Below are 107,701 nucleotides of genomic sequence, written 5' to 3' on the forward strand. Positions count from 1 at the left end.
ATTTCGCTCTCCTTTCCCGCTCGTCCTGGTTACTGGCGTCTTTATTGCAGCATTTCGCACACCTGATGCAGCGGAGGCTGGGAAGTCTGGAAGTGGGAGGGGCAGAGGAGCCCCAGCGCCCAGCCCAGGGTCTGAGACCCACCGGCTCAGGGTGGGCGCGCGGGAGCCGACACCTGCGTGAAGTAGCGGCGCCACCTTCCGCTGGCTTCGCCTGGACTCTCGGCCTCTCTGCGGGCAGGGGGGCCCTTCTTCCCAAACTCCTCACTTTTCCTCCCCGAGGCCGCGGCCACGCGCAGTCGCATTCTCACGGCCGTCCAAGTCACCTGCGCCGCCGCCCCCGGCGGCTCGGGGGGCCTCTTCTCCCCTCCCCGAGCGGCGGCGGAGGGCGCGGGGCGCGCGGGCGGGCAGCGGCCTCTCCCCTTCCTTCTCTCCCCGGCACCCCCTCCTCTCCCTCCTCTCCCCTCCTCTCCCCCGCGCTCCCCCTCAGCCCCTCCTCCCACACCCCGCTGCCTCCTCGCTCCGGAGAGTTGCCCGGTACCTTCGGCGACGAGTTTGGAGCCGCCCCACCGCAGAGCCCACGGCCGGCCCAGCGCGAGCGACGCAGGTGCCGGAGCCCCCGCGCCGCCGCCATCTCTGCCTCCGCCTGGGTTGGACCCCAGCCTCGAGGTGGGACCCAACTCTCTTTCCTTAAACCCGTTCTGCAGTCTCTTCCGGCTCCCGGCCGCTCGAGGAGCCGGGCGCGGGACGCGCGTGGCCCTCCGGAGCCCGCGGGCCACCTGGGGGACCGGGAGGCCGGGGCCGATCCCGCGGTGCCACCCGACGGGCACGCGCCTGGCGGGCGGCGGGGCCCTCGCTCCCCCGGGGCAGGCGCTCGGGAGGCCCTCGGGGCGAGGAGGATCCCGGCGCGCGGCGGAGAGCCGACCGCCCAACCTGGGCGCGCACCTGCGGGCGCCCCCAAAGGTCATGCCACCCCTCCAACTCCTCCAGGTCTCCTTCCTACTTTGAAGACTGAAGGCACTGCGACAGAAACCAGTAAGCCCTGGGGTCCAGAGTAAGGATTTGTTGCTTTGGATGACAAAAGAAAAAAAAATTGTACTGTAGGGGTGGTTTAGCCCTGAGCTGCTTATCCTGCCCTCCCCAACCAAATTAATAAAACAACAAAACCCAATCCCAGTCAAAGCACTTATTGTAAGGGGCTTGTAGAGATGAGAAAAAGTGACCCAACCAGGAATCACTTTGGAAACCCCAGGTAGGATGAGGCCATCTGAGAAAGTGGTAATTTTGGGTGCTATTTCTAGGACTTGGGTTTGCAAGTGGAAGACAAGACTGGCTCTTGTAAGCCTGAGGGAGTTCCATATATTGAGGGGCTGCTTGGACGGTCCTCTGTTAACATTCATTTCCTTAAGTATTAAAGTATATTAAAAACAAATGCTCTTTCAGAGCTCTGGATTTATTCTGGAGTCAGAATATCTGGATTTTGATATGATTTGCGATTTACTGTGGCAGCTGTGGTTAGCTTAACCTCGCTGGGCCTCAGTTTCCTCATCTGTCAAGTTAGAGGGTTGGATTAAAATTCTGAGGGCCTTTTGATAATATCCAAGATGTTTCCCAACTTAAAAATTTATAATTCTTTAACTGTTTAACATGTTGCAAACATTGCTAGGTTCATACTTTCATGAAATTAAAAAAAAAACCTATTTTGAGATCTTGGCATCTGTTTATATGTATTTATGACTTATGCTTTTAGGGTTTTCCAACCAAAAATTAAAGAGAAAAACACTTAAAAGAGCTCAGAAATATATAGCTTGTAGGTAAATATTTAGATCATCTCTCAGTCTAGCTTAAAGAATAGTGTTCAACTTGAAGTTAGTATTTGTACCACTGAAGCAAAAACATGTGGCTTTAGCATAGTACTTATTCTCTTTCTGTATTTTATATTTGGAGGAAACAGAAATTGCACCTTTCCCATCAATTACTGCTCGTGAACAGTGTTTGTTACTTTTTAGCATGAAGTTGTGTGCAGAATATTAAAAAAGTGGTTTCAGACCACTTTAGAACCTCTCTGAAATTAAGCTTAATAGCAGAGATGCCAATTTTAGTATTGCATTTTAGTTATTTTGGAATAAGTCCCAGAAAATAGCAGAGGTTAACTAAACAGATAAATCAGAAATTAGGAATTGACACACACACACAATGTTGTACAAGAAGTGTGTACTATAAAGTGTCAGTGAACCTTTTATTTCCTCTTGATAAAAAACAAACAACAAACAACTGTTGGTTTGTATTTGAGCAGAGAATGTTAGAATAGCTTCTGTTGTTCCTTGTAATCCAGAATTATTTGAGACTTAGTCATCAGTAGTTAGGATAGCTTTTAGAAGTGTCTCTGGCTCTTTTTGGCGGCTTTGATCTAAAATAAAAGAATGTGTCCCCACCCAGCATGTGCTTTGTATTCTGTTTGGGAGAATGGAATAGATCTGAAGTATTCTTTTATGGACACATTTAAATTTATTTTCATTGTTTTTCCACCTTTGTACTGGAAGTGTCATCAGTCATTCAGGCATTTGTCTCCCCTTATAATCTCTGGTGAAGCAGGTGATCATTTCCTTTGAAAGAGATGCTCAAAGAGTTAAGGAAATTGGTTGTTGAATGAACAGAGAGTAGTAGAACTCAGATACCCTGGCTTCTACTCACTTGTTGGAAAACAACTGAAAACAGTGGATGGCTCTGACTACTCCTGGGCCAACTCATTCATGACTTGGGAGAGTCATCATGGTTGGCAGAAGCTCTATTCCTCTTTGGTAATGAATTTACTAAGAAAAAACAATCTTGTCTTCACAGTTAGATCACTATTATGTAACTAAATGGTTTGTGTTTGTGAAGTGCAATATCCCAAGGGGATCTTGGAAATAAAACTTAAAAAATATCCAGAAAAAGAAAAGAATTTCCTTGGCAGATATTGTGCTGCATTTTTCACACTGAGAGCCAAACGCATACTGAAAAAAAATGCCCTGTGGAGTTAAAAATGAAGAAAGGGGCTTACGGTCTGCTCTAATTCTTAAGATTTTATGCGATTTACAAATTCCAGTTTTAATTAAATCAGAGAGGCACAGATGTTCACCTACTGACCAGACCTAGTACACATATAACCTTTTGGAGTTTCAGTTCAAATTAAGTCTACTGATAGTTTGAAATATGCCTTCTCAAATGCTTTTTAAAACTTTTACAATGCCATAGTCCTGTCACCTGTTGTCTTTTCACACACATGATCTTATTAATCGTAAACATTTTTTTAACACTTTAAACTATGACATATATAGGGAGAAGAGGTACATAACACAGATGTACTGGTTGACAAATGATACAGCTAATCATTAGAACAGATAATTTTAAGGCTAATACCCCATTATTCACCATGCAAGAAAGAGAACATGCCAATACCAAGAAACTTCTTGCCTGTTCCTTCCTAATCACATTTCATTTTGCTTTAAAAAAATGTATATGACTATAGGAAGCATTCTTTCATAAATTCTTTTGCTTAACGTTATGTTTGTGAGACTAAGCCATTTCTGCTCCATTTTCAAACATAAATTTTTAAAAAGAGTTGTCTATATCCCTACTATCAATTCATTTCTTCACATTTTCTCTTTTTTACATATATTTTTATTGAAGTATAGTCAGTTTACAATGTTGTGTCAATTTCTGGTGTACAGCACAATGCTTCAGTCATATAGGAACATACATATATTCGTTTTTATATTCCACATATGTTCTCTTAAACCCATTTCTACCACTCATTTGTTTTCAGTACTCTGTCAAAACTATTCCTGTCACAGTCACTGGTGACACCACCTTTCCTAAATCCAGTTGTCAGTTGTCACTCACATTTGATCTGACTTCACCAGTTGGTAGCAGTGTCACAGTTATCACTCTCTGCTCTTTGTAATATTTCTTTGTTGACTTCCCGGACACCATGTACTCTGGACTTTCCTCCTTCTTCACTAGCCGTTGCTTTCTGTTTCCCTTGCTAATCTCTCTTCTCTCAGAATTTTTAACCTAAATGCCTTAAGTGTTAGCCCTTGAGAGCTCTTTTTTCTCTATACTCTTTGGGGAGTTCATGCAATCTCTGAAATTGTACACTGATGACTTGAAAATGATAGCTCAGTGATTGACTTCTCCCTTTGAACTTCGTACCTCTATATCCAGCTGCCTATTCAGCATTTCCATTTGGATGACTGTACATCTCTGCCAAAATTTAGTATTATCAGAACTTTTAATTTTTGTGCAGCTGGTGGATATGTATTATTTCATTGCAGTTTATTTAATTACTGGTGAGATTGAGCTTAGTATCTGTAGAATAGGCTAGGTTATGCTGTGATAACAAATAATCCCCAAGTCTCATTGACTTAAGGCTATAAAGGCTTATTTTTCATTCACACAGTTTCCTATGGATTAAGGCAACTGTTCAGGGCAGCTATTCTCAGAAATTTAAAGGTCTAAATTCAAGGAACCCCCATCATTCTGTTGTACAATCTGGAGCACAGGACTTTCCCAGTTGGTGTAATATGGGAAAAGAAAGTGTGGATAATCATGAAATAGCTTTAAATGCCTCCATCTGGAAGCAACATGAATGATTTACACTTTAGAAGCAAAAGAAGTCATGTGATATACCTAACTTCAAGGAGATGGGGAAGGTTAATCTTTCTCTGTGCTGAAAAAAGAAATGCATCTGGGAATACTGGTGAGCAGCAGTGTATTAGTCATCTATTGCTGTGTAACAAATTACTTCCAAATTTAGTGGCTTAAAACAACAAATACTTACTATTTTCAAGTATCAAGAGTTGATATATGTGTGAGTCTGTTTCTAGGCACTGCATTTGTTCCTTTAGTCTCTGTCTGTAATTACTACAGATTCAAATTAAGTCTTGCTGTCTGGTAAGTAGGGGGAGGAATCCTCCTTTGTGCAGTTTTTTCAGCCATACTATAGCATTCCTTGGGCTTTTGCATTTTTCCATATATATTTTTTGAATCAACTTTTCAAGTTCTAAAAAATCCGTTAGGAATTTAATGGAGATTGTATTGGGATTGTTTTGAGTCTATAAACAATTATAAGGAAATTGATATCTTTTAAATATTCAATCCTAGAATCTATGACTGTCTCTTAATATATTTACATCATCTCTAATATAATAAATGTAAGCATAGTCTAAATTTTCTCTTAGGAGTTCTTGAACATCTTCTTGATAGATTTATTCACAGGAGCTGCATATTTAAAAAAATTATTATAGTCAGTTTACAATGTTATGTCAATTTCTCTTGTACAGCATAATGTTTCAGTTATATGTATGCATACATTATATTCCTTTTCATATTAGTTTTCATTATAGGTTACTGCAGATATTGTATAGTGTTCCCTGCGCTATACAGTTTACACTTACCTATTTTATATATAGTAGTTAGTATCTGCAAATCGTGAACTCCCAATTTATCCTTTCCCATCCCCTTTCCCTCCAGTCAGTATAAGTTTGTTTTCTATGTCTGTGTGTCTGTTTCTGTTTTGTAAATAAGTTCATTTGTGTCTTTTTTTTTAAGATTCCACATGTAAGTGATAGCATACGGTATTTTTCCTTCTCTTTCTGGCTTACTTCACTTAGAATGATGATTTTCAGAGTCCATCCATGTTGATGCCAACAGCATCATTTTATTGTTTTTTAATGGCTGAGTAGTATTCCATTGTGTATATATGTGTGTATATGTGTGTGTATATATATATGTATATTTGCTTTATCCAATCATCTGTTGATGGACATTTAGGTTGTTTCCATGTGTTGGCTGCTGTAAATAGTGCTTCTATGAACATTGGGGTGCATGTATCTTTTCAAATTAGAGTTTTCTCTGGATATATGCTCAGGGGATTGCTGGATCATAGAGTAAGTCTATTTTTAGTTTTTTGAGGAATCTTCATACTGTTTTCCATAATGGCTGCACCAAACTACATTCCCACCAACAGTGTAGGAGAGTTCCCTTTTCTCCATACCCTCTCCAGCATTTATCATTTGTGGTCTTTTTAATGATAGCCATTCTGACTGATGTGAGGTGATACTTCATTGTAGTTTTTTTTTTTAAGAATATAACATTTTTTATTGATTTATAATCATTTTACAATGTGTCAAATTCCAGTGTAGAGAACGATTTTTCAGTTATACATGAACATATATATTCATTGTCACATTTTTTTCTCTGTGTGCTACCATAAGATCTTGTGTATATTTCCCTGTGCTATACAGTATAATCTTGTTTATCTTTAATACAATTTTGAAATCCCGTCTATCCCTTCGCACCTCCCACCCCCTTGGCAACCATAACATTGTATTCTATGTCTATGAGTCTGTTTCTGTTTTGTATTTATGCTTTTTTTTTTTTTACTTCATTGTAGTTTTGGTGCATTTCTCTGATAATTAGCAATATTGAGCATTTTTTCATGTGCATATTGGCCATTTGTATGTCTTCATTGAATTGCTTGTTTAGGTCTTCTGCCCAGTTTTGTATTGGGTTGTTTGTTATTAAATTGTATGAAGTATTTGTATATTCTGGAAATTAAGCCCTTGTCAGTCTCATCATTTGCAAATATTTTCTCCCATTCCATAGATTGTCTGTTTGTTTTGTTTATGGTTTCCTTTGCTGTGCAAAAGCTTATAATTTTAATTAGGTCCTATTTGTTTGTTTTTGCTTTTATTTCTAATGCCTGGGTAGACTGCCCTAGGAGACCATTGCTGAGATGTACGTCAGAGAATGTTTTGCCTATGTTTTCTTCTAGAAGGTTTATAGTGTCTTGTCTTATGTTTCACTCTTTAAGCCATTTTGAGTTTATTTTTGCTTATGGTGTGAGGGAGTGTTCTAACTTCACTGATTTACAAGCAGCTGTCCAGTTTTCCCAGCACCACTTGCTGAGGAGACTGTCTTTTCTCCATTGTATATTCTTGCCTCCTTTGATTAATTGCCTGTAAGTGGGTGGGTTTATTTCTGGGCTCTCTGTTCTTTGCCATTGATCCATATGTATGTTTTTGTGCCAGTATCACAGTGTTTTGATTACTGTAGCTTCGTGGTATTGTTTGAAGTTTGGGAGGGTCATCCGTTTCCCTCAGGATTGCTTTGGCAATTCTGGGTCTTTTAAAGCCAACTTCACTCTTTTGCATGTGATTATCTGCTTGTCCTAGCACCATTTGTTGAAAAGGCCATTCTTTCCTCATGTCTATATGTCTTGTCAAAAATCAATTTGCTAAATATGTAAGGGTTTATTTCTGGAATCTCAATTCTACTCCATTGATCTATAATTCTATCCTTATATAAGGTGCCACACTGTCTTGATTACTGGAGCTTTGAAGCAAGTTTTTTTCCTTTTTTACACTTTTTTATTGAGTAATAGTCATTGTACAATGTTGTGTCAAATTCTAGTGTAGAGCACAATTTTTCAGTCATACATGAACATATACACATTCATTGTCACATTTTTTTTTTCAGTATGAGCTACCAAGATCTTGTATATATTTCCCTGTGCTATAATCTTTTTTATCTATTCTGCATTTTAAAATCCCAGTGTGTCCCTTCCCACCCCCTTCCCCCTTGGCAACCACAAGTTTGTATTCTATGTCTTTGAGTCAGTTTCTATTTTGTGTTTATGTTTTTGTTTTTGTTTTTTTTTTTTTAGATTCCGCATATGAGTGATCTCATATGGTATTTTTCTTTCTCTTACTGGCTTACTTCACTTAGAGTGACATTCTCCAGGAACATCCATGTTGCTGCATATGGCATTATGTTGTCGGTTTTTGTGGCTGAATAGTATTCCATCATATAAATATACCACAGCTTCTTTATCCAGTCATCTGTTGATGGACATTTAGGCTGTTTCCATGTCTTGGCTATTGTAAATAGTGCTGCTATGAACATTGGGGTGCAGGTGTCATTTTGAAGTAGAGTTCCTTCTGGATAGATGCCCAGGAGCAGGATTCCTGGGTCATATGGTAAGTCTATTCCTAGTCTTTTGAGGAATCTCTATACTGTTTTCCACAGTGGCTTTCCTTGCTTCCCTCTCCCACTCTTAATGATTTAGATGTCTTCTCTTACAATTTTGTGTTTATGCTTTTTGTAATTCATGGCAGTTACCTCCTTTCCAGTTATGAGTTTCTCATTTTTGTAGCATCCTGCTTCTTTTCTATTTAGACTAGACCTGTCAATATTTCTTTTAGCATGAGTTTAGTGTTGCTAAACTCTTTTAGTTTTTGCTTGTCTGTGAAGTTCTTTATCTCTCCTTCTATTCTAAAGGATAGCCTTGCTGGATAGAGTATCCTAGGCTGCATCTTTTTTTCATTCAGGACTTTGAATATATCTTGCCACTCCCTTCTGGCCTGTAGTGTTTGTGTACAGAAATCAGCTGAGAGCTTTATGGGGGTTCCCTTGTAACTCACTCTTCGTTTTTCTCTTGCTGCCTTTAGAATCATTTCTTTATCCTTGTCTCTGGCCATCTTGATTATGATATGTCTTGGTGTGGGTCTGTTTGGGTTCTTCCTGTTTGGGACCCTCTAAGCCTCCTGTACTTGGATATATGATTCCTTTAGGTTTGGGAAGTTTTCAGTCATGATTTCTTCAAATACCTTTTCAATTCCCTTTGTTCTTTCTTCCCCTTCTGGAACCCCTATTATGCGTAGATTGGCACACTTTATATTATCCCATAGGTCCCTTATATTGTTTTCATTGTTTTTTATTTGGTTTTCTTTCAGCTGTTCTGATTGGGTGCTTTCTGTGGTCCTGTCTTCTAGGTCACTTATTCGTTCCTCTGCATTATCTGGCTTGCTTTGTACAGCCTTTAGGTCAGCTCTTATCTCCGCAAATGAGTTTACTAATTCTACTTGGTTCTTCTTTATAGCTTCTATTTCATTTTTGACATATTTTGTATCTCTAAACACTATTTCTTTTAGTTCCTTCAGTACTTTGATCAGTCTTTTTTTGAAATCTTGATCTAGTAGGCCATCAATGTCTATTTCCTTGATCATGGTTTCAGGGGATTTCTCTTGATCTTTTAATTTGGAGTGGTTCCTCTGCTTCTTCATATTGCTCATATCGCTCTGGCACTGTGGCTTAAGGAGTATCAGTTATCTAGTTCTCCTGGAGATGCTGTGCTCTTACTGATTTTATTGAGAGGTCTTTGTGTCTTCGCCCTGTTTCGTGAACTCAGCTTGCTGTTTCCAGAGGCCCTTTGTTGGCGCCCTCGTCTGTGCTGCTCCCAGTGGCTGTTGGCTAGCAGATCGTGCCCCCTCCCATCGCTGGGTCAGGTGCTGAGCTCTTACCTGGTGGGCGGGTGGGTCGCTCACCCTCCTGATGCTGCAGTCAGATGCTGCACTCCAGGTGAGGCAGGTGGGTGGATCACATCCCCTCCCAGCACTGTGGTCAGGTGCTGCGTTCCTGCCAGGAAGACGGTTGGCCACCCACCCTCTCCCAGCGCTGGTCACTCTGCTGCTCTGTGTAGCTGCCGGCTCTGCCTCGGTTCGGCGCTCTGAAGGCGGGCTCCGGGAAGACCAAGGAATGGCCCCGCCCCTGCTCCGTGCCAAATCTCAGCTCCTTGTTTGTCTTGGCAGTGCGAGTTCTCTGAGCTGCCAGGGCAGAAAGATTCTATCTGCCTCAGGTTGTAAATAAGTCTCAGTCCTGCCCAGAAGGTTGTGGAGCCCCTGGGTGTGGATTCAGGTCTCCGGCCCACCCGCCATCCGGGCGCTGCGCACAGGAGGAGATGGCAGCTGTGGCTGCGCCCTGCCTCTCTTCTCGAGAGAAGCACCAGTAATGGGCGCAGGTCTGAGGAGACAAAGCCTATGGCGCCCCTCCCCCCAGGGCACACCAGCCATGTTGCTTTGCTTTTATCGCAGTTTGCAGGGGACTGAGGTTGTTCTGCTCCGTATCCCCTCCCAGCCACAGCGCACAGCCCCCTGCAGTCCCCCAGGGCTGCCTCAGTGCAGCCGCCCCAGTCCTCCGCCCGGCTTGGGCGGCCTGTCCTGGCCCTCTGCTGCCGGCTCACGTCTCGGGCTGGGTGTCAGCGGGGACCCTCTGTGCCCATTTAAGTTCTGTCAGTCAAGGGATGCTCAAGGCAGATCTGAGCCTCAGAGGCTCCCCCTCCGTCCTGCTGGCCTCTCTGTTGGAGAGGGGAGACCCAGCAAACGAGCGCTAGTCCTCCTTTGCCCCTCCCTCCCCACGGGATCGGTCCTGCGCTGTTTTGCTTTTTCTTCTTTCTTTTTTCCTTTTCTCCTACCAGATTTTTGGCGTCTGTGTCTTTCGAAGAGGGCGATGTTCTGTCGGAGTTTGGCAGGTGCTCTGGTTGGCTGAGTAGGTCCGTAGATGTGAGTTTTGGTGTATTTGTGGGAGAGGGTGAGCTATGAGCAGCCTTCTACTCCGCCATCTTGCTTCTTCCACTGAAGCAAGTTTTGAAAATCAGAAGTGACTACCCCAACTTAGTTCTTTTTCAGTATTGTTTTATCTATTCCCTTGCATATCCATATAAATTTTAGAATCAGCTTGTCAATTTCTGCACAAAATGTAGCTAGAATTTTGAAGGGTTTGCATTGAATGTGAGATTAATTTAAGAAGTATTATCATCTCAACAAAATTAAGTCTTTCAATTCATTAACATGGGATGTTTTTCCATTTATTTAGGTATTCTTTAATTTCTTTCAGTGATGTTTTATAGTGTTCAGCATACAAATAGTTGTACTTCTTTTGTTGAAAATGTCCCTAAGTGTTTTATTCTTTCTGATGTTATTGAAAATGGAATTATCTTTTAATTTTATTTCAGATTGTTCATTGCTAATGTATAGAAATATAAATGATTTTTACATTATTCTTGTATTTTGCAACCTTGCTGAACTTATTTATTAGGTGTAATGTACTTTTTGTGAATTCCTTAGCATTTTCTATGTACAAGATCATGTCATCTGAGAATAGAGATTGTTTTACTTCTCTCTTTCTAATATGGATGCCTTCTATTTCTTTTTCTTGCCCAGTTGCCCTGGTTAAAACCTCCAGTTGAATAGAAAGTGCAAGCAAGTAACTTTGTCTTATTCTTTAGCAGGGAAGCATCCAGTCTTTGACCATTAAGTATGATGTTAGCTATGGGTTTTCATATGTAGCTGTTATCAAGTTGGAGAAGTTCTCTTCTATTCCTAGTTGAATGTTTTTGTCATGAAATGGCATTGGGGTTTGTCAAATGCTTTTTCTGTTGAGATAATCATGTCTTTTATTCTGTTATTACAATTGATAGATACATTGATTTTCATATTTAAACCAAGCCTGCATTCCTGAGATAAATCTTACTGGTCACAGTGCATACATTGCTGGATTTGGCTTCCTATTGTTTTTGCACCTATATTCATAAGGGATGTTGGCCAGTAGTTTCCTTTTATTGTGATGTCTTTGGTTTTGGTATCAGAGTAATACTGGCCTCATAGACTAGGTTGGGAAGTATTTAAAATACTTGGTTTCATATAGTTAAACTTTTCATCAGCCACCTTGCTGAATTTTGTAATTCAGTTAAATAACCTACATACAGATCCTTTGGGATTTTCCACCTTTCTTGTAATTTATGAAATTCGACAGTTTTTTTCTTCTTTTATAATCCTTAAACTTTTCCCACTTCCCTTCCTACCTTGATTAGGACCTTAAATATGTTGATTTGAAGTGCTGACAGGGGAAATCATTTTATATTAAGAATGATGTTTGCTTTGGGTTTTGGTAGATACCCCTTTTCAGATTTAATACTTTCCTTCCATTTCTAGCTTGCAAACAGGTTTTTGTCATGAATGGTTTTTGACTTATCAAAGGCTTTTTAATATTTGCTTATATAATCAAATGCTTTTTCTCCTTCAATTTATTAGTGAGTGAATTATATTAATTGATTTTTAAAATATTAGATCATAGTAGTCCCCTCCCTCACTACCTTCACTGTGACAGTCCTACTCATGCTATATGAGCTTTTTATCCATTGCAGATTTCCATTCACTAATATTTTGCTAAGGATTTTAAAAAGTCTATATTCATGTATAAGATTGGGTGTAATCCTTTTTCAAATTGTTCACGTTATGTCTTTGTATGTGGTCAGGTTTTTGTAAATGCCCTATTAATGCTCAAAAGGAACATGAAATCTACAGTTTGGGAGAGCTGAGTTCAATGTATGTCAAACTTGTTAATGTTTTTGTTCCAGTGTCATTTGTTAGTGTTGTTTCAACCTCATATATCTTCATGTATTTTGTTTCTGCTGTTCTATTCATTCTTTAGGAGAGTATATTAAAATTTTCTACTGTGTATGTGGATTTCTGCTTTTTTGTTGTATTGCTCTGAACTTTCACCTTATATATTTTGAAGCTACATTATAATAAGCATATGTTATTTTGAGGTTGTACTATAATATATGTACACATTTAAAATTATTATATATTCCTGCTGAATGGTCATCAATTTGGAGTGATTCTCTTGAGTTATATTTCTGTTTCCATAGGGCTTTATTAAGGGGATATTTAAAAATACATATTTATATGTTTAGCAACCTTTTTCAATAGTTCCAACTCATGATTATCCTCATGCTTCCTATTGGCTTCAACATGAAAACCAAAAATATCCACTCTTGTAATCCTTGAATATACATTGCCGACATGCTGAGCTTAAAGATGTGATTAATGCCACTGTAATGTGTTTAAGTGAGTTTTAGTAAATGTTTATAAGAAAAACAGACACAAAAATTCTGGCTATGTAGTAAAAATCACCGTCTAATTCAAGTGCCATCAACTTGGAAGTTTAAAATCCTTTCCAGAATGTGAACACTCAATATGTTTAAGGTAGGCTATGTGAAGTTTTTGTGGATATTGATTCTCGCCGAAGGAAAGTCAGCAAGCCACTTATTCTTCTGTAAAATTGGTAGGCTAGATTCTTCCCACTTACATAATTTTGTGATACCAGTAACATGTCCCCCACAGTGAATGCAGTCCATCTTCAGTTTGTGTGGAAGAGTGTTTGCCTGGCCTGGGCATCTTTGATGATCCAGCTGGCTGAGTTATAGCTGTGGCTCTGCTTAGTGTAACATGGAGACTTGCAGAGGAGAGAATAGAGCTGCGGGATCCGTTGTCTGTGGACTGTGGGTGGTCTTCAAGGAGAGAGTCAGGCATTTGAGAACTGTTTTAACAAAGCTTTGTGGTACCCTTTATTTTTATTTATTTGTTTGTTTATCTATCTATCTATTTATTTAAATTAAAGTACAATCAGTTACAATAGATCAATTTCTCCTGTACAGCACAATGTCCCAGTCATGCATATACATACATATATTCGTTTTCATATTCCTATGGACCTCTTTAAATCAAACTAGAGTACTATGGACTAGCAAATAAAAATGACCCAACTGAAGACACTCTAAAGGGGTATTAATTGTAGCATGAATGTCAAATTTTAAAGTGTTTACCAATTAAAGGGGAAATTCCAGAAACAGTACAGACTTACAGATCTCTGTCTGCCTGCTTGTCTGTCTGTCTGTCTGTCTGTCTATCTATCTGTCTATAATAGTGAATGAGAAAGACAAGGAGAGAAGGAGGAAGGGCGGGAATGGGGGCAAAGAGGGGAGAGAGAGAGAGAGAGAGAGAGAGAAACTACTCTTGGACCAGAAATTTCTATAAAGTTTATGGGAACGTAGAAGTGTTTTATCTGTTCATACTAGATAATAGCTCAAGGTTTGAGCCAAGTAGAGATTCTCAGGAGCTTCTATAATGGTATTATAATAGGCTTTAAAAATGTGAACTCATGTTTAAGAACAGCTGTTACCAAATAGCTGTTTAGTGAAGGCGTGGGACAACTTAGTTTTTCTCAGAATTATATTTTCTCATTTTGCTTTAACTAGCAGCTGTTATCTGGGTGTCTAAACCTATGAGATAATCAAACAATTAGATTTCTGTATGCACCAACAGATTTTCTGAATCAACCTGGTCAGTGTAGGAGATGAAAGAGAAAATAAATCACACACACACACGTGTGCGTGTGTGTGTGTATGCATATATGTGCATATGCATAAACAGGGAGGGAAGACATGCTGGCACATACATAATAAGCATCTAGTAATTGTAGCTGCTGTTATATTATTAAGCTGTTATCTCTTAGAATTATGACATACTTATCATACTGGACCTACCCAGCAGGTACCCTACTATTTCTCTTAGTGATATGGATGTCTTACTATAACACTGCTGGTCACAGGTCTGATTTGGGAAAGGAAAAGGTTTTCGCACAGAACAAACAGGATGTAAAAATATCCTTTCTATAAAAAGCAGTCATCTGGCAAGTGGCTTCCTGGTCTTTTGACTAATACTGTTCTGAACTTGCAAATCAATTCTTACAGAGGAGGTCCTGTTGTCTTTTATTGATACCCCTTGATTGATCTTTGTTTTAACTGATCATAGGTTTTGCAGGAAAATCTTTTTTTATATTTATGAGATGCTTCATATTCCACCCCCTTCTTCAAGGGGCAGTTAAATGCTCACTCCTTTACCGAATCTGTTATGATTTATCCAAATTAGAGGTAACTAATTACTCTTTCCAGTAAGTTGTAGTCCTTTAAATGTAAGACATCGTGGATTTTTCAGATACACCACCATTTTTGTACTGCTAAAAAAGAAAAAAACTGCATATTTAACTATTTTACAGTGCTTTCTCATCATTTAGAATTTTTGTTTTATTTACCTACCTCTTTCAAGTGCTGCTTTAGAATTATTTAGATAAGGATTTTTGTTTAAATCATATCACTCTCATAAGGAAAGTAAAACTCAGAGAAATCTATTAAGGAATTCTTTTCATATCCAGAATCTGGTTTTCCTGAATCACTTTTCAACTTAGCACTGTTGATGGCAGTATTTTCCCAAACCATATCATACTCTGTGCTATCAAGAATATTTGTGATATAGCACTTGATAAAAGAATGGTTCACTGTCATTTCCGAGATTTTCTTTTAAGTTGGTCCATTTTGCAAAATTTATGCTCTATATTGATCTTAGCAAAAGATGTCCACAGAATATTTTTCAGACAACATTCAGGGCTCATATTTCTTCCTTAAATAGTCTTTAAACAGTTTGTTGACCGAAATATTGATGGCTTAAAATTATCCAGTCTGTCATTAGGAAAGCGCCCTTACTTGTACATATGCAGTTAATGACAGCTAAGTCACAGCTGCTACAAGGCCATCAGTAACTGTAAGATGACATCGATTTTAACAAAGATCTTGGTGTCAGAGGTGTTAAAATACTGTGAATCTTAAAATAGAAGACATACATTACTCTCTCCCTTTGTATTTCTTGAAGTTCAACTAAAATTTTACTTCTGTGAACCTTTAATTGGCTCCCACGACTTTGTTAGTATCTAATTTTTTGAAATCCCATAACACTTAATTTAATTAAAAGGATTATATAATACTTTTGCAAGAAAATAATCCACGCACATGGTTACAAAAACCTACTGTAATGAAACAAATAGTCCCTTGCCTCACTCCCTTCTCTTTTATTCTTGATCCTGAGAACAACTCACTTAAGCCATCTCTGGTTTTAGTTCTTCCATCGTCTACTCTGTAGGGCTAAAGAAGCTTATTCTGACTTTTTTCCTCTTTTTCTTTTCATTAACCACTTTGAACAGGTACCATGGTAGGAAATAGTTTAGCTTACTAATTTCACCTTCTTTCTCTCTCCCTCCTCCATGTATAATTGTATCAATTTTCCGACCTCTTTTTTTGGTTGCTTTTGTAATTCCACCACCATTTCTTGTTCCGTTCACTACAGATCGTTTCTCTTGACTCTCTGCTTCATGAGGTTGTGTTATTTCACCCTTTACCTTCCTACCATCTCTCCTTATATAATTACACCACCCAAATTTTGACAACTGTACAGTAAGAAGATTGATAATATTTTATGTTTGGTATTTGTAATCAAATCTTTCATTTTTGTCTATTGGTTAGGCCAAAAATTTGAAGTCGATAAATAGTAGCATTAATGTTATTATGACTTTGTAAATATTACTCACTGCAGAACCAAGAAGGGTTGTAGGATTACTTCATTCAGGATGACTCCTCAGCCACCCAAAGGGGAATGTTCCTAGAAATCAAGGTTAAGGTTAATTATTCCTTTTTTCAAATAGATTCTTTAATTCCAGCATTTGCTCAAGATTATGCCATATGTTATTTCAGCTCATATTTAGATCAGGACTTTCCATAAAGCTTTTTCCAGTTAACTTTATTTTTTCTTATTTGGAGAAGGTATGTGGGCCTTTATTATATCCTTAATTTCAGTTTTTTAATCATTTTATTTATTTATTTATTTAGGAATCCATTTCATTATTCTTTTTGAAGTCCATTGAACTCATATTCTTATTTGGACTACTGGCTTCAATTTTGAACCAAGACTTCTTTTTTCCCTTGTGTTATTCTGTTTTTGGTTTGTTTTGTTTTCAAGTTTTTGCAGCTTCAGAATCTTGTTATGCATGATAAATATGTAGTTGCCTTCCACCCTCACCTTCCTCCTGGCCATTTCCGTTCAGGGGTCATCTGTACTCCATCTGCTCTCTGGACAGATCTTTCTCAAGTCTGTGGAGCCATCAACTGGGTTGCAGTCAAGCTTCCCTGGATCCTGATCCCTGAATACCTCTTCCTTGGCTTACTCCTCATTTTGCTGGAATCTGTTGTAAAGTTAGTTCTGAGAAAGAGATTCAAAGGATATAAATTTTCTAAGTCACTGCATTATTGAAAATGTGTTTGTTTTGCTCTGATACTTGCTTGATTGGCTAATAGAAGTTTAAACTGTAAATGATTTTCCATCTGTCATTACAGGATTGTTTTCTAGAATTCAGTGTTTTAGATGAAACATTTGTTTTAATTCTGTTTTTCATTACCTAAATGATGTTTCTTCTTCTCTGGAAACTTCCTACCTCATTCTCTTCTTCAGTTTTCTGTAATTTCTTAATGATTAGGGATCGATTTTTTTTTCCATTCCTCCTCCTTGGAATTTGGCTTTTTTTCAGTTTAGAGACTTGGGTCTCTTACGAGCTCTGGAAAAATTTTTTGTATTATTTCACTGATCATTTTTCTCTTTATTCTTTTTTTTTTTCTGGAAATGCTATTGGTTGGGTAAGAATTACTTGACCTTGCCCTCCCCCACAAACACACTTTGGGGAGGAATAAATTATGCAAATATGTTTTCTAACCTTTCCATTGAAACTTTTTTTTTTTGTAACTATGTGTTTAAATTTTCCAAAGCTTTTTCTTCCTCTGATATTCCTTTGTTAGAACAGTCTTTGAATTTGTGGTTGCAAAGTCTTCTGACCAGTCTCTGAAAATACTCATTAACATTTGTTAAAGTTATTTTTTTTCCTCTGATTTATCTCTGTGTCCCCTGTGAAAGGCTTTCTTTTTTTTCTTTAAATCTTTCCGTTTACAAAAATTTTCCATTATGCTGAAGGCTTTCTTCATGTCTTAGCTCTTGTCTCCATTCAATGTGGCTATTAAGAGAAAAATAGGGAGAATGCGAATTCTTTGTATGTGGGCATTGTCTGTCACGGGAAGTGCTTCACTGTAGGCATTTGAATAAGGAGCTGCCATTTATGCTGAAGGCCTATGCCCTTAAGTGTCAGGATGTGTAAGGGCTCTACCATGGTGGTGCCAAGCCTATGCTAGAAGCCTGAGTTCTCCTCGAATAACTTCTATTTCCTCTAACCCCTTTATCATACAGGAGTATAAAGGAAAATGTTTAATTCTCTTTGGCCATTTGACACCTTTGAATACTTTGCTTGTGTTTGGGAAATTCCCCACATTATAAATCCATATTTTCCCAAGTTTCCTGGCTTGTCTGCATGTAGACTGTGAACTAGGTTTTACCACTTTGAGGCATTCATGCCAGATTTTAGATCAGAAGTGTGGGACATGAACGAGTAGAAGAGTTTAGAGGAACTCGGAGATGGTAGGCACTGTGGTTTCAGTTATAACAGTACAGTGTCCTGGTGTGCCGTCAGGGCTGTCTTTTTTTTTTTTTTTAATTGAAATATAGTTGGTTTACAATATGGTGTTAGTTTCAAGTATCTAGCAAAGTGATTTGATTATACATGTAAATATGTATATATCTATATTCTTTTAAAAATTCTTTTCCATTATAGTTTGTCACAAGATATTGAATATAGTTCCCTATTCTCTACAGTAAATCTTTGTTGTTTATCTATTTTGTATGTAGTAGTGCTTATCTGTTAATCCCATACTCCTAATTTATCCGTCCACAACTCTTCCCCTTTGGTAATCATAAGTTTGTTTTCTATGTCTGTGGGTCTGTTTTTGTTTTGTAAATAAATTCACTTGTATTATTTTTTTTGATTCCACATATTTGTCTTTCTCTGTCTGACTTACTTCACTTGGTATGGTAATCTCTAGCTTCATGCATGTTCCTGCAAATGGCATTATTTCGTTCTTTTTTAATGTCTGAGTAGTATCCCATTGTATATATCCCACCTCTTCTTTATCCAGTCATCTGTTGATGGACACTTAGTTTGCTTCCAGGTCTTGGCTATTGAAAGCAGTGCTGCTGTGATCATTGGGGTGCATGCATCTTTTTGAATTAGAGCTTTCATCTTTTCCAGATATATGCCCAGGAGTGGGATTGTTGGACTATATGGAAAGTCAGTTTTTAGTTTTTTTAAGGAACCTTCATAGTGTTCTCTATAGTGGCTGCACCAATTTACATTCCCACCAACAGTTAAGAGAGTTCCCTTTTCTCCACACCCTCTCCAGTATTTATTATTTGTAGACTGTTGGATGATGGCCATTCTGACTAGTGTGAGTTGATACTTCATTGTAGTTTTGATTTGCATTTCTGTAATAATTAGCAATGCTGAGCATCTTTTCACATGCCTGTTGGCCATCTGGATGTCTTTTTTGGAGAAATGTCTGTTTAGGCCTTCTGCCCATTTTCTGATTGGGTTGTTTGTTTGTTTGTTTGTTATTGAATTGTATGAGTTGTTTGTATATTCTGGAAATTAAAGCCTTGTTGTTCACATCATTTGTAAATCTTTTCTCTCATTCTGTATGTTGTCTTTTTATTTTGTTTATGGTTTCCTTTGCTGTGCAAAAGCTTATGTTTGATTAAGTCCTATTTGTTCATTTTTGCTTTCTTTCTTTTGCCTTGGGAGACTGACTTAAGAAAACATTGCTACAATTTATGTCAGAGAATGTTTCACCTATGTTCTAGGAGTTTTATGGTGTCATGTCTTTATATTTAAGTCTTTAAGCCATTTTGAGTTTATTTTTGTGTACAGAGTGAGGGAGTGCTCTAACTCCGTTGATTGACATGCGGCTGTCCAGTTTGCCCAGCACCACTTGCTGAAGAGGTGGTCTTTTCTACATTGTATATTATTGCTTCCCTTATCGAAGATTATTTGACTCTAGGCGTGTGGGTTTATTTCTGGACTCTGTTCTGTTCCGTTGATCTGTATGTCTGTCTTTGTGCCAGTATCATGCTGTTTTGATTACTATAGCTCTGTAGTATTGCTTGAAGTCTGGGAGCATTATTCCTCCAGCTTAGTTCTTTTTCCTCAAGATTGCTTTGACAATTCTGGGTCTTCTGTGGTTTCATATACATTTTAGGATTATTTGTTCTGGCACTATGTAGGGCTGTCTTTTCTAGAGCAATTCTACATTGGATTTTGGGTGTGGTTCTTAGCTTTGTGCTGTATTGGCTCGATTCTCTGGTCCTCATGGAGGTTCTGTGAGGTACCCAATCATCTTTAATATATTCTGATTAATTTTTAATAAATTCATTTTCTACTTAAACTAGCCAGAGTTGGTTTTGGTTGTTTGTAAACCACAACCCTGACAGTTACAGGGAGATAGATTTGGCTGCCATGAATTGTTTATGAGGGGATAAAGAAGTCAAATATTACATATACAGACCAACCACCCAACATCCAGGGGTTCCCCAAGTAAGTTTGTTTCCTCATTGATGACTGCATCTTACCCAAATACCCTAGGTAGTTACTTCCTTCATTCTACCTTGTTAGTCTTTGCTTCATCTTCCAGAAATTTGTGCAAATCTCTTTTTTGCTGTGGGTCCCCTCATTCTCTCTGTTCTAACTTGTTTGACTTTACTATAATTCTAAAGGCATATCAGGTGGAAGAGAAGGTCAGTTTGTTCAGTTTGCCATCTTGAATCTGAAGTCCCATGGCACTTTTATTCATTCAGGTATTATAGTACTTTGACATTTTAAAAAAATCATAAAATAATGTTATTTCTTAAAGTAAATGAGGATTTCCTCTTAATTTTTTATATTTATAGCACCCTGTGTAGTAACTTACATTTTACCAAATATTCAATTATTTAAATGAGCTGATTTATGTACAGATTTTAAGTTACTTGGTATGTCAGTAAGATGCCTATTCTGATTCAACTGTGTTGACTTTGGTAACAAGGTCTATAAATCATAGCTTATTACTCTAATTTTAAGGAATTGATTTACAGCAAGAACACACAATTCGAGTCATATCAGGAATTAAAGTACTTGAAATGATCTTTTCAAAGGGACAAATGCTTATACCAGGATGATAGAAGTTTATTTTTTAATTAAAAAATAATTTAAGGCTATAACAGCTATTTGATGGAAATAATATGACCAATTTCCATCCTAAGTGAAGAAGTAAAAGTAAACATACTGAAAATGGTGAGGTTACTAGAAGTAGACCAGGCTATATTTGTTAAATTTTGACACTTTAAGAAATAGTGTTTTTCGTTTATATTTAAATAAAATACTTAAATGTTGTTGTCTAAGTGAAAGATACATGGCTGCTTCTCTAGCAGAAAGTAAAAGCAAAAATTAGTGGCAGATGGAGCTCACTGAGTTTGTTCATCAAAGCAATAGAATTGTCAGAATTGCTTTTCTTACTCGTAAACTTTTCCACAGATCTGGAGACTTTCTGAGATTATTGGAGCAAGTTGTAATTAATTTTTTTTCTGCGCAACCACTGATTCAAACACTAATTGAAACTCTTATGTCTGTATATAAGTAGAATTTGATCCATAAAAATAACTCAGAAAATTCTCTACAATAGATGTTAAACAATCTGATAACATGATAATTCTGTAGAATATGGATTTTGATTTTTCCTTTCATTTAAAGTTTAGTAACAGCTGAAGTATTATTGGCATTTTTAATATACTTACTGTGTTTGGTATATTATGCAAATTGAATTAGTGCCTGTACATCCAGATATCATGGGTGTGTCATTTAGATCCGACTATGAGTGAACCTTTGTATACTTTATTAAAGATTTCTTCAGATATTTCAGATAAGACACATTACTCCTTGTAACTATCAACATGGGATGATTACATTCCAGGAGAAACACTAGGCTATATTATCTCAAGCTCCTCAGAGCTTGTTGTCTGTAAGTGACTCAATTCATGGAGCTACAATTATAGAGGAATGTGCACTCCATTAATCTACACTAGGAATTCTTATTCTGAGTGCCTTGGATAAATTTCAGAGAGTTTAGTAACTCCTTGAAATTATAGCCCTAATTTTAGGTGTGTGTGCCTGTTCCTATCAATTGGGACGTGACTCTCACCAAATTCTCAACAAGGTGTGTGATCCAAAAATAGTTAAGAATCACCATTCTGAAGTTCTCTCTGGCATCAAGACAGATTCTCAAAGAACTGTAACTGAATGATATTAAAATGCCTCTTTTAAAGACTGCTTTTGTTCAATTTTGTCTTGCTGTGATGCCACAAGCCAATTTTGAAGAATATTTCAAGAGTCATATCTTGCCACTTATTTGCTCATTCATTTACCCACTTATTCAGTTAATATATATGGGCACCTTCTGTATGAGAGGCAGGCTTCTGTGTGGGAAGGATATATCATGATGAAAAGGAAACAGTCAAAAAATCCTTTGGTCTAGTGGAGTTTGCATTCTAACAAGAGTTAGAAAATGAACAAGAAAAATAACAAATCATATTCATGTTAGATAGTCGCAAGTAATAAGGAGAAAAAATTAAACAACAGCAGATATGACATGGCGAGGTGGGGAAGGTGTTGGAATTTTAGGTGGGCTGGTCAGGGAAGGCTTTTCTGAAAAGGTGACTTGAGCAATGGGGTGAGCAGCCGTTGATGACGTCAGAGAGGCAATAGAGACCCAGGACCTTGGAATTTTGCACAGGACTTGGACTTTCACTCTGAGTGAAAAGGTGAGCCCTGCAGTGTTTTGGAAAAGAGAGACATGATCTGACTCATACATTACCAAGACTGCTCTGGCTACTGCGTTGAGAACAGACTGAATTGGGGAGCCAGGGCTGCAACAGGAGGACCAGTTAGAAGGTTCTTCTGAAGAGATAATGGTGCTGGCGGTGGAAGGGGTGAGATATTATTGATTGCATTTTGAAATTCCCATGAGACTCTGGTACCGTTAAGATGTTTATGAGGATATTGTTATCCCGTGAAGTCACTCAGGCAAAACTTTCTATTCTTAGTGATAAGATTACTCCTACTTTCCCCCTAAGCTGTTGGTTTCATTTTATTTTAAGGACTCTGAATTTATAATTGAACAGTTTGGCCATAAAAAAGCTTAAAACAAATTAATAGCTCATCTTTAGGAAATGAATTCAAATTAATGACATTTTGTATATTACATTTATTTTGGTCACCTTACCATTAACTTTCCCTTTGCTTGCTTTTTTTTTTTTCTCATGGTTTAAAATTTCTGTCATTTTCTGTATTGCTTGTGTTTTTGTAAACCTCCTTATATTCCTTTCTGGTACAATTTAGGGAGCATATAAATATTTCTTTCTTTGTGTCTCAATAAGGTATCACCTTTCAAAGTCTCTTCAGTGTTATATCTATGCCCTCTTCACACTTGAGATTGTTTCTCTGTTACATAAGAGTGAAACCTGATTGCAAGATTTCATACCATAAGAATAGTTTGTGTTTTTCATAGAACATTAAATAAAAGAATGGTTGTCTTATGTAAGGAAAAACAATATGATTTATTTGGTAACTTAACTCAGAGGATCAGTTGGGTTAAAAGTGAGTCAAATCAATTGTTTGACTGAATTATTAGTCACTAGTCAGTTCAGTCGAAACACTTGGATATGCTGTATCTATGACACATCCTGATTATGAAATTGCCCTTGGGTTTATTTTATGAGAAAATGTTGTATCAGAAGCAGGTAGCATAAAAAGCTACCTAGAATTTGCACACATTTAAGTACCATAAGATAATGAAGATTCCAAACGGAACTGATTTCTAGAAATCCTAAAGAACCATTGTGATGTCAGGTGTGCGAGGAAATAAAATCCTGCTGGAAAAACTCATAGTTTGACAGACAAATTTACCAGACTACAAAATGGTCATACCCATCCATTTTCTTTCTAGGTGTCATGTAAGTTGTGAACTAAACAAACACATATTTTTATTTACTCATCTTGTGCTAAAAATTCTCAGGTATGACTTACGAGACATGTTTATCACTTAATATTTTATAATATTCTTTGTGGTCAAGCTGTGATTTCTGTTTTATACTAAAGTCTCTCAGCATCAAAGGCAGCTCTGAAAGGGATTGTAGAGGTCATCTCGTCCATCAGGGTGATTGGTAGGTGAGGAACCTGAGGCCGAGAGAGCTGACGTCCCAAGTCCTACAGCTGGTTAGTCAAAGTCTCGATGGGCACGCAAGACTCCTGACATCCAGTTCAGGGCTTTTTACCTCAGATTAATTTTCATGCAGAACTGAATCCCTAATATGAGATAATAAAAACGATCAGAATGTCGAAAGCCTTTAGTGTTTCATTACAATTTTAAGACCAATATATTAAAATTATACTACCATTTGATTTTATGACATAGTAGTATAAATAATCTTATTCATGATATATTTCAAATTGAGTAGAATTCATGGGAAAGCTTATCTCTGAAGTCATCCCCATCATTTGCATATATGAAGCCATCAGACTTTCCCTCAATTACTGTTAACTTTTCAATGTGAATATTACCTCATTTGCAAAAGAACAAGGGATTTCCAAAAGTGTACTGGAAAATTTTCTCCTCTTTCTTAAATAGATATGCAGTCATATCCTATGCTATAATCATTTGGCTTTATAGTAAGATAAAAAGATAAAGGCTTTAGGAAATAAGAGAAATTTAAGAACTGAGTACAAAAAAAAAGAAAACTGCAATACAAATAATGTTAAATCAACTGTACATGCTTAATTAACATTCTGAGCACTTTTGTTTAGTTAAAAATTCAATCTTATCCTATCACACCTCTCCTGGGTTTTCATATCTTAAAAGAACGTTGACTTTTTTTGATTAAGCCATATATGAATATATGAACATGTGGCTTATATTTAACTAGGTAAAATAGCATGTGTATAGGAATTAATGTATAACTTACAGTTTTAGGTTCATTTGAGGCACCAATATTGATCCAAAGTATTATAGAGGATTAAAATTTAAAGAATTCTTATTTATGATCCTCTTTCTTTTATATTTTCCACAGGCAGCTTGTATGTATATCCGTTTTTGATGTATGTGTGTATTTGTTTTAGATTTACTGTTTTTCAGGTGTACGTCTCTGAAGTAAGATGATCTGTCAAAAATTCTATGTGGCTTTGTTACATTGGGGTAAGTTATTTGCTTTTTAACTGCCCATATGTAGGGGACATTTTGCTCTAGAGATGCTGTTTCCTTTAATGCCTAACTGACTGTCCCATTTCCAGTTAGGAATTTTTATGCTCATGATTAAAAATGCAAACAGAGCAAACATGTAAGTGTGAAAATGAAAACTCTTTCTAACCCTTTGGAAACAATGTGAGAAAGAAAGCCATTTCCAACCTCCTGGCAACAACCTGATGTGTATCCCTCCCGAACCATAAGACACGCACACATAGACACATACACATTCATATCTCTAGTTGCAAAAATAGAATTGATCTATACCTATTGCTCTGTGCTTTTCTTTTTTCCACTTAACAGCTTTTCAATCTATCATCACAACTTGTCAGTATTTACCAGTGTACTTATTTAATGGTTGCATGGCAATGAACTGTATGAATATATCTTAAATTATTAATTTATTTGGCCAATTCCTCGTTGATAGATACTTCTTTTTTCTGTGACAAATAATGCTGCATTGAAATTCATATACATATTTCTTTGTGTATTTGGGAGAGTATTTCTATAGATTAATTCCAAGAGGAATTTCTATATTGAGTAGTAAGCACATTTTTTAATTTGATAGATACTATGAAATCTTCTCCACAAAGCTCTTTGCAGTTTTCAGTCCCAACATGAGTATATGAGTGGTATTCCATTGCATTCCTGCTAAAGATGTATATTATCATTCTTTTACCTTTTTTGCCATTAGATAAGCAAAATATGGTATCTCATTTCAATTTATTTATTTGATTATTTGTGAGGTTGAGCACTATTTATTGATCATTTCTATTTTTGTGTGATTTTCTGATTCATATACTTTGACCATTTTATTGTTGGACTTTATTGGTCTTAGTTGATATTCAGAAATTTCTAAAATGTAGATATTTAGCTCTGTATTAGTCAGGGTTCTCCAGAGAAACAGAACCAATAGTATTTATATATATCTAGAATGAGTTTTATTATAAGGAATTGGCTCACTTGATTATGGAGGCTGAGAAGTCCCAAGATTTGCAGCTGGTACACCAAAGACCAGGAGAGCTGATGGTGTAAATTCCTATCTCAACACTGGCAGGTTTGAGACCCAAGAAGAGTGAAGTTTCAGTTTGAGTCCAAGGAAGAAAAAGACAGATGCCCCAGTTCGAGCTGATCAAACAGCAAGGGTTCCCTCTTACTCAGCCTTTTTGTTCTATTTAGGGTTTCAATTGATTGTATGGGGTCCCCCCCACCCCTGTCCCTATCGCCACATCATGGAGGGGAATCTGCTTTGCTCAGTCTACTGGTTCCAGTGTTAATCTCATCCAGGGACAGCCTCACAGACACACCTAGAATAATGTTTGACCAAATGTCTGAGCACCCTGTGGTCCCAGTGAGGTTGACACATAACATTAACCATCACAAGCCCTAAAAATTTGCTCTGTTTTGCAAATTTTTTTCTCCTTGCCCATAATTTGCTTTTTAACTTTGTTGTCTTTTATGGTACAGAAAATTTATATATACACATTAATACCCTTATACATAAAAATGAGATATAATGGCATTTAAATATTTTAATTTTATTTAACAATGTAGCATTATTAAATTCCAAATATATATAGCAGATGATATTCAAAACTTTAATTCTCTGTATCAAGGAACAGTTTACTTGGTGACAGTATTTTAAAATAAATGGCTATGGTACAGAATAACAGATTTATTCTCAAATGGAAGGAAAATGTCATTTAAATGATGTTGCCCATTATGACTCTGGTAAACAATGATGAGCATAATGTTATAAGGGGATATCATCAAGGGATGGTGTATATCTTAGAAGGTCCCACCTTGAGTACCATCAGAAGAAGGCTTTTGAAAATTAAGTGTGTACTAGTCTTACTCCTGCCTATCGCAGGAATATCTTCAAGAGAAAACTTACATTCTTTTAAAATCTTGTGCTTTTAATTTCTGTGAAGCATAGCAGGCATCTGTTTGAAAGCAGTCATGCAATGCTGTTGACCTTTAAGTATGTAGTAGACCCTTGAAGAGCTTGGGGTTGCACAGGTTCACCTATACTCAGATTTTTTTCAGTGGTAAATACTATGCACAAGGTTGGTTGAATCTGCAGATGCAGAGGAAGGGATGTAGGGAGGGCCAACTATAAATTATACGCAGATTTTCCACTGCTTAGAGAGTCAGTGCCCTTAACCCCCATATTGTACTATTCTCACTTGTTTCTTACAGTATTCTAGAGATATTCTGATTTAAAAAAAAAAAAAAACTCAAATCACCTAATTTAGGTTGTGTTCCAAGCTTTTGAAACTAAAGTCAAGTTATTTAACAAAGTCTGTTTTCCCTAGCAACCATACCTGTGTGTTCAACTAATTCTGAGCATCTCTTTGGCTACTCTAATCTTTAAAGGTGCTCTTGGGAGCTTTCCTATGACTCTTCCTTGTTGTGCATACTATTCTTTGTCATTGTAGCCATCTTTATATTTACAGAAAATGTTCAGGATAATTCTGCTGTTACAGATTTCAGAAAAACCATGTCACAAGGGACTATCAGAGTACTAACAGTCTCTCTTACATTCTCTAATTTTTATTAGGCTCCATGCTAATGTTTACATTGGCTTTCCAAAAGGTTTGTGATTTGGTCAAATTTTGTGAATCATAAGAGATCTGGGACCTTGATATATGACATATGATAGGATAATAACAGATATCATATGATAACATGATAACATATGTCTTTAGATGAAAATTCTGGACTTCTTGCTGTTTAGAGTTCATTTGGAGGGAAAGGTCAACAAAATACAATTCACTTTTAATTAAACTATTCAATAGTTACTATGTCTATGACACTCATTATTACATTTTAAATTTCAAATACTTCTTTGAGGATTTAGGTTAATTTCAGTTCAGCCAACTGAATCTTCCATATGCAGCTAGAAAATATAATGCTTTTAATTAGTACCAGTTCATATTCATGGTTTTGTAAAATGAAAGAAATACCCTATTCTCTTTTTAGTGAGATGTTCTGATTTCAGAAACACGTTAGAAGGATCGAAGTCCAAAGGAACACAGTTGCAATGAGGATTCACTTTTGGTGATGTTATGATACCTAACTGTTATCAGTGTGGGAAAAATAATATTAGTCATGTTAATCGTTTTTGCCTTAATTTTTACATCTGATACATATCTATATTTATTAATATTTGTAGAAAGTTCTAGAAACCAAGTTAACAGTCATTATATATTTGAATATTTTCACATGTATTACTTTTATAATTTAGAATAATAATTTTATAAATTGATTTTTAAAAATTTGTTTTCCTACATTTTTACATTTATCTTAATTCTTCAAAAGTCTCATTCCATACTAATCCATACAAAATTCTCAGAATTCTCCTCTGCATTACTTTGTATGTAAGGCAATACAGTTGTTGGATTATTAGGATAACTTGTAAAAGAAAGAAATATGGAGAGTTAATTATTATTTTATTTTCAAACAATTACTTATTAAAAAACAAGTATCACTTTTGAGGATTTTGGGAGAGCTACAGGATTATAAAGTTGTTCATAATTTTACTTGTCTAAAAAGTGATAATTATCTTTAATCAGTAGTGAAAGTTTCCAGGAAGAAATTGGTCACTGTACATGAATTCTTGGAGAATGCGTTAAGGACATGTCTTATATGATGTCATATATCTGGAGGATCCTGGGCAGATTCAGGAGTTCATCCAGCTGACCTGATATTGAGGACAAACCCTTTCTAAAACCACTCAGTGAAAGTAGTGTTAACATTTTGGTATTATTCTTATTAAAAAATATTAAAACATCGCTTTAATATTTGTTTATATAATTGCACATCCAGACAGTTATCATTTATGCTGGAAGTTAGGTAGAATAATTTATTTTTTAGAAAAGGAAGTTAAAGTATTTAGCTATAATTTCCTTTCATTAAAATGTGAATATGAGACTGTTAGATTAATGGGGAAAATGGAGTGTGAATTTCCAAAAAAGGAGTGCTAAAGAGTGAAGTTATCTCTACAAATAAATGCACCCTCTTAACTATAACACTGTACAATGGAAGCACAGAGCTATGCATTGGGCACTGATTGAGTGTTTAGAAAGTTAAGCACTACGTGATTTAATCTTAGATACTTCCTACTTCTGTTGTAGTCAAAATGATTAATTGCTTTTCTCTGTGTCCTTTAAATGTCCTAACAGAGTTTATTTATGGGATAACTGCATTTAACTTGGCATATCCAATTAGTCCCTGGAAATTTAAGTTGTCTTGCATGCCACCGAATACAACATATGACTTCCTCTTGCCTGCTGGACTCTCAAAGAACACTTCAAATTTGAATGGACATTATGAGGCAGTTGTTGAAACTAAACTTAATTCAAGTGGTACCTACTTATCTAACTTACCATCCAAAACAACTTTTCACTGTTGCTTTTGGAGCGAGGAAGATAAAAACTGCTCTGTATGTGCAGACGACGTTGAAGGGAAAGCATTTGTTTCAACAGCAAATTCTTTAGTTTTTCAACAAATAGGTAAGTATTTTAATGTTCCAAGCATTAGCTGTTACATAACTGTATTCAAATGTTTTCATTCTCTGAAACCTGTGTGAAATAGGTGTTTTATAGATGTGATTCTGAGCACACATCATCTTTTTATATTAGCAATAAAATTAGGAAACATCATGTGGCCAAACCAAGTCCTAAATTATTTTATATCCCATAAAAATAAAATACTAATGTGATGAGAGAACGTTTTAACTTTATAATACATTTCTTGTAGTCGTCTAAATTTGCTTAAAAATAGAAAATGTAGTACCTTATTTTTGTTAAATAGATAAGATATCAAATGGCAAATAATCCTGTTGAATTAGTTACACTTTAGTGCAAGCAAGGAATCTCTAAGTAACCAATACATATATATTTTAAATCAAGGGTTTTTTTTATTGTTTAAGTATAATACATACTGAATGCAGCTTGTGTAGTTAATTATTCTGCATCTGGAAATCCAAACAACAAAATTATTTCCAAGCCTTCTGGAAAAGCTAAATAGAGTAGAGACAATTGACTTAGCACTATAAAGAGACTTATAGTATAAAATAACAGTGTACATAATATGACTCTCCTGTGGAGGGTTAATTAGAATTTCTCAACCTCAAAACTATTGACATTTTGGGCCAGATAATTCTTGGTTATGGGGACTGTTCTGTGCATTGTAGGATGTTTAGAAGCATCCCTGGCTTCTACCCACTCGATTCCTATAACACTCGCTCCCCATCTGTAACAATCGGAACGTTATCTCCAGACATTGCCAGACTATCCCTTGGAGGGCCAAATCTCCCATGGTTGAGCACCACTGATTAAAAGAAAGAAACACTCAGTTTGTTGAAAAAACAGTTTAGGAGTAAGGATAAAGTATAAATGTGCGATAAAATCAGAGTTTTAAGACAAATTAGCAGTAATGACTCCCACTGTTTCCAACTGAGTCTGTAGGCATTTAATTTAATTTTAAATGAAGCACTTTTTTAGTTTGTAAGGGAACTTAGCTATTCCAGTGATTATTAAGTATTTTAAGAATTAAGTTATTAGGGTCCTTGTGGTGAGCCTTGAAATGAACCAGAATGTTAGCACTTTCTTCAGTTATCAAGTTGAATGATTATGATTATGCTGCAGATTTTAATTTTATACATGAAGACTAATAACTAGTACTTCTAAGTGAGTTTAAATTTTTGTATCTAAAATTACTAGATTAAGCCATGGTCACTGAGGATTTCCATTTAATATTCTGCCATGTGGGCTCTTTACTTCACAGGGCTCAGCTTATGCAAAAGTCCCTACTAGCTGCAAATCCCTCAAATGGAGGGAAGTGTTAGTGTTGCTGAAAGATAGTTTTAGTGTTGTCTTAGGTTAGTCGTGATTTTCAACTGTTGCTTTCCTTGCTTTCTTAATTACAGATTACCAACAGTTTATCATTATCAGATGAGGTTTTCAGGGTGCACGGAAATTTTCTTGCATCAGTTGTATGTGGGACCCATGATATTACAGTAACAAGAATTTAAGACGTGCATCTTTGTTCTACTGTGAATCGCCTGCCTTTATTACTAGAGCAGGCACGTAAATACTGCCCTCAATTTGCTTGTACCTTGATATTTCATGTTCTCTTGTCTCTTGGAAAGTGAGGATGAACTGAGCTGGGTGAGTTTTGGGGTCTTTTGTCCTACTCAAGTGGTTCAGGGTTAAAAAAATTTGAGAAACAATAACTGAATTTAATTCTTTTACTTTATGAAAAAGGAAACTGGAGGCCGAAGGGACTAAATGACTTGGGCAAACACATACTACTGGTTAGAGCCTGTTCTTTTTCTCTCAGAATGGGCAGTGAAAGTTGTATCAGAACACTGGTAAATTTAATTTTGCTCTTCTCTTCCATTGAGTTGTTCAGAATGTTTTTTCAGATTTAATTTAATTTATTTTTAATTCAGGTGCAAACTGGAACATACAGTGCTGGATGAAAGAGGACTTGAAATTATTGATCTGTTATATGGAGCCATTATTTAAGAATCCTTTAAAGAATTATGACCTTAAGGTCCATCTTTTATATGTTCTGTAAGTACCAAATAAATAAATTTAGACATTTCCATGACATGATTCTTTTGAAATGTAAGGGCTTCCATGTACAGAGATGGATTATGAAAGCTCTCCTACCCCATTTCCTCTCATATCTGTGTACTTTTCTAGGGGGGCAGTGTACATACGTTTTGTACAACTTTCTTCTCCATTAGGTTTCCTCTTTTCCTGTCTTGTTGATTCAGGCAGCAAGACACAGTGGACATACATGGGCATATATTCTGAAAGAAGTGTGAACTCAATTCAGGGGTCTTAGATATTTGAGTGGAAGAGGGGAAAAACATATTTTTTTTTCAGGTGGATTTTCCCCTCATATTTGATATTTTTATTATCTTAAAAATATAAGTTCTTAGTATTTATTTGTGTTAGGTAGTGAGCCATAATGGTGGTTTCAAGCAGCCACACGCATAATTCTAACAGCTAATATGTCACTCAAGTATTCTAATAATTCCAGTGAGACTATATACCATTTCTGTGTGAATTTTAACTCTTTAAAATTCTTTCTCTTTTGTTCTTTCATACGATGCTTGAAGAGAATGTGACTCACTTTCTTCAGTGCTGCAGTTGTTCAGGTCATACAGTTAAAGGGTAATGTGCTAGGGACGGTCCATATAAAGAAGACCAGAGACAGAGAGTAGAATGATGGTTACCAAGGACTAGGGGCACGGGTAGTGGGGAGTTCCTGTTTTACATGTGTGCAAAATTTCAGTTTGGAAAGATGAAAAAAGTTCTGAGGTTGGATGGTGGGGACGATTACCCAACAGTGTGGATGTACTTAATGTCACTGAACTGTACATTTGAAATGGTAAATTTTATGTACATTTTACCACAATTAAAAAATTAAAGAAATTTAAAGATGTTAAAAAAAAAGAATAGTTATGATCTCTGCCCTTGAGGCACTCACAAGCTAGTGGTTGGGACAGGTATGTACACATATGTATAAAAGTAGGGTTTCAGTTTTCGTGGTTACTGATGTGTATTTAATAGGCACACAAAGGCGAGGGAGCACAAGATTGGTATAAGAGCCTTAGATGCAACTAAGTTGAGTCTCCAGGGACGTATAAGAGCTGATACCAAAAATATGTGGTCAGGTAGTATTGAAAAGCATATCAGTATCACCTGGAAACTTTTTAGAAATTTAAATTTGATATCTCCGTCCCAGAACTAAAATCAGAAATTCTATGGGTGAGGTTCCTCAGTCTTATGTTTTAGCAAGCCCTTTAGGTGATTCTGATGAAGCTAGAGTTTGAAAATTTCTAATGTAAAGTAAATAAGACAAATTTTAGAGTCAGACCACCTGGCTCTACCTCTTACTAAATGTGTACACATAGTACTTCCTATGCTTAACAGCACTGCTAACTAGAAATTAACTCACTGGAACTACTCACGTAAATGCTTAAAAATTACTTTTTGAATGAATATTGCTAAAATGTTTTCTAAAATATGTTGCCAGTTAACCCTCCAGAAATGTAGTAATGAGGCCAAAAGTTATTGATAAAGAAATGATATTGTCTAAGGTGGGGCTAGTGAGCAGTCAGCTGTGTCAGATATAACAGAAAGGTATGATAAGGTCTGAATGATACCTGTTGATTGGGCAACGTGGAAGCAATGGGAATTTTAGCCAGGATGGTTTTGGGGAGTGGAAAGGGAAGTAGCCCCAACAAAGGGACACTTGGAGGAAGGACTTTGAAGAGCCGACCCCTAGGAGTTGCGACTGGTTCCTCAGGCACTTGACAGAGGGACCCTACAGAGCTGGAATGCATACCTCTGAGGAAGGGATGCCAGAAGGCTGGTGTTGAGGGGTCTCTGAAGAGGCATACTGTGGTAGGTTCTGAGAATGTGGGGAAAAAAAGAAAACCTGGTTACTGGAATCAGCTGCAATAACTCAGATGAAGAGCCTTTGCTGAGGTGATGCTTTCATAAATGGGAAGCAAAACAGGTAGGATCTCTATGACAAAGGAGGCAAGAATATACAGTGGAGAAAAGGCAGTTTCTTCAATAAGGGGTGCTGGGAAAACTGGGCAGCTACATGTAGAAGAATGAGATTAGAACATTTCCTCACACCATATACAAAAATAAACTCAGAGTGGATTAAAGACCTAAATGTAAGAGTGGAAACCGTAAAATGTTTAGAAGAGAACATAGGCAGGACACTTTGACATAAATCATAGCAATATTTCTTTTGATCTGTCTCCTAAGGCAAAAGAAATAAAAATAAAAATAAATGGGACTTAATTAAACTTTGAAGCTTTTGCACAGCAAAAGAAACTATCGACAAAATGAAAAGACAGCCTACTGAATGGGAGAGAATATTTGCAAATGATATGACCAATAAGGGGATAATATCCAAAATTTATAAACAGCTTATACAACAATGTCAAAAAACAAAGAACCCAACTGAAAGTAAGCAGAAGACCCGAACAGATATTTCTCTAAAGAAGACATACAAATGGTCAATGGTCACATGAAAAAATGCTCAGCGTCACTAATCATCAGAGAAATACAAATCAAGACCACAATGATGTAACACCTCATACCTGTCAAAATGGCTGTCATCAGAAAATCTACAAATAACAAATGCTGGCCAGGATATCAAGAAAAGAGAACCCTCGTACACTGTTGGTGGGATTGTAAATTGGTGTAGCCATTGTGGAAAACTAAAAATAGAACTACCATATGATCCAGCAGTTTCAATCCTGCGTATAATCCAAAGAAAATGAAGGCACTAATTCGAAAAGATCCCTGCACCCCAATGTTCATAGCAGCATTATTTATAAAAACCAAGATAAGGAAACAACCAGATGAGTAGATAAAGTATATATATATATATATACACACATACACATACATACAGTGGAGTATTACTCAGCCATAAGAAAGAATGAAATCTTGCCATTTGCAACAACATGGATGGCCCTAGAGAACATTGTGCTTTAGTGAAATAAGTCAGACAGAGAAAGACAAATAATCTATGTTATCACTCATATGTGGAATCTAAAAAATAAAACGAATGTACATAACAAAACAGAAACAGACTCACAGATATAGAAAACAAACTAGTGGTTATGAATGGGGAGAGGGAGGGAGGAAGGAACCAGGTAGAGGTATGGGATTAAGAGACACAAACAACTATGTGTAAAATAAATAAGCAACAAGGATATATGGTGCAGCACAGGGAGATATAGCCATTATTTTGCAATAACTTTAAATTGAGTATAATCTATAAAATATTGAATCACTTTGCTGTACACCTGAAACTAATGTAATATTGTAAATCAACTATACTTCAATTAAAAAAACAAAACAAAACAAACCCAGGATGTTATCAACACCCTTTTTTATTCATCTTCTAATCTTCTAGCACCCCCTATAGGTAGAATTTAACAAGAATCCTGGAGGTTTGCAGAATTCCAGCTCCAGCATGAGAAAACAAGAGTATAGAAGGGTGGGTTTGAAGCTGAGAGACTAGAATTTAATGATCAACATAATTCACCCTATTGGCTACTTAGCGCCCACAAACACTTTCCTACACATACTTGAAGCAAAACTTCCTATAACTTCATACTTTCACTAAATAAGATGCTACTACACTTTGAACAAAAGGAGATACTCTTACCCTCTCCCCCAAAAGGGGAGATGCTGTGTTCTAATTGTCATCGTATCCATTTCTGAGCAACGTTTACAGTACTGATCTCTGGGCAATATTAATTGCTCCTCATGTTCAGTCACAGTCCCACCTGAATGAATATTCTGTAAACTAAATACTAAATTGTAGAGTTAACCACCACCAAGGGTCCTTATGTAAAATAATAAGGGGAAGGGGGAGATTGAAAAGAAATTAGTTGATATATAGAAATATACACACACATACACAGTAACACTAGAAGGAAGAAAATATACAAGCTGCCGCCATCGTTTTTGTACTGTTTATGAGGCTGTAGTTAACATTTATAGCTTACGTTAGATTACTGGACTAATTCTTAAAGTCACCCCATGGAGTAGCAGATCGGGTGCCTCTGCTGTCACACCCGGACACTGAGTGTCTCTGTGGTCGTAATTTCTACCTCTAATACCGGTCACTAGATGCTGCCATTGATGGGTCTAGACGCCCCTGTGAGCCCTGCTTCTTTAATGAGTGCAGTTCTCATTAGGGCCAGTGTCCTGAATGTGAGTATCTGACTGGCAAGAATGTGCCTGAGCTGCCGGTGTTTCAGCCTAACCGAAGAGTAGTTTTGCAAGCAAGTGCTGGGCAGCCAGGGAGGTAAATGTTCACAACAGGAATGACTGGGTGTTAAGTCTCTAGAGGCCCGAGAAGCCTAGCTGTGGAGGTAGAGTGGGGAAGGTAAGGGAATAGCGGGCAATGTACAGCCGAAGGTGTGCATTTAAAGGATGGGAAGGAAGGAGCTTGTTTCTAGCCTATAGAAAATGACCCAGCAGGGAGAGAAGAGTGGAAGCGATGGTAGAAGGGGACCCACTGAAGATATATGACAGGGACTGAGGACTCAACTTCCGAGTACTGAGAGAAGACAGGAAGCACCATGGTGGATGAGGCTCTGTTTGAGGTCTGCACAGAAAATTTCCTGCTTTATTAAGCAAAGTAGATTTAACTCAGAGAAGAGAATTCCTGTGCAATGTAGTGCATTCTTTGGGTGGTGATCAAAATCTCACTGGGTACCTATTCTGAGAGTTTCAAATATTATCATCAGGCTAAGGCAACGTGCTCAGTTTTAAAGCTCGGTGACCATGTGTAAGGATTTATTATGTATAGGTCATAGTTATGTTTGGAGGTCTGCATTTTCTGAAAAAGACATATGTGAATATAACAGAGCATTATGAAATTGCATAGTAAATTAGCTACAGCTAAGAATTTGAACTTAACTTTAGTCAGCTAAGTAGTCATTGGTCTGTTCACCTAAATGATAGAACAGAAAAATGAGAAAATTATGATCAACTAAATAGATTTTTCAACTTGCTCCTGTGATGAACTTAGCAGATTCTTTTGACTTGCTTTTATTTTGAACTCAGGTTTCTAAAAATATTAACACGGGAAAACCTGTCATAATTGCATGCAATTTGAGAAACATTTTCTTGTTTTTTCTTACCACTTTAATTGTTCTCTCCATTGTATGATTTGGTTACTGTTTATTTTACCAATTGTCACATACCATTGCCGCCTTGAATTCTATTTTTACGTGCATCTTTGGACAGTATAGCGCCAAACAGTTTAAATAAGACTTTTCAGATCAGGAGGAAGACCTGGCCAATATAAAAAAAATGAAACCTCTGTGGAAGAGAAAAATCCATAATGGTGGTTACTAAAGAAAAGTTTTTAATCCAAATCACCTCCTCTAGACATTAGAGAATTCACAAGAGGAATATTTCAAATACTTCCATGTGAAAATAAGTACATTTTAAAAAGAAACTAAACTCTAATGTTTTAAGGGATTTAAAACCCTGTAAATATGTCCCTTAAGGGAAAGCATTGTTTGAGCTCAGATGCTAATGTTTGTCAGAGACTCCGAAGGAGAGAGAATGTACAAATATGCTACCAGAAATAGACTCACAGACATAGAAAGCAAACTATGGTTACCAAAGGGGAAAGAGTGGGGAGGGATAAATTGGAAATTTGGGATTAACAGATACACATTACTATATATAAAAATAAACAACAAGGAACTATTATATAGCACAGGGAACTATATTCAATATCTTGTAATAGCCCATAATGGAAAAGAATCTGAAAAAGAATATATATATCTGGATCACTTTGCTGTACACCTGTAACTAACACAACATTGTAAGTCAACTATACTTCAATAAAATTTTTTAAGAAAAGAAAATACATCCTTGCTAATTTCAGTGTCCTGGATGATTTTCAATTTCTTGAAAGCTTTACTGCTGAATTCTCCATGGAAGGTCTAGGAATCTAATTTTAACCAGGCTCCAGGTTGTTCTTATGATGAGACTAGTCTGGGATACTACCTGGAATTAAAATCATTTGGGATTAGTAAAGTAGTTTTTTTTTTTGGGTAATGTTTGTATAGATTACCAGAAGCGTGAAAGTAAAGCTTTCTAGAAATTGAAAAACATCCAGGTGGATACTGAAATTAGCAAGGATGCTGGCAGGAATAATAGTGAAGAGACTAAATAAACCAGGTGTTAGCACTTACAAAAGTGCAGATTCCCTGAAGGAGCCTTACCTTATTCATCCACATTGATTTCCCATCATTCCCCGGCTTCCCAACCCAACCACACATAACTTTCAAGTCCTCAGATGTCTACATGTGACTCTGGGCCTTTGCAAACGCTGTTCACTCTATCTGGCCCATTCTTCTCTCTCCCTCGTAATCTAGGCAAATTTTTTTGGTATGTGTTTCCACTTGTCCCTGTATTTATTACACCACAGCATTTTCTTTCATTCTTATTGTTTTTTTCACCCCACCTAGTTCACCCATTCTCATGGACATACTCTAGGCCTTGTCATTACTGATAATCTTACTCTTTCTATGATCTCAGGCTCAAGGATCCCACTCTTTGACCATCTCTTCCCCTCCCCCTCATTGTGGGCTTATTCCCCCTATCACTTCAAACTCAGGAGTAAAATCTCTATGGGTCTTGGCCCTGCCCTCTGGGCACTTGGTTCTGCCCTCTGAGTCACCCTCCCTTTTTCATGAAAGGTTGCACATCTGTGCAGCTGAGTAGTGTTTTCAGCATGTTTCCATTCAGCACGAATGTTGTGAGTCCAGTGGCTTTGTTTTGTTTTGTACTTTCAGTCTAAGCTAGCAGTGTTTCTCCTACTATAATTCTCTTACAAGGCCACACAGCTTCTTGGGAATCTTATTGGGGTTCACTTCATTAGGTAAAACCCCACAGACCTGATAGTCCATTCCTTTTCATTGCTGAGTAGCATTCCATTATATGGATACACCACACTTTTTTTTTTAGCCATTCATCTGTTGGTAGACATATTAATTGATTACAGTTTTTTGGCTCTTCCAAAGAAAGCTGTTACAAGTCTCTTTACTTGTTTCTGTACAGATCTTTGTGAGAACATATGCTTTCATTTCTCCTGAATGAAAACCTGGAATTGGAATGTGTAAATCATATAATAGATGTATGCTTAATAACTTAAGAAATTGCCAAACTGTTTTCCAAAGTTGTATCTTTTTTACATTCCTACCAGCAGTGCATTAGAGTTCCAGTTACTCCAAATATCTTCAGTATATGATATTTAAAATTTTTTGTTGATATATAGTTGATTTACAATGCTGTGTTAGTTTCAGTCATACAGCAAAGTGATTCAGTTATACACACACACATATATATTCTTTTTCAGATTCTTTTCCATTACAGGCTATTATAAGATGTTGAATATAGTTCCTTGTGCTATACAGTAGATCCTTATTGTTTATCCATTTTATGTATAGTAGTGTGTGTTAATCCCAAGCTTCTAGTTTATCCCTCCCTCCTCCCCCCTCCCCCTTTGGTAATCATAAGATTGTTTTCTATGTCTGTGAGTCTGTTTCTGTTTTGTAAATAAGTTCATTTGTATCATTGTTAAAGATTCCACATATAAGTGATATCATTAATATTTGTCTTTATCTGACTTACTTCACTTAATATAATAATCTCTAGGTCCATCCATGTTGCTGCAAATGTCATTATTTCATTCTTTTTATGGCTGAGTAATATTCCAAATATATATATATTTATCTATGAATATATCTCATCTTGTTTATCCATTAATCTATTGATGGACACTGAGGTTGCATCCATGTCTTGGCTGTTATGAATAGTGCTGCTATAAACATTGGGGTGCATATATATTTTCTAAAATAAAAATAGTATTTTCATCTTTTCTGGATGTATGCCCAGGAGTGGGATTGCTGGGTCATATGTTAACTCTATTTTTAGTTTTTTAAGTAACCTCCTTACTGTTTTATATAGTGGCTGAACCAATTTACATTCCCACCAACAGTACAGGAGGGTTCCCTTTTCTCCACACCCTCTCCAGCATTTATTATTTGTAGGATTTTGATCATGGCCATTCTGACTGGTGTGAGTTGATACCTCATAGTAGTTTTGATTTGCATTTCTCTAATGATTAACAATGTTGAACAGCTTTTTATGCACCTATTGGCTATCTGAGTATCTTCTTTGGAGAAATGTCTGTTTAGATCTTCTGCCCATTTTTCGATTGGATTGTTTGTTTTTTAGCTACTGAGTTCTATGAGCTGTTTGTATATTTTGGAAATTAAGCCCTTGTTGGCTGCATCATTTGCACATATTTTCTAGGTTGTCTTTTCATTTTGTTTATGATTTCCTTTGTTGTGCAAAAGCTCATAAGTTTGATTAGGTCCCATTTGTTTATTTTTGCTTTTATTTTCTATTGCCTTGGGAGACTGACCTAAGAAAATAACTATGATTTGTGTCATAGAGCATTTTACCTATGTTCTCTTCTAGGAATTTTATGGTGTTACAGCTTACATTTATGTCTTTAAGCCATTTTGAGTTTATTTTTGTATATGGTTTGAGGGAGTGTTCTAACTTCATTGATTTACATGTGGCTGTCCAGCTTTCCCAACACCACTTGCTGAAGAGATTGTCTTTTCTCCATTGTATATTCTTGCCTCCTTTGTAGAAGATTAATTGACCATAGTGTGTAAGTTTATTTCTGGGCTCTCTATTCTGTTCCATTGATCCACATGTCTGCTTCTGTGTCAATACCATGCTGTTTTGATTACTGTGGCTTTGTAGTACTGTCTGAAGTCTGGGAGGATTATGTCTGCAGCTTTGTTCTTTTTCCTCAGGATTGCGTTTGTAGTTCTGTGTAAATTTTAGGATTATTTGTTCTAGTTCTCTGAAAAATGTCATGGGTAATTTGATAGGGATTGTGTTAAATCTGTAGATTGCTTTGGGTAGTATGGCCATTTTAACAATATTAATTCTTCCAATCCAAGAGCATTGGATATCTTTCCATTTCTTTGAATTCAATACTTGATATAATGAGTCTTTTCAATTTTGACCACTCTAATATGTGGATATTAGTATCTCATTGCGGTTTTAATTTACATCCTGAATGACTAATGATGTTGAGCTTCTTTTCATTCATATGTCTTCTATAAGAAGTTCTATGGAGAAGTGACTATTGAAATTTTGGCCCATTTTTAATTGGATTTTTAAAATACTATTATTGAATTTTGAGAGTCCTTTATCAGCTGGATGATTGGCAAATATACTCTCTCAGTCTATGGCTTGTCTTTTATTATCTTTTATCTTTCATTGTTATCTTTTTATCTTTCATTTGAAGAATAGACATTTTCAATCTTGATAAAAGTCAGATTTATCAGTTTGTTCTTTTATAGATCATGCTTTTGGTGGTGCATCTAAGAAATTCTTACCAAACCCAGTGCCACAAAAATTTTTTTTCCATGTTCTCTTCTGAAAGTTTCGTAGCTTGAGGTTGGAATCTGGACTGATGATTCATTTTGAATTGACTTTTGAATCATGTGAGGTATGGATTAAAGTTGCTTTTTGAGGGAGGGGGGCATATCGATATCACATTGTTCCAGCACAGCTTACTGGAAAGATTACTCTTTCTCCACAGAACTGTTTTTGTACCTTTGTGAAAAATTGGTTGTCCATATGCGTGTTGATGTCTTCTGTTCCATTAGTCTATTTTTCTATCTTTTCACTAATACTCTATTGGCTTGATTATTGTAGCTGATTAGCTGTAACTTCTTTTATTATTTTTGTGGTGGCTTTAGGATTTAGAATATAGGTCTTTAATGTATTATAATAGAACTGATATTATACCTCTAACTGACAAATCACCATTTCACATGTAGTAGACGAATATTACAACTGTATCCTTACAAATCTCCCACTTCCCCAAATTGGTGCTAGTGTCACACATTTTATTTCTACCAATGTTATAAACCTCACACTACATGATGATTATTTTTACTCTAATCAGCCAATAAATATTTACCCTTTTAGTTAAACTTCATTTCCTTGTGTGGAACCAGATTTCAATCTACCGTCTTTTCTTTTTGCCTGAAGGACTTCCTTTAGCATTTTTTATAATGCAGATCTGATGGTGATGAATTCTTTCCATTTCAGTGTGTCTGAAAAAAGCCTTTATTGCACATTTATTTTGAAAGATATTTTTACTGGGTATAGGGGTTAGGACTACAATTTTCCTTTCCTTTCAGTACTCCTCTGTTGCCTCACTATCGTCTTGATCATATTATTTCTGATGGCGAACTTGCTTTAACCCTTATCTTTGTATCCCTGATATAATGTATCATTTTTTTTCTAGATGCTCCTTAAGCTAGGTGTCCAGAGTAGCTTACCTTTATTTGGATTTTGTGTTCTACATTTTAAGTATATCCAGTACGTTCACATCTGTGTTAACATTTAGCTCTTCTTTTTTCACATAGGCTTGAAGTGTTGGAAGAGTCACCTCGGCCCTCCCAGAAAGACAGTTTTCAGATTGTTCAGTGCAACTGCAGTGTTCACGAATGTTGTGAATGCCATGTGCCTGTGCCAACAGCCAAACTCAATTACACCCTTCTTATGTATTTGAAGATCACATCTGGTGGAGTAACTTTTCACTCACCTCCAATGTCAGTTCAGCCCATAAATGTCGGTAAGTTCTGCATAAGGAAGATAATCGATCCAAACACCAGTCTTACGAACAGGTTGAAAATTGCTTACAAAATTTTTCACTAGCTTATCTCTCTTTGACCAACACTGTAAACATGGTAAGTGTAGTTCTAGAGGATATTAAGTTATCTTCTGAAATGATTTGACAGCAGTAAGTAGATCTCTGCAATTATAACTTAGATTCTTTTTGAAAGCAGTTTGATTTCTTTAAATCCTGGATTGGTCTAATGGGATATGTACTGCTTGGTTATTACTTTTTCATATCTCAGATAACTATTTATGAAAATAATTAAAAGCTGGTTTTTACCTGAATTTATGCCCCTAATAAATATTTCTTAGAGGCTCATGTGAGTCAGCCACCCATCTAAGAGCTTGGGAAACAATGGTGAATGAGACAAAGGACCTGCGTCACGGAGCAGGGACAGACAGGAGCAGGGAGAGGGAAACAGTAAAAAAGTAAATGAACAAGGTGCTGTACAGATCTATATTAGGAGAAGAGTTCCAAGAATTGGTAAGGCCCATATTTTTAATGCAAAGATTTGCCAAAAGTTTCTTGGATCAACTCAAATATATAATTACAAATGTGAACAATCTAGGAGAATGTTAAATTAAAGGATGTAATTTATTAACTCAGTTTTGTGTATGCATGTTTAAATTATACATTACACATGATGTGTAATTTCACAGCGTTAATATTTTACATTTACATTTCTTGAAATGGTTATATGCAAACTCTTTTCATGCATCTTTGCCTCACAGTTTTTGACATCACTAGAGCCCCTTTTCACGTGTCTGACACGGTTTCCCACACCACTTCACCTTCAGTTCTTTCTAAGTTCCTGGGGGTATAGCACTTTTTGAATCTGTATATGACGTTATATTTAACATTAGGACTTTTAAATAACTTGTCTTCTGGGGATATATTTGTGACCTCCATAGTATAACTACAATGATATCCAAGCAAGTCAGTCATGACATTATACCACAGAGAAGAATTACAAGATCTATAAAATAGCATCATCTTCTCTTTTTAAAACCAGTCCAAAAGGTGGTTTTTAGAAGCATTTAGAGCCAGCATTGAATTGAATTGTTTTTAAAAATAAAGTTAAGAGAAGGTGCTATGATAGACTTTTATAAGAACCTTAAAAGGAATTTTGTCTTATTTCAGGGATAATCATAGGGAAAAGGATTTCCCTGTATTTGGTCATATATGATAATGTCTAAAAATTGTATGTGTCATGAAAAGAAATGACAGGTTGTGTGATGGAGAGTGTTAGGTGTAGGGGCTATTATTTCAGCTATGGTGGTCCATTTAAGCTGATAGCATTTAAGCTGAATAGAAAAGAGATAACTATGCAAAAATCCAGAGCAGAAGGTGCCCCAGGCAGGAAGAATAGTGCTCACAAAATTCCTGGGATGGAATGAGCTTGGAAGTTGAAAGAACCAAAGAGAAGGCCCTTGTGGTTGGAGTGAATGAGGTAGGTGCATATTCGGAGATGTGGTTAGACAGTTATCTGGGTCCAGGTCAAACCATGGGCCAGGGTTACAGAGTTTGGATTTTATTCTAATTGCAATGGAAGCTTTTAAACCAGGAGAGTGATATGATCAGGTGTGTGTGTGTGTGCACGCATGCATATTTAAAATTGGTGCTGCATGTGAAGAAGGAAATTGATGGGGAAGGGAGGAAGGATAGTTGCAAGAGTGGAAGCAGCGGAATCAGTAAGAGGCTGTTGGAGTTGTCCAGTTGGCTTAGGGTCATTGCAGTGGAGAAGTGAAGAAGTAATCAGACGTGGGATCTATCTGGGAGATGGTACTGGCTGAATGTTCTAATGATCTGGGTGTGGAGTGTGAAGGGCAGAGAGGAATCAAGGATACCACTTAGGCTTGGACCTAAGTGGTACCAGAATAGTGGCACCAGATCCTGAGAAGGGGAAATTGGAGAGGAATAGGTGTGTGACACATTACGTTTGAGATGCTTATTAGAAACCCAAGAGATACTGAGTTGGATATATGAGCCTAGAAGTCAGGGGAGACATGTTTGGGAGTCTCTAGTATATAGATGTTATGGGATTGTATGAAATCACACATTTGGAGTTCAGTGAGAGAAAGAGTGAGAGACGATCAGAGAGAAAAGAGGAGTTAAAAGCGTGGTGACCTGGAAGCCAAGTGGGAAAAGTAGTTCAGCTACTCACAGAATGAGCAGCTGTGCAGAGTGCTGCTGAGAGTTGGAGTAAAGTGAATCAGGCCATTGACATTGGTTTTGGCAAAGGGTAGTGACGTTGGTAAGAGTAGTTTCAGTGAACTGGCAAGAAGGAAGACCTGCTCAGAATAGGTTGGTTAGGAAAACGGGATGCAAAGTGGAGAAGGTGAGCAGTGCCAGCTCACCAGGAGGAATTTTGCTCTGAAAGCAGTAGGTAGATGGGATCTGGGACTGGATACATAGTGGGTCCAGGGAAAGAGTTATTTTTAGATTTCTGATATCAAGGCATATATGTATGGAAATAGGAAATGTGAAATAGTTTATAATTTTATGATTTCACTTTTGTTTGGTGTCTTTGTTTTGTGTTCTATCCTCTTGATTATAAGAACTCAGTGAATTTCACCTGTAGTTTCTGGACTTTAGTGTTTAGCTATCCCTGCCGTAAAGTAGCTAAAATTTGTCTTATGCCACATAAAGTAAAACCTTCATTAATTTTGACTCAAGGAAAAGAAAAACTGTGTCCAAATTCTTGAAAATATGGGATGTAAAAAATATGAATGTGCCATTTTATTTCTTGAAAATGGAATACAAATCAATAAATATTTCAGTGTAATGATGATTTCCATGTACACGAGTAGTTCCTGTTAATTGCAAAAATCTTGAAAATGTAGAGATGGACAAAGAAGAAAAATACATCATTTATTTTTGACTATTTTGGCTTTTTTCTATTTTAATACACATTTACACATATCCTTTCATTTGTTTATTTTAATAAATCAGGAATCCAAGGATAGATGTTTAATAAACTTTTAAAATTAACCATATTAAGCATGTTCAATATTCTTCTCCAATATGATTTTTTAATAGTTGTACAGATTTCCCTTAAAGGGATGAACCATTATTTATTCAATCAATTCTTTATTGTAAGATGTTTACATTGTTTCTACAAATAATTTAAAAGTTATGTTGTATATTTAAAACCACAGGCATACACATCTCCGCATATTTATACACACAAATGCATATGCGTGCATAAAAACACACATATACATATGAACTTAGAAATTATATACTGAGCTAAATGCCCCATTAAAATAAGACACTCCATCCCCACCCCTTTCGGGTGACAAGCCAGGGCCTGCTGATGCTATGTTCACTGCATGTAAACCATGCATGCTATGTGGATGTGTCTGGATTGTTCTATTTCAAAATTAATAAATTTACTGAATTTGCATGCACATTTACATAAAGTTCCATGCATATGTCATTGATTTTTGCATACAAAATCTGTATGCATTTTCCAAGTAGTTCTCTGCAAAATACTTTTTCTGCTTGGTACTCATGAAAACAGTGGGTGGGCTTCAAATAAGTCTGGGAAATGCTAGGTTGAATAAAGTTAAGCTGTCTTTTTTATAGCAGGAATTCATATTTATCGAAATAACATCATTTACTGATTTCTAGTTTTTACCACGTGGGGAGAAGGTGGTAATGATTCCTATGGTAAAGTACAGGAGTGGAACCAGTATTTTGCTTCTGTAATCAGCCTTTGAATAAGGACACTTTTTAGGCAGTTGAAAGAATAGGATATGCTAAAAATTCATTTTGACTTTATTTAGACTATCATGGAAGGGGGAGGATGGTATAGCTCAGTGGTAGAGTGCATGGTTAGCATGCAGGAGGTCCTGGGTTCAATCCCCAGTACTTCTATTGAAATAAGTCAATAAATAAACCTAACTACTTCTCCACAAAACAAAAATGAAAAAGCAGACAATAAATAAAGGCTATCATGAAAATCACTTGACTTAAAAGTGTTCTCTTTTTTTCTTAAGTGAAGCCTGATCCACCATCAGGTTTGCATATGGAAATCACGGACACTGGTGATTTAAAGATTTCTTGGTCCAGCCCAATATCAGTACCATTTCAACTTCGGTATCAAGTGAAATATTCAGAGAATTCTACAACAAATATGAGAAAAGTAAGTATACTTTGATAAATAAAATGAAAAGTTGAGAAGCAATTAAAGGGAAAGTGAGGACCCCCACCCCCCACCCCAGGTCCCATAGAAAATGCCCTGGGGACATCAAGTGTTCCTGCTACTTCTAGTGCTGAATCAGTCATAATTTAATATTATACCACTGGCTTTCATTTAAGATCAGCATAGGAAATGAGCATAATATAGCATTTCTGGATCTTCTGTAAAATGATTTTAGAAAAATTGTCTGATATTACTCACTGTCTCTTAAATGTGGATCCATGTTATATGTTGAGGAGCATGACAAATTCCTCCCAGAAGTTAGTGCCAGGAAAAGTTCCTCTTCCAAAGTTTATGTATATTAGGTTAAACTCTCTCTCTCTTTCTCTCTTTCTGCCTCCCTCCCTCTCTCCTTTCTCTTCCCCTCTCACTTTCAGACACACACACACACACACACACACACACCCCTAAATGGCTACTGGAAGTCCAGACACAGAATTGTGGAATTGATCATTATAAAGTTTTCACATAAAGACCTTCTCTGGTTTCTGATTTTACGTGCCATCCTTACTTTTTTCTTACTACTCAATATATTTGTTTACATGCAAGTGCATGCATTTGTACTGTATAGTGTGTCAAATCCTTTTTTCATTCTTTCAGTAAGTGCTGAGCACCTACTGGGTGCCAAGAACTCAGGATATATTGGGATAGCAGAACAGGATAAGGGGGTCCGGGAATGCGAGTGGGAGATGGTGGAATATAATATTAAATGGAGGCCGGGGAAGAGCTCATGGAGAAGGTGACATCTGAGCAAGGATTTGAAGGAGGTGGTGATGTAGATATCTGGGGGAATTGGGTTGTTAGTAGAGAAAACAGTGATTCAGAGGCCTTAAGCTGGGTGAGCAGCTGGAGGCCAGGGCAGTGAGCGGTTGGTCAGAGAGGGGCGGGGGAAGGAGGCGCTCACAAAGAGCCCTGTGGGCCATGAAAAACTTTGGCACTTTAACTTGTGAAACTAACTGTTATGTAATTTAAGTGGGGAAAAAAAATAACCTGTTCTTTTGGATCTGGGCTAATTTTTGAAGACTTTATATTCGTAAAGAGCAGAATGGGAATCCGGTGTCATGTGTGGAATAAGCTGTTAAGGCTTCTCTGGGCTTCAGCTTTCTCATTGGTAAATGGAGATAGGAGGATTTGAAATCTAGGTGACCTGATAGTGTATAATGCATTCCTAATGCTTTTCACTGCTTCTAGCCTATAGCGCCCCACAGTCAATGGGCCAGGAAGTTCAATAGCTTCGGGGCACATCACTGCTTGTTTTACGCAGATAGGTCTCTCAGATATCTTCCCTCTAGCTTATAAACTGTATTTTGATTCACTGTAGTTTATCATCAGACTTGGGTCCTTAAAATTATTCATGCCCTGCTTCGTGATGCTTTCCTCCAGGAACGTTTATGGTTCTCTGCACATTCTACCGTGTGTGTGATAGCTGTCAGCAGTGGCTTGAAGCTTCCCACTGACGTTGCTGTCCCTCTCAGATCCTGAAACGTCAATATTCGTTATCATTCAGTTAAAAATATTTGTTGATTATCATTGTGACTTTTTTCCTTGGACTCACAGGCAATTTAAACTTTTATTGACTGATGTCAATCAAACATTTGTCGTTGGGTTATTGAGCTCTGTGTAATTCCACGATGGGCCAGCTGGCTACTCTGTAAGATTTTAATTCTTTGTAATTAGTTGAGACCTGCTTGCGATCAATTTTGGTTAAGGTTTCACATTGATCTGATGTGCTGATGCTTTCAAATGGTATTTAACAGGCTGATGAGACTGTCTCAGCTACTTCTCTGCTAGTAGACAGTGCGCTCCCTGGGTCTTCCTATGAGGTTCAGGTGAGGGGCAAGAGACTGGATGGCCCAGGAATCTGGAGTGACTGGAGTATACCGCTTACCTTTACCACACAAGGTAGGTTTTGTAAGTCACTTCTGTTGACAGCAGAATATGGTTCCTGAATTTGCCTTTGGCACATTATAAGCATCTTAAATTTTGTGGCAGTAAACCAAAAGGAGCAACACCATATTACTTTTTAAGTGAAAGTCTGAAAACGTTAACCTGTTGGTGGCAGCCTGTGTAAGAGCGCCCACGTCTGTGTGCATCCGTGGGGGTATCACGCTGAATTATTCTTTCTTACCCAAAAGATAGAGTTAGTATAAAAGTTCCAAATTTACAAATTCAGGACACTACTTTTATTGATGGATGTTTCCTGAATTTGTACTTGAAAATCAGATATATTTATTTGGCATAGATTTTAACTATTAAAATTTATTTGAATATTACGTATTATATAATTAAACAATTCTTTTCACTCCAGTTGCTTGCTCTTGAGAGTTTTCACTTTCAGTTCTCATATTTTTAAAGTTATCTTTAAATATCAGAAAAACTGCAGTCTATTCACAACTTCCTTGTGAGCTGAGGCGCAGGGTTTTATATAGAGGCCCAGGAGTCCAGCAGTCCCATCCCTGGCACAAGCTAGGGAGGGACTGTAAGAAGACACCTCATGATCCTTTGACTAGTTGTCCGATCTGTCAAATGGGCAGAATTACTCTGCTCTGTCAAATGGGCAGACACACTCAGGTTGATTTTGGATGTATGGAGATAGCAAGTACCATGTAAAACACTAAGCAGATATGCAACACATTGAATGAAATAAATTTACTTGTTGATTACTTACTATTTAAAAAGCATTGATTATTAAAAAGTAAGTAGTAGAGTGGTTTAAGAGCATGGACTTTGGAGTCCCAGAAGTTTACAGGGATCCTGGCACCATTTGGAAAGTTGTCTTAATCTTTCTATGCCTCAATTTCCTCATCTGTAAAACAGGGGCTTTTTAATATGGGTAGAATGAAATAATGCACATAAAGGGCTTACTGCAGTGCCTGACCCTTAGTACGCACTCAGGAAATAGTAGATCATAGTTTATAACTATCATAGTTTATAAATCCACAGTTTCAATATTAAAAATCTCAAAGTCTAATGAAGGCGAGAGATTGACAAGGTACGTAAATAATTGCTTAGCACAAGTAAGGTGGTGAGAAGAGCTGAACTAAGGGCTAAGCACCAGAAAGAATTAATGCTCACTGGCAAAGTCAGGGACCTTGTGTAAGCAGACTTAGAAGACAGGAATTTGTCATCTCTAGTCCTCAGATAATTAGAGTATCATGATATGTGTCGTATGATGCTGAAAATTCAAATTTTGTTCTATCTTCAATTAAAGATCATTGATTAATAAGTGTTAATGACCAGCTGTGAAGTAGATAGAGAGGAATGAATTAACAGCATAAAATTTCAGTGAATGTCCTGTGAAGGTTTTTACATAGTGGGATGGGGTGAAATGGGTGGCAGAGGAGGGAAGTTTGACAAAGGGAGGAGAGGCAACAGCCCCTGCTCCCCGTCTGAGTGGCCTGTGCTTTGCACATTTATTTAACCATCTGGTGAAATGTTTCTCTTCCACACAAAAATGGCTTTATCCTTTACTGTTTTAGTTCTTAATTAGATCTGAGGCCCTACCCTCTCTGAAGAAAAAGGAAATTCTAAAGGAATCGTTGTTTTTAAGTTTGCTGACGTTCAGGTTATACATTTATACCGTTCTAGAATGTGATTCTTAGTAATGTTATATATTCATTGGATTAAGATGAAAATTTGATCCAGTATAATATAATAGCTACTTGTGTTATATAGTTCACATAAAATTTTGTTTTGGTTTGTTCAACTTAGGTTTTTAGACCTTTGGATGGACGTATTTTTAGCTCTATTCTACTTTATGCAAATCCTTTCATACTTCTATTACTTTCCTAGTTCATGTCAATATCTGTAGGATTAAATTTGCTTGGCTTCTTAATATGTTACACAAAAGTTTTATGCTTTCATGTAAAATATAATCAGACTTATTAATATATCTGATAAAGTACATATAGACATGTATATGCCCATCCATAGGCAAATATTTATTGTTTTGTGTACACAAAGTTTTAATACAGGCATGTTTTGTTGAAAAAGCTTTGCCAACTTATTTACTTGTACAATATCCAACAACGTTACCATTAACAGTTAGCCTTTTACTTGTTTGACACAGGTGTGTCTCTCTAGTGACTTGAGACATCCCAAACAGGAAAATCTGAAAATAAGTGAAAAGTAAATCCAGACAGTGAGTAAATAGCTGCCCCAAAGGGCAGAGTTTGTTCATTTAGCAATGTGTGTAAAGTTAAGCTTAGTAATTTAGCAAGCTTGGATAGCTTAGGTGCTGCTGAGTGGTACTAAGTGATTAGTAAGGGAAAGACAGAAACTTGCCAAATAGAAAGTAGACTAGGACACCAAGAGTGGGAGGAAAGCTTACACCCTTCAGTATCTCCCAGGCACGTTTCTCTATTACAGTATTGTCTGCTGTGATGGTGTAATGTGTACTGAATCACAGATAAAAGGTATAAGTAGGTTGATCATTCCCTGTTGAGTAATAATAATAATAATGACAATTATTGGGTGCTTCCTGTGTTTCAGACACTGTTCTAAGTGCTTTGCATATATTATCATTTTATCCTTTCAAAAACCCAGTGAAATAGGTACTGCTGTTCCTCTTTAATAGACAAAGAAGTGGAGAATTAGATAGGCTTAAGTAACTTGTAAAAGTTGACACAATTAGAAAGTAGCCTGATTCCAAAGTTCATGTTTGTAACCACTAATAAGGCAGTTAAGTACATAAATGTATAATTATGCAAGGTTTCTTTCTGGTGGCACTAAAAATTGGTACTCAAAGCTAGTAAGTAGTCAGCTTAATTACATAGAGCATTTTAGTGGAACACCTCATTTCCTTTATGATTTCTGGTAAATGATGTTTCAGTGTTGCTTAGATTTTTTATTTTTAGGTTTAGATTTGCTGATGTCGTTTGCGGGAACTTACACATTTTACAGTGCTTACCATACTTGAGGCTTATTCCCTGAAAGGTGTGCAACACCAAAGTGTCTCCAGACACAGGAAATTCCTATTCTTGTGTAAAGAAATTTAACTCCTTCTCCCTTAAATCTAGTTACTTAATGTTATTGGGTTCCCTTCTAGGTGCTGTAAAGGCATCCACCAAAGAGAAACATTCTGTAAGACTGAGGCATTAATTCATTTAGAATGAATTAGCATATCTGCCTTATCATTTCAAACACTTGGGGTTTTTTGTTTTGTTTTAATTTTTATTTTACATGCTTTTTTTTTTTTTTCCTGGATAGATTTTGAAGAGTTTGATAGATCTCCTGATTGCAATGATTTTTTTTTTTTAATTGAGGTACTGGGGATTGAACTAAGCTAAGCATGTGCTCTACCACTGAACTGTTTCCTTCCTCCCTGTTTTTTGTTTGTTTGTTTTTTTAAAAAGAGGTTACCGATATATTGCTGCAGACAGAATGCTAATTCTCAGTACCTTTGTAACTACTGCTTTTTCTTCATTAATATAATAAAGCTGTAACCTACCAAATGTACAATTAGTGGAGCATTGACTATTCCTAGTCCAGGAATTCTTATGGATTCTTTTGAAATGAATTGAATATGTTCCTTCTCTGTAGCCGTTGGGATATCCAGGACTTCTAGAGGAAAACCCAGGACCTTGCCAGAATTTATGATGTGCAAGAATATTGCAATTAGGTTATGCTACACAGTGAAAACAACTTTAGAAGTGCTGAATTCTTGTACTACCTTAATTACCTGCATTCGTGTTGCTGGGAAAGAGGAGAAACAGATATTAGATAATTTTTACATTTCTTATACAGCTCTTTTACCAAGTTAGAGAAAATATTTTTTTCTTAAAGAAAAATCGGTAGTCTGCTTCAAGAATTAAAAAAAATATATTTTCTGGAGCTGTAATAAAGAAACATATTTAAAATTTTAGATAAAATAACTTTATCTAAAGTGTTTTGATTTGTGATTTATGTTCTTTTGAGTAATTCACTAATATTTATCAATAGAATTTCCCTTTTAAATAAAATTCATTAATATAGATCTTGTAACGGTATTGATACTTGGTCATGAGAAGAAAATCATTGTCTTCTTATTTTACAAATTAAATATTGTGTAGTATCTCAGAATAAAAGATATATTTAGGTCAAGACTGCAAACTCGGACGGAGAAGATGGCGGAGTAGAAGGACGCTCGCAGGTCACCCTCTCCCACAAATACACCAAGACCCACATCTACAGACCCACTCAGCCGACCAGAGCACCTGTGGAACTCTGACAGAACATCACCCTCTTCAAAAGATAAAGACACCAAAAATCTGGTAGGAGAAAAGGAAAAAAGAAAGAACAGAAGGCAAAGCAGCGCGGGACGGGTCCCGCGGGGAGGGAGTGGCAAAGGAGGACTGGCGCTCGCTCTCTGGGTCTCCCCTCTCCAACTGAGAGGCCAGCGGGACGGAGGGGGAGCCTCCGAGGCTCGGATCTGTACAGAGCAGCCCTTCACTAACAGAACTAAGTTAAACGGGCACAGAGCGTCCCCCCGACACCCAGCCTGAGACGCGGGCCGGCAGCGGCGGGCAGGGCCAGGCTGCACAAGCCGGGCGGAGGACGGAAGTGGCTGCACGGAGGCAGCCCCGGGGGAACGCAAGGGGCTGCGTGCCGTGGCTGTGGGTGCACAGGGCAGAACAACCTGGACCCTCCATAAAAAGCAAGGTTGATGTGCTCTCGGGGGAAGGGTGCACACCCCCATCTCTGAAAACCCGCGGAAAGTTTTCGGGGGAAGAGAGGCGGGGCTCAGGCACAGCTGCCATATCCTCCGCGCTGAGCACTCAGGCGGGGGTGGGGGCGAAACCTGCATCTGCACCGAAGGGCTTAGCAGCCTCAAAGGCCAGACTGAGACTGGCCTGCAGCCCGGGGCAGATAGGATCCTTCCATCCTGGTCCCTCAGAGAACTTGCTCCACAAAGACAAACAAGGAGCTGGGTTCTGGCTCGGAGCAGGGACAGGGCTGTCCCTCGGTCTTCCCCGAGCCCACCTGCAGAGCGCCGACCAGGGCGGAGTGCGCAGCCGCACAGAGAGAGGAACTACCGGCGGCGCAGGTAGAGGGAGAGTGGCCCCCCCCACCTTTCGGGCAGGAACACAGCCCCTGACCGAGGTGCTGGGAGGGGGGCACGACCCGCCCTCCTCCCCGGCCAGTCTGCAACATCTGACTGCGGCATCCGGCGGGGCAGCGACCCGCCCACCCACAGCAGAGAGCTGCACCTGACCCAGTGTTAGGAGGAGGCGCGATCTGCTTGCCGACAGGTGCTGGGAGCAGCACAGAAGAGGGCGCCAACAGAGGGCCTCTGAAAACAGCAAGCTGAGCTTCCAAAACAGGACGAAGACAGAAAGACTTCACATTAAAAGCACACAGACTCCAGGAGAACACCGACAAATCCCCCCCCCCTTTTTTTTTTAAATCTGTTTTTACCTGTTCTATTTTCTATTACTCTCTTAATCTTTACTTCTTAATTCATTTCTATTTCTCTTGGGTTTTGATGTCCTGCTATTGATTAGACACAGGTTTCAAATACATCTATTCATCCCCCCCCCTTTTTTTGTAAAGTTTTTAAAAGGACGTCTCAACCCGATTAATACTCTGCTTCAACTCACTCTTCTATTATTCATTATACACTGTTTTCAAACCCTCTTTCTCCCTTCTTTTAAAATTCTTTCTCTCTCTCTCTTATTTTTTTTCTTTTTTTCCTAAGTTCTATTCCTAAATAGGCATCAGATAGATAAAATCCTTAAGGACCAAAATAAACAACTGATACTCCATAAACCACAGTGCCAAAGAGGTATGAGCAAGATGAAGAAGCAGAAAAACCTTTCCCAATTAAAAGAACAAGAGAAATCCCCTGAAAGAAAGATCAACGAAATAGACATCGATAGCCTACTAGATCAAGATTTCAAAAAAGGAGTGATCGAATTGCTGAAGGAATTAAAAGAGATAGTGTTTAGAGATATAAAATATGTCAAAAATGAAATTTGAAGCTATAAAGAAGAGCCAAGTAGAATGGGTAAACTCATTGACAGAGATGAGGAATGATCTAATAGCTGTGCAAAGCCGACTAGATAATGCAGAGGAACGGATTAGTGATCTAGAAGACAGGGCAATAGAAAGCACCCATTCAGAAGAACTACAAGATAAGCAAATAAAAAATAATGAAAATAGCATAAGGGACCTATGGGATAATATAAAGCGTCCCAATCTTCACATAATAGGGGTCCCAGAAGGAGAAGAAAGATCAAAGGGGATTGAAAAGGTTTTTGAAGAAATCATGACCAAAAACTTCCCAAACTTAAAGAAGGAATCAGATATCCAAGTACAGGAAGCTCAGAGGGTCCCAAACAGGAAGAACCCAAATAGACCCACACCAAGACATATCATAATCAAGATGTCCAGAGTCAAGGATAAAGAAATGATTCTAAAGGCAGCAAGAGAAAAGCAAAGAGTAAGTTACAAGGGAACCCCCATAAGGCTCTCAGCTGATTTCTCTACACAAACACTACAGGCCAGAAGGGAGTGGCAAGATATATTCAAAGCCCTGAATGAAAAAAAGATGCAGCCTAGGATCCTTTATCCAGCAAGGCTATCCTTGAGGATAGAAGGAGAAATAAAGAGTTTCACAGACAAAAAAAAGCTGCAGGAGTTTAGCAACACTAAACCCATGCTAAAAGAAATATTGAAAGGGCTATTCTAAATAGAAAAGCAGCAGGATGCTACAGAAATGAGAAACACACAACTGGAAAGGTGATAACTCATGAATTACAAATAAAGTAAACATGAAATTATAAAAGAAGACATACAAATCACTGAGAGTGGGAGAGGGAGGCAGGGAAATATAGAATATTTTTTCTTTCTTTTTTAAATTTTTTTAACAGTAGGATAGGTTTGAGATCATGTTACTATCAGTTCAATAAAAACAGTTATAGTAATGGGTTGATAGATTTACAAAAAAGGGTAACCACAAGCCAAAAATTTACAAAGGAGTCACAAAAATTAAATAAAATCCATGATAATACAAAGGAAAATTACCAAACCACAAAAGGAAGAAGAAGGGAACAAAGAGGATATACCAATTCAACTGCAAAGATAAGTTCAAAATGGCAATAAACACACATCTATCATTAATTACTGTAAATGTTAATGGACTAAATGCTCCAGTCAAAAGACACAGAGTGGCAGACTGGATAATAAAGCAAGAACCTTCAATATGCTGCATACAAGAGACCCACTTTAGGGAGAAGGACACATATAGATTGAGAGTGAAAGGATGGAAAAGGATATTCCATGCAAATGGAAAAGCCAAAAAATCAGGTGTTGCAGTACTGATTTCAGACAAAATAGACTTTAAAACAAAGGCCATAAAGAAAGATAAAGAAGGACATTTTATAATGATTAAAGGAGTGATACATGATGAGGATATTACACTCGTTAATATATATGCACCCAATATAGGAGCACCTAAGTACATACAAGAATTACTAACAGAGATAAAGGGGGATATTGATGGGAATACAATCATAGTTGGAGATTTTAACACTGCATTAACATCACTAGACAGATCTTCCAGACAGAAAATAAACAAGGCAACAGAGAAATTAAATACTACAATAGAAAAACTAGATTTGGTGGATATTTTCAGAGCATTACACCCCCCAAAAATAGGATATACATTCTTTTCAAGTGCACATGGAACATTTTCCAGGATCGATCATGTACTTGGGCACAAAAGAAACCTCAACAATTTTAAGAAGATAGAAATTATCTCAAGCATCTTTACTGACCACAATGCCATGAAACTGGAAATCAACAACAGAGAAACAAAGGAGAAAAAAAGGAAAGCATGGAGATTAAACAATATGTTATTGAAAAAACAATGGATCAATGAGGAAATCAAAGCTGAAATTAAAAAATACCTTGAGACAAATGATAATGAAAGCACAACCACTCAAAACCTATGGGACACAGCAAAGGCAGTGCTAAGAGGGAAGTTTATAGCGATACAGGCCTTCCTCAAAAAAGAAGAACAATCTCAAATAAACAATTTAACCCACCACCTGAATGAATTAGAAAAAGAAGAACAAAAAGCCCCAAAAAGCAGCAGAAGGAAGGAAATAATAAAGATCAGAGAGGAATTAAATACAATAGAGATTAACAAGACCATAGAAAAAATCAACCAAACCAAAAGCTGGTTTTTTGAAAAAGTAAATAAAATCGACAAAACCTCTGGCCAAACTCACAAAGAAGAAAAAAGAGAGAGCACAAATTAGCAAAATAAGAAAGGAAAATGGAGAAACTACAACAAACAAAATAGAAATACAGAATATCATACGAGAATATTATGAAAAACTATATGGAACCAAACTGGATAACCTAGAGGAGATGGACAAGTTTCTGGAAACATATTGTCCACCAAAACTGAATCAAGAAGAATCTGAACACTTGAACAATCCGATCACTAGAAAGGAAACAGAAATAGCAATTAAAAACCTCCCTACAAATAAAAGTCCAGGACCGGACGGCTTCACCGGGGAATTCTACCAAATATACAAAGAAGAACTCATACCAGTCCTTCTCAAACTCTTCCAGACGATTGAAAAGGAGGGAATACTCCCAAACTCATTCTATGAAGCCACCATCACCCTGATACCAAAACCAGGCAAAGACACTACAAAAAAAGAGAATTATAGGCCAATATCACTGATGAACATAGATGCCAAATTCCTCACCAAAATTTTAGCAAATAGAATCCAACAACACATAAAAAAAGATTATACATCATGACCAAGTGGGTTCATCCCAGGGACACAAGGCTGGTTCAACATATGCAAATCAATCAATGTAATACATCACATCAACAAGAGAAAGGACAAAAACCACATGATCATCTCAATCGATGCAGAAAAAGCATTTGATAAAATTCAACACCCATTTATGATAAAAACTTGCCAAAGTGGGTATAGAGGGAACATATCTCAACATAATAAAAGCTATATATGACAGACCTACAGCCAGCATAGTACTCAACGGTGAAAAACTCAAAAGCTTCCCACTAAAATCTGGGACAAGACAAGGATGCCCACTATCACCACTCCTATTCAACATAGTCCTGGAAGTCCTAGCCACAGCAGTCAGGCAAGAGAAAGAAATAAAAGGGATCCAAATTGGAAAAGAAGAGGTAAAAGTGTCATTATATGCTGATGACATGTTACCATGTATAGAAAACCCTAAAAGGTCCACACAAAAGCTACTAGAGCTGATTGAAGAATTCAGCAAGGTAGCAGGTTACAAAATTAACGTTCAAAAATCAGTTGCATTTCTTTACACTAACGATAAATCAACAGAAGAAGAAAGTAAAGAAACAATCCCCTTTAAAATAGCACCCAAAGTAATAAAATATCTGGGAATAAATCTAACCAAGGAGATGAAAGAATTATACACAGAAAACTATAAACCATTGAGGAAGGAAATTAAAGAAGACTTTAAAAAATGGAAAGATATTCCATGCTCTTGGATTGGAAAAATCAGTATTGTTAAAATGGTCACACTGCCCAAGGCAATCTACAGATTTAATGCAATCCCTATCAAATTACCCAGGACATATTTCACAGAACTGGAAAAAATCATAATAAAATTCATATGGAACCATCAAAGACCTAGAATTGCCAAAGCATTACTGAAGAGAAAAAAAGAGGCTGGAGGAATAACTCTCCCAGACTTCAGACAATACTATAGAGCTACAGTCATCAAGACAGCATGGTATTGGTACAAAAACAGACATATGGACCAATGGAACAGAACAGAGAGCCCAGAAATGAACCCACAAACTTTTGGTCAACTCATCTTCGACAAAGGAGGCAAGAATATACATTGGAATAAAGACAGTCTCTTCAGCAAATGGTGTTGGGAAAACTGGACAGCAGCATGTAAAACAATGAAGCTAGAACACTCCCTTACACCATATACAAAAATCAACTCAAAATGGATTAAAGACAAACATAAGACAAGATACAATAAACCTCCTAGAGGAAAACATAGGCAAAACATTATCTGACATACATTTAAAAAATTTTCTCCTAGAAGAAATAAAAGCAAGAATAAACAAATGGGACCTAATGAAACTTACAAGCTTCTGCACAGCAAAGGAAACCAGAAATAAAACAAGAAGAAAACCTACGGAATGGGAGAAAAGTTTTGCAAGTGAAACCGACAAGGGCTTGATCTCTAGAATATATAAGCAGCTCATACGACTCAATAAGAAAAAAATAAACAACCCAATCCAAAAATGGGCAGAAGACCTAAACAAGCAATTCTCCAAGGAAGACATACAAATGATGAAAAAGCACATGAAAAAATGCTCAATATCACTAATTATCAGAGAAATGTAAATCAAAACTACAATGAGGTACCACCTCACACCAGTCAGAATGGCCGTCATTCAAAAATCCACAAATGACAAATTCTGGAGAGGCTGTGGAGAAAGGGGAACCCTCCTACACTGCTGGTGGGAATGCAGTTTGGTGCAGCCACTATGGAAAACAGTGTGGAGATTCCTCAAAAGACTAGGAATAGACTTACCATATGACCCAGGAATCCCACTCCTGGGTTTGTATCCAGAAGGAAATCTACTTCAGGATGACACCTGCACCCCAATGTTCATAGCAGCACTATTTACAATAGCCAAGACATGGAAACAGCCTAAATGTCCATCAACAGGTGACTGGATAAAGAAGAGGTGGTATATTTATACAATGGAATACTACTCAGCCATAAAAACCGACAACATAATGCCATTTGCAGCAACATGGATGCTCCTGGAGAATGTCATTCTAAGTGAAGTAAGCCAGAAAGAGAAAGAAAAATACCATATGAGATCGCTCATATGTGGAATCTAAAAAACAAAAACAAACAAACAAAAACAAAGCGTAAATAAAGGACAGAAATAGACTCACAGACAGAGAATACAGACTTGTGGTTACCAGGGGGGTGGAGGGTGGGAAGGGATAGACTGGGATTTCAAAATTGTAGAATAGACTACACTGTATAGCACAGGGAAATATACACAAAATGTTATGATAACTCACAGAGAAAAAAATGTGACAATGAGTGTGTATATGTCCATGAATAACTGAAAAATTGTGCTGAACACTGGAATTTGACACAACATTGTAAAATGATTATAAATCAATAAAAAATGTTAAAAAAAGATATATTTATATAATTTTGAAAATTAAATATTCAAAATTTACCTCATATCTGTTTCAGTATATTTGTTCAATGTAAATTCTATAAATCATTGAACTTCTAATAATTTGTTTTCTTTTTAAGCTATTTTAGCATACAATTGTGCCAATGCACTGTAACTTTAATTCTGTTTCTCAATTAAATCTTACTTAGGCACGTAATTTTGAAGTGAAATGCTTTGAGTTTTTAAATTATCTTTCAAATTAAAAGCTTCAGCTTAATTTTTTGAAACCTCATGTATACTCTTTTTTAAAAAGTGGAATTATTCTGAGACTTTTGAGGCAGCTCACTAAGGAGCTGTGAGCATGCTGAAGGAAGGTTAACGATCTCTCGGGTCAGCGCTAGGTGCCTGTGTGCAGCGAGTAATGCACCAGTGAGGCCTGAGGGCTGCCCTGGGCCAGGGTTATAAATCTAATGGACTGGCTTCTCTCCAGTAATTTCCTGCTGTGAGGTTTTTTCCTATTTATGCTCCACTGTAGACATACAAAACGAAAATGTCTTATGTGGATTTTAAGTGTAAAGACAGTGGAGTTTAGCAGGCTGTTACAGAAAAGAGAAAACTTAAATAGTAAAAACTAATGAAGCATTTGTGGTTTTGTTTCAAAGGGAAGCCAAATGACATGTATGAATACAGATACTCATATTCTATCAGGAGAAAATAGCCTACCTTGAATTGTCCAACTGAAATACACTGTTCTTGTAATGTACTGTGGCAGAAATTCTTTCTTCCTATGTAAACATTCATTTACTTTTATTCTGTTTCTAATAAGAAATATAGGCGACTGAAAGAGTAGTAAGGAGTAGTGTATAAGCATTTAAAAATAGTATTTTAGAAAAATATTGATTCCCCTTGTCCTCAACCACAGGATACTGGCATTAAATAACTTAAAATGATATTACAGAGGGTGGGTGTAGCTCAGTGGTAGAGCATATGCTTAGCATGCACGAGGTCCTATGATCAATCCCCAGTACCTCCATTAGAAAAAAAAAATGATATTACCGAACAATATTTACAGTTTTGCCTGCTTTGCTTATCACTGTGTCATTAATTTCACATTTCCTAACTAGATTTCCTATGTAAAGCTTATGTCTCTACTTTACTTGCTTATTTGAAATTTTCATGTATCCGAACAAGACAATGGCAATCACTATTTATTCTTCAGGATTTGTTTTACAGGGATTGTTTTACAGGGATTTGTTTAAGAACTTGCCCTAAGGTTAACTGATTCCAGCAGAGTCTGATGGAAGACATATCATTGTGGAATTACTATATTTCATTTTCATTAATTTTCTGCCTATCAGCAAGTGACAACTGCTCACTAAAACATATTTTATAATGAGTAAGCCTCTGTGTTTAGAAAATACTGAAGACCTTTATGGAAGCTCAAGTCACTTGGGAATGTGAGTGCTTGGGGAACTTACTAATTGTACACGAGCAGGCAGCCACAGTTCTTCAGTCTCTGGGCACACTCATTTTAGTTTTGTAATCCTGAATGCCTTGTGAATCTTTTTTTTTTTTAAATGATATCAATTGCTTATACGATGTTTTCTGTCTTCCTCTGATATCCTGCCTTCCTTCCCCCGTTACAGATGTCATATACTTCCCACCTAAAATTCTGACAAGTGTTGGGTCTAACGTTTCTTTTCACTGCGTCTATAAAAATGAAAACAAGATTGTTTCCTCAAAAAAGATTGTTTGGTGGATGAATTTAGCTGAGAAAATTCCTCAAAGCCAGTATGATGTTGTGGGTGACCATGTTAGCAAAGTTACTTTTCCCAATCTGAATGCAACCAGACCTCGAGGGAAGTTCACCTATGACGCAGTGTACTGCTGCAATGAGCACGAGTGCCACCATCGCTATGCTGAATTATATGTGATTGGTAAGAACCCCGAGCTTTTCTTCCTTTTGTTCCACCAGATACACTTCTATTATGGACTCTATGTTAGAGCCCCTTTGAAGATGTAAGGAAATTTTATTTTCATTAAAAATGTTTTGGTGTTTTTGCTTTATATTAATATTTTAATGTGTTTTAAATAGATGTCAATATCAATATATCATGTGAAACTGATGGGTACTTAACTAAAATGACTTGCAGATGGTCAACTAATGCAATCCAATCACTTGTGGGAAGTGCTTTGCAGCTGAGGTATCATAGGTATGTACCATTTTTGCTGTTTTATTTTTCTGTGGGTATGGTGACATAAACATTTCCTGTAAATATATCACTCTACCAGTAGTTTTGTAGATTTATTCCTCAAAGAGGAAGGTAGAATATACTTAAGGAATTTTTGAGGAATTAAATAAATCGTTGATTCTTGAAAAAAATTCACACACACAAGATTGTAGTTTGTTTTTACTTCAGATTATTTTTCCTGGTGATTAAGTTAATTCTCCACAATTGCATTTTAACTATTGAATGAAATCCCCCAAATTTTAATCTCTATGCATTTTAATTTGACCTGGAGAATTGACTAGAGGAGAATGTCTAGCCTTGTATCATTTGCTGAAGGTTAATGGTTAAGAAAAAAGTTGGAGGTTGTGGCACAGAGATTGTAGGAGATAATATGAATGGCCTTTAGAAGTAGGTAAGATTATTTAAGAAAGAAACAATAAGGAGTGAAATGTTCTAATAAAGACTAATTTATGCTTGTTTTCTTAATTCCTCCCTGTTTTAAAAAGAATTCAAGTCATTGTCTTCCTGTAGTATTCTTCTCTGCAAAGACTTTTTATCTGAAATAATAACATTCTTGGTTAGGAGAAGATGGATACGTTTTAATTTTTATAATACTCTCAGTAGTTTTCAAGGATGTGTAGTGCTCTTAAACGCCCAGTCTCAAGTTGTATTTGGACTTTTAGTTTGTATTTCTTGTGCTCATTTATTCTTAAAATCTAAAATTTCTACTTGAAAATCAGATCCCTTTCCTCAAATACTATGTTCTGAATTCTATTCCTAACGCTACCAGTCTGTTCTTACACAGTATTAGAAAAAGTGGGGCAATTTCTTCATTTTTCATGTTGGAATAATAGCTGTCTTCATCTTACTGGATAAGATTATTTTTAAATCAATAGAATGTTCATGGTGTATCATTTCACTTTTGTAATCTGTCTGTACTCTTTCCATGGTATTTTTACATTAAAAATGGTTATTTGTGGATGACTATTCCAAAAGCGCTTTGACTTATTTTAATCTTACTAGTATTTACAGAAGAACCATGAATCTAGCTGCATATATTTGGTCGAACTTTTTAATCTCTCTAAGCTTCAATTTCCTTGTCTGTAAAGTGGAGTAAATAGTAGGACTTACAGGGTTTCTGCAAGAATTAAGGACATATTTTATTTAATTATAGTAAGTGGTGTGATTTCTCCTGGTAAACATTCAGTAAATGGTTATTGCTGTTGTGATGATAATGGTGCTTTGGATTCCAAGTGCATTATTACTGTGCTTCTGTATAAGGTCATGGTTCTCATTTTTTATGCAGAGAACCCTTATCTCTCTTTCTCATTTAACTTCACTCACCACACTCATTCACACACACACACACACACACACACACACATACATTCAATTGTAAGTTTAAGAAAACAGGAAGAAAAAGATATCACAAAAATGGAAAATGAGGGACAGAAGAATATAGATTTTCCATTTTCTTGTAACCTCCTTACTCTTGTTCCTGTGTAAACAGTAACTGCTACTTTGACCACTGAAATACCATGTTTAAAGCAAATAATGGCAGAAGGGCTATTTGAGAGAAAAGGAGAAAGGAGAAATGCTTTGTGTGCTCTGAGGTGTAGTGTTGATTGAGATGCAGTGATGAAAAAATGCTTTCTTAATTTTCTTCTCTGAGAAGATAGGTGATATACCTGATTATATGATTCATATGCAAATCAAGAATTGATATTCTTTTAATTATGTTACTTTGAACTAGAAAATATTAGAACAATGTCAGTTATGCTGTAATTTAACTATCAATTATGCTTTCAATTTGTTGTGTCATTTAATCCCTATTTAAAGTGTAAGGAATTTACCCTTTCTTTCCATCTCAGGAATGCCCCATTACTATCTATGATCTATACTTTTAAAATTCTATCACTTAGGTTTAATGTTAGGTTAGCTTTCAAAGTGTTATAAGTTCTATCTCTAGTTGGATCCTTATCTCTGTATTAGAACTATGTCATTTATTTCATTTGCATCTCTACTTAGTGTCTAATGAAGTATTTAATAAGGGTTATTATCTATTTTTATGGAAAGATTGTGATATAGCTGGAAATTCAGAAATGCCTTTCCAATAAGAACATCTTTTTTTCAGTTGGAGCAAAAACTGTCTCTTTTAAACAGCAAAGCAGAATTCTCAAATATCTTATTGCTTTCATCAATTTGTGTATTAATTTACTGTTTTTGTATCTTTTAAGGAGCAGCCTTTACTGTTCTGATGTTCCATCTATTCATCCCATATCTGAACCCAAAGACTGCCACTTGCAGAGAGATGGTTTTTATGAATGCATATTTCAGCCAATCTTTCTGTTATCCGGCTATACAATGTGGATTAGAATTAATCACCCGTTGGGTTCACTTGACTCGCCACCGACGTGTGTCGTTCCTGATTCCGTGGGTATGTCAGACTATGTTGTATGTCTTCATTTTTATTAGCAGATTTGGATTCAGATTGATTCAGGGTAACTCTTGAGTTTTACCATTTTCTGATCACATTATATTAAAAGATTTTTTTTTTCCTGTTTGTAGTGGAATAGAAAAGACAATCAGCCTTAGAAAGTGTTACAGTTTTGATTTTATTTTAAGTTATTTACAGCACAATTTTTTAGTAATAAGGATATTTTCAGCATACAATTTGATGAACTATATTAGTCACTGGGAATGAAACTTAGTAGTAGTATTCTAAATAATGAACTATTTTACGTTTTTCTCCAAATATACTTATGAAACAGTTTGATGGTTTTAATCTAAAGGTTTAATTTAGGTACTCTGACAGCTTTTGTAATCTGAGTACTCATTACCCAAGGCTTTAACTTGTAAAGCTACGTAGGAAGCAAAAGTATTCAAAACAACTAAAGTGAAATGAAGAGAAAATAGATAAGAATGATGACACCAACCATAATATTTTAGACATCTTTTTAAAAGATATTTTGATTTCAGAGGATTAATAGAGCCTTTCAAAATTTTGGCATATCCCTCTAGTGTCACTGTGAAATCTTTGACAAATGACCCAATTGTTATTGTACAGCAGCAGAGGTAAAAGTTTCTTTGATGCTATTTACTATTTTGTTGGGAAATGATACCAAAAATTAATATTTGATTTATTGTTTTTTCAAATAGTTAGTACACATCTGAATTCAAACCTACATTTTGTTAAATATAGAATGAAGTCATAATTAAAAGATTTTTTTTTCAATATAAAGTCCCGATTAATTGATCCAACACCTCACCATCCCTGCACTATTTAGTTTGGTTCCATTTTAAGGGATTTTACCATAAGCAGTACTTCTCTGGTACTTAATACCCTGGGATAGCAAAGAACCTTCCTACCGCCCCCCAAAACAGGCACAGATTCACCGTCACATGTAACGGATGACAACTGCAGCATGGATTCGGTTCTCTATCTGACAACCTTTGATGTTACTCTTTTCAGTACTGAAATAAGGAGTTTTAAAATTGGGCTTATATTGCCTACAGAGTACTAGAAAACAATGTGGAAATTCAGCTTGAGGATCCAAATGCCAGCTCCACCTGTTACGCGCTTTGTAAACTTGGCCTGGTCACACGAGCACTGTTACTGTTTTATCAATCATAAAATGCAGAAAGCTGCTCGCACCTCCCCAGTGTGGGTACTGTGGGAATCACGTAACTATTGTTACATGAGTGTCCCTTCTGCAAACTAGATATTCCTGGAATGTATCCTTGTGACATCTGTGTGATTCAGTCAAATGCAATCACAGATTTAATGGCTTAGGGTCCCTTGAACACTCATACTTCCTTTCCTGAGGAGGAGACATCTTTTTAAGGGACGAAATGTATGTCATCTTATTGGTTGGTGAAGAATGCCTTCTTGGCATATGAGCATGAGAAACTCTATAGTAATAAAAATATTTAGGTGTTTTGGTAATTAACAGTCTAAAGAATTATTGTTGATGAAGTTAGTTCCCAAATATGTTGAAGTTTACATATTGTCTTTTACTCTTTTTTAAAAGCTCTTGCCATTATAGTCATCTTTGCCTTCATTTTTGCCCTTTAAAAAGCCCATTTTCCTTAGATTATGGAGAACCAAAGCTTCACTCTGCAAGACCACCTCTGACCGTGACCTAGAAATACTTAAGACGATAGAAGAGTTAGAAACTCACACATGTGAAAATGGATGCAGTGCATGTTTTTTGCCTTTAATTAAAGCTCTAATTAGAACAGAGTTTGCTATTGCTATTCATCATGTGCTCAGTATGGTATCTTTTGCATGTAGAGCCCATGGCTCAATTTCTAATCAGGTCTTACTGCTAACGTGCCGAGTGACATGGGCAATGTATTGATCTTTTTTCAGTCAACCTCTTTATTTGCGAAATAGATTTCCTTTCTTATGTATCACATAAAGTTGTGGGGAGTCGAGTAAGATAATGAATGAGAAAGTTTTGAGAAAGACTTTGCTTTATAAATAGAAGGTATGAAAGATTGTAACACAATGTTTTTAAAACAGTATTACTGTTTCAATTACTGTTACATAATACTTTTAAAAAAATTTCTAGTGAAACCACTGCCTCCATCCAGTGTGACAGCAGAAATTACTGTAAAAATTGGATTATTGAAAATATCTTGGGAAAAGCCAGTCTTTCCAGAGAATAATCTTCAGTTTCAGATTCGCTATGGTTTAAGTGGAAAAGAAGTACAATGGAAGGTACCTTTTACATGGAAATTTTTTCAGCTTGCCTCACCAAATGTTTTTTATAACTGTTTAAGAATTTCATTGCATAAGATTTATTTTGTTGGCATAAAAGTACACTCTCCTGTATTCTGTAGCTATTTTTGTTAAATAGATTGATCTAATTCTATCCCTTTTGGGTTGAAATTTCCTGCAATTTATTATTTCCCAGAATGAGTTTTGCAGAGCATTGATCCCATAACATGTTCCTTGAAAAAAAATCACATGACTAAATAAGTTTAGGAAACCTTGAATCACTGCATGTCCCTAGTGTAGAGTCACCAGTATATTACATAGTATAGGTTTGGAAAAGTCCTGTGTTAAAGAAACATTTGTGACTTTGTTTCATTTTATGTTTCTCAAACTCACTTTACTAACGAACCCTTTTCCTCTAACATGAATGCATCTTTAGTACATGCATGATCAGTGGGATGCGTTTTGGAAGAAGCTGCTTTTGTCAAACAACCAGAATCATACCCATGGGGGCAAGTGTACATATGATGACTTGCTGTGTCAGTTTTCTGACAGCAGCCTGCAAAGACCTAGAAATAGCAGGAACCCTAATGATGTCATTAGATCATAGTGACTGCTACTGAAATGAATGTGACAGTTTATCTGCTTATTGAGGAGACTGAACATCAGAGATTCTCTACAGCAAGCCCTAGCTAACCACTAGGCTAACATTCTTAAAAGCCTCTGTGGATAGAGGATTAGTGGACAGATGGGTAATAGGGTAAGAGTAATTGGGAAGCAAGTTTGTAAGTGAGCCGATCTAAATCTTGTCGTCGAGATGGAAATAAACGAGATGACTAAGACAATCCTTAACTTGGAGCTCATCATTCAAGCCTAGTAAGAGTATTTCTAAAGCCAGAAAACACAAAGCCAATTTTCTCTCAATTTTGGAATAGTGTTAGAATTTAAAATAAAATGCACTTCAGGGCTTTTGAGCTACATATGTGTTAATAATGATCAGTCTAATGCTTTGACTTACTTTACAGATGTATGAGGTGTATGATGCAAAATTAAAATCCGCCAGTCTCCCCGTGCCAGACATGTGTGCCATCTATGCTGTCCAGGTGCGCTGTCAGAGGCTGGATGGACTGGGGTATTGGAGTGATTGGAGCACTCCGGCCTACACCGCTGTTACAGATATACAAGGTCTGCAGGGAGTTGGTGAATGTGTCTTTTTAAATGCATACGTGTGTGCTTCAAATGTGACTGAAAAAATAATCCTTCCAAGAACACACGTATCACTTGGGCTCCTTGTCATTTTGCAGTTCCTCTCAGAGGACCGGAATTTTGGAGAATAATTAATGAAGACATCACTAAAAAAGAGAGAAATGTCACTTTGTTTTGGAAGGTATTCCTAATTTTTATGTTATTCTTAAATTTTACTTTTATCCTCTTAAAAGATTTACTTCATTGCTCATAATCCTGTCGTGTTTGGATTCTGCAATCCCACGTTTATTTCATTTTGGAGATGTGATTTCAGAGAGCCAAGATGTACAGGTGGAAGAAGCACTGGCCTGCAGTTAGGAGACTTTAATTTTGTTATCAGCTTAGCACATTGTAGTTATGTCAGTACTAGTTTGGCAAAGTCACTTAGACTCTTCAGCCTCCATTTCCTAATCTGGGTCAATGTAAGATTGGACTAGATAATGTCTAGTGTTCCTTCAAGTCCAAAAATTCTATTTACATTTAATCCTAAACAAAGGATTTTTAATGCCCACATACCTCAAGGGCATTAAAACAACAGGTTATTCTTTTTGTATGATGGAAAATACACAGTGGATATTTCCAAAAACAACAGGTATACAGCTTAGCAATTTTCAAAGCATTCTCTCCCGAATGAGCTGATTTGTATCCCAAGTGAATAGATTATTTTAGGATCAGATTTTTTGGGGAGACATTAACATTCAGTCCACTGCAAACATCATTTGTCATTAGGGAAATGCAAATTAAAAAAGCAATGCAATGTTACTACACACTTATGAGAATAGTTAAAATTCAAAAAGTGATAATAAATTGCTGGCGAAGCAACAGGGACTTTTATTCTTTGCGGGTGGGAGTGCAGAATGGTACAGGCACTTGGGAAGACTGGTTTGGTAGTTTCTTACACAGTTAAACATAGTCTTACCATATGATCCAGCACTGCACTCTTAGATATTTACTTAACTGTTTTGGAGACTTGTGTCCACATTAAAACTTGCACAAGAATGCTCATATCAGCTTTATTCATAATCACCAAAAACTAGAAGCAACCAAGATATCCTTCTATAGATGAGTGGATAAATAAACCATGATACTTCCATGCAATGGGATATTATTCAGAGATAGAAAGAAACTGCTATAAAGCTACAAACAGACATGGGTGAATCTTAAATAAATGTTGCTAAGCGCTAGCAGCCTGCCTGAAAGGGCTACATTATGATTCCCCTTATATGGCATTCTGAAAAAGGCGTAATTATAGAGGTGATAAAAAAGATCAGTAGTTTCCAGGGTTTGACTGACAGGGAAAGGTTTGACTCGGTGAAGCATGGGGGATTTTTTTGTGGTGGTGAAACTATGCAGTGTAATGTTGTCCCGGTGAGCACGTAGCGCTATGCATTTGCCAAAGCCTGTAACTCTTCGTAGCACAAAGAGCAAACCTTAATGCATGCAAATTAAAGATCCACCTCTAGGAGGTTGGAGGGTCCTGGAGTGGAACCCAGGCAGCGACAAGAGACTCTAACTGTATGACGAGTGTATGAAACAGCCTCACTAAAGGAGGTGGCAGAAAAAGGTACGTACCTAAGTTAGGTAACTTGGTTAATGAGTAGATTCTTTAGACTCAAGGCAAAAGAAACTATATAACCGTGGTTCTAGTTGATAAAGTTATTTCTCTCACAAGATATGGGTTTAGAATTCCAGTGTCGTTAGACATGCAGACTGGAATTTTACAATTAAGTAATTGGATGATGGATGGTAGGAAGGGTCCGGGTTTCTAACTGTTGAACTGGTTATATATACAGACAAGCGAGGAGAAGACTAGAGTGATCCATGTGGTAATAGATGAGAGTTGGAGACGTCAGTATGAGCTCATGTTTAGCTTAATATGAACACAGATGGAATTATTTAGAAACTTGTGTAGATATGTATATATACAGGGTTTAGCATACACACATGTATTTTCTTGGTTTGTAAGCTGAGAGGGCCATCCTCTTGTAGTAAGGAGTATTCCCAAATTTGTGTCTAATACTGTTCTCCAATAATAGGAACTAGAGCTTCATGAAAAAAAAAAATGCCTGGTTATAGGGCTGGGGCAGGAAATATACCAGATGAACCTAGAGTAACTTGTACTAGAAAGTCAGGAAGTTTATCATCACCTTTACTTGATGGTTACAAAACTAAATTATTTGTATATGAAAACTGACATGGATTTTTTAAAAAACAGCATGCAAAATTTGCATGATTTTTCAGACATTTCCTGCTTGCCGTGGCTGCTAAAATCTTACTCCCCACCTACCCAGATTATTCCAAGCCCTGCAGGGATACATTTATATGTGTTCGTATTTATTTTTCTCAATTTTTGACTTAGCAGAATCTCAAGGCAGAAAAATTGAGCAGCACTCTTGTAGAGTCAAGCTTTCTATAGGCTTACAAGGGATTGGTAGCACTTAAAATCTTACCTGAAACAGGTGAAGGTGATGGGCGAGGAAGGGTGTATTGTTATACTCTGTAGAAGGGAAGAATAGAATTAGACTAATTATGTATTTTACGCTGGAATCGTCAGTGACCTGGTATGACATTTCAAACTATAGGACAGAAATTCTTTGGTGCCATACACACTGTCCTGATGGCCTCTCTTACTTGATGTGGCAGCGTATCCAGGAAGGGAAAATGAGTGACAGATTTACTAGGATTAGTGTAAGTGATGATTAATATCTTTTCAGCTCGCTCTTGTTGTTGCTTTACAGAAACAGAGGGTGATTCATTTTTTGCTTTTTAGATGATGGAAACTTTCAACTCCATGCCAGTATTTCTTTTCTCTAGAATTAGAGTGAAACTTCTGGTAGAAAAATGTCCTATTTGCATCCATACTTCATTATCTTCAAAGGAGGTATTCTCTGTGTCATAAGAAAAAACAAAGGGGGGGTGGGATTAAGTTTCCCAGGCTCCATACCCACCCAGGCACCTTCTTGGAGACTGTGGTCAGAGCAGCTCATACCTCAGCCTTGAATTCAGTGGTGCTTGCTCCTGCCTGACTCCCGCCTGCCAATGGGGAATGTATAATAAGAGTTCCATGAGCTTGGTTGATATAAAAAGCAGACATAGAAAACAAACTTTTGGTTACCGGGGGAAGACGGGGTGGGAAGGGATAAATTGGGAATTGGAGATTTGCAGATATTAACTACTATATATGAAAAAGATAAACAAGTTTCTACTGTATAGCACGGGGAACTACATTCAATATCTTATAGTACCTATAATGAAAAAGATTATGAAAAGGAATATATGTATGTATACGTATGACTAAAACAGTATGCTGTACACCAGAAATTGACACATTATAAACTGACTACACTTCAATTTAAAAAAAAAAAAAGCACTGTAGCTCTTAAACTAATCCATTTTTATGTTTACTTCAGCCCCTGATGAAAACTGACTCATTGTGCAGTGTGAGAAGATATGTGGTGAAACATTATACTTCCCGCATCGGAACGTGGTCAGAAGACGTGGGGAATCACACTAAATTCACTTTCCCATGGACAGAGCAAACGCATTCTGTTACAGTTCTGGCCATCAATTCAATTGGTGCTTCTTCTGCAAATTTTAACTTAACATTCTCATTGTCGATGAGTAAAGGTAAGAAAAGGTACAGGGTAGTAAACCTGTGACCCTTTTAATGTCTAATCTTTGCAAACTTCTCTCGTTCTGAAGGATCTTCCAAGAAGCCCGCAATTCTCTGAGTCGGAAAGTCTCTCCTTTACCTTTTATCTCTTCTTTGTCCAAGAAATAATAACACAGACTGTATCCTAATTATGTAATATGGTCCTTGAGTTTTCATGTGGTAGAACATTGTTGAAATTGTATAAAAATGAGAATATTGTAGTAAATCTAATACTTAAACTTTTTTGGACCAGTGGAGGTTATAGGTAAATCAATCTCTTTCTTTTTATATATATGTGTGTGTGTGTGTGTGTGTGTGTGTGTGTGTATGTAAAATAAGTACATGTATGTGTATGTAATATATATTACGTATATGTATGTAATAGTATGACATATTATATGGATGCAGGTTATTGCTTAGACTTAAAAATAACCTATATTTCATTTGATATGAGTGATGAACCCTCTCTTGAGAACCACTTTCAATAGGGATTTCTAATGTAGATGATAAATTCCAAGTATAATTTTTAATTGAAAATTCAAACTTCCTGTACCTCTGCCAATCTCCTTCATGAAGTGTTTGCTTATTGCTTCAATTAGATATGTCCTGTCCTTTCTTTAAACTCAGAGTGCTTTCTGCTTTTCTTAAAGTATTTTATACCCCACCTTGTATTATGATTGCTTGTGATGTATACTGTAAGCTTCATGTAAATTCCACAGCACCTGCATGAAGTTTTATACTAAAAATATTTTTAAATTAGTATGTTCTAGACATATTTACTATGTTAGGTGGTGGGAATTCCAACGTGTGAAAAACTGTAGTGGCCTCAGCATTCACAGAGTCCAGGAGATGAGATAGACATTAACCAAATAATCATACAGGTTAGTGCCTGTTTACAAACTAAGGTGAGTGTTCTAAGGAAAGGAACCTAATTTTATAAAAGAAAAGAAAATTGGAACCTAACCTGGTGTTGAGGGTCCAGGAAGCTTTCTTGAGGAAGCAGTATAGGAATTAAACTTTCCCCAGAGGTCGTGGGGAGAGCTCCCTTGAGAGAGGAGCAATCTGACCAAAAGTCCTTGTGGCCCAGGAGAGGACATGCAGGAAGACCAGATTAGGTCTGGTGCAGAAAAATCAAGAAAGGCCAGCAGGTGTGCTGGCCCTCACAGCCTTGTAGGCGTGATAGGAATTTTATCCTCTTACATGGAAGTCTGCTGAAAGCCTTGCAGAGGGTGTTCAAATGATCAGACTTGTGCTTTGAAAGCATGACTCCATCAGCAGGAAAGAAGGTTGGAGGGACTTGGAGGGGTTAATTGACAGGCCTTTGCAATATTGCAGGAGAGAACACCTTTCTGACTATATCCCCAAATCCCTGTTTTGGATTTTAGGTAGAATCTTATTTCTCCTCAATATATTCCCACATCTCTCTGCTTACATGACTCATGATACAAAAACAATTGCCATGTATTGTATTTATTTGTGCAAATGTCGACTTTCTTTTCTTTCTCCCTTTTTCTAATAGGATATATGTTCTTAAAGGCAATTAGGATATTTTCATTAATTTTGAATTTAAAAATAATTTTCTTTCTCTTCCTCTTAGTAAATATCGTGCAGTCACTCAGTGCTTATCCTTTAAACAGCAGTTGTGTGATTCTTTCCTGGATGCTGTCACCCAGTGATTACAATCTGACGTATTTTATTCTCGAGTGGACAATTCTTAATGAAGACAATGAAATTAAGTGGCTTAGAATCCCTTCCTCTGTTAAGAAGTATTATATCCATGGTAAGCTAAGTGTGTTTTAATAAGTTTCTCCTATCGATTACTGTGACAGCACAGATTATTAATTCAAATCATATAGTCAGTTAATGAAAGCTTCAAAAACATAGATGATAGAGCTTACTACCTATAATTCTGTTCCTTTATCACAGACACTTAATTCCATTTCATTTGACCATTTTTTACTTAAATATTTTACATAGTCGTAATCATAGTATATCATTTACCACTTTTCTTCTGATTTGTTTCTTTGATATATCAAAGGCATGTTTCTATTTTGTTCCCAATCCTTTAACTTTTTAAAAAATTATTATATAGCATTTTATTCCAATCTATGTAAACCATTTATTTGAGAACATTTATGTTGCTTCCAGCTCAACCTTTTTAAATAAAACTATTTTAAATTATTTTTGGTATCTGCTACCAAATAGTTTTCCCAAATTGTGTTCCAACTTCTAATGCTACTACCAGTGAGCAGGAGGCTGAAGGTCTGAGGACCTAGGACTTTGTGATATAAGCCAGCATAAACTCCACAGTAGACCAGTTACCCCAGAAGGTGATTTAAGTACAAAGTGTAAGTGCACAATATAGAATCTCCAAGTCTGAGTAAGGTTTAAGCAGAGAAGCTAAGGATTGCCATGCTCTTATTACACAATATCATCCCAAAGGCTCATACTTTCATTTAAATTCTGAAGACCCTGGAATTTAGCATCAGGGTAAATAGAAACACGTTATTGATAGAAAACTAAATCCAGTTCATTACTATTGTTGTCTAGGTGGTTACTCTCTGTGCTTCAAAGAGATTGTTCTCTCGTGGAACAGTATTTATACATTATTAGCATTTGTAAAAATGGTAGATCATTGATGGATCTGCTTTAAGCTTTGCTGTAGAGATGGTTGTCCCCTGTGGATCTAGACCCCTAGATATGCAAGGGGACTCCTGGTCCACCTCCATCTTCTCTGCATAGGGTTTCCTAAGACTTTAGTCTCCCAGCGGCCTTGAATGGGGAAACTAAATGAACTAAATTCTTATGAGAAAGGAATATTGTTGGCTTTGGGGATATGGGAGAGGAGGTAGAGCATATTGTCCTGGAAAGGGAAATAAAACAACTCATATACCCTGAACTTGAACAAACTGGAACATGCCTTTGAAAAATCGTGATCTTCTATTCCTGGGTAACATTATTTGGAACATTATTTGGAAAATTATTGTCATTACTAGGAGAATTTGGAGTGCTTAGGTTGTCTTTGAAATTCCCTAATCATCAATTTCAATTCATAAATCATTGACATCCATGGAAATATGGGACGGTCACTTAAACTTTTTTTTACATGGATTCCACTCATTAACATTAACTCAGTAGGAATGACCCTTTAATATATTTTTCTCCTCAGATCACTTTATCCCCATTGAGAAGTATCAGTTTAGTCTTTACCCAGTATTTATGGAAGGAGTGGGGAAACCGAAGATAATTAATAGTTTTACCCAAGGTAAAATTTTTTATTTTCAGTTTCTTTTTACACAGATGTGTAATGTAATAATGCTGCCATCTGATTATTCTCTTTCTGATGGAATTTTGGAAGCGTCCAGAGTCTTATGTAGATGTGTCATGGGTGACTACAGTAAGGGTATGTGGCTCCACTGTGGTAGTAAGAAGAATAATCAGGCGTGGTATTGTAATCTTGTATTGGTAAGTGACATTTCAGTCTCAAATTGGGCAAAAAGTTGATGGAAACAAAATAAAAGGAAATACACAGCTATATAGGAGAATATTTCACCACAAAGATGAATTGGACACATTAATTTTCTGTACAATTCGTATAAATGCACCTACCCCAAACAGTATGTTTTGATTCATATTTATGAGTCGTCAAGTTTTAATCATCTTCTAAAGGAAATTTTCTTTCTAAAGATAAAACTGGAGATGTAGTCATAGAAATAAGTTACCAGGTGTCATATTTCTCATTCATCTTACTGAACATTTTGATTTTGCTATTAACTTTTCAAATCCAAGCAACCCAATAATGAAGTTTCAAGAGAGAAACATTTTACATGATTTTAGAAGGAAAATAATTATGAAATCTAAGCACCTGGGATTGGACAGTAAACATCAGTTTCTGCCCTAGTGGAACTTAAACTCCAGTCCCCTAATAGGAGTGACAGGCAGTAAACACATCAGACTAGAAACAAGTGCAGGAAGCAAAATAAAAGGAAAATGAAGAGGGGATAGAGTTGAAGTGTGGGACTTTAGTTAGGATGGCCAGCAATGACTTTTTTCTCTACAAAGGTGATATTTTGAGCAAAGTCCTGCAGGGACAAAGGAAAAGAGCATTTCAGGCAAAGGCCCTGAAGAGTGAGCGTGGGTGGTGATTCAGGAAATAGCAAGGAGATCAGTGTGTCTGGAGTGAACAAGACAGAGGTTGGCAGGTGTTGTAGGTTGCCTTCTCCAGAAGCAAATGCTGAAAGAGAGTCATAACAGTTTTCACTGGTACTTTGCTAAGTTATAACAAGAATAATTCCGAATAAAAATTATTTTAGTTATGTAATCATAACTATTATTTTCCTTCTCTGTTTTTATATCTTTAAAGGTAACTCAGATTTATGGCAAAATCAGAAAAAGTCTATTATAATTTTTGATGCAGGAAGATGTTTTATTTCCTCAAGCTTCTGAGTTGTGTGAATTGTTTTTCTTTTTTAGGTGACGAAAAACACCAGAATGATGCAGGTCTATATGTAATTGTGCCAATAATTATTTCCTCTTCCATCTTGTTGCTTGGAACATTGTTAATATCACACCAAAGGTATTGTACTGGATGTTAAAAGTCTTGAGCAGATTTAAACTTTGATTTAAAATCCCAATCAGAAACACTAAAGCAATTCTAAATATTTTTATGTACATTCAGTGTACAATAAGATGGCATAAGAAGAAAGGCCTTATTTCAGGAAGCAACATTGTGTTTTGCTAGTACAACATAAGCCTCAGGGAAGAAATTAGTTTTTTTTTAATGTATATACATTCAGGAAGTGACAAGATTATAACAGGAAATCCTAGGCAATATGTCGTTAGAGGTGGCAAGAGTGGCTTTCAGAGTTGTACGGTTAAGGTTGAAGACTTTTTGTGGTGAAGATTTATCTGGAGCAGTCAGTTCATGTATGATCAGTAGGCACTCTGCTTTTTAAACGTCAGCACTGTGTGACTGCTTTGGCAAATGGCCTTGAATTGCTTGGTTGGTTCTTTGGGTGCCCCATCATTCCAGACCATTGAGGTTATTTCACACATGCCAAATCTCTACAGAAACTTGTCTTCGAGCAATAAAGAGAGAAAAGAGACTTTTAGAATCTGAATTTCTCTCTCAGTCAGGTGAGCTGATGGGGCCATATCCAGTGGAATTTTTTCTGAAACTCACTTGATGGCCATTTCTAATATTTAATTTCTTCTGAGAAAAACCTATGCAAAATCTTTAGCACAGTGCCTGGCACACAGTTTTCAATAAGTGTTGGTTATTTTTATTATTATAGTGATCATTAACTTTGGTCTAGATGGAAAGTTGGTGGAAATCTTCATGGGATTGCATGTGGAAGTGAATCTGCTCCCACTGAGGCATTCTAGTCTGGTAGATTAATTTCTAGTTTGTGCATTCATTGACTGTTAACACTGTCAGTGTGAATGATTTTCTCTAAATTGGTATCTTATTTCTCCTTTGTAGGATGAAAAAGCTGTTTTGGGAAGATGTTCCAAACCCCAAGAACTGTTCCTGGGCACAAGGACTTAATTTTCAGAAGGTCCATTTTTCAATTTTTTTTAACCCAAAATAGATAAGATTGCATTTTAGATGCTACATGCCTTTTGGAGCTTCAAACATTTTTAGGGTTTAAAATATTTTAAGGATAAGATTTGGATCTTACTTTATTCAATCTATTTTAATATGAGTCTGTTTAATCTGTTATATATTTTCAAGAATAGCAAGATGCAGGGATTTGAGACCAGGAAGAAACAAAATTCAATAAGTAGTTTATCATATTAGTTAACAACATACATATATATATTTATTCTATGTCACAGTATATAATAAAATAAATATTAGAATATTAGGGTTAAATCTGATGGACAACAAATATTTGTGTATACTTCTTTGGTATGAATTGTCCTTAGAAAAAGACTGGAATCAATTTTTTGAATCCTTATAATCATCTCCATGATTAGTTTAATCAATTAAAAACTATATAAGTAATTCTTTAGTCAAACACTGCAATCTGAAAAATACAAGTATTATAATAAAGCTTAGATTTTATGAAGATAATTCCTTTCAAGCTACTTTATCAATTAGTCAACTCTAGTAAAATAATTACTTAATAGAAGTACTTATGTCTATGATATAATTTCTCAGAAAACTCTAGAGTTTAGCAAATGTGTTATTCTCATTAATTTCCCTTGAAACAAGGTTGGTTTTCCACTATAAAATTGGGAAAACAGAATTCAGTTTTCATGTCAGAGTATCTACACAATGTTTTAAACAATAATCTTACAGAGGTTATGAGGCAGCCTCAACGATTGTATCATTAGTGACTGTTGCGGGTCTTCAGTGGTTTCCTTTTAGCTACACGATGAAGTCCAGTCCCTTTGAGCCTGTATTCAGTGACTTCTCCCCACAATCTGTTATCACCCTGTAGGTCCCATTCTTTCTGTCCCTGGGCCTTGGTCATGCCTACACTATTCCCGTCCCCTCTACAGAGCCCTCCTCATCAAAGAAAACCTTGCTCTAGGCTCTTCTTTCCCCAAGCCTTCCATGAGCAAATATAGTTCAGAAGAACTCCCCCCTCCAAGTTCCTGGAGCACTTTATTGTGCAGAGTGCTCTCAGTTCAAGGGCTGTATTTCACCCATCACAAATATTGCTGAACTCCTCCTGCAAGTCCTAAAGTCAGGATTCATTAAAGAGTTGCTGATATTTCATAATAATGTCCATTTATTTATGTGCAAATCACTGAGGTACATGTTCTTAGATTCCTTAAGACTTTGACTTCAATTCTCCGTATCTCAGTTTCCTCCCCTTGTAAAATGAGGTTTAATAGAGCTTTCCTAATTGCATTGTTCTCAGGATTAAAGAAGATGGTACTTGTAACATGGTGAAGTCTCAATAAATACTAGCTACCATTATTTTACATGTTTACGTGTTTTATGTTACTATTCTTCCAGTGACCCTGTAAGATAAATATTATTATCTCCATTTTATAGAAAAAAACCCCAAAGCTTATAGCGGTTAGGTCACTTGTTTAGCTTACCAATTTGTCTGACTTTGGATCCTGTTCTGTTAGTAACTGTTCTCGCTAATAGTGGCTTTCAAAAATTATTTTTTGACCATGAAGCACAGTGAGAAATGGACTTTGCCTTGCAACGTGGTAAATGCAATTGTAGATAATATGCAAAACTGCCACAAAAGATGCTTAAAACAGTTTTACGATTTGCAGCACCCTCTGTTTTCAAAATTTTATTTCATTAAAAAATACTGGTTACAGCCCTCTAAATTGATTTCATGTAATAATGGATATGATTTGTAGTTAGGGAAACACTGCTCTGCAGCTTACCAATGAATAATGAGTAAACAAATATCTGCTATTGTGGGCAAAACAATGCAAACAATTAAATTATAATTTTATATATATGTATATATATAAATATTTATTGAAGTATAGTCAGTTCATATATGACTGAAGCATTATACTGTACACCAGAAACTGTAATCTTTTAGCAGAAGAAATCCTGCCTTATCTTCAGACCAGGTAGCAGTGTAGTTTTACATGTGACCATTCCCTTTGTAGAAACTTCTCTTTGCCTAAATCTAACCAGCACCACACCCATACACTTCTCAACTATGCCGTTACGCACTATAAGCCAGAGTCTCCTTTCATTAAAACAGAGCTGATGATTTTTTAATTAGTCAAATGTTTATTCCTCTTTTTTCTCTTCTATGATGAATTCTTACAGTAACATTTACTGTAGTGATAGCGATATTTCAGCCACATGTATTTACTTGTCATGCATTCGTTCAGCAAACACATAATGAGTACTTATATGTAAGTCCTAGGATGTTGCTAGGCTCTGGGAAGACAAATTTTTAAGAGATTCTCCTTACCATCTAGGTAATAATAGACAGTGAGGTCATAGAGGGGTGACTGGGTTAAAAGCAGAATAGAAATAATTTGTCTTCGTTTCTGTCTCCAAAATGGTTTACTCATTAAAAAAAATTCAATTATTAACTCATTCCATTCATTCATTCAAGGGCTGTCATTGACTAGCTATCCTATGCCAGTCACCATGCTAGCTAGTAGTCTCTGGGGTTAAAATGGTCAGAAAAACAGAAACTCCTGGAGTGTACAGTCTAGTGGGGGAGATAAGCATTCATCAATTTATAACCGAAATAACAAATAATATTAAAAAACTAATAATGGTAAACTATGTGTTGTGAAAGAAGGAGACCCAGTGTGCTGAGCTCAGTTGTGGGGTGGGGGCGAATGGGTGAAGACAGGACAGCGACAGCTGACAGTGGAGCTAAGATGGGGAAGGTGAGCAGTTGTTGCCGAAGTGCTGTGGTGGAGGGGTGGAGCCCAGGCAAGGCCCCCTGCAAGTACAAAGCCCTGGTAGGAAGGCCCGTAGCACATCCACAAACTGAAAATAGGGAGATTAGAAGACAAAGAGTAAGGAGATTATTTTTCTTAAATATTAGGAGTTTTCTTCTTTTTAATATCACAGTTGCTTTGTCAAAAAAAATCTAAGTACCTATCCAAATAAAATTTTAAAACCTTTGCTGTGTAGGTATATATTAATGCAGGGGATAACCATCTTAGCATCTCTTTAAGAGAAGCTAAGGGTGTTAAACTCTGAAATCTCCCCTATGAACCACTGTGGAAATGGTGTGTACGAGTCACCAGGACAGGGAAAAGACCAAGCCCACCTCAGCAAAAGGCAGGTTGAACCTGCACCAAATGGATTTCCCTTTTCCAGAAAATGCCGGACACAAAGGAACCACTTGGTGGATGCAGGTTGAGTCAGTGACTGTTTGTAGGATGCATGCTTCCCCGCTGCCTCCCGTAGCTCCCTGCAGAGGGGCGTGGGCCCCAGCAGGTCATCTGACAGATACAGCAGATGGAAGCATCTCCACATTTTCCCATGCTCTGGTAAACTAAAGGATTGTGAAGACTTTTTTAAGAGAAGGATGTGAATGTCTTTATTCCTAAGACTGACTTTTTTTTTACCTTTGCAAATATTCAACTTTATGATCTTGTTAGATATTCTTTAAGCATAACTAGCTCTCAAGATGCTTAGTTTATTACCAAGGCTTAACAGGTACACTATTAGGAATAAATCAGTTTTTGGAATATAGCAGAAATAGTTGAAGAGTAAAGAAGAATATAATTTCAGAGGTTTTACTAATGATAAAAATCTAATCTTCTAAAATTCAGTAACTTCTTAATATCTAACTTTAATCCTCCAAATAACTAAAATATACTTTTATAGGGAAAAATAATATAGTATAATTCACATTATATTTCTAAAGAGCACAAGGCAAATGTATCTACTCCATACTTTCATATTCATATTATTTTATGTAATTCTCTCATAAGCTGAAAAGCCTTATATTTTTCGAATGACAAAACTGAGTCTCAGAGTGGTTCACAGCTTGTCTTGATCATCCAGCCTATAGGTGTAAAAACCTTGGTTAAACTCAGGTCCATCAGATTCACACTGATACCCTTGCCATCAATTCCATATTAACAGTGTATTGCTTAATGTATTTAATGCCACTAAATTGTACACTTAAAAATAGTTGAAATGGTAAATTTTATGTTACGTATATTTTAACACAAAAAAATTGGCGAAGGGCCTGAATAGACGTTTCTGCAAAGAAGACGTACAAATGGCCAATAAGCCCAGATGCGTATATGCTCCACATCATTAGCAATTAGCAAAATGCAAACCCAAAACACAAGACAGCACTTTACGCTGGGATGGCTGTAATAAAAATGGCAGATGATAAGGGCTGGTGAAAATGTGGGGAAATTGGAACTCGCATACACTACTGATGGGAATGTTAACGATGGTGCAGCCCTTTTGGAAAATAGTCTGATCATTCTCCAACAGTTAGGCATAGAATTATCATATGACACAACAGTTCCCCCGCCTGGTGTCTATCCAATATATATCCACACAGAACCTTGCACATGAAGGTTCACAGCAGCAGTGTTCATTAGTGTCAAAACATGGAAACAACCCAAATAGCCATCAAATGATGAATGGATAAGCAAAATGTGGCATTTTCAATTCTAAACCAAAAGGAAACAAATAAACCAAAACCTCACAATGTATTGCAAAGCAAATGGACAATGGGAGCCCACTGTTTTCAAAAACAATTCAAATACAATGTTGTTTAAAAGGAGATAATTTTTGCATGAAGTCTTTCCCTTAATTTGTTCTTCAGATTCATATTATTTTGAACATTGATTTTTATGAAAATAATCTATAGCTATAATTTCTAGACATCCAACCTGATTTCTAAAATGTTCCCTAAAATTAATTTATTTTACTTTTTAAGCTATCATTCTCCTTCCCTTTAGTTTATTGTAAATCTAAATCCATTCTAAACCTGTAAATACGCAAAGCAAAGGTGATAAAAGGCAGTATTTTGAGATATTTCCAAAAAAAGCAAAAGAAAACATTTGTTTAAAACTATGATTTGTCAGAATAGGATGATACCATTGTGATTAAAATTAATTCTTTCATGTAATTTCCCCTTGATTTTCTCCCTTTTGTAAATTCACTTCCCTTTACCCCTTAAAATTATTTTTAAGACAATATAAACACATAAAATGGAATAATATAAGAACACCTATGTACTAACACAATAGCTTAAAATTTTCTATTTGCCTCATATATTTTAATTAATAAAAATTACAGATAAAGTTGTCCTGTGTATTGCCGTTACTAGTTTTGGTCTCTCCTCCTCTTCCTCAGGGCCCCCACCTTCAGGAATATAGTACATAGTCGGTCGTCTAGTTTGTACTTTTATACTTTCCTACACCTGCATGTATGTAGCTATGACCAATGAACCGTAATACACTTGGTTATTGTTAATGTTAATATATCATATTCAAAAATTACGTTTTCTCAGCATTGTTTTTGAGGTAGCTCCATGTTGATATAGCTCATTTAATCATTTGGATTGGTCCATGGCATTCCATCCTATGACTATCTACCATGATTCATATATCCATTCCCCTACTGATGTATTTAAGGTGTTTGAAAACTCCTTTCTATTTATTACAAGCAATGCTACAGGAAACATGGTTGTATATGTCTCTCTGTTCTCTAGGGATATATGCCTTGATATCTCTCATTATTTAAAAAATCATTTGCATTACTCGGTGACCAGTGTGTACGGTTTAATAGTGAAACAGTATGGAAGAACATTTATTGGAAAGGGCAGCCTCCTCCACCCTTCTGTATCCACTGGCTTGCTCTCCAATTGCCATTACTTTGAACTGGTTTGCTTTTAATTTTTCTGACAGGTCACTTTTATATTTCTAAAAATAATATGCTATGCCACTACAAAATGTAGACATTGTTTACTAATTTCTGGCTGTTACTCATCCACGTACTTTTTCTCCCCTTCATTCCCCATGCTCCTACCACATACTCATTCTTCAATTCCTTCAGTAATCTCTCCACAGTCTTAGAAGAATCTTAAACTCCATTTCTTGTTCCGTGAAATAGTGACTGTTTCTTGGCGCTCTTCTTCCCCTTGTTTTTTAAAATAAAATAAAGACATCAACGCTCCTACCCTCCCCTCCATTTCCAGCCTCTGTCAACTATAACTTCACACTGTTCGTTAAGTCAGGGTTGATAACATGCTATAATTTGCCTATGGGTTCATTTAAAAAAATTAAAAACCCAGTGAACTGCATTTACATTTTATGGGTATGTAAATGTTATTCCTTGCAGAACCAAGCAATATAAAGTGATTACACCTCCTGGTGGTTCTAATGTTACAGGGGAATATTTTTTAAAAAGATACTAGAAGCATGTCACCTGTTGATCTAAACTATGCCAAATTCTAGTGGCTCCATTTTTAGTTTTTATGTTTTGCTTTGTGTTAGTTTTTGTTTTGCTTTTTTCTAACTGCTTCTTTAGGAAAAAAATTTTTAACCTTCAGTGTGCAGCTCACTGGAGACCTGTTCCCAGGACTCTCTGTCCAGGAAACCCTCTGTTCTACTGCATTCTGGGTTAGATCTTCTTCTAAAATTGCTGAAAGTCATCACTATGAATTTTCCCTTAACTAGTGTCTAGTGAATACTGATTTCTAGATTTTTCTTCTTCTTTCTTGATTAACTGCACTCTTATGTGACCTGTTAGGAAATGCTGTGTGATAAATCAGAGCCTCTGCATGCCTGAAATTCTTTTTACTGTGTCTTCCTTGATTGAAAGTTTGGTGGAATATCAATTTCTAGGCTGAACAGGACTTTCCAGTAAAACTTTGAAACAATTCCGGCGTTGTCATCTGGCATCCGTTGTCGCTTCTGAGAAGTCAGGTACCATTCTGATTTTTACTCCTTATTGGTTAGTTGTAGCTTTCTCGTTCCTAAAATATTCTCCCCATTTTTGATGCTCTAAAATTTTAGTGATAGATCCAAGGAGATCCTTTTTCATTTAAGTTGGCCCTCATTTGAAGACACTCTCAATTCCATGTTTCCTGTTAATAATAAGAAATTATATTCTTTGATAATTTCCTCTCCTCTTGTTTCTTTGGTGCTCTTTCTAAAATCTGTATCCGATGAATGTTAGACCCTCTGCACAGATCTTCCATATTTCTTATCTCTTCTCTAATATGTTCCGTTTCTTTGTCTTTTTGTTTTACATTTGAGACCTTGCTATACCCTGTTCTTTCAGTGCTTCTGTTGAACTTTTATTTGCTACTACATTTAGTTTTTTTAATTGAAGTATAGTCAGTTTACAGTGTTGTGTCATTTCCTGGTGTACAGCACAATGCTTGTCATATATGAACACAAATATATTCATTTTCATATTCTTTTTCACTCTAAGTTACTACAAGATATTGAATATAGCTTTCTGTACTATACAGTATAAACTTGTTGTTTATCTATTTTATATATGTTACTACGTTTAATATATACATACATACTACATTTGTGAATTTCCAAGTATTCTTTTTTAGAATATTCTGCTCTGGTTTTACGTGTGCAATATTTTCTTAAACCTTACTAGAAATACCAATTAGAGGATCATTTCTTGTTTTAAAAATTCCCTTTTCTCATATTCCCTGAGTTCTCTATTTCTGCTAGGATCATGTTTTCCTCCTGTTTATCTTGGCCTTTCTTTTTTTATCTCACTTTCCCCCAATATCTGGTAATCCTTTGTTTTTCTTTCATGTTTAAGAATGAAACAGTTGACAGGCTGACTCGGAGCCCAGTGCATGTAGGCAGGGATCGTTGCTCTGGGTGGGTAGAGGGGGCTCTGGCTAGATAAGGAAGGATATACTCATAGACAGACACCAGTACCCCACCAATGCTAGATTTCTCCCCAGAAATTTCCTTCCTTTTGAGAACAAAACCTGAGTTAGGGTGTGGAGAGTAGTTCTAATACGAAGGGTCTTCTGTGTGCAGCAGAGGGTAGAAGAGCGCATGCCGTGGCAGAGTTCCGGGCGTTCAGCCTGAGGTCTCACGTCTTCCTGGGTTTTTACCGGCCGTTCTTCACGCCCCATCTCCGGTGTGCGCAGCGGGACAGGCTGTCTTTCTCTCCGGCTCCAGCTCACTCTGGAGATGCTCTGGTCTGCAGTTCCCTTTGCTCATCTCCTTGGGTCTACACTCTTCCAGTTGTTTTCTGTCTTTTAGAAATGAATTTAAAATCTCATCCCCTGTTAACCTTCTTTGCTTATCTCCTGGGTTGTGGTATATATTTGATTTATTCATGTGCTTTCATTCTGACAGAGTCTCTACAGAGACGAGAGAGAAGCCTTTATGCTCAGTCTGCCATCCTGAACCGGAACACTCCTCTCTACCATTTCTCTTGATACTTTAAAAATCAGAATCTTTAAAAACATACTTAATAGGATAAAAATAAAACTTCTAAACAAAGGTTGAATTCTTGTAGGAAGATGTATTGCAGTGACTCAATAGCTTTGCTTTTCTTCTGATTCAAATTTCAGTGTTCAAATGACTGTAGCCAATTTGGTGGTTTTTTTTTTTTTTAACCTCTTTATTCAGCATTTTTGCCTAATCTATTATTTTCTTCTTCTAAATCCTAACCATCTATAGTGGGGTGGGGGTGGGGGGGTCTAACCTGCTCCTCCTTTGTCTATATTTATGTCAGTTTCCACAAGCACATCCTCCACTTAACAACCTCCTTTAGGAGTGTTAAATCTGGAACCAAATGGATTTTTTCTTATGATTCAAAGCCTATCCTGGGTTCCTCAGCCTGCTCTAGTTCTCCAGAGAAGCTCATCAGCCCACAAACTCCCAGAACACCATCTTCATGGATCTGAGGCAGAGCGTTCCTGAAACTGCTACAGCAGCCTCGCAGAATATTGGAAGAGCTGGTGCAGCTTCGAGTCAGGAGGTCTATTGAGAAGTGCACATGGCTGGGCTTAGAAGTGTATATTCTACTCCCCTAAATAAGGCTTCAGTTTTCTCTAATTTCTTGTTCTTCTTAATGTCTATATATGTGCCCTTGGGTTATTAGGGACCAGAAGAGAAGATGGATTAATCAGCTCAAATCTATCACAAGAAGGAGAAAAAGCAAAACAAAGAACATGTTCTCCTGCCTGCTTGTGTTAGAAATATCTTTTCATCTTCCACTGTGTTATAGAAAGATTATTGGCCTAGAAAAAAGTCAGAGTCCTCCCTCTGCTATAATTAGCAGTACAACTTTAAGCCTCAATTGCTTTGTCTATAAAAAGGGGAGAGGCGTGGACCAGATGATTTCTTAGATTTTTTTCTAGATTAAAAAATAATTGCGATAATGATTCTGTGATTCTGTTCTTCACTGTTTCAGCTCTTCTTTCTTTTGATTTTTAGATTTTTGTTTTCAGAGTACTACTTTTACACTTCCTTGCTCCAAACTCTATAATATTGCTGTTGTTCCTCCACTTCCTTTTTACTTTTCCAGCTCTTTGTTCTCTCCTTCTACTTATTCTGTTATTTCTCTGTAGTTTTTCCTTTTCTAAGATATTTAAGACTGTCTGTACAGTGTGATATTAAGGCATGCATTAAGAAAATGGAAGAGGCCACCTTAGTTCAAAATTTTCTCTTTTCCCTAAAAGATGCACTTACTGTAGTGTAACACAAGAATTTATAATCCAGAACCCATGCCTGACAGGACTTGTTTTTGAAATCTTTTATCTTTTGCTTTCTGAGTGATTTTTATTTTGGTTTCTCATTTTGTTTTATTTTTATCTAAACAGAGAATGGATATTCTTTGAAGCCTAAGCATGGTCACTACGATGAACCCAATGTACCAACTTCCCAACATCCTGTAGCATATTAGAAGAGTTTTACATTTTGAAGAAGGGGAGACAATCTAAAAAAAATTTGGTTGAACTGTTGAGAACTAAAATATGGTGGATTATGTTGATTTAGAACTTATGCTAGATGGTTAAATTTGGGATCAAGCTATATAGGTCTTAGTCCAATTCAGTCTTTATGTATGATTACTTTTTGGGTCATCTAAACTTTACAAAGTCATATTTGTGATATCTGACTTTTTAGATTTGTCATTTGGTCATAAAACATTAAAAAATTGACTACCGCTCTTACCACAGTATCTATTAGATATCATCAAATATACAGTAGACATGCTGTCATCAGGTGAAAATGGCAACTTCTGACACGTAGCTTTGCAAATACAATGGCTCTGAATATAGAATGCAGTAAAAGTATTAAATTTTATGTCCAAATTTTTCCATTTTATATTCTATAGATCAGCCTGTAAACTGACCCATTTGGGTGTTCTTTTGAATGTCTTGTGGCTTTTATGTATATCTAACCTTGGTCAATATGGGAATTTTCATTTTCAGTAGCCTTGAAAATGACTTAAGTCCTAACTTCCATTTCAGCTCAGAGAAAGCCAGAAGTTACCATTTGTGCTGGTCAAAGGCCAGTAGAAGTTACAGTTCATATCAGGATGACCTGGTCAGAGTGACCAGATCAGAAAACACATCAGCCTCCAATTCAGCCTCCTTGTGAGATTCTTGACTAAATGTAATTTATTTACACTGAACCACCCAAAGCTTCTGGCAGGCAGGGAAGTGGGCAGTGATGCAAAAAGGGAGACTGTCTGGAGCTTTTAGAAATTGTTCATGGCAAACTCAGGGCTTTTCTCCCTGAAAAAAAAAGGCTACCTGCTATTTCTCTGAAGCAGGGCTTTTCTCCCTGAAAAAAAAAGGCTACCTGCTATTTCTCTGAAGTTGCCTTGTGTGCTGTGTTGCTCACATTCAGAATAAACCAAAGCCTCTATTTGACGAACCCAAATAATATTAAAATTTAGGCTACATATGGATTACGTACATTTAAATTTCATTCCTAGTTTGATTTTTAATGTTAAAAAAGACCGTAAAGATCAGAAAGAACGTGTCCTTTTCCCCCTTTGTTGACTTGTAATAGATGTCATTGGAATGTGAAATCTAAGTGTGAAAATATGAAAGGCTATTCTTTAATTCTTGCCAGCTGAATACATATTTAATGTACTCCCAGACTGTTCTAAAATCTTGAAAAATTAGATATATATAATGATTGAAATGATTTTTTAATTAACATACTTTTTGTGACCCACTGATAAAATATACTTTAATACTAGATGGACATGTGATTTCTTTTTCATTATTAGTGAAATTTCATCAGTTGTATTTGAGGACATGTAAATTATTTAGTGTCAATAATTAATTGCCAACTATGAAGTTTGAGAGGGCATGAAATATGCCAGACGTGTCATTGGAAGATTTGTGAGTTTGGCTGCATGCTGTGGGCTGTTTGTGTGTATTTTTTGTTTTCATGTTGATACCATGCAATTCCTTTATTTGGAGAGCTTAATTTCTTAGTTTCATTTAAACTATAAGAAATTCAATACATTTATGGTAAAAAAAAAACAAAACCTTAAGAGAAAACAAAATAAGCAAGAAAATATTTTCAGGAAATTATAAATCTAATTATAGGTTTCTGTCAGAAAGAAAATAGGCACAGGAACAGTTTTCTCTCACGTGTTATGTTTGTAGGATAACAGAAAAGCTTGTATTAATACAGGATCTGTCATTATGCAGCATTTTAACATCTGTATGTCTATTCCATTATTATATTTAGTGTCTGTTATACTTATTCCTTTATGGTTATAATCACCACTATATTTCATTTAAAAGTTCAAAACTATATTAAATGAATTGTGTTTTTATATGGAATATATTTGCCTTTATGAAGAATAGTTGGTTATATTGTTGTTTCAGGCAATAAATCTGAATTCAATTCTACTAGTTTAAGAATTGTAAAATTCAAAAGTTTAATTAATGTAAAATACACAAATGGAACACATTTTCTATAGCACTTCATTTTAGTTGTGTTAATTTTTCAATGTGATGTGTCCACAGTATTCTTTATTTTGCATTTATTTTTTCAATATGTTTACATTGTATGAGCTGAGCTTTTTGCACAGATTTTTGCTTTGTAGCTGCTTGGCAGGATTTTTTGTTGTGATGTAACCACTATTCTTATAAAAATTATGATGTGCATTTGTTTTGTGTCTTTGTCTTCATTCCATATGTCCTATAGTTTGTATTTTTATATGGAGTTATTTATAAGGAATAGTAATTTAAAAGTCTGATCATCTCACTCCCCTTTATTGTTTTAAAAAAACAGGTATTCTTAGTTGGTATTTTCTGATAGTCTTAAACAGCTTCTCAGTCTGATGTAAGGCAGGTAAGTTCTTAACAGTCAGTCACATATAGCTTACTTCCTGTTATATTTTATGTCATGGAGTAGCTGTTTTAACTATCTCTGGACAAGTTGTTTTGCTCACTCAATTTTATATCAATTTACTCTTTTAATTTGAGATCTAAATTTTCAGTTTGTAGAAATGTAATTTGCTATACAATATTAGGAATTCTCCTGAAGATGGCACTTTCTGATTACAATAACCAATCTTTACTGAGAGCTAAGCACTTTCCGACACTGTCCAGTTTATTCCTTGCCACAATACCATGCAGTAAATATTGAACACAATTTTACAGATGAAGAAACTGAAGGGCAAAGAGGTGAATTTACTTGTCCCTGGTCATAAAAATAGAAGGACTCAAACTTAAATCTAGCTCGTCCCACATGTAAACGCTGTTTACCCTGCCTCTCCCTTATGATTTTTGGTCTGTTTCAGTCCAAAACCAGTTAATTTGTGGTTGACGTATGTCCATTGGTAATAACCTTTCACACTTCCATTTCTTCAATGATGTCATCATGAAGCCAAAAAAAAAAAATTTAATGCTATTGAGCGTTAAAATGTGTCTTTTCTTTTAGCCAGAAACATTTGAGCATCTTTTTATCAAGCATACAGAATCAGTGACATTGGGTCCTCTTCTTTTGGAGCCTGAAACCATCTCAGAAGATATCAGTGTGGATACATCATGGAAAAGCAAAGATGGGATGGTGCCAGCAACCACAGTCTCTCTACTTTTGACGACTCGGGATCTCGAGAGGGGTTCTCTCTGTGTCAGCGACCAGCGCAGCGGCGCTCACCTCTCTGAGTCCACGAGCGCGGAGATAACCTGGGAGGACGGCAGCAGGGGACAGCCCTCGGTGAAATACGCCACCGTGCTCAGCAACCCCAAGTCCAGTGAGACGGAGGAGGAGCAAGGGCTCGTAAGTAGCTCAGTCAGCAAGTGCCTTCCTAGCAACGACTCTCTGCCTAAAGATTCGTTCTCTAATAGTTCATGGGAGGCATTTTTTATATTATCAGATCAGCATCCCAATGTAATCTCACCACACCTTCCATTCTCAGAGGGACTGAATGAACTTCTGAAACTCGAGGGAAATTTCCCTGAGGAAAATAATGACGAAAGGTCTGTCTACTACTTAGGGGTCACCTCAGTCAAAAAGAGACAGAGTGGTGTGTTTTTGACGGATGAGTCGAGAGGGCTGTACCCATTCCCGGCCCACTGTTTATTCACGGACGTCAGGATCCTCCAGGACAGTTGCTCACACCTTGTAGAAAATAACTTCAGCTTAGGAACTTCTGGTCAGAAGAGTTTTGTGTCTTACATGCCTCAATTCCAGACTTGTTCCACTCAGACTCAGAAAATAATGGAAAACAAGATGTGTGACCTAACTGTCTAATTTCATTCCAGAAACATCTCAGATTTGTGATGTAATGAGTCATATGGAGGGTAATATATTCCACTACAGTGTGGATAGGGGGCAGAAAAGGAAACAGTCAAATTTGAGAATGATTGTTCCAAAAGTAATGGTATCTGTGTGGCTTCACTCAGTGAAGTAAACAAAACAATGTGAGAAAGCCTTGAAGAGTCTAGTGATGTAGACCGACTCTGCTAATGCTTCTGTGAACAGTTACAGTGGGAAGGTCTCCCATGGCTTGCGTCCAGCTCCGGGTAAGCCCAGCAATACTATCTTTTTGAACATTTAACCCGTGTAAGAGAGCTCGTCATCTGAATTGCACCCACATCTGAAAGAAGCCTTCAAACTAACACTTGTGAAATAAATACACCTGTATTTCCAAGGGTGTGGTGGTTCTACCTTGAGTTGTCTTTGTTTTGCACTAATTTACACACGCCCCCCCCCCACAGTTATACCTAATAGGCATCTTTGTGCATTCTTAAACAATGTGATGTATCTGTGTTTTGTGCTACGAGACTGTGATTTGAAGATGTTTCAATTTAACAGACCTCTTTGGAGCACTTACTCTGTGGCAGGCGCTCCACTAGGGGATATCCTTGTGAAGATATACAAGAAACCAATCTTTATGTATCAAATCTAAGATCCTTCCCACAGAATGAAACCACCCATTGGAATGACAATACCCAAAACAAGTATTTTGATGATGACACAAGCCCTTATGGAAATGTAATGTCTGCATTAATGCTTCAATATAAAACACACTGAAATGCTCAATCTCTGATACAGTGAGGTTGCCAGCTGTCACTGTGCTCCACTCTGGAGTCACTGTCTTCCCCACCCCCACTTTCATGGACACTATTTTTTTCTCACTTACTGAACATTCTATCTATAACCAACCACTGTGCTAATATTTCCCACAGTTTAGCTCAATTAATTATTGAAATAATTGTATGAGACATATACTTCTATTATATTCTTTTTTAAAATTAGATTGATTTGCCCAAGGTCACAAAGTCAGTGGAATCCAGATTTAAATCCAGATCTTTTTAATGCTTAAGTGATTGTGTTTTTAACCTATACCTTATACTCACATCCATTAAAAAACCTGACTTGTAATCAAGTAAAATGTATTAAGTAGAAATATAGTGCTAGATGAAAATTAAGTGACAATTACATAGATGTCTTTGCCTTTAAAGACTTCATTGTTTATTTCAGTTCAGTTCTTAGTATGGCAAGAAAATCCAACGATTGCATATTGAACAACAAACTAAGAAAACTTCAGAGAGAGTTGTTCAATGGCAATCAGTAAGCATTTCAAGATTACCAGTATGATCAAAATATTATTGTCCTGAAAAATATTCCTGTGAGTTGTTAAACATCACTAGTTTCATACATAGACTGAGAGAGGCTTCTGCTGATTTACTATTACCATAAATAAGATCCTACACCCCATCTGTACTCCAGTTGTAGCCTTATGACATGAGTGGCTCTAAACAGTGACAAAGATCTCAGGTATTTCTCCACATTTTATGATCATTTGCCAATGAGAAATCAGTAAAGCTGTTTCTTACCATAAGTCCTGTTGAGACATCTCAGGATCTCACATACTCAACTGGATGACCCTCTTACAAGAGAAAGGTAAGAAGGCCCATATCAACCCATTGAATAATTAGTTCTACAGAGAAAACAATTTTTGAATGATTTTTAAGTGGTTTATAGGTTCAGAAATGGAATGAGTCATCACATGTATGGACATTTTGGTAAAACTGACCATTATTTTTAATACTGCTCATTGAAAATACATAGACAGAAAATTACATTTTGCCCCATTCTGCATATAATTACAGAGATGAAACACTGAGCAAGTCCTCTGGGACAACATTCTCCCATTCTCCTGAGGTCTGGGACCCAGAACAACAAAGAAAAGAAACTGATAAATGTTCCAGTCAGCCCAGGGTTTTGCCACACTATGTACATGCTGTAATGAATTCAAAAGTCCCAGGACCACTCTCATGTTGCATGTCTGAGTTAAAGGAATTTAGTGACGGCACATTAATGTGAGGTCATTGATACCATTCTGGTGCAGATTCAGTTCCCAAAACAAACAAAAACGTTTCAGAAATTGAAATTCCCAGGGACTTCCCTTCATAGAGAGGGCTGAAGTGGTCCAGTTTGGCCTGTTGGTATATATATAGATTTAAAGTATGTTTATTGTCAGTGTGCTAGGGCTATGATTTTCACTTTCAAAAGTTCATTTCACTCTTTATGTTACTATATATTACTGGGTCATTAAGAAAGTTATCTGCTATTTAGGTTAGAGTTTAGAATGTTTTATACTTCACTATGGTCAGATATGCTCCATTTCTTTGCCCAGATTCTGTAAAAAAGGTTTTTAAAGGAGAGAGGAGCTGAAATACAAGTTTGGACTTCTAAACTTAGGATAAATCTGGAGTTTTGAGTATTTTGTTTAAAGGCCTTACATTGCAACACCAGTTGCTAATCAGTTGCTCTAAATCTAAACTTCATGAAGAGAAACTCAAAAATTAATCATTTGAGCTATGGCTTCAAATTTAAACAGATTGTTTGATGATAATGCCATTTATCACGGTTAATGAGATTATAGATTTCCTAAGTTAATATCCCAAGAACAGAGAAGAAGAGAAAAATCGAGGTGCACTTACCAGTAAAAAAAAAAGGGGGCCTCCTATTGCCGCCCTATGTTCCCATTTAGAGATGACCTGCATATTAACAAGAGGAAAGAAACAGATGAAATTCCCAAACCAGTGAGTGATCCTGCACCAAGAATAAGGTTTTATGACCCTAAGCATGACTTTCCTCTACCTCCTCTCATCCCTTTCCAATAAAACCAACTCCATCTTTCCAAATATCAAACATATGGTGATATTCCTTTAGGAATATCCGTTTTAACCGTGCAAAAGCTGAGGGAAGATAAACTTCCTCCACAGTCTGATACCAGATTCCAAAGCTACTTTGGCTGGCACAGTATAAGGATTAGGCTGTAAGAGTGGTGCCCACGGGGCTCGCGTGGGCGTGGACAACACGCCAAAGGCATCAGGACATACTGCAACTGCATGTCACCTAGACGGGGATGAAAAAAAACAAACAAAAAACGCTTCTCTCCAAATTATTTCCTGCAGTTTTTAAAAGAAATGTGTTCTATGTTTCCTCTTTCGAGGGTCATTTTGATAGTTAACAAACTCTTCTAAAGTATTTATTATTGAGAAAACACATATCTCAAATTTCAAAACACAAAATTTAACAACTGTCCACTCTATGATGATTAAATTAAGCTGCCTTTGAGAACAAATTTTAAACATAGTTACCCCAAAAATGTGAAGAATTGTTCATAAAATGAAACTAGGTAAGCCAGACGCTGGGTGAGCAGCTTAGAACAGGAAAGACTGTATTAGAACCGAAATACTGTGACATGTCTTTGTATGAGCATCAAGAAATGGTTTCTATGGGTTTTAATATGGAATGAATTATTTTTATACGAAGTTTATCAATCAGTATTTATTGTAAAAAGCTGCTGATGTCTATTTCTCAAAATTAATTATGCTTAAAATGTACAGCATTAAATTCAATTTTGTGAGGATCTTTGATGGGAAATTTTAAATAACATGTTCATTCAAAAAGCCTGAAACTGAGAAATAATATGGAAGATATTTAATTTTGTAGTCAAATACCTATATTGTAGATGTTGTACCTTTAAAACTTGTCATTAAGTATTTGGCATGCAGTTAACACTTCCTCTTTAGTCACAATTGGTATGTTAATAAATGTTACAAACACAGTGCTGAGATATGCATCCCTAATTCTTCTATAAAATTTATTTATCCTACTTCTCCTTTATGTTCCTAACGTCGTAAGGAAAGAAGTGTAAATTATGACTGAATTTCTTATTGTTATGAATCAAAAGCAACGTTGGAATTGATATGAGATCAAATATGAGAAATGGAAGATCCAAATAGAATTATTATGAATTTAAGTTATTTTAGGAGTACTTTATCGTGTGATTACTACTTTCAGCAAAGATTTGAAAATATAAATAAGTAATCCTTGTAGTTTATGTAAACAGTTAATAGAGTATTTTTACCCATGTTAGTATTTGCGTTTTTAAAATTCTTACAAACATAATACCTTGCCTTTGGAAGGATATGAAAACATTTTAGATCCAAGTATCTCTCCTCACTGTTACTCTGTCTGTGTTCTAAGTACGTCACCCCACACCAAATTCTTGCTGGCATTACAGCCACTTGCGGTGAAAAAGCACTCATTTTAAACATCAAGAGCTCTTATTTTGATTCTTTAGTTTCTTAAATCTTGCTTTACAGTAATTTGTGAATATTTATTTTGTCATTTAGGTTTCTAGCAATGTGAGTTTTGGGGCTAACATTTGGGCTAGTGTTCAGATATGTTCATTTCTTGCTTAATTTTACTTTTTAAATTTTTTTCTTGATTAATTTTAAAATGTAAATAAAACAATCACACACAAAAAGTCAAACAGTACAGGGAAATATAAAACAAAAATGTCTCCCTCCACTCCCAACCTTTAGTTCCTAATCCCCAAAATAAATTGTTATTATACTACATACCTTTTAAAATTTTATATAGTTGGGATTGTATTCTACTTGCCATTATAAAATTACCCTTTTCCCTTAATGTATCTTGGTGATATTTCCATATAAACTCAGACATACCTACTTCGTTATTTTAATGGTTGCTTATTAATATTCTATTATATCAAAGTACAATGATTTATGTAAACAGTTCACCACTGGTGAACATTTAGGTGGTTTCTAATTTTTGTTATTATGGACAGTACTGAAGTGAGCATTCTCATACATAATTGTGTCTTTGTGTCTTTGTGTCTTGGTGTACTTTTGCAAATCTGCTAGTCAGGACTCTTGGTTACAAGTGTAAGAAATCAAATGAAATTGTCTGAAGTGTCTTTTTGGTATTTTAATTTTAACTTGATGAATGAGGTTGAGCTATTCTCATGTTTATAAGCCATTTGTTTTTCTCTACCTTCAAATTCATTGCTTAATTTTCTGTTGCTTTATTATAATTTTATTGCTTTCTTGTAATTCTTTTTCATATATGTCCATCCATGTTGCTGCAAATGGCAGAGTAGTCCATTTTATATATATATACACACACACACACACACAGACACATATACACATACCACAATTTCTTTATGCAATCATCTATTGATGGACATTTAGGTTGTTTCCATGTCTTGGCTATTGTAAACAGTGTTGCTATGAACATTTGGGTGCATGTGTCTTTTCAAATTAGAGTTCCCTTGATCTGTCTCTGAGGTCACTAATTATGTCATTTCTATGAACAGTTTGTAGTCAAACCTTCCCAATTAGTTCTTGTTCTTTTGATTCTTTTTTATAGATAAGAAGTGTCTGCTGTGGCTACTAAGACTATGCAATAATTCTATTTTTTTATAAATTTTTTTACTTTTTTCTCATATTTTGGAATATTTATTGCAGTTTTTTATTTATATTTTGACTTTAGAGTATTAATGCCATTCAGGCATTTTTCTTTCTTACATTATTACATTTTTCAACTTTTCCTTCATTCCTTCTGGGTTTTGCATCACACTTAGAAAAGTATTCCAATTTCTAATACTTAACTAATAATTTTTCTTGTATTTACGCTGTTATTTGGGGATTGACATTTTTAATTTATTTGAAATTAACTTTGGTATAAGAAGTGGAATAATGATCTAGCTTTTATGTTTTCCAAGTGGCTAATCAGTTGTCCCAACACAATTTGTTTCTGAGGAAAAAACCTTTACTTTTCACTCACACAAAATTTCACATTTATCTCTTACTAATTCTCAAGTACACCTGTATTTCTGGGCTCTCTATTCTTTTTTATTGATTTTTCAATCTATTTTCCTCCAGTACTGCTTATTATTACCAGCTACTCAATCTTTTAATATCTGAAAGACTAGATTCCTCAACCCTGCTCATTATACCTCATTGATATTCTTTCTAGACCAGTTGTAGTTCAACTAAATTTCTATAAAAAATTCTTTTGGTATTTCATTTGGAGCTAAGATAAAAATATTGGAAAATGTCATCATTACAGTATTTAGTTGCCCAAGATTATCTGTCAACTTTAAAACTTTGGGAGGAAAATAATACTTTTATTTTCCTAAATAATAAAACAAACAATTCATATCTGTAATCTTAAATTCTTCCCAGAATTCACCTTTGATACTAGAAAATAAAAATGGGGTAGGTGCTCTAAACTTATGCTTTAGATGTAGGGATATAAATAGGGTGATTATCCACCACACTCTGTCTGACCTCGTCCCCTTTATGCACATATATGACCTCTTTCAATCTTATAAGTGTCTCAGTTTCAACCACAAAGTATATGCTCCTCCTGTAAAGGACTAGACTTGCTGACAATAATTGTTACTGTTGCTTATAGCTCTTTTATCTTAGTGGCTTTCGTATTTGTTCAGGTGTAGAACGTCTAGAAATCATGGGACATTTTAAAGGACAATAAGCTATTGCTTTAAATTCTCTTATTGTATCGCCTGGAAACAACTGTCTAGTAGAAAATAATATCATTTCTATATGTGTATCTGCTTCTCAAAAGTAACATAAAAGTTCTAACTAGTCATCCATATGGTAAACTAGATGTTCAGAGAAATCTCTCTCAAAATAGCATAGCTTAAAAAAATGCTAGATTAAAAAATCATTTTCATGTATGGTTACACTGAAGGCAAGTAAGGGAATTCCAGAGGAGTGCGCTAACGTTGGAGCCAATGATCTCCATGACCTGGAACCTAATTCTGAGAGGACAACATATAGGGAGAAAAAGAGTGGGGAGACCTTGTCATAAGTTAAGGTTCACTCAGAAGTGAACAGGTTGAAACTGTGCTCAGCAGAGAAAAATGGTGGGGCTTATGTTCTTGTCTCAGCCACTGCTCAGGACTGAGTTGAAAAAAATAAAAGGAAAAAAAAAAAGCTGCTCTGAGAATTCCTACCTCGAGTTTCCAGCCCCTCAGATTTCTGTCCTCAGATTTTTCATTCACATGAATTTGGACCCAGAATTCATACTACTTGTGTGGACTAAAAAAAAACATAAGCAGAATATTTAGCTTTAAGAGTCACAGATTAATTGAGCCTTCAAGGTACATCACAGAAGCAAATGCAAACAGTCCCTGGGGAAATCTGCCTTCAGCCTAGACCCAGAAGACCTTAAAGTTCCTAGGAATACACAGTCATTGATAAACCACTGACACAAGGACACAGGCCCCATCCAAAAGAGAGTTAACTAGAACAAGAGATGACAGTATTAGAACCACAAAGACCAAAAACCAAGCCAACATGCTGAGTAGTCAGAGGGGAAAATGGAAACAGACTGGCCCTTCGACACAGTATGCAGCCGCTGAACCGGTCCTGCAGCTGCCTGCTTCTGAACGCCTCGGAGAGGAGAGTTTTCCCCCCATCTCTGGTTTAAGCCATTTTAATTGGTATTCCACTCAGTGCTGAAAACATCTCAGTTGATATAGAGAAAAAGAAATTGACTTGGGAGTGGGGTGACTGTGATCACAGAAGTAGCAACGCCTCCTGACCGATTCACAGAAACAGGATGGATGGTTATTCTCTGTCTGGTATCAGAGAGCTGGCAGAACCAGCCCCACTGAAGAAAGAAAGACCAATTCTCAGGTTGAAGGAAATTCACGGTCTTCAAGATGACACGCGTCCTTAATCCCAAAAGACAGAAGAATATTTTGTACATATATTTTCTTCTTTTAGAAATAATGGGTGCCACTCACACAGTTAGGAATTCCTGACAGCAGCACACCATGCCTCAAGCAGTGACCTGAGGACAAATGAGCAGCTATTGACCCTGAAATAAGATACAGATGAAAACTTAACCTACACGAGAAGTTCCAGCCAAACTGACTGAACTCCTTGAAAATCTTAGGACATTTGATAAAAGAAGAATTTTTCTCACAAAATAGGACTCAATGCAAAAAGATAGTTGCATTGAATTCTACTAGAGGTTCTTTGGCTGAAGTGCCCCAGAAAAACTTCCCTGAAAGTCTTCTGTTTCCATGGTGACAAAGGGGTCTGTTTGGAGAATTCCTACACAGACTAGATTTGCAATCTGTTTTTGTCTTCACCTTATTTTGTGATCTTACGGGATCCTTTTGGCCTCTGGGCTTCAATTTCCTTAACTGTAAATGGGAAGCTTGCTTTGCTTAATTTCAGAAGTGTTTTTCAATTCCAAATTTCTAAAACTGTGTTTCTTTACCAATATTACTGTAAAGGCAAAATAGATGCTGACCCAGGTGGTATTTTTCACTCCCAGTTGTATTTTTGCTTTTTGACATAATGCCCTGGGTTCTTCTGTTGTGCTGATTTTAATTTCAAGAGCTTTCCGGCAGCTGCACTTAACAGGCTTTGAAGTCTAACCACATGCACCAAATGTGCTGCAGCCACGGTAAGGAGTTAAACCTCTGGGAAAGGAGTTTCATGTGGACAAAACTGATGGGAACCATCAACAGCCTGATGTACATGAAGGTAGCGCTATTGACAGGTGAAACTGCTTCCAATTTTACACAGACTGTGTTGACAACACAGTGGGATATGTGTGTGGGTTTACGTGTGCTTGTGTGTGTATATGTGGAAAGAGAGAGGTTTATATGTATATGTTTTAAAGCAAAATATATATAACATGTAAAACAAGACATCAAATGAATGTTGATGGCCTATCTTTATGAAAATCTCTTTAATAAATATTTTGTCTACAGCCTCAAAGCCTGATATTTCAAGGCACTGTGACTTTACGGGAAGGCTTTCAGGGAGATTTTTTGAATCTGCAGTGGATAATACTTTTTAGTGGAACTGCACCAGACGTCTCTTAAATCCCCATGGTGGCCAGACGTCCAAGCTCTCTGCTACAGGGCCTTTGAACATTAAAGGTTTGGCAGTTGGCCAGGGAATTGGATTCCATCATCTCTTACTCATCACACCCAATTCATTACCACATCCTACTGCTTCTATCTCCCGAGCATCTCCCAAACCCATCCACACTTTTCAACTCCCTCTACCGTCATTCTGGTCCAGGCATCCATGATGTCTCGCTAGATGATGGCAATTGCCTGTCTATTTCAGGCATCGGGGTGAATGTATAACAGTATGATGGACCAATGTTTTGTATTTTTCTGATGAGAAATTAGATTAAGCATCCTTTCTTATATGTTTCTAAAAGTACTTGATTAAGTCTTTTGCCTACTTTTTCTATTTACGTTGTTTGATTTTTTTTCAATTGATTTGTAGAGTGTCTTCATATATTACGGATATTAATCCTTTGTCACGTGAATTTGCAAACCCATTTGTAATATAGTATGATTTGTCATTTTTCTAAATAGTTACCATTCTTTGAGTTCTGTTCTAGGACTTTTAACCCACCCAGAAGTAGCGATATATTCTGCTTATTCTCACAATCCACTTAGAGTTAGTTTCGTTTCTTTGTGTTTTGTAAGGTATGAGTTAAGGGTCTCTGTATTCGTTTCTTTCTGTTGTGTACAAATCACCATAAATATAGTAGCTTAAGACAACACATTATCTCATGGTTTCCATGGGGCAGCAGTCCTGAAATGGTTTAGCAGGATCCTCCACTCAGGGTCCCACAAAGTTGCAATCAAGGTGTAAACTGGGCAAGGATCTCATCTGAGGTTGGAGGTCCTCTTCCAAGCTCCGACAATAGCTGCATTTATTTCCTTGCAGCTGTTGAATTCATGGCCATTTTTTCCTTCAAAGTCAGCAAGGGAGAAGGGGATGTTTTGCTTTTTTGAGTTGCTCACCCCTAGGTCCTATTGTAAAGGGCTTTCTTGATTAGGTGAGGCCCACCCAGGATAATCTGACTTTTGATTTACTTAAAGTCCACCAATTAGAGAACTTGATTACCTCTAAAAAAAAATCCCTTCACCTTTGCCATATTCTATTGATTAACACTAAGTTACAGGTCCTGCCAGCACTCAGGGGGAAGGAACTTTACAAAGGCATGTATACAAGGGGGGAGGAAGCCTGGGAGACCATCTTATTATTCTGTCTACCACAATATCTACTTTCTTCCCTTGATACGATTGATCCAGGGCCACTTATTGATAAGACTATGGTTTCTCTCACTGAATTATAGTGTCACTTTGTCCTAAACATATTATGTGTGGGCCTGTCTCTGGACACTATTCTGTTCCATTATTCCCTTTGTCTGCCCTTGCACCGATGCCCATATTGTTTAATGACTGTAGCTTTACCATAAATCTTGATACCTGATAGTTTAAGTCCTTTGGACTTATTAGGGATATATATTTTTTTCTCTATGCAGAGATGTAGGAGAGAGAGACATTTTTCCATGTTGGTTCCCTTGGACAGAAAGAGGGTTCTAGCTTTGTGTGAAGCTCTCAGGTTTAGTCCTCATTGTTCGCAAATATGAAATCTCAGCCCAGTGGCACATAAGAATTAATCATTTGGTCCTGGGACAGGGTTGTCAGATAAATACAGGTCACCTGGGCTATATTTGAATTTAGGATAAACGATGGATAATTTTGTAGTACAAGCATGTCCCAGGAAATAATTTTTTCACCTAAAATTCAAATTGAACTGAGCGCTCTATATTTTTATTTGCTAAATTTAGTACCTGAATTTTGATTTTCTTACCTTTCAGATTTTAACTCCCTGATCAATGTTTTTACCTCGAAGATTTCATTGCAGATTTCCATTAACTTTTTGTCCAGCATTAGATGTTTTTCAGTGGGATGTCTGTTTGAGAATCTCTAGTCTATCCTCCTGTCTAAAGCAGAATCCATACCTTCTGTTTATGTAATACTTTATTCAGTCTTGGACCCCATCTGGTTACTTTAAGGTGTTGTATGTTGTCTCCCAATATTCTAGGAATAACGGAGCTGCAAAAGAATCACTTTATCAGTCTTACCATTTCAGACCTCAGGTAAATCTCCCAATCTCAAGAAGTTTTTACGTGCAAGAATCTTTCCTACTTACTGCTTTAGTTGGCTCCTCCTGGGCGTAAAATCTTTCTTCTTTGCAGAACTGGTGTTATTTCACAAAATGAATGGGAATACTTCAGATTTAACTTTGGAAAATTACATTCTTAGTTACGTTAGAACTGAGGACGCAGGCTCTAAGTCTGCCCCTTTTATTTCGCAGTGATACTCCACGAGCACCCAACCTGCCCGGCCAACCACTTCCCACGAAGACGGGAGCGGGCGCTGGAACCGGAAGTCTGCCAGCGACCGAGGCAGCGCCAGAGGATGCTGATTTTGTGATCTCTGTACCAACTCCCAGGCAGGTGCCTTTCAGGCATCTCTTTTTCTGAATATGTATAGATTCAAGCTGTATTCTGTAGTCCACAGCCTGAGTAATAGAGGAAGATAGTTTGGTTTCACTCATTTCCAGCACTCCTAGAATGCAGTCCTTTATGCTGGGACGCATGGCGCCCTTAGTCATGTGCCCCTCACTGATACAGTCATAGGGTACCAGTGTCGAAATAATTACCTGCTGTCTCTTCCTTGGGGTAGGAATGGGAGGGAGCTTCAGGTAGAAGGTCACTTTGAGGTCACTTTAAACCTCTCTGTACCACCTACATATAGCACTCACATCTTTTACACTTCATATCATCAAAACATCAGAGGAAAGGATGACTGTATCTAACAAGTGAGGTCATTTAAATAGGAAAATGCTGAAAGGAAATGCAATCTTGGTGAAGTGGATGAGAGGTACACAGGAGGCGGCTATTCTTTCTGAGCCAGGAGGTGGTCAATCTGCAGTAGAGGGCACTTGAAGGGAGAAATGTTCGTTATTTTCTCCAGGGCAACTGCCCCACTAGGGTCCTTATAGCAAATTGATTGCCTTGAACTCCCTCAAGTCCTCTGTCAGTAACTTCAGCAAGACACACCCAGCACTGTCTGATACACAAGGCTACCTCCCTGCGTGCTCTGGCCACGAAGACTGAGAGACTGCTCCCAGCCAAGATTTACAGTTGGATTCAACAGCTCCGCCAGATGTGTTGGCCAAGTCCGCTGGAGAGTAAGGGGATTAAGAGGGGTGTTATGGCTGTGGGAGTATAGCATAGCAGAAGAGAGGCGTATTTAGAGAGAAAAGCCAGGCCTGGAAGGCAGAGATTCATGCCAAGTAGTACTCGGACGTGTAAGAGAGGCAGGTCAGTCATATCACCCTAGCTCTGTCAGAAATATACACACTTAAACCTAGAAAAAAGATATGATTCTAAAACATTGCATATAAGGAAATTAGTCTTCTGAAATAAAAACCCTTTGCAGCCACATAATGTTCACCCTGTTTAAAACACCTAATGTATTATGATCATTACTTTTGCAATCTTAACCAGTTAAAGACTAGCATCTTAACCACTGACAGGCATACGCCAGGGAAATTACCAAATGAAAAATGAAGCCATTTGGCTTTATAGCAATGGCAAAATTTTGGCTGGAACTAAAAGTTACCTTTGAGTGGCTTGATTTGAATCAGGCCAAGATGGAGTTTTTCTGCATTTGTGTTGTCTGCTTTATTATAGCCAGGGTGTGCATGAGTTTTCGGGACCAACTCACTGGTACCACAGTGTGGATTCCCCAGGAGCTGGCTGGCTGGGTGGGTACTCGTGAATCACGGCTGGGAAACAAAGAGGCGGACCCGGCGCCCAGGCCCTCAGTCCTAAGGTGGCTATCACTGGCAGTTTTGGGGAGCCTAAATGGAAAGTACATTTTATGTAATAATATCAATTCTGAAAAATTAAAAAGCTTACACACAGTTGTAACCAAATAAAATTCCAAGTAGGAAAGATTATAGTGTATAAAAATTTGTTGAGTTTGGGAGATTTATATTAGATCTGAAACATTAAGTTTGATAAAATGCCTCTTGCAACTTCCATACTCTCAGAATATTGGGAAATGTGGAATTTAGATTGTCTTTCTTTGTCAAGGGCTTCTGTAGTCAAACAGTGACACAACCATTCCCTTCTTCCAAAGCTTTGCCATGCTAAAAACATCCAGTATCAACCAAAGGTGTCCTCTTTATCTAAAACTGTTAACGGTGGGGGCAAAGCTATAATACGCACTTGGACATTCACAAATGGACTGAAGATTAAATGATATTTGGGAATTATCGTTTAAAGTTTTAGGTTATGTAGAAAAATGTCTTCATTCTTCGTTTTAGAGACGAAGTATCAAAAAGCCTACAATTTACTTTCAAATGATTATATAGATACACACATACATATATACATATATAATCTCCTATGCATACATATTATTTAAAAATGTAGAAAAATATAAACAATATTGAATCTAGGTGGTAGACTTGCAGGTGTTCATTATATCATTCTTTTAACTTTTCTCTGTATTTGAAATTTTCACAATAAAATGTGGAAAGAAAGAGAAACATACTTTAAAAAGGAAATGCTGGAAAAGACAGCCTTATTAGCCAGTATATTGTGGACTGTTGCCCGATGGACCTTTTCTTCCCAGTCACTTCCTGACTTCTTTATTCCATCCACAGCCACGTTCCTATTAAAACTAAGCCATGGACTGAAGGTCATTAGTCCAGGGAATGGGGAAGGTATAAACAGCCCAGACAAAGAAGTCGCTCTTCAGCTTTGATTTTCCAAATAAAATCTGTTTCAAAATGATAGTCTTTTAAGATTGTGGCCAGAATAAGTCTGAAGAGCCAGAACTTCATTTAGAAGATCCATGCTTTGTTGGCGGTGATAAGATGCTATGTTCAAAGAGCCATTGCTTATACAGTTAATATTAGAGTTATACCCTTTTTTTTTTTTTTTTTTTTTTGGTTGCAAAAAGCTTTATTGTTTCATTTGGTCCAAGGCTTGGGAGAGGGTTCCAGGATGGTTAAAAAGCTGCCTGGTGACTGCAGAGAGGCTTCAGGCAGGAGCCCTGACACCAGAGGGGCTTGGTAAAAGCCGCTGGGTTGCAGAGGCTTCTAGTCGTGCTTGAGGGAGAGCCTTTCGAAGAGATACCTGCCCAGCCCAGTGTGGGGACCAGAGCGCCTGCGGAGGTTAGTCAGGTGGTCGCCATCTTCTTGATGAGTTTCACCGCCTCATCCAGGAAGTGGCTGTCCCGGAAGTCACAGAGGTGTGGGTCTGGGCGGGCAGAACCCAGGGCATGCAGATCCAAAAGGGCCTGGTTCAGGTTCTTCTCTAGGACAATAGCAGCTTCCTTGGCGTACTGGATTTTACCCCACTCATCTCGAGAGGGCCCCTGCATGTCCTGGAAGAGGGCGCGGCCACCGCCCTGATTTTGCTTTTTCAAGAGACGCTCCGCGCCCTCCGGCTTCTCCTTGGCCAATTTGTGAAAAAAAAGTGGCCCATGCCCTCCAGAGCCACATCATCGCGGTCGAAATAGAAGCCCAGAGAGAGAGGTAAGTGTAGGAGGCCCGGAGAAGCATGTTGAGCAGGTGGCTGACGGAGGCCTCCACCTCGCTGGAATAATTCTGACGAATCTGGGAGCTCATGGTTGATCGGTAATAAGGAGTTAAGCTCACAAAATGGTGTTGGCTGGTCCCAGAGGCTGAGGATAGCAGAGTGGCTGGTTCTGAAGGTTGCGACTGAAAAGAAGGTTGAAGGGTGGTCGGAGGCTGGAGCAAGGGGCGTCCCTGGGTCTGTTCCGTCCAAACACTGTTGCAAAAGACAGATCCACGGGACCGCCGAATGCACTGCAATAGAGTTATATTCTAAATAATACAGAAGGAGGACTCCTCTTCCGGTGATATGGTGGGTTAAATAAGTTGACATTTTTTCTTATTAAAAAAACTAGAAATGCTCATTAATTATGGTAAATCTATTTTTAAATGCTCAGATAATCCTACAAAAATGAAGGCATATCTTCATGGGCTTAAAACAAGAGGGAACTGAAAACTAGAGCTATAAGCACCTGAACATCTGTTGCTGATTCTCTGCACTGTTTGCTGGTCTGACACAGGAACTTGTGTTTTAGGAGCATACTAGGGGCAAACGAGATCTTGGGCGTTTGGGAGACGTGGATTTAGAACTAAGATCAGATTCCTTGAAGGGCTCGACTCCCAGTGAAAATACCAGATAAAATATTGCTGTTTGCAAGAAGAAACAGCAGCAACCTTATCCATTTTGTCCTGGGATCTGAGGAGGAGAGACTCCTCCCTGAGAATTCATAACCAGAGTCTTGTCTTGGCACAAGTTTGGGAAACCATAAATGTGGTCCTGTGGTATAATATCCTTATAGCTTTTGCCAAAAGCAAATTCAAAACTACTCCAGAGGGACACGTCTCCAGCCCAGACTGCACAGGATTACACAGCTTTAAATCAGCCAAACACGAACTCAGAGTCCATAACTATGAAATACATGAGGTTGCAATGTTCCATAAACAGGAAAGAGAAGAAAAACATCAAAATCAGACCCCTCAAGAATGTAAGAAATTGGAATTATCAGATAGACCTTAACATAAATAAGAGTAATTTAATTGAAAAAGGAATGAAAAATACGATCAAAAGAGATATTAACAAAGATCAGACAGATCTGAAAAAGACACAAATATAACTTATAGAAGTAAAATATATAGTCATTGAGATTATAAACATGACTGCCAATGAGGTGCTTAGAAGGAACAATTGCTAAATCTCTCCACAAGTTCATGCCTTCAACTGAGCTACCTTGATTCCCACAGATAACCTTTCACTAAGGAGAAGCTCACAATCCAAAGAGTAAACCATGAGCTATGGGAATAAGTCATCAGATCCAATGAAAAACAGATTAGATACATGAGAAGTTTAAAACCAGTGCGTTGACAATAACTATAGAGACAAAGCAAAGAACTGAAAGTGGCACAGAAAATCATCATTGCTAACCAGACATGTGGATTTTAAAAAGGGCAAAATGTAACTTCTAGAAAATAAAACAATAGTCATTCCAATTTAAAAGTAATGGGAAACTCAGCAGCAGAATAAAGACAAAGAGATTTAGTGAACTAGAAGATAAAGCTCATCAATTTACCAGGAATGCTGCCCCTAAAGGCAAAGGAAAAGAATATGTGAAAGAGAGGTTAAAATACACGGAGGTGAAGAGAAAAGGTGTCTGATGGGGACTCTAGGAAGAGATAATGAAGAGAATGAAAGGAAGGTACTATTCAAAGAGTTGTCTGACAAACAATGACTCAGAATTAATTTTAAAAAAATATGAGGGGGAAGGTGTAGTTCAAGTGGTAGAGCGCATGCTTAGCATGCACAAGGACCTGGGTTCAATCCCCAGGGTCTCCTCTAAAAATAAATAGGCCTAATTACCTCCCCCACAAAAAACTAAAATAAAATAAAATAATTTTTAAAATGTGAATCTTAAAACCCAGGAAATCACAAACCAAATCGTGAATAAAACTAAATCCATTCCCAGACAGATGATAAAACTTCTAAACTACGAATACAAAGAAAAGGTACTAAAAGAAATCAGAGGAAAAAAATGACGAAAGAGGAACAATTAAACTCTAAGTAGATTTCTCAAAAGTAAGGGTGGGAACCAGAATAGAGTAATATTTGTAAAGTCATGAGAGAAAGGAACAGGGCACCTAGACTTTACCGCTGACAGACCTTTACCAAAAGAGATAATGATACTGTAAGAAAGAAATGGAACCTGAAAGGAAAGAGTGACGTGCAAGATGTGTTCTTCAGCAAACCAACTAGTAAGTATGTGGGTAAACCGACTTATTAAATAATAATACAAATGCTGACTAACTCACAAGGAGAAATTTCTCTGTAAATTAAAGGATTGCTTTGCAAAATTTTTATTAATATAGGCACTACAGTGTAAGCCTTGAACCTTGCCACAAGTTCACAACCTCTCCCTTGAAATCAATGAACTCAAGTGGTGGGTTTCTCTAATAATCCTCAGCTATTTCTCAGTTTCCAGACCATGACTGGGCTCACCCTCAGACCTTTAACCGAGGAACACTCTTCCTTCTTCTGTGGTGTCACACTTATTAACTTGATAGGGAACGTAAAGCTGCCAGGCTGTTTTAAGCACAGAAGGACCTCAGAGGTCCAGAGGACCCTCTCTTCACCAGGGGTGACACGAGATGACCCAACAGGTTGTCCATGCTAGATCTGTTCCAACCCACTTATTTGGCTAAGATTTTGGGCTCCCTTTTCAAAAGGATGTCAAGAAAGTCATAGCCAAAGTGTTACCACTCCTAGGTC

General features: G+C 36.9%; 1 protein-coding gene and 1 pseudogene across 6 annotated transcripts; one reads left to right on the forward strand and one right to left on the reverse strand.

Moving 5' to 3' along the window:
• The first annotated feature begins 533 nt into the window (after nucleotides 1-533).
• On the forward strand, nucleotides 534-94,241 carry LEPR (leptin receptor). Of its 6 annotated transcripts, none has more exons than XR_004325128.1 (20): nucleotides 534-666; nucleotides 24,625-24,700; nucleotides 28,933-29,262; nucleotides 31,206-31,329; nucleotides 41,793-42,001; nucleotides 46,048-46,193; nucleotides 48,008-48,152; nucleotides 61,056-61,346; nucleotides 61,505-61,622; nucleotides 63,878-64,077; nucleotides 66,215-66,363; nucleotides 67,386-67,545; nucleotides 67,665-67,747; nucleotides 71,016-71,232; nucleotides 72,855-73,037; nucleotides 74,427-74,522; nucleotides 75,731-75,833; nucleotides 76,740-76,815; nucleotides 83,534-83,614; nucleotides 86,503-88,815. XR_004325128.1 is itself a non-coding variant. In XM_032494502.1 (19 exons), exons 2-19 carry the CDS (start codon nucleotides 24,661-24,663, stop codon nucleotides 90,407-90,409), a joined length of 3,486 nt encoding a protein of 1,161 aa, XP_032350393.1. In that variant the 5' UTR covers nucleotides 534-666; nucleotides 24,625-24,660; the 3' UTR covers nucleotides 90,410-94,241. The 6 variants fall into 6 exon arrangements, 2 of the variants coding, with proteins under 2 accessions (XP_032350393.1, XP_032350392.1); XR_004325130.1 differs by having other exon boundaries at nucleotides 541-666; nucleotides 24,641-24,700; XR_004325129.1 differs by lacking the exon at nucleotides 534-666 and adding an exon at nucleotides 1,006-1,032.
• Nucleotides 94,242-104,318: 10,077 nt separating this feature from the next.
• LOC116668060 lies at nucleotides 104,319-105,140 on the reverse strand (annotated as a pseudogene).
• Between the last annotated feature and the right edge of the window lie 2,561 nt (nucleotides 105,141-107,701).

Source organism: Camelus ferus, chromosome 13, assembly GCF_009834535.1.
Source record: "Camelus ferus isolate YT-003-E chromosome 13, BCGSAC_Cfer_1.0, whole genome shotgun sequence".
Taxonomy (NCBI): domain Eukaryota; kingdom Metazoa; phylum Chordata; class Mammalia; order Artiodactyla; family Camelidae; genus Camelus; species Camelus ferus.

Bases quoted from the DNA above. Each gene is read 5' to 3' on its own strand.
- LEPR (XM_032494502.1), top strand. From the start codon at position 24,661: ATGATCTGTCAAAAATTCTATGTGGCTTTGTTACATTGGG. The intron at 46,194-48,007 runs GTAAGTATACTT...GGTATTTAACAG, and splicing joins CTACAACAAATATGAGAAAA to GCTGATGAGACTGTCTCAGC. The intron at 73,038-74,426 runs GTAAGCTAAGTG...TTTTCTCCTCAG, and splicing joins TAAGAAGTATTATATCCATG to ATCACTTTATCCCCATTGAG.